Genomic DNA, 144,179 nt, shown 5'->3' with positions numbered 1-144,179 from the left:
AAATTGAGATTAGATTATGGTGTGACAACCAGCAAAGGTTTACGCACAGACTGCCCCACCCCACCGTGCAGAGCCTTCCCATAGAGAAGTCAATGTTACAACAGTGGCAGCCTGCTGTTCTCTTTGGGAGTTATTGTTAAAACTGCATGAGAAATATTTGCTTTCAGGTTTCACAGATACTTGCAGGTGAAAGAAGCAATGAACTCAGTTCTTCTGAGCTGCCTCATAGTATTGGAAGTACCCTTCTGTGCCTCACCTTCCTGTCTCTGCCCCTCTCTGGTGCATTTTCCCGCTCCTCATTTCTTCTCCTTAAGATTTACAACCTTATCTCAAATGCTGTTATCAAATAAGATTAATTACTACCTCTACCTTTTCATCATCTTTAACTCCCTTCACATCCCTATTTCTATTCCAGGGAGTTATCTAAACTCAACCCCTGCTCCATCCCTTTGGATCTCAATGGGATGACCCCTTCCCATGCTGCCTGGCCTATGGTTTGGAAGGAGGCATGTGAAGAGGAATCCCATTTTGACTGCATTTTGTTGCTGCATAAGTGCAGCCATGGAGGCTTCATTGCTTTTATATTTTTTCATGATTTTTTTGACACTGAGTTTGAGACGATTTTAGGAGTGGGAGTATTGTACATCATATTCAGCATACAAGAGCTTCTGGCTGTAATTCAGCTGAAACCTCCTACATTTCACAGGTGGTTTGTGAGCTGCAGATGGAGAACTTCTTTGTAGCAAACTTTTTTAGGAAATCATGCAGTGTTATTCATCCTTTAATAGCACTTGATTTTAACTGCTTCCTCATATTCTCTACCTTTCTGAATACTGAAGAGTTGCCTTCAACTTGAAGAAGGATTTTTAAAAATGATGGCTTCTTACCCTCTGACTATCTTCTTTCTTCTTACTACCAAGCTATCTGTTTCATTATTTTCTGTCTTTCCTACTCACCTTAGTGCTGCTGCAGAGAAACTAGGTCCATGGTTGGCAATAGGAACACAAACCAAGTATGGACAGGAAGGGGTTTCTGCAAAGGGAAATGCCCTGGAGAGGGTTATAAGTGAATGCAAACTGTTCACCAAACTCTGCAACACCAGAATGAGAAGTGCTCAAACCAGCATGAGACATGCAGACCAAAGCAGGTACTTGGTTACAAGCTAGTACTGAACTACTGGACCATGTTGACATGAGCCTATCAAAACAGATGGTATCGCTAGGTTTAAAAATGGATTAGGCAAGTTCATGGACAATAAACCCAAAGCCTTATGCTGACTAAGGAGGTCCAACGTTCACGACTGTGGATGCTGAGGATGTACAAGGAGACTGGACTGCACAAAGTGGTTTGGTTCACATTCTTGCTTCAAGTAGTACCTTTTGTTGCCATCACTGAAGCTGGATCCTGAACCACATTGATACACAACAGGATACACAACCCTTCAGGCACCAAGGCAGTTCAATATCAAGGACAGGTGGAGAGTCCAGAGCGAGACAGGAAGGGGAATTTTATCTGTCCAAGTAAAGCTGAAATGATGGTCTAAGTACTTTAAGAATAGCTATTTCCCCTCCTTGGCAGCCAGCCTACAATTCAGTAATGAGAGAATTACAACAGAGAACTATGTTCTAACATAGTTTACTGTAGTTCTGTGATCCAACAACGTACCAAGAGCAGAGGAAAGCTCGGAGGCTCTGAACTGTGGCCTTGTGAGCTTTCTGCATGTCAATTGTCACTGAGCACCAGGGAGCAGCACTACCACTGCTGCACTCAGAGGCTGTGAGCCTATGTGCCCATGTCATCTTAACTCTCCGGTGGAAATCAGAAGCAACTTACTTCATAGACAGTGGGCTTTAAACACTTTAAAGAGTGACGAGACAAGAAGCAGGCCCATCAAGTTCTTATGTTGTTGTTGTTGTTTTAAGTTGGAGGAAGTTAATCAGAAATAGCTGTTTTTTCCTGAGTAAGCTCTGCTGAAGCTGGAGGTGATTTACTCTTTCCCATTAAGAATATTTCTCTGATGCATTACTTACCTTGACACACACTGGCTATTAAGCTACTGCATGCCTAGAGGACAGTGTCTCAAAACCTACCCATCCATTTCTTAAGCTCTACTTTTCACTAAAATTGCCATTTTCTCTTCCCAGCATAAACTTAGCTTTTCTTTTTTTTTTTTTTTTTTTTTTTCCAAATTTAGTGAAAAGGTCTATAAACTGACTTTTCAAATTTCCTCCTGTCAACGGTTTACGGGCAGGTTCAGCCCGGTTCCGTGACGATTGGTGCGGGGGACCCACGGACCCACGCCCCAGGAAAGGGGAAGGGGGAAAGGGAAAAGGGAAAAGGGAGATGGGCCTAGGAACAAAACAGCGGCAACGATCTGAGGAGGAAAGCTAATTTACTAAATAAGATATCGGAAAGCAAAATAACACAATATAATACAATATAATTGGAATAAAAGCTAATAAATCAAATAAAATGAGCAAGAGAGAGTGTCCGATAAACCGAAGGCCTTACGCTAACGCTGAAGGCGGACGGTAGCGAGCACCCACTGCTGAGTCGATCCCAAAAGAAAGAGAGTGTCCCGTGACCGCAGACAGTTTTTATCTTTCCCTCTGAGCGTAAACACGTAAGAACGCAAAGCATCGCAAAGTCCTCTGGGGAATGGAGTTCTTCTTCTCTTCTGAGACAGGTATACCTGGAACTATCGATGCTCCACGGAGCTGGAGCATTAACTCTTTAACTCTAAATGCACTACATGATGTTATGATGTGGAATACCAGTACCAAAAATCATAAAACCATGACACCTCCTAATCAACCAGTAACTTTGTTGCCTTAAATAAAGAGCTGGCTAAGCAAAAAGAGAATTAAAATGTATTTCAAGTCCTCTTGCTTCTGGTCATTTTCATCAGGCTCGTGTATTTAAACACTAACAAGGACATAAAATAATGAAAATTATATGCACAATAGATCAAACAATACATCTACTGCAATTATTTTATAATTATGCCCTGCTGGGACAGCAGTTAGATAGAGTCAGTTGTCAGCTTGAATTCCAACTCAAAGATTCTACTGTTACTGAAGGAGAAATTAAGTGAGAGTGGGAAGCAGAAATTTTGTATTTCAGAATCTTGGACATTTCTCCTTGGTAGCAGCACATGTCTCGTGAAACTGGAGAAACAGATATGTAACCAGAAGAAAAATGACAATATATAGGTGCTTGTTTCTTTGGTTTCAAAGTCCTGCAGCATTCCAAGACTATTCACAGGCATATCACTTACTAAGTCCTACTACTACCGCTATTTCCATAATTTCTAAGTATTCTTTCTACAAGATTCATTCCATACTGGCTAGGTAATAAGGAAAACATAGGCCATGGTCTAATTTCCACAAGGAAATGAAAATAATACCTCGGCCATTTAACCTGACCCCTTTCCATGCAGCTGTAACCTCTCATTAAGCAGCTACTGCAAACAGGCTAGTTAAGTCTGGAGTTACCATCATGTCTATGTTATTTAAGAGGCTGTAAATTTGTTAACCATCCCAGCATTTCTCACTATTAAAAACAGAAATTTTTAACAAACCCATTAAGGCTATTGAAAATAAACAAACAACAACAACAAAAAAAAAAACAGAAGAAAAGTCATAGAAGTTTTTGTCAGCTATTGTTGAAAGTTAACTCAAACAACAGTACCAAATAAAGTTCAAAACCAAAACCACAATAGTAATAGGATAGGCTACATCATCAAGAAACCCTATAGCTAGAGCTCAAAAACAGTTTAAAGGACTTATTTTTGCATATGTACACATGTACACACCTGTACACATCTACTTTAATAAAACATTAATCCATGGGTAATTGTGCAGGATAGTGATTTTTTCTTACATTATTGAAAAGTAAATTTAAATTGTATGGATGGAGATGAGAACTTCAGACTCACTGAGTTCTCTACTCAGAGTCCAAAGACATCAACAGTCTAAACAGCCTGATATACAGAGAAAAGATAATTTTGCATCCTCATCTTCACTCATGAAATAACTGATAACATGACAAGCTCAGCAAACTGACTTGGTTTTGAAGACTTTAGTTATAATCTCAGTTACATGCTGAGCACATCCAGGCCCTCTGTATAGTGAAAATTCCCATATAATGGAAAAGCATGGCTCACACAAAAAGATTGTGCATTGCAATTAATATGCATAGAGCATAAACCTATTAATGGACTGTGTTTAGGTAAGCTAAAGGAAGTGAACTAAGATCACCTTAAATCTTCTTATATGCTTTTTGCTAATGCCATGACAGCAAGAAATTAAATGTGCAAGGAACTTTTATTGAACTGTCCAGATCCTGTTTATAGTCAGTCAAAGTAGCCCACTTTATCATGCCACTCCTGACATCACAGAAAAATAGATAACAGCTAAATCAGAGATTGTCAAACTGAAGCAAGTGTCAGGAATTAAATGGTATTGCTGAATAAAGGCTATAATTGAGATGCACAAAAAAAAACCCACCCAAACCCTCTAAAACAGTGCAGGAAACTTTAGATGACATTGCAGAGACATCAAAAGACCCTGAAACAGCAACAGAATTGAGCAGATTGTTTGGGCAAAATGTCATCATTTGAGCTTCCTTGCGCCTTATTGCACACAGACATCATCAGGGACTCTGCAGAGCACTGAATTACTATTTACAGCATTTCGACCTTGAGCATCGTAGTTTCATTAATTCAGTCCATTCAGTGGAACAGACAGATAGTTATGAGGTCAATGAAAATTTATAACAGATTTTTGTATCCAAAGAGGGGGGAAAAAAAAATGCCTAGCATAGATCCTAAAAAGACATAACTGTTTTCATAAAACAATTGGGCTAACAAAGCAGTCCTTTCTCCTCAACAGTTAGGATGCAATGTTATTGATCAAGCATTCTAGGAGGTTTATCACCCTTTCAGAGTTCTTGTGATACTCTAATTACATGATGTAGATTAGAATCTCTAAAAACGGTATGTTTCTTGGAGATGGAATTTAGTCACCCTCAAGCATGTCTTATTAACTAAGTGACAAAGAATTGTAAGCAGGAGTTTAAAATTCAGTATTCATTCAAAAGAAACCAATTTGAGAATTTCAAATACTCCACTAGCAGCAAGAGACTGGCAGTATACAGCCTGATTATTTCACATCCTAAAGCTTTTTTCACCCCGACATTTATAGCGACATCTGCAAGTGCTAATAGAGTTCTCTCTAGGATGGGGTTCATTAAGTCAAAGTACTCGAGCACAATGGGCAATGAAAGACTGAATTTGTTTGTGCTCATAACAATTGACAATGACGCTATGATACACGAGTACTTCATTGCGTCGTGCAGCATATTCAACATCTGGAGACTGCTCTAGATTTCTGTGCAATCAGTATAAAACTTTAAATAAATACTTGGAAACATACACATCTCAAATACGTATCTGAAACCCACTTATCATTAACTGGAATTGCCCATAAACAACTCAGAGAATCAATGGAAGAGAAAAATACTATTTTTTTTTTTTACTGGGGGGAGTTAAAAATTCATCACGGTACAGTTTCCTTTTCCTACACAAGCTATCACTGACACAACCATTTGAGACTTGATTCAGTACTGCTAATGTCAGTGTGCATTTTCTACTGATTCCTGGAATTCAAGAACTCCCTCCTCAAAATATTTTAGGAATATATTAGGAAGATGAGAACCAGTGAGGAGATATAGGAATTCCCTCACTATTTAGGCATTTACTTACACTCAAAAAAGCATCAAAGAATTTCATGTAGAGAATAAGAACAAAGGTCCATCTTGCACCCTGGTTCTGATAACAGATTACTGCAGAGCCAGAAAGGTCCAGGGCGCCATTATATCAACACACACTGGGAAACTCCAACCACTTCAGATACTGCTGAATCCTTCATCCGGGAAGCAATTTTAAGGTAACAACTATTTTAAGGTAATTGTTGAGTTATTTCTGTCATAAAATCTAATATTACCTTCCTTTAACATTCCTAGAAATAGGAATCAATCCCATCAGTTGTTACCCAGGTGAGCAAACTTAGCTCTTTGCAGTCCAGCTGGATTCAGTAGGACTACCCATAAACTCCATAATCCAGCAAGACTTGAAGTCTTGATATATCAGCTCAGCTCTTCACTGAAATACAGTACCATCTCTAGGGTAAAGCATGATGAATATGTAACAGCACAGGGAAACACTACACTGCAGATTTAAGGCTTAATCTGGCAAATACTTACACAAGAGTGTATTTTCTTCACGCTGCTATAAGAAAAATACTTACATGAAACATACTCATCAGGCACAAGTCTGAAGAGTATGGGATCCAAGAGGGGATGGAGCCTCACCAAAACAGAAAAGCCACGAGGTGATGGTTTTGGTTCCAGCACTGCCACAGCTGGAACCAAAACTACTCAGGAATGTCCTGAACCACAAACAGCAGCGCCAACCCGATACTGCTACTTTCCAGCAAACCAGAGAATCTGATCAAGCACTTCTGATGGCAAATCATTGAATCGTAGAATATCCCGAGATGGAAGAGACCCACGTGGATCACCAAGTCCAACTCCTAACCAGGCTGCTTAAACATCTGCACATGAACAAAGAAGACAGTGAGCAGCAGCTAAAGCCCAATGGTGCCATACAATAGCAGGGTCTATCAGGATTCACATACCCCTTTTGGCCTCCCCTCTCTCCTAAAAGCTGGTAAAATCTTCCAAATAATCTGAACTATCTGACACTTCCAAAAGCTGTGCTCGTGTACATTTTTCACAGATTAGGTAAAATCTTGTGTGTGTATACGCATAGCCTTTAGATATCCAACCTGGTATGTTTCCCATTCTTCCGTGGAAAATTGTAATTTCTTCTTCATTTCAAGCACTATAAAAAGGAGCCAGTCAAAACACCTATCTGTCACATCTTTTCAGAAAAACATTTCCCTATTTCACTCTAAAATTATAATGGCTCAGCTGCAGCAGTTCTAATTCATTCTCTATAGGGCTACTCACTTTGCTTTGATTTTGTGTTTTTTTTTTTAATGTGGGAAGTTGGAATTCTCATTTCTGACTTGTTTGAGACAGGGCTCTTTCTGTAAAAGGACAATTATTTTAAGGAGTTGAAACTTTAAAGAAAGTAGATGTCAATTCAAATTGTCTTTCCAACCCACACTGAGAAACTGTCATTTTTCTACTGATGGAAGACGTGGCCCTCTGGCAAAGAAAGAATAAAAGACAACTAAAGCTGCATGAAGCATTTAGGTATACAATTTCCATTTTAATTTATCTGAAGCTACAGACATGTGAATAAGTAAAAACCTACACCAAACCTATAGCATATCCTTAAGCTATGAGCAAACCCTGTACTAAAACACAGCTATCTGTAACAACGATCAGTCAAGCTCTGCTGTAAATACATTGCTCTGAGCAGAGGTTTAAATTATTTTGATGTTATGTCACATATTTACATTTTGCAAACTTTATTTCTATTCCTTGAAAGGGAAATTAATGCCTTCTATACATTTTATACAGTTGAACTATCATCATATTTTGATCACAATCCAAAAGTGAACTTCAAGAATCAACATGTCCAAAAGGCCAGATGATTTTTCTGTTACTAGTCCTCAAAAACGACGATGAGACCTTGTAACAGATATCTGTTAACTGGTAACAGGGAGGGCATTTGGGAACAGGACGAATCAGACAGCAGCCTGGGTATATGGGTCAGAACTCACAAAGCAGTTACATGCATTCATTCTGTACAGTCATGCTATGCATTTTTTTCAAGGCTTTGCAAGGTTACTTTTGTTAAATTCTTAACAAATAACATTTTTCTCTACTTGTCAAACTGTCTTCTATAGTGGTTTTTAAACCACCACAGAAATTTATTGGAGGAGCTAGAAAACATTTTCATAGGGATGCCTCATTCCTCGCCTTCTTTTTTTCCTATTCTTTTTTCTCTAAAGTTTTTCATCTCCTACACCTACCTTTTTTCCTTTTCTTTTTCCCTCCATTTCTCACATCAAAAATTCTTTCTCTGAACACCATACATCAACTACTCAACAATTCTACTGCTCAGTTATATTTCTAGAGGAGGTTGCTATGAGCTCCCCTTGCCCCCTTCTTGGTTTTATAAAGAATATGAAACAATGAAATCCCAAGAGAGCCAAGACTGAAAGGGCAAGCAAGGAGACCTCAAAAGATCATGTAAACCTTCCATCCACAACCTAATATATCTGGACAAGTCCACATTAAACAAAGCCTTTGATCTTTTAGACATTTATGCAATGAATACATGGAAAGTGTTCTTTCTGTATTTTCAAGCACTTTGAAAAATATTCTCAACATTTGCCATTTTAAAGAAAATCAACATGCACTTTAGTTTCCTTTTTTATAATGCAAAGAAAATGTGTTGATGAACATTTCCCTTAAAATTCTTAATATATCATTAGAGTGACAGACGTGCATTATGCAGCAAAATAATGGGGATATAGGAAAATGCAGCTCCTGAAAATATTTGAAACAGACTGAGTGGTGGAGCTCCTGGGGCTAAACTTTATTTTTGAGTGTAATTATCTAAAATATTTGATGCATTTAGAAATTTCTTTTGAGAACAATGAACTTATTGTGCTTCCCTGGGAAAGAACTTTTCCCTTTTTGAAGTACAAAGTACAAAAGATATAACTCAAGCTAGTTAAGATACATGCTATATAGTGCAACCATTCAAGAAAGGACTATCATCTGCTTCTCACAGGTTATAGCAAAGGAAAGACTTGATTAGGTAGAAGAGTCACTTGCCAGCCCATTTGCAAATGATTTACAGCCACCCACATGCTAAAGTCAGAGAGCTATCTGGTCGCCTGTCACTCTCCTCGAAGCCTTCAGCAGAGTTACAGTGCCTCTGCAGCTTCTTTAGATTTTCTGCCAAGATGGTGAAGAGAAGTTTGGCGAGAGTTATTGCACCAAAAAACTTTTCCTTACTCTGTGAAGGTGTAACCTGCCAGGGGCACACTTCTGTAGAACATTTTGATTTCTTACTTAATTCTTGATTTCTTTGGTATTGCATTTATATGTTCAAGATCACACTTGCAGAATGAGTCTTCCTATGCTTCCAACCCCCTCTAGGAAACTATACCTCCTTCTCCTGTTCCACATAAGAATCTACCCTTACTTACACCTAGTACATTTCTGCAAAGTAGGAAATATTTTTAGCCAAGAAATTCAATTTATGTGGGTTAAACTCCTACCTCTCAAGTAAAGCCATGTAAATGTTAGCCATGTGGCATATACCAAAGGGCATCTCATGGTTTGCAGTTTCATGATTGTTCTTTTTTTTTTTTTTATTTCTGGAACTTCTGCCTTAGTAACATCTTGAAACTTTTTTACATGTATAGCACAGTTCTGTAAGTATGCTGAACCCTGATACTCTGCTCATACGTGATAGTTCTGTCCAAAAAAATCACAATGAGAAATATGGTAGTTTTAATTACATCTTAAAGGGGCAAGTTGGGAAGTTGTCCCATCAATTCTCAGCGTTAAAACATAGCCTCTTCCCTGAGCTTAATTCACTGTCTTTGTTGCATGATGCAAACAAAAACAAAACTAAAAAGCTTATAATTGCAGCATAATAGTATTTCTTAGGAGGAAGAATTTGCATCTTATCAATTCATATCCAAAAATGAATCTACCAAGATCCAGGTGTCGTTATGCACAAGAAGGTAATAAAGAAAAGGAATAGAAAGAACTGCTCTCCACAGGTTCCTCCTTTTGAGGAAGAAGGTGAAGGCAAGCTCATCACCAAAATCTGCTTTCCAATGATGGAAAGCAATACTGGTAAATGATGGCATGGTACTCCCATAAATAGCTGCTGTGGTAGCAGTTTGTCCTCACAAGATTGCAATCCAGCCCCTACTACTGCACTCCTTCTGCATTATGCTAGAATAAGAAGTATCAAAGCCGTGTATCTCAGAGAAAACGTCCTTTAAAGTCTAAAGAGAAATAAGAAATTTAAAGAGACACAGTTCTAAGCCCAAGTTTACCATTTTGTTACTTGAGTTCACCATTATAGCTTTCCATACAGCTGCCTTGACTTCCGGAATTAATTAATAATAAATCTAAATTCTGGAACTTAATATGGTAATTCAATTTTAGCAGAACCCATGTAAAATCTATGGGATTGATGGTTATACTCACATCATTTCTCCCCCACATATTTATTCTCAAAAAGTCATTTACACATTAAAAAGCCTCTTTCTTTGTATCTTTGCTACTTCTGTGTCATGGTATAATAGCCTATTTTTTGTGCTAAAATTGATTATGCTATAGAAAGAGAATGTTGAAAGCTTCTGATAATGGGAATACATGTCTAAAAACATGTTCGTAGTAAGTCCATCATCTAAACAATAGATATTCTCATTTTCTAGCAAAAGCCAGAATCATCCATAGTAAGGTGAAAAATACCATCTGAATAGGACCTGCACCGTAATTAAAGGAATATATTAAAAGTTCCTGGTTTTGACAGGTAAGAAGTAGCTGTCATTCTTCTCAGCACCTTGCAAATTAAACTGCTGTCCTTCATTATTCCAAAAGATTATTATTGCTCTGTTTCTTGTGGGTGCAGTGAGCTAGAACAGCAGAGATAATAGGTTATTATAGAAAAATTTGGCTTTGACATTTATATGATAAATTTGAATTCAATTAGATGAAAAATACTCCATTAGATAAAGTGAGTGTACCAATTACTGCACTGAAGAGCTACTACTAATAACATAATTGCAATTTATAGACTGATGGGACCAGCACCGAAGAATTTGATTGTGTAAGTGATGGCAGTAACAGGCGTGTAAACATTTTAGTTACTAGCCATTTGGGGGTGAGGATGGAGGGATGTTTTCTTAGCAGGAATCTGTAATTACCATCTCAATGTTAAAATTCACTCTATAGTTAGTAGAAAAGTGTTCATGTGAGATATCTCCCTTTCCCCTTAAGTTCCAGCAAAATAACAGAAGTAAGACTTGTTTCAGTAAAATGTACATGATTTCTCTTGGAACTGAAGTATACGTATAAGGAATTATTAGAAGAAAGTACTGTTTAAATTTTCACAGGCAAGGGAAATCTTTCAGCACTGAATTAATCAGATGTACAGCTTAATAAAACACAGAATAGTGGGAGAAATTGAGAAAAAGATTTTAGCCAAATTTCAGCAGACATAAAAAAGGGAAGAGTTTCTGTCTTGGACACTGGACTATGCTACAGCCCCGTGACAGAACCTTGTAAATCTCATTTAAAGCAGTTCAAGCTAGATGGAGTGACATGCCAGAAGATAAATACTATAAGAATGTTACACTAGATAAAAAGGAGAGTTAGCAGGAGTTGGATTAAAAAGTTCCCATTCGTGTTTTAAACAGTTCCATATCTTGTAAAACCTCTAGGACAAACGCAAAAGTCACAGAACAGTATAAATAGGCAACATACTGCAATCACTCTTTATGTGTGCTATACTGTTTCCCTGTGCTCACATCCAACTTCTCTCTCTCCTTACCTCCTCTCAGATCCTCCCCTCCTTGCTAGCAGTGAACCAAGCACACTGCAGGTACTTTGCAGGGCTGCTACTCTTGCTGGATCCACATCAAACAGTAACGAAACCAGCAAGTGCTCATCTGGGGAGATGGGGGTGAACTGGACACCATGTTCTGATGAAACAGAACATCACGCTTCCTGTTGCTTGCTGGGAACATAAAGGCAGGACCAGCAAGGGCTACAGCAGGAGGGCCATGAGGAGCTCCATCTTTGCCACTCCACACCTCTGCAGGATCAGCCCTAGTTCAGCTGCATCATAAAAGCTAAAATAGGAACCAATGTACTTTTGAGTAGTGCTGCAGGGCACAGCTATGGGAAATGAGAAATACCAGCCAGAGGCCAAAAGGGAAGTCACACAGTGCATATCTTTAAATTGTGTTGCCATCAAGCCAGAGTATCGAAGCAATGTTTCAATATAAATGTGATATACCGATCATCTCCACTGCCTTGGATGTTATTTTGACGTTCACAGATTCAAAAAAGTCAGTTAATTATGTGCCAAACTAGAAGTTACAGCTTAAATTGAAGCTAACTCAAGGCTCTTAGCTGTAATCATTTTGGCCACAGAATATTAACCTGAAAAAACCCCTCTGGTGAGCATAAGGAGTTGGTTCAGTAACATTCTGCTGGGCTCTGGCGAAATCCAAAGGAGTCGATTCTATTTTCACCTGTTCCATACGGAAAATAAACATTTACTCTGAGGTGTTACCCCACAGGTAAATAATATGTTCCTCAAGCAGCAGCACCCATAATCCTGGCTCCCTACAGATTAGCATCAATTCTCCTATGACACTCCTTGTTAGCAACAACACAGTTTTTTGTCCCTTACTCCTCTTGCCCCGGGAATTAACTCTGCAGGTAAGAACCAATCTCTGTTGCAACCAGCCTGCAGACAAACATGCTCCCCAGCAAATGAAGTCCCTGCAGCCATGCTAAGCCAAAGCGGACAGTGCCAGAGGCGAGTCTGTTCCTCCAGGACTAATCTGGGTCTCTACTTCCCCATCTGATGCCACTTTTTACAATTAGCTTGTGGGAGCATAATTATCTTTCTATCTTTATTTTGAAAGTTGCCAGCTGCTAACTGGAGAGGAAAAAGACTCAGCAATCATACACGTATTGTTTCTTTCAGGAGCTAGTTTAAAAATAAATTTCAGACACTATTTTTCAATAACGTAGATAAAATGAAACAGAAGATCTATATTATGGGAGCACAAATACGTGCTGAAGATGAGGTTGCTTTGTTGCTTCCATTATAAACTCAATTCCCAGAGCTGTCATCACATCTTCATTGAAATTTTGCTGCCTCCTGAGATTTCTGCAGTGGGAAATAAGGGCAGCACTACTGCCCGCATGACTTACTGCAGGTGAAGGGATGAAGCAGCTGCCTAAATGATTTCCGGCTGGTCTGCTAGTTCCTTCTTCACTTATCCCACTTATTGGACCCCACGTCACCCTGCAGCTATTGAAGTCTGAGTAGTAGCTTTGACCTCATTGACATTTCTTCTCCATTTTTGAAAGTTGACTGTACATGCTTTCGGAGACACATTACCTGTTATTTAGCTCTACACACAAACCCCATTACTTCCAAATCGTTCTCTCAGAAATCTGTTACTCCTCTTCAATCAACTTTCTACTCAATTCAGTCTATCAAAAGAAATTTTCCAATTTTTCTTTCATGAACTCCACTTTCCCACTCCCACCCTGCCAAGCACAATCAGACAGACATTCATGGTGCTTCCCTTCATAGCCCGCCATTCTTGACAACGTGTTCACATGTCCCTCAGAAAACGTCATCTCTTCCAACTAACAATCACTGCCTCTTCACCCTGTCAGAGGCACGACTGCTAGAGAAGAAAATCACAACATGCTGGTGGATCTGGGGTTTCCTTACACATCATCAGTGGCCCCAGATAAGTGATGGAAACTTCCCAGCAGCTGCTTCACAAGGATTCTGCCACGTTACCTGGCATGCCAGCTTACATGTTATGGCAAAATCTTTTATGGCCTGCTTCCTTCAATACTGCTCTGCAGTCATTAAGGCTCTTATCCAAAGTATACACATAGCCTCACACAACTATACCTTTATTACTTTTTTATGCTTTAACGAATGAAACAGACTGAAGCAGCACTGGGATTTGACTGATTCAGACATTATCTTCTGAAGATGCCAGCCTGAGCTTCAACCCCTTATGCACAACATTACACAAGGGAGTACATGTAGAAATACAATGAAACTGCCTCCTAATTGTGACTTATTTTCCTTCCATGCACAACCTTGTCATTTGCAAATGCTTCTGTGGCCGTTCTTTCATTTCCCTCCACTTAACCTGTAATACACAACCAAAAATCCACTGAATAAACAGGCTTTTGTGGATTGTTTATTATTTGCCTATTTGTTCTTTGTTTTAACAGCTTAGTCTTTCTCAGTGAAATTTGTCTTGTGAGCAGGAAGATGCTTACAGGACAGACAGGGTTTTAAAAGCTCCAAGGCTGCAACAGGAACTAGAATAGAGATTATTATTTACAGGGAATACTGCTGACTCCATTTGGTCTTTTAGCCAAGGCTAACCTAGTGCAGTTCACAACCTCTAGGACTCCTGCCAAAGCAGAGCTTGCTTTTGTTTAACATGCTTAGTGTGTTTTTATTACCACACTGATATTGTGTCCTTAGCCCTGCTGCTGGGGAGCTTTATTTCAGTACCAGCTCATTATTTCCTAAGATCTGCTGAAGGTGGAAACCAATTCTTTTATATTTTTTTTTAAACAATAACCGATTGCAAAATGAAAGGACAATTTGCTCTTTCATTGCTCCACAGCTCTCACTATAGAAATTGAATAACTAGTTTCAAGGTCCAAAGAACTAAGCATTTCATAATTTACTGGTAAATGCTATGGTTCACCAGCAAAATGTTTTCTGTCCATAAGCCCACGTTACCAGCTGACACAAACGGTGTTCCAACAGTTCTCTTTCCTTTGCTGTAAACCAAGAACAACAACATAAAATTAGCATAAAAAGAAACACCTGAATCAAAGTCTATTTTCATCACAGTTAAATTAGAAAAAAAAAAATCTGTCCCATTTTATGTCAGTCCAAATAATACTAGTTAAAATTTAACCAATTTTTTTATAACCACATACGTCTTCCAGACAATATCCTCTCCATCTCAATTTTACTTCCTCAAACCAATCAGTTCGAAATAGCATTTGCCAGATAGGTACCCTGAACAAGATGCACGATTATCTTCCATTCAGAGCTCTTCTCTGTGTTCAAGAGCCCCAGACATCTTTAGACTAAAATTATAAACTTGTATTGATGAAACAATTTACTTTAGCTTTGTGTTCTCACTCAAGGGTGGATCAAAATAATCTCTAATGGTCAGATTTCAAAAGAACTCAGTGTGAGAGCCCCTGCTGGGAACAATGACAGCAACTAAATGTGCAGCTCTTTTGAAAACGCAGACTGATGGTATCCAACATTGGATATCATTCAGAACAGCATTTTTCTTTTTGTTTTTGCCTCCCTTAAAACTATGTAAGCCCGTGTTTACTAGCCTCTCTACAGCTTCCTCTACAATGTTCTGTGTTGCCTTCCAGCCAACATCTTTGTAATCATTAGATGAATTACCCAAGCACTGAAATAACCATAGAACAGATGCTTCTTTTTAAAGAGAAAAGGGTGAGTGGAAGGGAGGAAATAACAAAACACATTGTACTATGATGTAATATGTTTTTTTTTTGTATACCTTATTTTTGTAAAAACGTCTATAATAATAATCTTTCATTAGAAATGCACCTATTTCTTAAAAGACTTGCTTCCTTTGAAAAAGGTACTGAAATGTATTTCTCTCATAGCTAAAATATCTGTAAATGTCTACCATAGAAGAAGTCAAAATAACACAGAACATTCAAATTTTAAATAAAGGAAATACAAAGTCTAACAATTTTTAAGTGCTTGGGGGATTTGTGAGTTTATGATTCCATTTTCAAATCACCTTCATAGAATGATTTCAAAGTGAGTAATGATAGGAGCCTACATCCTGCTGGTCTGCCATAAAATTTGGACCTTTACAGCTATTATTTTCCTTCAATTTAAAATTTCATGCCAAGTTCAGTTTGCCATAATCACTGATGTGTTTAATTTGCTTTGAAGAGGATAAATACAACAGCACAGGGATCTGAGGGTTGTTTTGGAAAACTTACCAACTAAAACAAGCCCCTCCCCATTCATTTCCATTCCCTGCACCTCCTTTTGGCTGTCTTTGGGAAATCATCCCACTTGCTGTTTTTGAAATGTTTGGCTTGAAATCTGTAATATTTAACATCCAAAACCCTCATGCTTTTCCCTATTCTATGTGATTGATGTAAAGCACCAACCACCAGAGGCAAAGAATCTCTCCCTCCCTCTCTCTTTCTTTTTCTGTCTTTTCTTGCTGGGTACTCTATTATAAAAAATAAACGATGAGATTAGCCATTAAATCTTGCAGAAATGATTTGGATGACACGTAATTCACAGCTGACATTTTTAGAGGTTATAATCTTACTCAAGCAATACTGAAACTGTTTGTTTTTTTATCCTGAAGGATCACTGGGATCTGGCTGCAAGTGGCTTCAAACAATATTGTGTAATTTTGTTTCATTTTCAGTTTTGGCAAAGTGCTTTTAAAGTCAGTTTAACACAAAATTTCATTGTCTAATGGGCTGTGTCTGCTCGTGATAAGATTTCACTTTAAATTCAGTTCATTGTGCCATCATTAAGGAAGATATGACTGTCTCATTGCATCTTATTATTTACCAGGATTTTTATGTCCATTATTAGTTTAGATTTTCAAAGTAAGATATTCATTCAGCACCTGATTAAATGCACAGCATAAGTCAAACAAGAAGACAGATTACCTTGTGGCATAAAAAGCAATGATCTGAATCTCAACAAATCTGGTCGTTTTCCATCTCTGTCTCATTCGTGCTCTGGGCATGTTGTTCTATCCTTTGTGATAAAGCTCCATGTCAAATGGGAAGACAAATACTGCATTAGCCCCTCCTGTTGTCATTTGAGACTATAAATTCTTCAACGAAGAGCCCTTCATCCCCAATCATGTGCAACATAGTGCAGCCTTGCTGGGCATTTCACACTGTAACTCAAAGAGGCAGGCTGCAATGGCCCAACATGCGTTTCCTTACAAATTGCTCATGCTCACTCTACCACAATTTTGCAGATCATTCACTTCAGCATTGCTTCTCCGCATTTATCAGAATGCTAAATATGATGAAATTTAGCTTTACAGTCTGCTTTCACATCCTATGTCAGCTATCATTGTACACTCTGCCACAGTGGATGGAAAAGATCACCAAGATCACACAGTCCAATCATCCTTTCCTACCGGGACCACTGCAGTACCAAGGCCAACCGCACTGCTAAGCAAGAAAGTAATCCCCTAAAGAAAAAAACATTGGCTACTGTCACGGAGTAAGGGCAACCAGTGAAGTTTCAAAAATATGACCTTAAGTCTCAAGAAATCTTAAGGAGAAATTAAACTTCACTTTTTGGTGCACTTTTTTTTAATCTTTTTTTCTTGCAGCAAGACAAAACCAGACACATTCACTTGGATTTACAGTTGTGCTCAAAGTGTAAAAAGAAGTAATGGGAAAGGACAATTTTGGGACGATAATTCACACAGATCTTTAAGTCTCATTTTGTTGCCAACATCCTCTTCAAACTGATGAATGTATATTTTGTGTTGGCTAAAAACACAGCTCATTCACTCATCTGTTGGATAATACTAAAAAAAAAACAACAGCAAAAAAACAGCATCAAAGGCTCTATGATCCTTTTCTCTATAGGACAGGAAGAACAACATTTGCCCATCTCTCATCAGCTCAGCTGGGCAGAAAACACCTTGACAAATAGTAAATTCATCCCAAAATGGCAATTGAACACAGCTACCTATATCTACTTGCCAAGTCTGGTCACAATGAAAAATAATGCCAGTCAGAAAAATGGATTTGTTTTTTAAAATACCACAAAATTACATCTGTCAGCTTTTTATTTTTATGTGGTATTTTTCAATTTAAAACAGCTCTTTTAGTGGTTAGACAGAACTAAATCAAACTCCCACGAAATTTAAGCATATAATTTGCACTGAACAAACTGTTTCAAGTTAATCAAAGCAAATCTCCTCCAAATAACACTTCTCCGTTAATTGCAAAACTAAAAATAACAATGACAGCCACCTTGCTTTGGTCCAAAGTGAGTTTTTTCTCTTCAGTTTTCATTTGCATCACCCCCCCCCCCCCCCAAAAAAAAAAAAAACAACAACAACAACAAAAGATTTCCAAAGCTCTGTTCAAAGACAAAGGCTATGCCTGAGTGCTCTGGGAACCTCTCAAGACACTGAAAGCTGAACCAATAGACTCATACATGCTGTAACAGAGTATGAGGACGTAACATCTCAGTACAACATAGGATTGGGATGTTCAGGCAGTTGTTTAAGCCTGCTGTGGCTCTGAAAGTAGGAAAGTTTTTTTTTTTACAGGTTTTCTTGTACTAGGAACTGAAGTATTAGAGCTAGACAAGAGGGAGATTTGTTCAGTGCTGAACTCTTCCAAAAAATCAGATCCACGTTTCTTAGATGACAGCTGATGCAGCAGAAACATTCAGCAAACTGGCAGCTTGAAATGCCATCTTGCAGGAAATGGAAGATCACATCAGTAGGAACTTTAAGATCTATTACAGCACTATCAGCAATCCGTGATTTCTTAAAATGGTGTTATTTGTGCAGGTAGAGGAAGCTGTCTCCATCTGACAGGCCCAGGTTATTTCACTGCGGATGACCCACTGCAAGGCACAGGCAGTAATGGATTCAATTCTCCCTGCACATGAGCCTTGCTGAGCCATCACAACTTCAGAGCCTCGCTTACTGCAGAACGAGGTAGGGTAAATGCAAAATTAAAAGTTACCACTTTGTGCAATCTTTATTAACAAACCATAAATATAAAACATAGCCCTGTTTATGGTTATAGTTTGCATTTCAAGTACCGTACTGTTTTACTACCAACTAAAAAAAAAAAAAAACTGAAAAGCTTTAAAAATCTAAAAAAGCAACAACAAAACACACACTTGTGTGTTCTTCAATTCCAAAATAATCCTGAACCCTGCATATTGCAATCATGCCACATACTGAGCCCATTCCTTCCTCAGAGAATCAGTGGACCATGGCCAAACACAAGCAAATACTCGGTGCCATTTTGTCCCTTTAATTAATTACCACTGCATCTCCCCACTCCCATCAGGGAAAACGATTTTCCAGAACTCTGTCTGCTAATGAAGATTTAAAATTTTCAGCACAATTTAACTCTTGTAATAGCAGTTTTCATCCATTTCTTTTCCACATTTAGATGCTGCTACACCATCAGAAAACAATAAGATCAATAACAGCAAATAGATGTGGATACTCACACAGACACACCTGTGTGTGCTCGTGCCAGTGCATACACATTTTAAAAGATTTTCCCAGAACTTCTATTACCATGTAAGTTACAAGACTTAGTAAGCAATGAAGACCTCTGCTGGTCCCGCTCCCTGTACCTTCACCTATCAACAGAAAAGGTTTTGTGCAAGAACTTCAATTAAACCATCAAACAAGTCTGGATGACTGCATTCAGAAAAACTTGAAACACAGCCTTTTAAAGTTACCTTCAAGAAGCATGATTTGAAGATTTGCCTCCGGTGATTTTTCAGGTGTGCATAAAGTGCTGTTTTTCTCCACGGCTGTTTGTCCCCTTTGTCATTTGCAATGAACCTGATTTTAAGTGTTGTTCTACCTCTGTGATTGCAGCTTCGCTATTGCTTTGGGGTTTGTTTTTGATTTTTCGTGTGACTTGTGTCAGCTAGCATGGAGGAAAGAACAAGAAAGCTCCTGGGAAACTGAAAGAAATAAGTGTACCTGGAACACCTTTTGTTGATTAATTGAATGAAGAAAATGAATAGATTGGTACTCCCAAAGATGCTTTTACTTCAGTACACATTGCAGTAAGCCAACATCATTTATCTGGTGGAAAGAGAATATGGGAAATGCCTTGCATCTACATTTACAAATTCTTTGACTTCAGAAAATAAAGTATTTGGAGATCAATAAAGAAAAAAAAAGTCTTTAAAGACTTCTAGTTAATAGTTCCTAAACACAAATAAATTTGACAAAACCTTCTGCCCACATAAGAACCTGCACTCACTGTGCCTAACTGTAGGACACACTGAACAAGGAAGAGGATGACAGAGGAAAGATGGTGCTCTCACAATCCAGTCCTTACGTGCCACTTCTAGGAATGGAATTCTGCTGTCTTCTGACCCAGGACTTCTCTGCAAGCAATCACCTCAAGTGGGATCACTTCTGCTTCCCAGCTGCCTGCATTTGGGCACTTGCAGGCAGATTGGCAGGACTTGCTGAGTGCCATCAGCTGCAGCTGAGATCAATTAGAGCTATATTTTAAATGCTAAGAAGTCTTTAAAATAAAATCTCCATGTCAGCCCAGACTAGATGACATTTTCTACAAATTTAGACTTTACCTTTCTGGGCTTTGATTCCACTGACATAAAGTAGCAATGTCACCCGGTACTCTGAAAGATGTTATATGAAGATCAGTTCATTTATATCCATAAAAGCTTTAGAAAAAAATATTGAAAGCACTCAAGAAATGCCACAGGTAAGTCAAGTTTTATTCAGTGCAGCATTTGGATAGCTAGCAAAGAGCCAGTTTTCATGGACGCTCACTGAACGTGGGAAGCAAGAAGAAATACTGTGTAAGTCACCAGAGAATGCCATGACATGTGAGTGAGTTGAAAGGGCAGCAGGTGATAATTTAACTGAAGAACACAGGCACCGCAAGGAAGTAGGAGCTGAAGTTTGATGGGCATCCTTGGTTCCCAGATTTCTCATCTGAATGTTTAACTTTTCAAACTTAGAAATGCTTTTCACTTTAAAGTTATTTCAATCAAGCTGACTGAACCAAACAACTTGAGAGTACACATAGAACATTTTGCATGTCAGGGAAATCCTGCTGCTGTGATTTTACCAATTACTATGGAGATGATTTGTCTGAAATTGAGGTCCCTCTGTCAGGGAAAAAATTGATTTTATTAACAACAGTAACATAGGGCTGAATTCATCAGGGGCCTTTTGGAAGCACTGCCAACTCTGCATAGGAATTGAAACCCTCAATGCCAGCATTCTAACCCACAGTACTTCCTAAGAAAACAAATGCTTAGACCATGGCCTTAGTTCTTTAACTGAGCATAAAAGAAATTCTGCAGCTGATTCTTGGCTACATAAGCAGGGCAGCAAGATGATGTGACAGTGACATACCAGGTGCACCCTGCTTCTTCCTGCGTTTCACTCAAGGGAACCTTCAGCAAGTTATGACATATGGTTTCCTCCACAGGTCAGACTGCTTGCACTCCAAGTACTTTTCCAACTTCTGTGCTGAATACCAATTACAGCAGAGACTTTCATCAAGCATTACAGAAATCACATACCCTAAAGCAGTCACATAACAGTATTAGATGCCCTTGCTTCTTATGTACTTTTAACATTTAATTTTTCTCTGCAAAAGTTTACCGAAGATCTCTCCATTATGTTGCTTATAACCCCAAACTGTTTATAAGGAGAGAGCAGATTGATAGTTTTATCTCCACCTAACATACTATGCACTGAATATAGCCTTTTCTTTCAGTAGGATCATTCAGAATGGAATGGGAAGTTCCATCACGTCTGACAATCAGTCAGATATAAGAGATGCCAGTAAAAGCACTGCATTTCTGCAGGGTGATGTTTAGTTCCCAGACCACCACAGCTGTGCACAGTTACATCTTCACTTTATACCTGTGCTACTCAGAAGCCAGTGGAGCCCAAGGGGGGGATAGGAGCCAGGTTTCTGCGGTGTAGCAGTTGCCATGATCGCTTCACACATGAAAGATACACAGTTTGATCCCAGGCAAAAAAACTGTTTCAGGAGGACATTTTTCAGCATGGTGAGGCATGGGAACAAGCCTTCCAGAGAAGCTGGGGGTACCTGATCCCTGGGAGACTTTCAAGGCCAGGCTGGTTGCCCTGGCCTTATCAGTGAAGTAACTTAGCCCAGACAAAAGCAAACTATCCAAAGCTGTGTGTTTCAGTGGTCTCAGGTTTTCTCTTTCATTAAAGCACAAACACATGAGCATCTCCACATCAAAAGGTGCCTGGTTTTGTACCCTGGCTCTCCATTGACTTGTTCCCACACAGCACTGCCTGCTGTGTTTTCCCAACTACCCTGTGCTGAGAACTTGAGCCGCCTCACCACAAACAGCAGAAAGTTGTGGCTACCAACCTATCACTCTAATGAGCAAAGCTCTTTGGAAAAAGCAACACAGTTGAGTTTATGTACGTTGTCCTTTTTTCTAATCAATTTGTGTCCCTACTCCAGGGTCCAAAAATACATTTGTTATTGCAGCAGGGAATCAGATGCAGACATCTCTCATGCAACAGATGTCACAAGTTCAGGACCAGCAATCCAGGATGTCTCATGTCCAAACCACGATTTGCCCCCCTCACGGAATACACTCTGAATCAGAACTCTGTGCTACTCCTGAACTGTTAATTTTATAAATTTATCATTTTTTACTGAAATGACTCTTTCTTACATCTTCTGAATCCTAAACACTGTAATCCTGAAGCACCAGCCAAGCTCAAGCAAGCAGACCTTTTCTGATCCAGGCCCAGGACCCTCAGCAGGAAACCGCACTACCCAGTCCCCAGTTTTTTCATTCTCAGCTTCTATTTTTGTTTTGTAGTTCTGGCAATATATAGATACTCTTTATCTTCATTTTAGCCTCATGATCCCACCTCTCTCACCCATGCCATCACTAACCCAAGCACTGTGCTCTTACATTTCCCTGAGAACCTAGCATTTGTGGAGATAACACTCAAGCCTCTTCTGTTAAATTTCACTCAGTAAAAGAAAGATCCCTGGCTCCTATGCTGCACCTCTTCATCTGTATTTGCAAACCTGTGTCATTGATCTCATTCCTGAAATTCCCATCCTACAGTATCCTACTCACTTCCCACTAACCATGGATCCAACCTGGCTGGGACACCACTTGTCCTGCCAGCAGCAGTACTCCTGCTTTCCCTTGTACCTTCATTTGCCTTCCACCACAGTTTCTTCAGACACAGGAGATGTTTTCTGTTATGTATTTATAGCATGTCCAGTGTAATGACTGCAGCTTCTTTGCAATACCAAGGGCAATCTATGTGAACGTTTTTATTTTCTTTTGCCTTTAATCTTCAGCTGGCTGCTTAATACATCATTATGCAAAATGCTTCACATACTCCCCAGAAGAACGCTTCCTTCTATGCATTATTCTCACTTTCCTTATTTAAATGACTCAGTGCTGTTCTCTACTGAAAAAGCATTTTCTGTAAGAGAGAGGTGAGTGAAGTCCATCTTTAGACCTAGGGCCAGACTTTGTCCACATTCATACAATTTGTTCAAGTTTTTTAGCAAAGAAATAAGCTAAGAAAGATAAGCTCATTGGAAAGTCTTCTCATAAAGGAAAGAGATGAAAATTGTGAGCGATGCAAGGAAATAAAACAGGCAAGTGTAATAACACTGAAGACATCAACTCCGGGGTTAGTAACTGCTCTTCCAATAAGCAAAACAAAGCAAACAGGATGTTTGATCAGATTAACAAAAGTAATCAAGTTCAAAGCCACAGGTAACTGGATTAAAAAATAAAATAAAAACAACACGTATCGATTCCTTAGAAATTATGGCTATCCATTCATTTAAGTTCTTGTGACTAATAAAAGTAATACAAAAAGGAACAAGACATAGAGCATGTTATTATAACTCTATGGAGGGAAGAGAAAGGCAGCACTAAGACAATTTAATAATGCAGCTGCAAAATATCTGCATTTGGGTCCACAAAGAGACTACCAGGCACATAGTGACAGGAGAGAGAGAGGAGGAACAGACATCACCCTTTCACAGGGGTGCATTTTGAGGTGCCACACACCAAACAAAATCACCCTTTGTGATGCACGATGGGAACCATTTCTCATATAAGCAGTTCTCTGGAGATAAGTCTTCCAAAATGTGGCACGTTGATTTGTATTTTTAGCTACAGATAAAATGATAACCATGAAACTCATATCAGTGTGATATATGAGATTAAAAAAAAAAAAGAAAAAAAAAAGCAGTTCTTTTGAGTTGTTGAACTATGTTACTTTTATGTGATGAACATGTCTTAAGCCTATGTTTTTTTGCACACAGCCCTTTGCTTCCCAGAGATCACCAGCAGCACACTCAGTTGCAAGGAACCATGATCTCCAAGGAACTGGTGCCTGTGGGTTTCAATAAGTTACACCAAACAAGACGCTTAGGAACAAAGTAGTAATGCAAGCACAAAATCGAGCAAGTCCATTTCCACTCTGCCAAGTGTCATCACACTCGTAGCTCAGAGGGACAGAGAGCATTTGGGTGGAGCCTGGATTGCCGAAACAAGCCTGCTAGAGAGGGAGAAACAGCAGATCTCTAGGCAACCGAGTTACCTTCCCTAATGGGGCACCATTTCTGCCAGCAACTCCTATTTATTTTCCCTAAAACAAGCATTATGGAAAAATAATAAGACATCTTCAAAACATAGAAGTAGCATTTTTAGACGAACAAACAGTAGATCTGCAGGAAAAGTGAAATGCAAGAGAAAGGAAAAGGAATGAGAGAGGAAAGGAGAACAAGTAAAAGAAAAGCATGGTGAAAAAGAATCTATGTGAGGTCATGTAAACTTGAAGCTAACATTGCTTTTCACCTCTTATCTTTTTCCTTCATTGATTAGTTTCTGGTCCAGTCCTTTCTTCACGCTCTTAGGTGAACATTATTGAGATTACATTTTTCCTGAGTGTTTTACACAATTTTTTCCTTTTTTTTTTTTTTTTTCCCCCTCAGACAAAGTTCAAACATTTGTTGAAATGTCCTTGCAGCAGAAACGCTTTCCCTTCCTTTCAACTGTGGAGCCTGTGCTCCACAATTATCACATGAAAGGGAGGATGTGGGTGCATGCCAGTGTTAAAAAGAGGTCTTTCAGGGACTAAGATTTCTGATGCCCTCAGTTCAGGTAAGTAAAGACATCACTTACAATGACAAGCAATCACACAGAAGATTAAAGTCTCCATAATGATGCAGACTCTTTCCTTCCTTCCATTTTGCTGCTTATAAGGATCATTTTCTATTGCCTACTCAGAAAACAGTTGAGAAATTATGTGTAATAAATATTTCCTTAAATTGAGCTGGCAGAATCTATTTCTTCTTTTAAAATATATTGTTCCCAGTTTACTTATTACCCTGTGCTGGAACTTGCCTGTTAAAAAGAAATATTGCTTGAGGGTCCACTCCTCATTTAAACAAATGCTATTAAAGCAGACTGTGAAGATACTAAGGAAACTACTGAAAGCCTTCCATGGCTGCACTAAATCAAAGCTAATGGCTTGAGATAAAGTAAGTGGAGTTGTTCTTCTGTTCTTTGTCAGTATTAATATTTTAAGTTACAGTTCCTTACTAGACTCTCTGCTTCCATGCCCATTTCATTCGGGCCAGAAATTCAACAGTGCTTTTCTCACACAGATCATACTTCTATTTCTTCCTTTTGGCTGTTGTTCCCAACCTGTCTTTGCATCCTGACATTCCCTGACCTGCAGCAGTGTTTACATGATGTTCAGTTGTTCATCTGAATGCCACGTTAATCACTGCGGGTCAACTGCAAGGAGAATTTACCTGGAATACATGGCCTAGTAAACTAATTAGGGCAACTGAGAGCATTAATGCCTGCTTCACAGAGGGTAATAACACTAGGAAAGAAGAGTGTTCAAGAGATTTTCCTGTTGAACTACAAATCATTTCCTGACCTTTAATTATCTTTTGCTTCACAACAAGCACAGTTTCCACTTCTACAGCCCACATCTCTCTCCTGAACACACCTAGAGTTAAGTATTCACATGACTCCCACTCTCCTGAAGCAGAAAAATCTCTTCAAAGTTTCTTTCCTGAATGCATTAGATGGACTTTTTAGCTCTTTATGAATAAAGGATTTCTCAAGGACCACAGAAACGTTCCCCCATATATTATGCTTCAACCATTTCCAATAATGCAATTAGATCAGGGTGAAATTTTTCAGAACGCAAAATAACCATTGGAGAGCATGGCTTTAGGGGCACAGAACTACTCATAAATTCACTTTCAGTTCAGGGAATTGATGCTGCCAAATTAAAAGCAGAGATACATTTCTAGGAAAACCTGAGTGCTAACATATAGAATTTCACAGGCAGCACAGATGTCCAGTTTGGCAGCTGCCCATGACCAGAACCTCTTGGTGGAGGGGAAGGAGAGAGTGGAGAATAAAGATTACAGAGGGAAAGATGTCAAGATGTTTACACCACGTGGCTGAAAGCTAGTAGCTTCACATAGATAAGTGTGGGAAGAGGTCAAACTGGGACAGCTTAAGAAGAAAAGAAACCAATGAAAAAGAATTTGGAAACCGTACACACAGAAAGCCATGTAAATATAGGAGCCCCATTATTTTGGTGGCTATTCTGAATCCATCTTAAAATGCCACCTTGTGAGTAAACGAGTCAGCGTGATCAGTGCTCTTGAGAAAAGAGCAAACTTTCAGACAGATGGAAGTTGATGAACATTAGGTAAGGGTGCTGAAAAAGCTGGCGCAAGCAGGTGAAGAACTATTAGCACTTGTCTTCGTGATTCTACACAGGAGGAGTACATTTGGGGAAAACTGAGACAAGATCAGCACAGTGCAGCTCTTGAAAGAGAGAGCAGATAGATTTATAAATCAATCAGATCAACTCCAGATCCTGCAGAAACAAATCAAACCATTTGTCAGAATCAAGAAGATAAGAAGGACATGAGATACAGCTCGGGGTACATTTGTTAAGAGAAACGAATGCCAAATAAATATATTTTCCTTCTACCACACGTACCAAACTTTCTAGAGGTGAGAAACTCTAGACACGATTGATTTCAGGCAAAGTAAGGTTTTCAACACTGCTCTACTCATCAGTCACAGAAACAGAATAAGGAAAAAATCATGTTCAAACTTCTTTCCATGGGATAGGGAAGCAGATGTTTATGGAGGGGCTGTATCCAAAGAGTGACTGTGCATGGTATGCTCTCAGTACACTAGGATATACTGATGGGTTCTGCTGGGTCTGTTGCACATCTTGTTGTTCAGTATTTCCTTTAATTATCAAGGTGATGGAATGGGGACTATGCTATTAAATTTTCAAATAAGATGAAGTTTGGAAGGACTGCAGTGATACCAAACGACACGTGCAGACTTCAAACCAATTCTAGGAAATGGAGAAAACAGTCTGGACATTCAGCATTCAACCAAGAGAAGTACACTGTTCCTAAGCTTAGGGGGGGAATAATCAATTGCTGAATTCATTTATGAAATTCTTTAAGGAAAATGAAGCTGAGAGTTGCAGACTTCCAGCTGAAGATGGGCCTCAGATAAAGGTAGTCACCTTACTGGAAGGGTTTAACAGGAGAACACAATACAAACTGTATTCCATGTAATCCTTCCTCTCAATACTTTGTTCAGCATTAATAAGGTTTCAGCTAGAGCACTGTGTCCAGAATTTCCACAGTGTGGATAACAATGGATGGAAGGTCAGAAGAAGGCCAGAACAACCAAGGGCCTATGAAAAATATTTCAAAAAGAATTAGTCATCATTTCTTCAATTGAAGAGTCTCTGCTGCAGTAGATAGATCTGGAGGTAATAGATTTAAATCTCAGCAAAGCAGATTCATGTTGAACGTTAAGAAGCTCTCTGATGAGAAAAATAAAACACTGAAATAGACTGCTAGGAGAACTGTAATATTTTCACTGGATACCTCTAAGGCTGTTCAACAAACTCTGAGTAGCACCAAAGGATCTGATCAGCCTTAGTACACAGGTCACTAACTAACCCTTTGAGCTATCTGGCAGATACACTTGTCACAAACTCTTAATCCAGCAGATTTTCTGTTTAAATACATGCATACAATGAGAAGAGGAAAGCAGAGCCGACATTTGCATCCTCTGAATGATCTGATATTATCTAGAGGAACTATGTACAGTAGTTAAGGATGTCTCAGTATCAAGACTATTAACCAAGCAGCAATACCCCTGAAAACTGAGAGTACCGTGTTCATTTTATGTCCCATGCAGACCTTGCAGACAATGTCCCTCATCACATTGGTGAGAGGGCATGTTGCCTTCCCCTGAACTAACACTATCTGAAAGGCTGTAAAAATCCTAAGGGAAAAAAAACAAACAAACAAAAAAACCCCACAGCAAATCTTCAAGATTTGTTTTTAGCACAGGTAAAACATAAAGCAGTATTGACCTGGGAGCAAATCATTTCTCTGTCTCACCCTGCTTGAGTAGTAATAGCTGCTTTACATATCAGTGCTGTGGTCCCCAGACCACTCATTTGCAGCAATCCTCAGCTCCCCCTCAGGAGTTGCTACAGCCCAAGGACAACTTGTCTTCTGGGAGATGCGTTTGTTGTTTACTCCAAATTGACAGAAAATGAATGAGCTGGCTGAAAATGAATGCAAGCAAAGCATTATTGGAAAACAGCAGAAGAATTTTCAAGAATTGTCTTTCAGATAATTTGATGCCAGGATTCCAGATACAAACTACCACTCACATCTAGAAGCACAAACCCAGCACGTGACCTGAGCTACTGATGTGTGAAGCACCCGTGGGGCAAACGAATTACTCAGTTCTGTCAGGTTTTGAAAGCAACTAAGAACTGCCTCACACCTTACTCTGAGCCTTATTATTCCAAGTCCAGCGTAAATCACTAGAGCAGTACAGCAGCATACTAATCCTCCCTTTTGGATGAGCACAACAACCTGAAAGCAAAGTCAATGGCACAGATTTATCACAGGGATATATGCTATCCTATAGCGTAATCATGAGCTAAGGGGTCAAGCATCACAAACAGCCCCGTCCTTGCTGGAGACATCATGCTCCCTTCCTAATGAAGGCACTTTCTCACACGAGGCAAGTGATGATACCACTTTTCTCCCCTGTGGAAGTTTTTCTTTTTATTTCAAGAACTTGGGCTTTGCTCTCTGTAAGTAGTACCACAGTGGTGCCATCCTGGCTGTGGTTTTTGCCAATGGAGATCTGCTGTACCTGTAAAATGACATTTTTAGAACATGTCCAAAGCAACGTAAGCTTTGGGGTAGAGAGCAGCAGAGCAGCTTCTCTGTGGGTCCAAATTTTGCCTACGAATGATTAAGCTGAAACAGTGAATCCTTTCCAAAGCTGAGATATCTCTATGGTTACTAAGAGATTTTCCAGCATCCTGAGGACAAACTTGCAACATCCAAATTCAAATTAAGTTTTTTTTGGCTCTACCTAGAATGAAAAGTACCCAGACACATTTTTAACTGCTGCAGTTCTACCACATCTAACTCAAATACAGCACATACTGCTTACTACGTAAGCAATTGTCTTGCACTAGCATACACATGAATTTCACTCCACCAGCTGAGAGTTCTCCCCACACTGACATTCCCATCTATTGCCCAGAGTCACAGGATACCTAACATTTAACAGTGTAAACCAATTGAAATCAACACTGCACCTAGACAGTTGAATCATAGAATACCCCGAGTTGGAAGTGACCCGTAAGGATCACCGAGTCCAACACCCAGAATGTAATGGCTGTATGTGTAACATAGCTTGATGCTGCCCAGCATTAAGGGATTTATTTTCCACAGACATTATCACTGTGAAACCAAGCCATAAGGTGCAGCTGTGCATCACAAACCTTTGCTGTCTCAGCTACCTGAGGTGCTCCTTGATTTAGTGTTAGAAACTTGAGGATCCAGAGAGCAAAACTTCACTTGCTGCCACAGCAAAACTGAGAATGTCAGGGAGCCAACAATATGACCAATGGCAGTAAAATTATGTGATATTTATGATTTGCTGTGCAAAGCTACAATTCCACCCAAGCATAAGCACTTTGATTCTCCTTTACGGTCTAATATATACATTCTCATGCACAAACAATACATTAATAACTAAAATGTATTTGCAAACAATGGCACTGTACTTGGCTCCAAATGGAGCTTATTTTATTATCTTATTTTATCCAAATCTCCAACTTGGGAATTTAGCTGTAAGAACAGGCTTTCAAGAGATGCTATTTCTCATGACAATGAAGCTACAACACAGATGCCGTGGCATCACATGTATCCAGGCCACTCGTGAGATCTAGCTCCACGTGCAGTGCCCACACAGGAGATGAGCTCTTCTCCAAACTCTGTCTGAAGCACAGGAGCCTATACTGACACAACTGTGATAAAGATTTGTTGCACATCACGCAGTAATGCTTACTAAACTCAAGCATGCTACCAGAGCAAAAATCCATTTAAAATTCAGAATTTGACTTTTGTAATCCAATAACAGTGAAGGTTTGTGCTGATACAGAATTTCCACACTGGAACAGAAGTTAAAACTTCTAAGATTCCTGCATCTGTGAATTCAGATTGTGTATAGAAATCAATATTCTCGGAAAATCTGTCCATGAGACGTACAGATAATCAGCCCTTGTAGAGAGTACCATATGTTCAGTCTATTGTGTCGCAGATCCTTTTCACAAATCTTGAATTTAACTTTAAAATGAGATTTAAATAAGGTGTGGTGTGCATGGCACATGAGACAGTGCATGCCTGCAGCCCAGCAGCCAACCTGCAGATCAAACAAGCACTGCTGTAGGTCCCAGGAACACCAGATCAGGCAGGTCTGCCATCCCTGCAGCTGGGTTTCTTACAAACAGCCTACGCCAGCACAAAATAAAACACTTGCATTTATGACAGCTCTTTCCTCCTTGAGCACAAGAAAGCAGAGTTAAGTGAGAGCACCTTAACGAATCTGATGATACCTCCCTATACAAAATCCTGAGCTGTTAAGTGCGGATCCTACCTGCATTAGATATTTCCTTCTCTTTCAAAGCATGATTTCAAGAGGCCTCTTGGTAGCCTTTCCAAGTCTTAAAATCATCATGTTATCTCTTGCTATGCCAGAAAGACAGTACTATAATAGGGACTTTGGCTTAAAGGAAATTAAACGCAAGTCTCACGTGTATAAAATAGAACAGCTTTTTGTCTGATAAGATGCACATTGCTCTTAGTATTGTTAGTGAACAATTATTTTAGAGGCTCCAGCAGCCCCATTTATCCTTTTATGACATAGCTCATCCTGGTGTTTACTACTGGGCTTAAATTCAGTAGCAAAATTTTCACGTCTTCCTTCCAAGCTTTTGTCAGCACTGAAAGCAAGAAGCCTCCTGAATTCCTCTAGGAGAAGAAGTACCACAACATGCTTCTCCCCACCAGAACAAAGCACCAAATCCCAGCACTGCCCTCACAGCACAAGATGGAGCTACCCTCATTACCAAATTGGTCCCATTTAGAACAGAATGATCCCACAAGCACAGAGGTGCGTGTTCTGTTCTCTCTCTGTCACAGATGTCTTGTGCAGTTTGGGGCCAGTCATTTAGAATGATGAGCACACGTAGTTCATCTATAAAATAACAAGAATTATACCCTTCCAATCTTAAGGCACTCAAAATTACGAGCTGATGTAGTGAACCAAGCAAGATCCAGTCAAGTAGAATAATTTCATTTTCAACATTGATTGGGGACCAATTACAGTGAAGCATTATGAAGCAAGAATTACCTTTTAGTTATGCTTTTCTCTCCATAAATATCTTTACTATCTATGAAATTTGTTATATAGAAAATCATTACTCTCCCTTTCTTATTCTGAGCTGCAATTATCTTCTGATGTTAAGATCACATCAGTGCACACTCCTGCCCTGTGCTCTGCTACTGCTCATTGCCTCCTGGCGCACGGCTGCCCATAAACAGTCGTTTCCTTGTCACTGTGGCCTTCAAGATAAGAGCTATTTTAAATGCTGAAGACTTCAGCTTACCCACAAACAAAGGGTTCTGTGCCAACTTGAGCAAGTTAGCCAGACTGCTTGAATCCCCTATTCCCATCTCATGAGATTTGTGTGTCTTTTATCATCTTGGAAGTGCCAATCTAAAGCACCTAGACCTGGCAGGCGCCTGCATTGCTGCCTGCTGGCATCCTGTTCCCATGGGAAGTGCTTGGAACAACAGCCAGAGGCAGACAGGGTTCAGCAGAACACCCTTAGTGAAGGGCAATGTGCTCAGGTTGACTTTTGGCTCAAGAAGTTTCCAGTTTGATTAATTCTGCCACTCTGCTCAGTTCGTCGTTGTGAGCACTTGTTTGGTTTCAACAGTTAAATGAGCACTTGCCCTTTGGTTTTAGCAGGGATGAGAAGTTCATAGCTCATGCTGGTTGCTCTGTCACAGAGGCATTCAGAGAATATTAACCTCTTCCAGCTCTCTCAGAAGCAGAATTTTACCCAGGGTCTTGACAGTAGAAAAGCTATGAGGTGGTTATGGAATGAGCATTTCTTGTAAAGATAATCAGCTTTCCTGTCAGTAAATGAATGCTAATGTTCTTTCCCTATTAAGCCAGACTCCTTCTTTAACACTTTTATGTCTTCTATATATCATGTCTTTGGAAGAAAGTTTTGCTATTTCAATAGCTGCCAGAGTGTTATAGACTTATATGATCATAATTTACAGTACTTCATAAATCAGCACATCTAAAATACATGGGACAGATGAGACTTGAAATTGACATCCTATCTTTTTATGAACATTAAAATGCTTGAAATCCTGACATATTTACACGTAAGTACCCCTGCTCTCTTGGCCAAATTGTTCCTGAAGTATAAAGTACTCTGTATGAGAGAAGGTAATGACAACAGTCTGTAGATTTGTCCATCAGATGATCAAAGTGTCATAGCTACAGCAGACATCAGCTTGAGATCAGGAGAGATCTCTGCAGTGACTGGTGCTCCCAGAAAAAGAAATGATGAGAGTGGGTACCCCACGCTTCCATAAGCACATACAGCAATCCCACGGCTAAAGGTGACCATAGGAAGACACTGAATTGAGAGAGTTTGTTTGTTTTTTTCTTCCCCAAAAGATGGAAGGAAAAGGGAAATGTAGAAGTGCTCACCTTAAAGGAGCTGAAGGACCTGATACTTCTTACTGAAGAGCGAATAAGCAGCAGTGGATTATGCCCCAAGAGAAAACCCCAATAGACACTGTTTTTACTCAAATTTATATATATTAAAAAATCATTCTCATACCTCAGCAACATCTGTACAGAGGGATATCTATGATGAGAGTTAACCATGGATGCTGAGGTAACCCTATTAAGGTTATTTCAATTTCAAAGATCACATTTGAGTGCAGAGACATAGCCTAGACCTGGATACACATCTCCAAGTTCATGGATACAGTAACTTCCCTCCAGGAGCATGCTTCATTGTATGCAGCTGCTGTATTTCATGAAAAAATTGGAGTAAAATATTTCCATACTATTGCCTAACTGGGTTGGCCAGCTTTTAATTACTACATATCTCCTAGTGAAGCGGGAGCCAGATATTTCAGAGATGCTTTCCAGTCAGAGGGCAACAGTCCACTTCTCATCATGAGGAAAAAAAGAGCAATTAAGCCAGGAAAAAATCATCACATCATTGGAAATGACCCCAGGAGGTAGATGATAGCCTTAAATGATGCGACTCGTATTGGCGGTCCATGAAACCATACCAAAGAAATTATTTGGTTATTAAAAACAGCAAGCAAAAGCAACCATCCTCTGGACTTAGTTGCTGGCTCTAATCGAATAAACGTTCGTGCACATCCCTTATCACTCAGCCACACACTCTAAAACCTGAAAGAACAAAACTAATAAACACTAATAATGAACTCAAACTGGCTCTTGGTAAGCCTCACTTGCTTTTTAGTTATACTTCTCTACTTAAAAAGGTATCACTTAAAGAAATCAACCTCCCTGTTCCCTCCTGCCAACGAGCACTGTTAACACAGGACATGTAAAATATTACAGCTATCATTATTGTCCTTGTACAAGCCAGCCAACCTGAATTGCTTCCCTTCCCTACAGCAATATAGCTGAATGGTTACAGCCAAGAGAAGAGCGAAGAGCAAGCTCCACTATTAGTTACGCTAGTGCAAATGCCAGCAGAAGCTGAGCCTGTCGTTACACTGGTGGAATTATTGTTACAACCAATTTGTCTCATGGACGGGGTACGGGTTCATTTTTCTAAGCACCATGGAAAAAATCAGCACTTGCTCACAGCCTCTTCACCAACGGTGGTATGCAGAAGCTGTACAGGGCAGTGGAACACCTGAACCTCAAAACACCTCTGAACTACGAATGAGGCAATTCAGGTGCAAGATGCTGAAAGACATTAGGTGCCCAAATGCTCAATGAGAATGAGACTCTTAAATACGAATGGATTTAACTTCCCCACTCTCCAGCCGGGCAGGTACATCTGCATTGCCTTCATTACACAGAGAAATAACAGCGTAGACAAAGAAGCACCTGCTTTCAAGGGGATTTTTGGCACTCGAGCCTGAACCCATCCTTATCTGATCTCAGGCACTTGATTGAGACTCTTAAATAGCGCCTATTTGGCAAAACAAATCTCCTCTAAAGATATCCATCACCCTCCAATGACTACAGCACTCCAGACAACATTCACCTCAGCTACGTGTCAGCAGTTTGATGGTAGAATTTCATCCCCAGCTTCCCCAAAGTTGCTGCTTCCTAATGCCAAGAGCTCAGCCAGGTGGCTGTGCCAGCACTGCCCGGAGCCAAGGCTGCTCCGGCTGCGGCCACCTGCTGCAGCTCCTCCGTGGGGCAGCACAAGCAAAGGTGGCTCATGGCACGTCTCATCCATTTGCTATTCAATGAATGCAGTGATGACACTTACATAACCAAGTAATCTCCAGATAGGGCTCTGAATGTATAAATTCTAACGAAGAACCATAGTCCCAGACACACCTACGCAGTCTTGTTCTCACTCACATCTCTCAAAGAGCCTTTTTAGAAACTTAAACTTGGTAAAGGACCTCCCGACCCTATGAACACAAACTTAGGCAGCAAGAATAAGGAAATATAATAATTTGCATAAAAATATATACACCACAAGAACGTGTATAATCAGCACAAACACATATCTTTCATAATCTTTGGCAGCGCAGAGGCAGCAAGCAGAACAGAAGGAAATAGGAATAGCAGTGCACCTTTCCCTGATCTAGATATGAGCATTTAGCACAGCATTCTGTACATACGCTTTTTGTATTTAGCACTAATTAAGCAAGGTTAATTCAAGATCTCTCTTGATATTCCCACCTGCTGTGAAGCATCTTCATCGACTGCACAACAGTTTACAAAGCACTGCCAAGCTACAAAATCTTGACTGCAGTTCTCCCAGCACCAAAGCACTGTCTTTAAAATCATGAAGTTAATAAAAATCCCATAAATAATAACAGCATTAGTAGTCTGTGGATGGGGTTTGTTTCCGGGTAGAAACTGACTTCTGATCTTTGAAATCCAGAGTCATATTTGGTTAACATTTTAAACTGTTCTCTGGATCAGGAAAGTGAGAGTCTTAACCTTTTCTTTTCTTTTTTTAATGAAAGCTGAGATAAAAGTTATGCAGTTACAGCAACCAGACCCCATCTTTGTTGATGGGATTTTTCCTCAGTTGCTAGACTGATGCTACGACTGCAGCAGAGCTCTCTAACCACTTCAGTGGCACCTGTTAAATTTGCTGCCATTGCAATACAGTGAATGACAACTGTATTATTGCCTACGTGCACTGAAGCAGTACCCCATGGCCGACTGTCAGGGTTTTGGCACAGATGGAGTTGTTTTTCTTTGCACTGTTTCTTTGTACAGTGCCACATTTTGGATCTTTTACGAAAACAGTGGTGACAACATGCCAATGTTGTAGTTGTTGCAGAGCAGTGCTCGCAGAAAACAAGGACTTTTTCACTTCTTATGCTGCCCTGCCAGCAAGCAGATCACCATGCATAAGGAGATGGGAGCAGAATCCTACATGAGAGAGATTCCTGGAGAAGGCTGCATATCTGTATACACACTGCCACGAGATGAATGCACACAGTCTTTAAAGAACCCTTTACTGAGTGGTTTTGCTCTTCTTCTCCACACCCAAAGTTTATGTCCTTCTGACAAGCAGAAAATACAAACCTACTGTCACTCCAGTGCAAACTTTCTGAAATTAAGTTATTTATACAGCCAAAGGTTAAGTTCACATGTTTTCCTGCTGACTTCACTCGTTTTGAAGTTTAGTTGTAAAAATCCCTCTCCCTCCCACATTAAACAATAAACTCGGAGAGCAGTACCACTTAGGATTACTCAAGGAGGCCTAAAAGGTATTAGCCACATTCCTCTCAAAGGCACAACAAAAGCTTTGCCTCTATAAAAAACCAAAATGCTAATTTCCTATGCGCACCCATGTACACGTCTACACAGGGGCAGAGCAGAGGGACAAATTTACTGCAGACACTCCTTTGTTTAAAGGAAAGGTTGTGCCATTCCCCACCAGCCTGGGTAATTTACCATCAGGCACAACTGCTCTCATTAAGGCTCTCCTCCTGCATCAGCTCAAGAACATGCTTGTGCTAAAAAGCTTCTAACAGAAATGTGCATCCACCTCTTTAACTTTTAGCATTCCCCTGTCAGGAATATTAAATGCCTTTACAATTAAATGTATCTGGATTGTGCAGAGATCTACAGCATCTAGAACTGAAGAAAACTTGCCCTGAAGTCTGGATCTGCAGGCTCAGTCTGATTCCCCCTCCAAGCCTGCAGTTCATTGAGAATAGACAAGGAAAAAAGAGTCACTGCCTCCCGCTCAGAAAACATCCTAATTACAGAAAACGTTAATATTAGTAGCAAACAATAAATGAGAGGAACAATGGAAGAGTTCAGAGCCCAAACCAGAAAAGCAGAAGCATCTGTCCCTCTTTTGTCACAAGTATGACCGTGTGCATCCTAAAGGTCTGGTCGCATTATCAGCGCAAGAGGAAGCAGAAAGCGAAACCCCACAGCAAAATCACTCTCAATTGCCGTGCACTTTTCAGCCTGATGGCAACACTTCTGACAAGGGAAGAGATGCAGAAGCACACCTACCGATGCAGGAGATAGCACATCTCAACACCAGCACTCCCCAAGTTTACGAAGAATTTGTCTGAGCAAAGGAGCTGGCAAGAAGCCACAATACCACAGCACACACATCCACCACGGGACTTTTCTCCCCTGGAGTATTATATTTCACCAAATCAGAGACACGTGTTAGGTGTGCAGACTGCCAACCACACGCAGCACAACAGTTCCCTTGCTGCTCATCACTGTGCCTTCCCAGGAACAGCAATTCCCCTGGGTTCCCCAAAGCCACCACATTTCACACACGCACCTTCCTCTGCCTTCTGTGGGAACGCAGCAGGGATAAGCGAACCTGCGATAGTAAAATGTAATTTGTTCAGATCTTTGCCTTCAGGGTGAACACTAAGATGCTGCCATCAGCCAGAAAATTTGTGATCTAATTTAGAGGCAGCGAGGCATATCTTTCCTCTGCGGCTTTTGGAATACAAAGCCGGGTTCCCACTTTTACATGATCTAGCAATCTTATTTTATCTTCTGAAAAACGATACACCTTTCCTCCATTGGGGAGAGGGCAGAGACAAACTCCTGAATGTTGCAGAGAGCTAATGGCCAGGCACACAGCTCCATGCTGCAGCTGGAGAGGCAGGTTCAGTGGGGACAATAAGTTTGGCACTGGGATGCTCTCAGTGCTGCATAAAACAGCCATCCTGCCTTAGAAAGAAAGCATGTTTTTTCAATTCGTTTTCATCAGGGCTGCCCCACTGTGTGTTTAGATGGCTGCTCTGCAATTGCTTTCTCCTTAGTGCTCAATTGTCATTATTGCAGAATAATACGGCTGTAATGAGTGATCAGAGGCTTCAGCTACAACTATAATGCACAGCATCCCACCTCACTTGCCCAACTCCACCTCCTGCACGCTGTTACACACAGAACCTCACACCAGCAGGCCGGCTATCTCGTTTTTCACCTCTCTGAGAAGATTTCGAGGCACAGAGGACCACCTCATGCACTCAGCAGATCCCAAGGGGAAAGCTTCCCCTTTGTAAGAGGGCTCCAGGCTGTGCTGGTGCCTGAGCTAGAGCCTTGGCTCCCGGAGGAGACGCTTTGTCCCCACAGAGGCAGCCCCTCGTGGTGCGGGCGACCAAAAAAGAAAGAACGGAGTTTCAGCTTCAGCATCATCATTATCATCAGCAGCAGCAGCAGGCGGGGGCCGAGTGCCACCTGGCGGCAGCTGCAGCGCGGGGTCCGCATGCGGGGTCGGTTTCTTTCGCCCCCATTTCCCCTCCCTCGCTCACCCACTCGCGGCCGCTGTCCCGCGGGGCCGCACGCTGCGCAGTTCCCGCCCGGCCGGGGGATCCCCGGCAAGGCCACAGCCAGTGGCTCGATTCTGTGCCCCGCTGCCCCCTCACCGCCCCAAAATCCACCTCCTCACCTTTAGCATGGATCGCTCCGCTGGGGATGGGAAAGCTCCTTGTAGTTTGCAATCCCGCTCAGCCCCTCTACCGCCAGCTCCACGCGGGGACAAGCAGGCAGGAGAAAAACCCCACAAAAGCACTCTCACAGCCTCAGACCCCACCGACCTGCAGCATGGGGGGAGAGGAGCAGAAAAATAACGTCGAATTTCCAAACCCTCTGACTGAGCTCGTGCAGCAGTGCTCTCGCTCTGAAGAGCTGCTCAGCTGCGCTCCTGATGAGAAACTGCCACTCCTGTGGGCCCTGAGTGCCCTCGTCCCACACCTGTGCTGGATGGCAGCAGCATGGGGCAGGTGCTGTGCATGAGGAGCTTGATGACGTCGAGGAGAAATTACACCACGGGCTTTGTCAAGCAGGATTTTGCTGCTGGAACTTGGCATCGGGAGCAGCCAAGGCTCCTTGGGTTGTGTTTGGGAGGAATTGGGGCTGGTGGCTGAATTGCTTTCCTTGAGAACAGGTTGTGCACCCAGGGCAGCAGGCTGGGACAGGTGTAGAGGTGGTTTTGGACACTGAGGCATTAATACTGCCTGCAAGCCCTGACCAGCAGACAGGGGAGAGCTACCTGTTCCTTCTCCCCAATGGACCCTGTGCCTCTCAGCCAGAAAGCACTGGAGTAGGAGCTGGCAGAAGGGACAGTTGCAGGCATTTATGTTCAGCTCCTGCTCTGAAGGAACTAGCAGTCTACAGCAGTCAGTAGTATCCTGAGAGTGTAAACATTAGCAGCCAGTAATTACAGATACCACTCCGCCATCTGAGGTGCTGAACGACTGCTGCCACCTGATATCTCCCCACTTATCCATTAAAAAAAAATTGAAAAATAATTATGCATGGCTTGAGCAATCACAACCACCATCTGAGACACACTGCACTGTATCAGCATTTAAATCTTAACAGCAAAGGTAGCGTGAAATACACTGCTTAAGCCACTTGCATAGCATTCAATTCCACAAGCTAAGGGACATAAGGATGTATGTGAGGGCCTAAACTGACATTACTGGAGTCTTGTGGCTACACAGAACTGTTGGCTGTTGAGGTGAGAAGAACACGAACACAGGAATTAGGGTTTAGATCTCCACCATTCCCAAAAGCTCCCATAATCTGATCCCAGAGGCCCTCCCGGTACTACAGCCTGGACAATCAGACCACCTCTGATTTTGGGTGAGTTCAGTTTTCAAACCATGACATGGGAATACAGACCGCTGCCTCAGGTGCTTGTGTGGAGCTCTCTGAAGAGTTAACTTAAAACAGGTGCAATGTGTGTTACCTGGAGTAGATGAAAAATGGAGGGGGAAGATCCGTCACCGCAGCACTTTGCTGCCAGCCAGGGGAGAAGAGAGAAGGTGGAGGATTTGCCCAGAAGCAGGAGCTGGATGGCAGCTGGGAAGCTATCCACTGGCTTTCTCAGATGCCTTGTACAAACATTTACATTTCTCAGCAGACCCAATTCATATTTGTCTGTGTATTTAAGCCTTCCCACTGTAGCTAGTTGAGAGATAAGGGGGTCCCAGACCACACATTGAGATGCCACTAATGCTCCAAGCTCACAGCCCTAAGGAGATCACAGCTGGTGCAGGGCTGGGGTACTCAGCGTGATCAGGGACTGAATAGCAGGTAATGGGGTTTTGTGCTACGTTGTGATCAGTGCTGAGCACTTGAACAGCATCTTACCTCAGAAGTGCTTTTCGGGGAGCGTTAGCACAATCTCAGTGCCTCCTGAGAAGCACTAAATGATGAGCGTTTTTCCCATTTAACAGGTGGGTGAGATGCAGACAAATGTACTCCCTTCCCCAAATGTCACTGCACATGTCTCATCAGCAAACACAGCGCCAGCAGTTACACGCAGCAACTCCCGAGCTCTATTGCTTTTATTCTGGCTGCTTTCTGCTACCAAAGATGCACGACAGGGGTTTTCACAGTACAGGAGGGTCTCCATCTGAAATGTAAAATTAAAGCTTTCCAGGAAGTTGAACTTCTGAATCTCAGGGGAAATACTCCAATTGCATGTTTCTTACTGTTCAGTGAAAAGCAAAGTCTTTCATGAGACAGAAATGTGTAACTGTTGTTTCGGTAGTGTTGAACCACTTCATTTTATCATGTCAAAACATCCTAAAACATTTGTAAGCAAGAGAGTAAACAGAATGTCCATTTTAAAACCAAAATGAAATTAATCTACAGAAGGAAGTCAGAATGATTTGTTTTGACTTTTTCCTTTATAAATTGTCAAATCAGCAGAAACCTGAGATTTCTGCACTAACAAAACTGCCTTTCCCAGAAGGTACTTCTTCCAGCCTGCATCTTAGACCAGCTCCTCATATAACAACCATACTGACTCCAACCCCATCAGTAACCATGGCTCTATGGGCACAATGCTGTCTCAGTCCTACTTTTCTGGAGCTACTGAGGAGAGATACGAGGTCTGTGCTGGCAGCCAACCACAGCAACTGTGCAGTACTTTGTGAGCTGCCTTTGCTTTGTCAGGTCTAAAGAACTAAGCAACTAAAATTAACAAAACTTCCACTCAGGTAACAGCTCAGAAGAAATTAAAGTCCATCACTGTCATCTATGAAGAATCAGCACACGTGGCAGAGACCAGTCACTTCAATCTAAACTTCTACAGCTGTGCCAAACCACTTAATTACAAGTAATTACAAGTCAATGATTTATTGCACTCTTAAGAAACAAGCCACATTCAAATACACTTACTGCCATGCTGGTTAGAGCACACAAGGAGGGAAGGCAACCACCTACACTGCCGTGTGGACAAAAAAAAAAAAAGGAGAGAAAAAAATTAAGTTCCACAAAACCACTTGCCAGTCAGTCTGAATGCAGCTGGGCTCCCCACACGTATCGTCTAGGTTCCCTCCTTGCTGCTGTGCAGTTTTGCCAAGGGAGAGACCCACTCTGACACTTTGCTTTCCATCTCCCCTGCCTGCAGGTTTCCCAGCACACCACTGCATGCACTGCCTATGCTCTCTGAACCGACTCCCTGTGGTGTCAGGAGATTTTTCCATCTCTCTTTCATCAAGGCAGGAAAAGAGTGACCCGTTAAATGTTTTTAATTTGTTTATACCAAGTTAGTCCTGAAGGCCACTGCTCTCCCTTCAGTGTTCACAGAACCACCACAGAGGTCTGGGTGCTTTTCCCCATTGGTCAGCCTGTCCCGTGAGGAACAGTTCAGCTTTTCCCACTTCAGATGCCTTAGAAAGTGCCTTCCTGGCTCTATCAAGTTGTGCCCTGATATATGAAAATTATAGATATATTTAGAGGTGACAATTTTATTTCAAACCATATTTTTTTGTTTTCATAAACACCTCCTGTTTAAGGCTCTAGATGCTTGCATACTAAGTAGCCCGCACCCTTCTCACTTTGCCCTTCTTTGTATTATTTTACTTTTACAGCTGACAACTGCTTTTATACTCTGGGAACACAGAAGTATCAAAAGCAGATTGAATTTGCTGATTGCTGGAGTTCTTTGTGCTGCTCACACAAAATTTCTTTCCCCTATAATACATCCGTTGTTTGTATATTCGATAAAGTTAATATCTGTGAAATCAGTCATTTCCCCTAGGTCTAAATTATACTGCAACAGACAGAAGATTGACTTCATTGTATTGACAAGAGAGAACTCTCAATGCTTATTATTTGTGGTGACTTGAAGAGATTACAGACAGCACACAGAATGGCTTTATCAGGGGAGTGTATTCCTACAAGGACTGATAAGGCGTGCACATTAAGAAAGGGAATAGTTCATCTTTAGTGAACTTCAACTTTTCTTGAATTTTGCTGGGGAAGAAATAAAGAAATAGCATAAATCAAAGTATCATTCCCTTCCTCCTTCCGTGCCAGTACCCTGTTTAACACTGATCTCATGTGCAATATTTATGTCTACATAAATAATTCAGGAACTAATTAATCCAATTCTTTTATAATTACCTCTTATAATGGCATACAGCCCAAATCCCAGCAGCTTAATTGCTACTTAATGGAGATATTTATGACACCAACACTAGTAAAGAGTATAGGCACTCTCACTTATTTCAATTAGGGATGAGGCTTAAGCTACTAAACTGATTTGGATTTCAAGCACCTCTGAAGTTCTGGCATTTAGAGACACACAGCTTTTTTATTTCAGAGGGGCTTTAACTCTTCTGTTTCACATGTGACTATATTCTGGAGCACAGGAGTCAGCACTCGTGTACTGCAAGATACAGCAGTCCAGCAAGTCACATCCCCTTGTGTAGTTTATTTCCCCATAGGGGAAAACTGCTTTAAGTTTTAGAAATAAAGGAAGGTTAGCTCATCCATTTCAGCTTAGCAGGCCTATGAATTTCCCATCATCCTTTCAGAGGAATAAGTGTGAGAGAGAAACCCTACAAAAGGAGCAAATGTTTAATGGGCCTGTCTAATTTCGTAATCATTCCCCTTGAATGCAATTCCAAGTGGGCAGGATATTTCCAGGGCACAGCTGGATACACACTGCTGGCTATACAAGCACTCGTGAGGTTGTCTCACACATCACTTAAAATAAACCTCCCTGAAAACACGCGAGCATTCCACAGAGTGCCATATAATTAAACTTGTGGCATCTTCCCTTTGCATGCACTGCACAGCTCAGGATATAGCTCAATATCTAGAGCAAGGAAGAGCCTGGAGCAGTTCACAGAGCAGGACCTCTGCTTCAGGAATGGCCCACGCTCATGGCCCCTTCTGAGCAACACGTTACCAGACCCCTGGTGTTTGGCTAGTCAGGGCAGAACGTGGTGTTTCTGCTCTGGGTGGCTGCACAGTTTATTTCCTTCAGCCTCAGAAACAGCAAAGCTTGGGCAGAGCAAACAGCAATATGGATGTATGCGTTTTGGATTCCAAGGACTGCGTTTAGTTCAACTTGAATGAATTCTCAATTGATTTAAATTAAGGGAAAATCAACAGTTCTTAAATGAAAAATGAACACCCACGGATTGGCTGGCACAGGTTTAACTATACTCACAGAAAATCACTCCTTATACCACTGCAATTTTCCCATTGTAAAGAAGTTCTAAAATGTTAATGGCTTTCAACTTGCAGAAACACCACCCTGAAACTTTGTTCTGATGTTTGTAAAGCGTGCTGTAACAAAAAGTACTCACTAATGAGAGGGAATGTGCCAATGTGAATATAGAAATCCCATTTTAAAACATTTAGAAGCTTAGGAATATAGCTTCAAACTGAGAATCATTTAACTTTTATGTTTACTTTCATCTCTACTAGCAGCTAAAAACATCCTCTTAGGTCTTAAACTAGTCCTAATCAAGTGTTTTAGTCAGCATATTTTCATGAGACCTGGCAAATTTATCCTATTATGCCGCTGTAACTGGTGGATATTTATGCACCAGGATGCAAAGGAGCAACTCCTACAACTACTGCTTCACTACGGCAGGTTTTGCAATCACACCAAGACATGGGGAATTAGGAATCCTTGGTTCCTTCCTGAGCAGGAGGACAGACACGATGTGCTGTCCCCCAGGTGAGTCACCAATTCCCTCATCCACCGAATGCCCCGATGCTGCTGCTAAGAAATTACTGTCAAGTGCATCAGCAAGTGTTCAGGAAGACTTTTTGGCATCTAATCCCCTCACCTGCCTGCTTACTCCATGGCATTTTGCTGCTGATCAGGTTCTTTGAGGTTCACGGCAGAAATGCACTGTTAAGAACTGGGGCTTTTCGTGTGGTTTATAGGTGCTTTGCGAATAAATCCCTCTCGCCCTGATCTGACTCATAAGAATGAGAAGCTGAACTGAAGATTCAGGGCAGATGAGCACTGAAGATCACCTGAGGAAGCACCACACAGCACTCAGTCCCTCTTGCAGAACGGAGTTGCAAGGAGTATGAAGCCTCCTCTTGCAGCCCTGCAGAGAACTGGTCAGACAACTATGATTCTGTTCTTCTCTCAGCCTCTTTTTCTTCTGTTTCTTAATAAATTTCTCCTCAAAGGATGCGAATGAAGCCCTCAGGGTCCCATATTTTTAGGACAACACTCCTTGTTTTTTACTTCTATTCTGGCTGCACTGCTTGGCTACTGTAACAGGACTGAACTATACCACGACAGTCCAATGCTGATCTCTCCTCTGTCTTCTCTTGCTCTGGTCACCAAATAGCTATGACACCAGGAGAGCTTTCTGTTGGTATCCTCTGCAACCTGCCATATCCCAGGTGGACAGCCCAGCTGATAGCTGCTGTGTGTAGCACTGAATGCAAGAAACTGTCGGCATTAAGTTTTCATCCAAACAGCTCTACGTGACTGAAATATTCAGCCAAGTGTTTTGAAGAGAAAAATATTCTATCCAAAGGAACTTTGTGAGTTTCGTACCTTCACTGACTTGGGTGGAAGAAGTCTACTTTCTGAGCTGATGGTGATTTATCTGCTCTATTAAGTCCTGCAACCAAGTACACTGTGCTTTCAGTGGGACCAGAAATTAGGCTTTCTGTGAAAAGCAATGGAAAGACTGAGGTTCCGCTCAGTTACTCTGGTTAAAATGCAGAGCAGCTCCTGTGATGACTTCTGTGTTATTTCAGCTCTAAAGGAATGAAACAGAACAGTGCCAGCCAATAGCAGTGCCATAATTGCTCGGGCTGAAAACAGGAAATAGTTAAAGCTATTTTCATTTGATCGTGGAATTCCCACGTATATTTTAAGAGATTTCATTTCTCAAAAGTAACCTGTACTCTTGTCGTTTACTGAAATCAATATACCAAATCCTCTGGCACTTCTCAATTATTTTAGGAATATACTTCCCTGCACACGCACCATCTCTTATTTCTATAACACTCTCAATGTACATTTCAACTACCAATAAATACTAATATCCCATCCCCCCATACCTAGTAACTAAAATTCTCTGGTAATTTCACAACCAGCAGTACCCAGCGTTAAGGATTTCAGTACCAAATCTGATTGAATATGATTAAATATGGCTCATGCTTTCCAGAATGGGTTGCATGATGGATTTAAATGAACTCATTAGTGGTTAATGCAGCAAAGCACTTTCTAAATGCTAATGTTTGGCTGCCTTTGGCTCGTTAATTAATTTGAAGATTGTGTAATTATCAGAGCTTTCAATTAGCATACGTCTACTTCTTTTTATTCCCAGACGACTGTTGTTTGCGCGTAACTATTGGAAATTCAATTATATTTATAATAAAAATAGGACATCAAACTGCCCAAACAAGCACACTCTGCATGGGAACAGCATCTTTTCCTTTAAAGTCTTTTTTTAATTACTTTTATTTTCCAAAAGAACATAGGCTCTGCAGCTTTGTCTCAGCATGGAGAGAGGATAGCGAAGTACGCGGCTGTGCCAGATAATTACATACCTCTGAAGAGTTGTGTACGATGTGGAAGCTCTGAATAGCACTCAGAAAGAAGCAGCATCAGAGCCTGGCTTGTTTTGTTTTGTTTTTTCTTCTGTATTTTGCCTTTAAAGGCCAGCAGCAATGAAGTGAGGCAATGAGGCACAAACATCCCATCCAAGAGACCAGTTGGGGTGGATAAGGACACTGCACAAACCTTGAATCCTGGTGGCTGTGCAGAAGCACAGAGGCTGAGCATTTGAAATACATGTACAACTTGGGCAATGAATGCACGGACAGCTCCACTTCAAATAACACAGAGGCATGGAAAGAAAGCAAAAAGTCCCTTAAGCAGGTATTAGGCACAACGGAGCCATAAATGTGACAGAAGCTGAGGACCAAACAAACCTTTGTAGCCAAACCCTGTCCTTTAAATGAAAGACGTGTTACAAGATGCAAGCACCTCACAAGCATCAGCGTGGATTCATGAGAGATGCCATGGGGATAAGAGGTGCCTGAGCTTCCTGGAGCTGTGAGCTCTCGGGTGGCAGGGGAGCAGAGTTTTATCTCTGAGACTCATTCTGAACAGCAGCTGAAAAAGTTTCTTTCACCACCTGAATCATTTCTCCCACCTTTCTTAAAAGCACCTCTTATAACTCTAACAATTCTCCATGGCTGTCTTCACAGCCCACACCGAATTTGAATCAATCTTTACAACTTCCACCAGGAAACTCATTTGTCATCTGTAGATTTTGCTCGTGCTAAGTAAGGGATGCTCTGCTGCTGTTACCTGGGGCCACAAACAGCTGGAGCAGCAGCTCAGCAACACACCCAGGGCTCCATTAGCATGCATGCAACAGCCTGAACGGAGCCCTTCACTGCCAACAGCTGCAGGAGCAGCAATGTATTAACATATGGAATAATCAAGCCCAATAAGTAACTGTTACATTTGATAGTGGAATAGAACAACTGCATTTGCTCAAATCGTCAACTTGTATTTCAAAAAGAAAAGAACTCAAGATGCATTACATAGATAAATCATCTGATGCATCTGGCTTTTTAAATTGCATTAATCACTGATGCTTTTCCTATGTGCTTTCATACTGCTATTCATTATTCAGAATGAGCAGCGATGATTTAAGTCAATAGCCCTTCATAACCTCCCAAACACTCAATTCTCAAGCCTTCAGCCAAGTGAAAAATGCAGGGAATGATTATGAAACAAAATGTGCCACCCTGAACTTCTCCACTACCCCTTGTTTTGATGCAAAACATTGGGCAGTTTGGGAGTAGTTGACTTCCTGAACAACTGCTATTACAGACAAAGGCTTTCCTCAATCAACAGTGAAGGGATCAAAAAAGATAGAGAAAAAATAGAAAAATCACACCTCTAATGGATGCAAAAGTCTTACAGCAGCACTACTGCACAGCAACACACAGAGCCACATCGCTGGGTGGGTTACCCAGCACTCAGCCAGCTCGGTCACCTGCTTCCTTCCTCCTAACCTCGCCAAGCCTGGAGCCTGCAGCACCTCCAGAACACAGCCCCAGCAGCAGCTCGCTGCCAGGTGTGCTGCTCACTCTTACCAGGGAGCTGTACCCACTCAGGCATCTTGCTGTAAGCACACGGCTCCGTGCAGCTCACTACTGCATTTTCAACTCGGAGGAAGCTGCCATGACATCTGCTTTCAGATTTCAACCCGCTCTGTGGTGGCAGTACTTCAGTTCGTAAGATTAAGTATTTGGATGGTCATAAAGACAGGCCACTTTACAGAAATGTCACCTCCTACAGCGGCTGGAAGGGAGAAACAGACACTCAGCAGCTGCCTAGAGATGCAGGAATGTATGTGGGCCTGTCAGAGATAGACCAGGGAACATCTTATGAATTTAATTAATGCTGAAAGGCATAGGGACAGACAAAAACCACAAGCAATGGAGCTTTAGTTGGAGAGGAGGAAAGGAGCAGGGCTCGTGGGTGGCTCCTGGCACCTGCAGAGTCTCCTAAGTTCATGAAAAATAGATGAAGCAAAACTGGCTGCTTGCATTAGTGTGTGGCTGCGGATACGGGGGAGATTTGGACAATAAAACTTTCCTGGAAGACATCAGCATCTTATTTCAGTGCTTGCCAGATGACAGCCTCCTGCTGCAGTACGGTCCCTGTAAACGTCTTTCTCCTTTCTGGCCCACCTGTTTATGCTCTCTTCCTCTTTGGCAGCACCTGTCTGCCCAGCATCTGGAGGACAGCAGTCCCAGTTCATACTCTGTCACATTCACCTTCCAGTCCCAAATTTACTCTATTTGTAGCATACTTCAGCATCTTCACCCCTGCAGCTATAGCTGAGGCCTGTGCACTATCATTTATTCAAGCAGCAGACAACAGGGCTGACAGGCTGATCTTAACTTCTTAACAGCTGTGTTTATTTACCAAAGTAGTAAATTGTTTCCTCTACAGCACAGAGGGGTTGGTTTGAACAAACTAACATCTCTGCAATTTGGTGAGGTTTGGTACTTGCACATATCTTCTCTTGAGACTACACATTTTTCTATCACTGAAGTATCTGAATTATAGGCAATCTTGGGATCTACACGTTTTTTTTTAATGGCTCCTCCAGCTGCTGTTTTGTATAGAGAGGAAGGCAGGCTGGAAGTACAGCAAATTGGCTCACAAGAAATGGGAAGTAATAATGCCACTTATGTTTTGAATCTCACTGACAACAATTGCTCCCATTCCAAGGTGACTGTTTCCTAGTCCCAGTTTTGTTCAAACTGCACTGTGATGCTAACCACCCTGCACACTCACAAGCTGGACACTGCACTGTATTATATTCAGGAGGGGTTGTAGGAAACCTCAGTGAGTCACCCTATTAGACCAGCCCAAGTTGTACCTGAGTTTCTGCAAATGCCTTTCGAGACGAGGGGGCATCTGGAGAAAGAAAACAAAATCCTGCAGTTTGCTCTGAATGATAGAGGGGCTTTGCTGTAATGTACTTGCTGTACCAAGCCCAGCTGGAGTAACAGGTTTAGGAAAACATGGAGATGTAGGAATCTAATGGGAGATAACAAATCCTTCTTGCTCAGCAGCAGCGATAAAATAGTATTAACAAAATCTCCTCTGCTACTTCCAAGTTCTTCTTGGGGATATGGAAGCAGCAGAGAACACAGCACACACCTACCCCTCTGCCTCCACTGAGACTCCTGGATCCTTAACACCTCTCTCAATTAGGGCTGACACAGGAGATTTTCCTCCTTTCTTCTGACCTATCCCCTGCAGCAGCAGCAGCAGATGCACTCAGGACTCAAGTCACTCACCCAGTGCAGGCAAGGGAAGAGCAGGTGGCAACCCAGAGCCAAGAGCAATCTGCACACAGGAAGGACAGTACGTGCATCCTCGTGCTTTTTCAGTCATTCCTCGTGCTGAAAGCCTCAAGAGCATCCTCAGGTGCCCGTTTGTTGGAGAACACCTCCAGAAATCTCAGTGTGCTTTAGATTAGAAAGAGCATCTTTTTCCCTATGCGTGTACATGGGCATGTATACTTGAGCACATCTGTGCACACTGCTGAGCAGCTCTAGGAGGGAGGGGACACTCACACTGCTCCGGTCCTGGTGCATACATATCAGCTAAGGACTCCGTGGGTCTGTCCTGCTTGCCTTGGGGCAAGAACTGGCTCTGGCTTCTCTTATGGGTGTAGCCAGATGTGGCTGCTGCATTGGTTCAACAGCCCTCCTGCTGCTGGGCATCCCACCACCTCTGCTGCTCCATGCTGGGGAGGAAAAATGTAAAATAAAACCAGTCAGGGTCTGCGAGCCCACGGAGAACAATCATACCTCTCCTGGGAGCTGCTTCTCCACCCAAAGACACACAGTACTAGATATTGTCTTCACTAGGAACACAGAAGGAGCATATTTGGAACTGGCTGCTGTGTGACCTTTCAGGGGTTGTTTCACAGTGGCCAGGGCTTCACTGGATGTGATGACTGCTACACAGAACACCTGGGAGAAGCTTCAGAGATCAAGTTTTTACAGCTCACTGCTTTTCCCTCAAAATCCCCATTCAAATTGAAATCACAGTTGAGAAATGACATCTTTGTTAGTCAGAAGGTGTCTGGGGTTCTCCACTTATAAGGAGTGTTATGCTTTTAAAGCTCTGTATTTACAATAGATTTGGTTATTTCTGAATCCTTGCAACACTGGTCTACTTAAAAGCATTTTGAGAGACAAGACAGCTGCGTGGGCACAAGGCAGGAATGGGAAGGTCTCCCTTCTGATTGCACCATGAGACAGAAACAGCTTGGGATGAAATACAGTTTTATCACATTAGAAAATATTTACTGCCTGAAAGCATGCTCCATTTAAAAAAAAAAAAAAAGCACAAATCCTCTTTCTTAGTACTCGATTATCAAGTACATTTGCATCTCACTGGAGCATTTTATGAATTCAGGTCTCTGCTCTGTCTAAATGCAGCATCACACATGCCTTCAGTTTCCAGGGATCTTATCCCATTCCCACTGTTTCCCACATTCCCACAACCCTCAGCCTGGTCCTCCATCCCGCTTTATAAAGCTATCTTCAGGCAGGAGAATTCTGAGTGTTATTCCTGGTTTACCACGGACCTGTGGGGCCTGAAAATCAGGAGGGGTAATGGCAATAACCTTTGTAGCAGAGCAAGAAGGTGTGTGCATAAAACCTCTGTAGAACAATGAGGCCCATCGCTGCTGGAACATCAGTAATACAAACCCATAAATTACCGAGCCATTGTTCATATTTATTACAGCAGAACTTGAAAACTGAGAGTCTTATTTTATTTTCACAGTCCTCCCTCACCTCTTCACTAGTGCCAGAGATGGTAGTTCCTACAAATAAGATTATTTCAGTATTCATTACATTTGTTTGTCAAAAAGAGCAGCTGTTGTTGATGAATTGATTAAGACGCACTGGGGACGGCTCAGCCTAAAGAAGAAAAGACAATAACAGATTTCAAATACATAAAAGGCTGCTATGAATAATAAAGAAACAGCTTCCCTCCCAGTCCCCATTCAGGATGGACAAAACAGTAAGTTTTTAATTGCTACAAGGCAGATACAGATTAGACAAATGTACTTTATCATGAATGCTATCACAATATTGGGATCATGCTCAGGAAAGCCTTGGAGACCAAATTAGCAGCTGTCAGACAGGGGCACGAGCAGCCTGCCTGACTGCTGAGCTCTCTTCCAGGCTTCTGATCACAGCCACTTCCCACCATTTTCAAGCAGAAACCCCAAAGCAGTGGTATTCAATGATTGTGTATAGTAAAACCCCTCCTATTCATGTGGAATGAAATGACTGAAAAAGCAGGCACCGCTCTCCCAGTTTCTGCATCCACGCACATATGTAAAATGCGACCCAACTACAAACAGCAGCCACACAATGGGCATGTACACAATGGTGTAAACCACCAGCACACATCTCTTCATTCAGTTCAGAGGCCTTACTTACCTGCAAAGGGAAAAGCATCCAATGGAAATACTGAGTGGCTCCATCCACCTGCTAAGCCAACAGTAAAAAGCCAGGACAGAGATAAATAAATGGGTCAACAAATGCTTCACAGCTCAGCGCTTTACATCAGCAACCCTACCCCTGAAACCCAAAGGCAAAGGCAGAGCTGCTGTCCTGGAAACAAGCAGCCCCTCTGTTTAACTGGTACCCCTCGTGGGCTCCAGACACAAAGCTTCCTGCCTCCACGAGCACACGCTGCAGTTGCTGTTCGTTTCCTGCACAAACTACATTGAAAGATTTCCAGTAAAGTTAGTTGCAGAAACGAAATCTTATCTTGAGAAATACAATATTTAATGGAACAAAATAATAGAATATTTAATTCAGCACACACTGCAAAATTTACAGACTTGAGCACGAATTTGTAAACAGCACAATTGCATCAAGCTGCACATATTTTTCCTTCCTTGCTTTGGGAATTGGCTCTCCACCTAATCAGCATCCCGCTTGGCTGCAGTATTCAGCTGCACTGAAGACAGATGAGATGTGCCAATAGGAAGTGAAAGAACCAGAGAAACTTTCAAATAACAATTTAAGAAGCAAACTAAGCATCAGTAATTTCAATTCCTCACCGCTTTCTTGAAGCAGGAATTTCCTGCCTTATAAAGTGATTCACTTACTCAGGAACTCGGACACGCCAGCTAACTGTAGCTCTCAGTTTAAGCATGTGAAGAAGTCCTGCAACGTTCAGCAATTCAGAAAGCTCAAAATGCAGCACTCTGAAGGGAACAAAGAGGCATTCTCAGCATCTACAACAAATAAACAAAAGAACATCTCAGTGGAAACAAGAACAGTCTTCTGAAAGTACCTGACCACTGTTGAGAACTCCTGACATCGTCTTGAGACAACACTTGTGACTTGGTATCTAGAAGCTGAACTTTTTATTTTTATTTTTTAAATCAAGTCTGTTATAAAGAAATCTCTTGTGCCATTTTCAAACTATCCTGTGTGGTTTTCACTTACTGACACAATATGACCTGCACTGCAGATTCCTGGTCAGGCTTCCTTAAGGACAATCCTGCTATCCGGGGCATCACCATTCTCCATGGTCACCACCAAGCTCCTCTTCAATTCTGTTACAGCTGCCATCTGTAGACTTCTGTTAAATCGTTTCTCTATAAATTTTATGAATACTTAAGATCACGAGTTCCTACAGAGAAACAAACAGCAGATTACTACAAAACGAGGACACTTCAAAGGGAAAATTCAGGCAGTGTGGGCACAACCAACCTACCTGGAACAGCATCCCCTCCTTACAGTGCGAGCAGCACTGCTACCACGCTACAGAGCACAGCAGCTCTCCGTGGTAGCACAGGGTGGCTGCACTCCAGCATGCAGTATGAAGTATGAAGATGCACAAACTTTTTGTACTGTGACACAAAGTCTGGCTGAAAAGCATGAAATTGCTTCAGTGCTGCTCTCAGCATTCAAGCAGCAACAGAGGAATCCCCACGCACACCCCAACAACAGGTGAATGCAATCCCAGGCTGTTCTTACACTTCAAAACCACAATTCCTCCTCCTTTTTCCATCCATTAAGTATGCTTTCCAACAAGTTCCAACTTATTAAAATAAACTGATTTTGAAAACGTACTACATTAACAGTTAAACAAGGATTGAAAGCTATTACTTTTGAACATATCATGGTGAATAGGTACAGCATTTGACAAAGCACAAATTCCACCATACATTTCCAGTGACACTGCACACCAGCTATTTGGGTTCCCTCCTGCACTAGGACCATTCTCACAATCTCAAGGAGTTCAAACCTCTTCACGTACAGCTCGACGTATGCTTTTTCACGTCCAACTATAAATAGTATCAAATATGTGACATAAGGTAACGACAATCCTTCGCATGATTAAATTAAATTACTCCTTAAGAACAGATGTCTCTGAAGTGAGACAGCATCACTGAGCAGCAACCTGCCCCCACCTCACCAAAACCCTCGAAGCAGCTGTACGATGCTGGAGTCTCTTCCACAAGTGCAGAAAGAGGACAAAGGACTTGAAACACACATGAAAAAGCAGCTCTACTATATCAAATGCACAGTGGTAAATGAATGCTGAGGACAGCCTCAGTTTCCAGACGATCTGCTGTTTGTTCACAATGAAGTATGTAACCACACAATGTTACCACTTTCCATTGCTCCTTACACATTGTTTTAAATAAAAACATGCCAAAACCAATACTGTTTGGATCTATCACTTTCCCAACTCAATCACCTGCAAATCTTCTGCACCAAGCATTAAAGACTACCGTGATATAACATTCAGCCAAGGTAATATCAAAATATATTTTATTCTGGACCTCTTTCAGATCTGATTCAAATTACAGTTGTCAAAGCAATACAATGCAAAGGGAAACTGCAACAGAAAATGTGCCTAGAAGGGATATTAAGGGCCTTGGGGACAAATCATTGTGATGTAGAACCAAAATACATCATAAAGTGTAATTAACATGGTCCAGGACAGTATAGAACATCTATCAGTCTTCTTTAGACAATAATAATGAAAACTGAACAATAAAAGTCCTTTAAACAAGTACAAAAAACTGTCATGGGCTGGTTTACACTTTTACAACAGCTGTAGTTTAACTGGATAACTGAAGAAATGATGCAGACATTTTAATCCAGTGCTATAGGTAGGCTCACAGAATTAGACCCAAAGGATTTGTAACTCCAAATGAAACCATTACAACTACAATGTCAATGTCAGGAGAGAGAGAAAATTACTTCTGTATTCTAGAGTTACGGTTCTGCACACTGCAGTCTGTTGAGGACAGGATTGCAAAGTACACTGGACTAGCAACAACATGCAGACTGTTTTCTTGTATTTACCCACAAATGACAAAAACATCATGAAGTAAAAATGAATGATTATTTAAAAAAGAAAAGAAAACAAAACATGCCTCAAGTTATTGTCAAGCTGCAAACTTAAAAGGCAGAGAAAGAGAGCATGTACTCAAAACTACTGATCTGAAGCACTATTAACACTAAATCCGCCATCTGTAAGACGTGGCACATCTTCCTGCCTCGTCTGCCTTCCACCAGGCCGACAGCGAAGACAGCCACGCTTTCACAGACCGTGGGATTTCAAAGCTTTCTCTAGAGGGAGATGTGAAGACTGCTCCTTGGCTCTCTCCCTAAGGAAAATGTCAGAGATCTTTGATGGAGATTTACTGCTGTCTCCCAAAGCCTTATTTGCTTCTAACATGCCACAATGTTGCTTCTGCTTTCTTCAGACTTCTGGAGAGTGTGAAATGTTCCCCCCCACCCAGGGAATGGCTCTACAGGGCTTTGTGAAGTTAGAAGACACGAGGCTCCTCAGTGGAAAGGAACACGGGGCTAAGAGCGTGGCCCTGCTCTGGCCGAGCCCTGCAGCTTGCACCAGCAGCAGCCCTGGCCCCAGCGAGGTGCTGGCCCGAGCTACGCGGCACGCCGTGCGGGGCGACACGGACCCACACCTTCCAGCACTTATTCTGGCCAAGTTTTCCCGTGAAGCGAAAGACAACGGCATTTCTGATCGAGATTGGAAAATTGGGTCCCAAGGCTCCTCTTTGCCGAACGGACAGAAAACATACAACCTTTTATTTACAAGCTGAAAAACCCAGACTGCAGTTGGAACGAGATTCCTTCATTCAGCACAACCAAATGCGTCAGCTGCCAGATGGCTGCGTGGGCAAACCCGGCACAACCACCCCGCTCCACCTAACCCTGCCAAGAACATCTCCAAGGTACAGCGTCCCAGCAAACACACCCTAGCATGAGGTAAGCAGTGTAAGGAAAAAGGAGTGCTTTTAAAAAGGAAAATTAATTAAAATTGGTAGAAATCTTTGGCCTTTCTCTCAAGATGCATTAAAGTGTCATGAAATCAAGAAACATGCTTCAAAAATGCCATGTCATTCTGACTCTGGTAACTATTACCTCCCTCCACCCAACCCAGAAAAAGAGGCACTTTTAGTGTTTCATATAAGATTTCCAATCATCTAGTAGACACGCTAAATAACCCTGCACAATTGTAGTCCCAGAATAAACTGAGTTTATCAATGTTATAAAGAGTCTAAAAAAGCTTTTACGAGGACCTAGATATTCTCTTAACTACACTAAAAAGTCCACTGGTCAGGAACCTTTACATCGATTTAAAAACGCAGGAAAAGATAAAGCAAAATAGAAAAAGAGGAACTCTACGGAAACCTGGACCTAACTATGCAGAAATGAGAAACGGCATTCTGACATCGATGCATAGAAAAACAGCAAACTGAAGAGCGGTTCCTTTCTTATTCCAGCATTAATTCTGAGCCCAGCTGTTCCCCCTCCTCTTATCCTCCACTTGGATGTTTGCCCATTGACACGCTGGACTGGAAGAGGCCGTCACTCCCACGTACGCACACGTTTGCCTTTGCACTCTGAAAACAGGTGCGACAGAATCTACCTAGGACTAAGCCATGTGCATACACCGATACAAAATCAGGCTCTTACTGACATTTGGCATACTCAATTTAAAGGAAACATTTGGATAGTCTACCTCACTATTGAATACGAGGTCTTTGTGCTATAAAATGTAATAAAGTTATGGTTTTCTTTTTTTTTTTTTCCTTTTGTGATTTTTTTTTCTCTTGTTTACTTCACAGAATCACAGAACCTAGCACACCTTGCATGCATGCATTTAGCAGTGTATAAAACAAGAGGCAAAAAGAGGTGTGAGCAGGAGCAGCACTGTGGCATGCTAGTAAAGGACAACAATAAAACACCTACGGCCGGATCCGCCACTGTGGGACCTGGCACAACTCCACTACGGTGGGGCACTGTGGATTAGGTTGGGGTGTCAGCCTGCGTGTCCAGAGCACTCGAGTCAGCAGATGTGGCATTGCTGGACTATGCTTCGAGCACCTGAAAACCCTGGACCTCTGAGACCGAAGCTCTGTTTTACCTATTTATGAACATGTGATACTATGCTTAAGCAACTAGAATTACAACCAAAACAGCTGATGACTGAGAAAGAGGAGAATGGCAATACCCTAAAACATGGCTGAGTGATTTTGCAGCTATGTCACAGAATTCCACCACCACTGTTTGGATTGGCTGAAAGAATCACCCAATAACTTCCATGAAAACGAGTAAACTGTCCATATTAAAATACAAAAGTACTATCGAGAATCACTTCTGACTTTCAGATTTAAATTCAGTGCAACTGACAAATGCATTGCTAAACGAAAAATGCAGCTTAAACATACTCAAAACATTTGTGTCTATTCCTGGGAGCACAGTTTAAAATTATTGCACAGAATTTTTATTTTTTTTTTCATTAATGACAGAGGTCAGCCACAGTCATGGACCTCCAGCAATAAAAGCAACATTTCAAGTGCCAGACACTCAATATATTAGGCTTCCTACATACTGTAACTCACGGAGTAATTGCTCTAAACATTTGTAATATGTTCCCAAACCCTAAAAACAGCTGGCACTGAACCATCACAGATGACTGCCTTTATGGATATGAATTTTTCCTTGTTTTTAAATGCTGTATATGATAGTATTACATTCCTGGGGTATATATATAAAGAATGCATTGTGGACTTCTCTTTACCACTGGCAAATTGCTGCCCTACCTTAGTCAAACTCAGACTTGCTTCAAGTCACATTTATTCCATGGAAATAGCAGAAATCGATGCCTAAAGGACAACGGTTAAAACGTTAAAGCTGCACTACCTTGACTAAATCAATTTATACATAACTTGGAGGGGAAAAACAAAAGGAAAAAAAATAGCAATCATAAGCCACAAAATTATTTGTGATTGAAATAGTGTTATAAAACTGATAACTTCACAAAGCTCTCTCTGTAGTATAAACCATTCCTTAAGGAAAACGCCTGGGACATAAATTTGATGACCTCTCCTGTGTATAAATTTCCACTCTTGGAATCTTATGCAAGACACAATGCAACCTTTTCAACTACACGTACGCGTAAACACAAACTCATGCTATCATTTACAAATAAAATCACTATCAGTATATTTTTAATCACATGAGCAGAAAAAGGTTTGCCATATACATCTGTCATCGTAAGAAAAATACTCAATATTGTAAACAGAGTAAAAGACACTATATAGTAGTGATTATTAAAAAAATAGCAGCTTACATCTACCCTATATTTGGAAAAAAAATGTAGTCACATGACACAACAAACTGCAGGACCAGAGCAGCAGGGGAATTAGTGCAAGTATTCATCTTTTAAATAAGCTGAATCACTGCTAATAAAATAAACTTGAAGCAAGTCCTCTGTTTAAGATATTATTTAAATCTAAGGTAGTAAACATTTTGCCTCTTAATGGCAGTGTTATCAAATATATGCCAAAGATTTTATTTTAATAAAGAAAAATTACATGAGACACTTTTAATACTGGAGTTTGGTTACAATTATACATCTAAGCTCCTACAAATAACTATGGGCAACTCCCAGAGAAGCTGTGGCATGAACCCTTGTCCAGAAAGATCTTAACAAATCCCCCAGCTACGTTTCACTCCTTTTCATAATAGTGCACAATTTAACCATGTTTAACCATATTTTAGCTATGGTCTTAAAGCAACAGAAGATGCATTTCATTTTCCTCTTTTTTGTCCTTTTTTTGTTGTTTGTTTGTTTGCATCCCTGTATTTTTCTTCTCTGTATTTTTGTGCCTTTCTATTAAGTTTGGCAGAATTATGTCTCAAATAAGATACTACTGCATTCCAGCCATGTCACCAGAAAATAAAACACAGCGTCATACCCATTACTGTCACACTCGGTAGGTTAGCAGGATGTGAAATATCACGCCTCAAAGAAGGATTTTTTTCCTCTCTCTCCATAATCCCTTTTCCACCCTCCCTCTGTTCACAAAATTGTGCTCTGGGAGTCACAAAATGTACCAAACATCGTCAGGTTCAATCGATGTCTTCAAAGAATGCATTCAAATATGTTTCAAAGAAACATCTTTTTTTTTCCCCATGGTGATTAAAAAAAAAATCATAAGAAACTAATTCAACTCCCTTACTTCATGCATCCGTAAACTTAACCAAAGCAAAACAGAAAACCCAATGATTAAAAGCAAAGGAAAAACTACTGCTGCAGATTTCTCTAAGTCCATTTTCTCTGTACACACAAACTGCTCAACTACTGAGAAGGAAAATAAACAACAACAAAAAAAAGATACCCCACAATCCATTGTCATAGCAGACTTAGAGGGGAAAAGGGGTAATGAAGGCTGCCATTAGTATCTTCTGAATTTGGTATGTATATGGGTCTGCTCTTGTACACGGTATATTTCTCTCTCTCTCTCGCTCTCTCTTCTGTTTTTCATATCCAAAACATTTAAATGTTATTTTGGGGCACAGCAGATTCCAGCACTTGGTGAATGGGACTCACAAGCTGTGACAAAACTCTGTCATCCTCTTCAGGGTGTAACTTTTGTTTGTTTGTTTTATTTTTATATACAGTCTATGTATATATTTCTTTTACGTTTGGCTGTAGTGGACTGGCCATGGTTCAATTGGGACTATAGCAGTACATGGGTCAGGGACAGTCATTTTGGCTATGTACACATTCATAGTCGGTCCATGGCTTCCAACTAGTAGCGCTATTTCCGTAGGTCTAATACACAAACCTGTAAGACAAAAAGCACACACAGGAAATGCACAGTGTGATTTCACACGTCTATACAGTTCCGCGTGAAATACCTGAGCAAAACCTCTGAGACAGATGGCACAAGCTTAACCTTAAATCTGGAAGTGACCTGGGGGGCTGGGGGGGAGAAACATCAGCAGATGAACACTTGGGTTATGAGCACGCAGCCAGACCTGCTAACGATAGTGCTGCCTAATTAATACTGATCAGAGCCATTCAAAATATCTTACGTGAGCTGTTCGCCTGCTACCTCCTATCAGAAGGTCAGGAATCTATCTGAATCTTATTTATAAAAATACTGTAAAGTTAAATTAAACACACACGTTGGGAAAATACGAGAACTGACCAGAACAATCTCAAAAAAGAAATTAATGCTATATAAATACCAAGTTTGATTTTCTAAAGCCTTCACTAAGCAGAGGTCCTAGCTCTGTCAGACAGAGTAAACCAATCACAGACAAGCCATGCTTTTAGGCATCAAGTGCTTCCAAAGTGCTCCCATTTGCTTAGCTATTACCAGCTAAAAATTTATTTAAAACAGAGGGGATGAGGTGGGCTTTAGCTAACAAATCATGCAAAAGGAAGGATGCATTTTAGAAGAGTCAAAATTAAACGAAAATCACAAACAAATCTGCTACATGTACAATTAGCCTCTTGAGTCAAATTAACTGGAAGACTGGAAAGGTTACGTTGCGTGTATGTAAGAGTAACCGCGAGTGGCATGGTAATTAAATTCCACTCAGGATACGCCTTGAGCTTTTGTTCCTTTCATGATATTTTCTGTAATCATGTGACAAAAACTGTATGAAAAACAACCCAGTCACCCTGAACAGATTTCCACAATAAGCAGCAGAAGGGACAGGGAATTTAAATTAAATGCATCTTCTGACTTCGAAGGGCTCAGAACAATAATGTATCAAGCTGCAATAAAGACATTCTACTTTGAAATTTCAGCACCTTTATATGAAAAACATCTACATGAAAGCCGCATGTATTTAAACTCCAGGCACATAAGGAAATATCACCTCCATCGTTAGGCAGAAGACATGGAAAGCACACAGTCAAACAAGTCAAGCTACACTTACTGAACCATCTGAAGCACTTGCTCCAACTTTGTCTCCTGCTGCATTCCAGCAAACCTCAAAAATCCCTCCTGTTCCCCTATAACTGTGAACTAGGGCACCTGTCTAAAAAGGGACAAAACATGTAATTAATACAACATAATACATGTGAACAAGTACATTTCTAATATGTGCAAAACTTCCCTGTCATTTCTTACAGCTGAAATCCTCAGGAGAAATGGCTGAAAGATTCATGGACCATCTAAGAACTGTGTGAAAGGACTTGACAGACAATTACTGCATCTTAATCTCCCATGTTTGAAAGGTGAAACCGTAGTTGGCCTTGATCAAATTATAAAATATCCAATCCCCAGAAACCAGAGAACACATCTTGCCTAATAATGGGTTTTACATTTTCATCTTCATTCAGTCCTTCTCTGACAGAGAAGCCAAGTAATAGTGTCCTTTCTCAGAAAGTTCTGCAAGATCTGTCACCACCTCCTCTCACTTCACATTCTTTTGTTTGTCAGTGACATTCAGTGAAATAGCTATCAAGTACCAGACTTGTACGCCTACATTCAGTTAACATTTTTTTCCCCACAGCAAAGCTGATTTATCAGGAGTTCAAACGCCAGAAGTAACATTTTTCTGATGTAACATACTACTGCAGAGACTGCTGAATGTGTCTTGGGGTGTGGTTTTAGGGTTCTTTGGAGGGTGCTGGATTGGTTCTTTTGCTAATACCATGGGGAAAATTGTTACCTCCCCACAGCTAGGTATATTTCTCAAAGAGACAGAAGTTTAATGTGCATCCATTAACAGAAGAAACCTTAGGACAAAGAAAATGTAAATCAGCACATTAGTAAGGGCAAGTTTCTCTGCCTCCAAGACAGATGGTGCAACAAAGGTCAGAAGAGTACTGATGGAAAAGACTGAGAAAACTATCCAAGCAGACAGGAGAGCTATACCTGTGTGTTCCAGATGTGTACACATTTATCAAAGGAGCCGCTGGCCAGGTACCTGCCATCAGGACTGAAAGCTACACTGTACACAGGTTCTTGATGCTTTGTCAGAGTATGAATACAGATTCCTCTGTCTACATCCCATAACCGAACAGTAGAATCAAAGGATGCACTGTCAAGGATTAAAAACAGATTCATTACTTGTCAGTTTCGCACAGTTTTGTTTTTAACACAAATGTCATACATAAGGTATCCTGTGTCGTTTGAAACATTCTGCACATATACATAAGTAAAAAGCAAAGTAAACACAGTGCTCAATTTCTTAACAAAACATTTTAAACCAGGATTAAGAAGTACCTTGCTAACATAAGATTGGCATTTGGATTATTTGTTCCTGGTCCCGTAGGACTCCATTTGATAGTATAAATCTCTTTGTTGTGTGCTTGTAAGTCATGGACACAACTGTCTTGCTTCATACTCCAGATCTATGATAAAATGGAAGACAACACAAAGGCATTCAGCACAATACTGTACTCAGATACTTTTTATATCTTAATTTGCAGCCTGACTGCTACCTTTTAAACTACATTTGCTATGACTGTTGGGTTTCTAGAGTAATTATAGTGAAAATTCTTTCAGTGCTGCCCGTTCTTTGAGTTCTGATGGCAGTAAGTAACAAAGACATTGTCTATAGAAACCAATCTACACGTGCTAACTACGAGTCACTTGAATAAGCGTATGGAAGATAACAGATGCTAAAATGAGAAGAGCAGTATGTATATGTTCATGTCTGAGTTGACAAAATATCACAGTCCTATTTTTAAACGAACTTCCTTCTTGCTACACAGATTGAGTGAAATAGTTAGTAGGAAAATGTGCTGTTTTCATGCAAAGCGATAGATGCACAGTGCAAAAGCCACTATGACACTTTCTTGGCTTATTATGACTGGCATTGCCAGCTGTTTGTGCAATATTTTGCACAGAGGAGCTCCTTAGGACTCTGACTCATCCGTGATATCCTACAACAAAAACAGTAACTTTATTAAGAGTTATGATGGTTATGCAATAAGTACTTGGGGGAAATGTGTTGGTACAATGAAAACTGCAGAATGACTCTGGCTGAATCAGAAAACCAAGGGTGCACACAATCTTAGAAGAAATAACATGTTCAAGGTCTTAACTAGGAAGAAGGGGAAAACAGAAAAAAACTATGAAAGGGTATAGTCACCAATTCTTGTACGTGTTAGAACATTACATGCATTCCAACTATTCCTTTTAACCAAAAGCAACCAACAAGTGTGACAGCTTAGTGATTAATGACTTAATTTTGTAAACAGCTGAAAGCACCTAATACATCATGCTCCGCGTCTGAAGGTGGCAGCCTGTAACAAGCCCTCCGGACCAAAGCTTGGCTCTGATTAGCAAAGGGATTGCCTAATCTTGTTATATCAACAAAGAACAAATGTTAGACAATACAGAATGTGCAACGATATGGCTCCACTGCTTAAATCAATAGTGTGGTTTCCAAAGTCCTAAGAAGACAACAGCCATTGCTCCCCTTACCTTTAGAGTCATATCGTCAGAACAGGAAGCCAGAAGATTACCAGTTGGATCCCATTTGATTGCATTTACTTCATTCTAAAATCCAGCAGTGAGAACATGTTAGAATTTTCACTTCTGTTACAAATGACAGCGTACAAAAGATAAAGTTGCAGTTGCAAGTATCTGCATAATTACCACTATTCTGACATTTAATTTTCATTCCTTACATGATCGTAACACAACATGATATGTAGGAGAGTCTAAAGTTAATCCATTTCTTCTTCTAAAGCCATCCTGGTAAACAGAAGCTGCATACAGGAGTACTGTTCTCATCAGAGGGACTGAGCTTACCATATGATCTTAACTACAACTGCCTGGGTACATATCTAATTGCCTGCTGCCAAAGCAAGCACTGCATACTGGCAAGATCAGTGACACTCCCTGCCCACCCCATCAGACTCTCATTAACCAAAACGTCATAAAATTTGTCATTTTCCAGTACTTACTGTGTGACCCTGGAAGGTTTTGATGGGCCTATCTTGTCCTAGTTTACAGACATGAATGCACATGTCTGTGCTGCAAGAGGCAAATGTGTTGTTGCTCTGCCAGTCAACATCTAATGCTGGTGCTAAAAGAACAAAATATTTAAACCTGTGATATGTGCAGAAATTTGATTCACAAATTTAGCATACACCACCTTCCAACAAACGCCAACAGGAAGTAGCTATTAACTCTACAGAAGTTCTAGAGATTATCAGAAACTTGGAACAGTGAGAAATGCAGACAAGAAGTCTTCAAAAAGAACGGAATAAAATGTCAGTCACTAAAACATAGGATGTACCTGAAATGAAGAGAGTACAACAAGCATGCAAGTGGTTGTTAAGTCACCTCAAAGTAAATCTCAAGAGCCCACCACCCAAGAAACAGATTCTCACAGCTCATAGTACATGTATGTGCTCACTGATATCAGTGAGTGAAAGGGAGTACGGTCTACTCTATTTATTTATTTTAATTTCAACATTTTAGGGTGTGGTAACTTGATGCTTAACCATGGGCCACATATTCCATTTGGCCAAGATGAGTTATTTATGGTCGAGAGCACACAAAGTTGCTGGAGTAAATCAAGAACTGATGTTTTTAACTGTTTAACTGTTGTCGTGCCACCAAAAACACAGGCGAGTAAAAAGCAGAAACAAGACATTTCTTAAATGCCCCTCAATGGTTTGTACATCATTCTCTCTCTGCTGTTTTCCAGCTGATCCCAGCAGGCCGCTCAGCACGCAGCCCACAGAGCTGCCTGCCTGCCCTCCCAAGAGGTGGCTTTCTCATCCCAGCCCACCAGCACAGAGGGCCTTCAGCTGCTGTGTGGCCAAATTGAGGAGAGCACAGCAGGAAGTCAGGAACAAGGGATGTGGAGATGGGATTACTGCAGCAGGACGATGACAAACAGTCCTTTGCTGATAAACATAAACCTTGTGTGGCCCACCCACACGATGTCTGCCCCTGTGCCACAGTGAGTTGGTAATATTTGGACTCTCTTGTGATCCTCCACATAACTGCAACAAAACTGTGAGTTGTAACAGATTTAAAACTACATGAGACTACAAATATGGGAGTCAGTACCCAGAGACTGCCTGTAAGACTTCAAAAAGGTGTGAATGGGCTCCATTAACTTCAAGTACATTATTTTTCAAACAGAAGACATATTCGGAGGTTTTCCAGACAACAATTCTGAATGAGCCAAACCAACACTCACCAGAATGAAACGGAAACTGCTGCTTGGCTTCACCAGTGTGGGCATCCCAAATAATAGTGGTCTGTATTAAACAGATGAATTAACAGTAAGCACACCTGCACAAACTGCTACCTCCATTCACATGTACCAAACTACCCAGCCTGCTCCCCACTGCCCACACGGACGTACCACTCAATATTTCAAGTGTTTTAACCAAGTAGTGAAGGAACTAATGGTAGAGTACAGACAACAGAAGAGTAACTTAACATGCTCGAACACTATAAAGGTGTTTCTCGTAACATATTAGGGTCTGGAGAGAAAAAAATAGGGGGGGGTTCTTACTTTATTTTAAATTAAATAAGTGCATCTCCTCAGTTCTATTTATATTCTTCTGATCCATTCTGCACACCTAATTTAATTGCAAGTATTTGTATATTCTAATTGTAATTTCAAATACTTGTCCGTCCCTGTGGAAATTTTTATACAAACACTGTCTCATAAATCAAATCTTTCAGATTCTTTCATTTTTAAGTATGGGTGTAATTTTGTACTGAGCTGTCCTCTGCGTTTTGCTGTCTTTCTCATGGAAGAAATCTTCATGAAGTTGGTGTTTTGTCATCACTGTATTACACTCTCATGTTCCTGACCTACCTCAGCCATGAAAATTTTAATCAATAAAAGCTTTGAGATTGAATTCAGTGGAAGTATGAACTGATCACAAATTATTTATGAAAAAGAAACAAAAGGTTGAGTCAATCTAACTAGCTAACGCAGAATGTTTTTCAAAGCATCATTTCAGCTCCATTGTCAATGAGTTTTATTGACTGAAACAATGAGGCTTTATCTCCTCCAGCATATTTTTCTGCAAATTAAAGCTGAAGTTCCACAAAGATGTTAGAACTGGCATGAGCCATCCAAGCTGCCAAGAGAGGAAATCCATCCTTTCCACGCTTTGAAACGTTTACTCTTTTCCTTCCTTTGTGCCAGCAGAAGCACTTAGAAAGCTGTGCACTAAAGCAATGAAGGTTAAGTCAATTTAGGGAAAAAAAAACAAAAACAAAAAGCTATATCAAGAGAGGAAAAACTGAGTTATCTTTCTACCTTAGAGTGGCAGTGCCAGTTTTAAGTGTTGCAGAACTGTGCTTTTACTTCTGCAACCTGAATCAGTTAAAACAGGAAGAACTAAATAACATTTGTTACTCTCTGAATTTACATAAGTCTGTTCTTCAACACTGCTGTATCCTTCCCACCATTCCTAAGAATTCTCACAACAGCTCTCAGCTTAAAGACCTTGAGAGCCTTTACATTTGTTTAGAGGCACAAAATCAAACACAGTTAAACAATGGGCTTTGTGGCATTACACTGCTGGCACCTCCCCAGCCAGATAATATTGACTTTACTTATGCTCTAGCTTTAACCTTTTAAATCATTCTTGGGCTTGACTGAAATCCAAATCAGCGTTGACCTGTTCCTCCAGTGTGGTTTATTTCCTGAAACTTTGCATCAGGTAGTTCAGTAAATCTGAGATTATTTGCTTTTACAAAGGCTTAATGTTACTGTGTTCAGTGCACTTTCTTTCCAGCTTACACTAACCTAATTGGGAAGAGATCCAGGGACATTAAAATCTAATCAATTACAGTATTTCAATAGGCTATTATAAAACACAATGAAACATAGCTAGCAAACAAGCTCTCTGTAAGTACATATTTACGTCCCATGCCTTAAGTTTCAATTTAGTTATTTACTTCTATGGCTTCGTTACTAAGTGTACAATTACAATGGTGAAGTAAAGAATTTTAATTTTACCAAAGATTATCTCACCTTGTCCACTCCTGCACTTAAAATGAAGTTTCCTTTCTTGTTCCATTTTAACGCAAATATAGGACCTTTATGTTGCCCTAAGGTGCTGGCAAGATTACCTGAAAATTTATATTGATATGAATACATTAAAAAAAATAAAAAGCTATGTTGTGAGCCACAATACAGGAAATATACTGAAAATTACAAAGTATTTCACTTACCATCTTTAGTCCATATCCTTGCAAAGCCATCGTAAGACCCAGTCGCTAGAAGTGTACCTTCACTCTGCCAGCAAAAAGGTTATTTATTTAATTTTACTGCACAATTCAAAGTTAAGGAGCATGACACAAAGTTCAGGTGGGAGACATCTGAGAAAGACTGATTACATTTATTGTACAGACTACAGTTATTAGAAAGAAGTCCCCAGAGTAAAAAAGAAGAAATTACAAGGCAACTCAAAAAGAGATACGCCCCTGGAGCAGTAACAGAGGACTCACAGTTGGTGGCACTTAGAATTTGACTATGCAAATTTACAGGTCCTGTTCTCAGAGTATTTTGTGCAGACATTTCTACTCACGTTCCAATCTAGGGATGTTACATCTTTGTTGCTTGGTACATCCTGCCCTCCTTCTCGTATACAGTGTCGAAGTACCAGCTGCGTAGATCCACTTGTGCTGTTCTCACTAAGGTTCCATATCCGTGCTGTTGAATCTCCAGATCTGCAAAGCAGTTATGAGGATATAACCCCTTTTCTCAGTTCACTTCATTTCCAAGTGTTTTCCTCTCAAAACAGTGGCTGTTGTGATATTTGACACAGAGAATGTTGAGACCCGTATTCTTTTGCTTGTTTTTGGGACCAAGTTAAAAAGTACACCAATGGCCACCAATACCCAGCGCACATACCCTGAGGCCAGAAGGTCACTAACGGGATTCCAGGCACAGATGAATACTTCAGATTCATGGCCACGCAGCACCACTGCTTTGTTGGGAGGGATTTCGACATCACCATCCACTTCCATCATATCTGTGTGATTATCTGCATTAGGGGAAACAACAGTAGAGAGGAGGCAGACTTTACTACTTGGGGCTCACACATTCTAACTGCTGAGCGTTCAAGATTCCTCTGGAACGAGCACAATTAACTCACAGCATACACAGATCACAGCCTGACAAAGCTGCTGTGTTCCTTTATTTCCCAAGTACCAATTTATGAAGTATTATAAACAGATAGGGATTAAAAAAAAATAAAGTGAGAAAGTTCCAAACAGACTTAGTTCTAAAACTCTTAAAAAATAATTTTTGGCCTCATTTTTCATGCTGCAAAATAAACACGGATTTTAGAAGTACTCAGAGTCTTTCAATACACTACACTGCTCCACAGGACAAGCCGCGAGTCTGCCTTGTGCTTTAAAAGTACGTCTACGACTGATTGGCCTTCAAAAAAAAAAAAGCTATCTTTTCAGAATTGAGCACAGACAGGTTCAAAATCTACACTTCAGACACCTCATTTCCAAAATGCCTTTGATTAATACAATAACATTTGGTGATACGGTGATCTGATAACGCAGCTTCATAAACTGCACCGCAATTACTGTGCAACGGCGGCAGCGCGCAGCTCTTTGTGCACAAGTGATGTTGAATTCATTTTGTTCTGCAAATCGCACTGGGGATAATTCAACTGACAAAACAGTTTTCTTGCCAGCTACCATCAATCATTTTCCATTATTAAAATAAATTCACACCGAGGACGAATGCAGAATACAAAAAATGCTAAGCAGTTCACCTGCTCCGTATTTATTCGCTGTGATTAAACAAACTATTTCACATTTATTGCTTAATTTAACATCGAGGCTTTCTATGACTGTTTGCACGTGTGAGAAAACAGAAGAAGCTATTAGGACGTGAGCACTCCTCAGATGGTGTGCCACACAAAACACTTCTGTCAAAGAGAACTGATGCCGGTACAGTTCGGTGTACAGCCAGCAGGGGTTGCTGGTATTCCACATTTGTGGCTGAGACCTGTCAGTGCACTCATTCCAGTTCACTGTTAACGAGCAAATGCTCTTAAGAGATTTTTAAATGGAAGTACCAAAGTGGAGAGCTCGTTCATGCCAAAGATTATATTTCCAAGTTTATTTATCATGCATAGTAATGAATAAAACAGTAAAATCCAGCTGTAAAATGTAAAGCTCATACATGGCCTGATACAAATATGCTCTCAAAAATGCCCTTTCTTCAGGAGGTGCTACAGCAAAAGCAGACTTGGAGAAACCTCATTTCTTAAATGTCACTGTAATGTCCTACCTGAACTTGTGTGTAACAGTCCAATTGTGAGCTACGTTCCTCTGAACACTGACGATAAATCAAACTCACTTGTTGCCCCAATCACAGCTACAACTGAAGTTTAACAAACCAATGCACAAACAAAACTGGCAAGCAGTTGCATCAAACAATCCTGCACAATGAATCATGAAAACTGATACTGATAAGGGAGACAAAAGGACACAGGATTTGTCTTGGCAACTGCCATCTCAGCATGGCAAGGAATCAGTCCAGCAGAAAATGAACCCCAGATCCCTGACTCCCTGTGTCAGCTGCACCTGCCAGAAGCAGCACTCACTGCAGCATGGCAAGCAGGACTCTATTTTAACCAGTTAAGGGCAAGCAGAATCCTCTCCCTGCTCCCTGTACAGGGCTGGAGGTTGAGGAAGTGTACTGTTTAAAAGAACTGTCTGCTTTTTACTCGAGGCTTTGTGAACAATTTTTAACTGATAGGAAGTACTGGAAGTGAAACTCGGTCAAAGGTATGTTAGGAACAAATGAATTCCCAAGTTCACATCTCCTCCTACAACTCCAAACATCAAAGCACGGACACAAACATCAAATGCACCACACTGTTAAAAGTAACCACTACCTGCAAGATGAAGGGTTACTAATATCTTTACACATTTATCTCATTCTGTGCTAGCTCGTACTAAGGCACATGAGCACATTATATGATAAATGATGAGGCAATGACATAATACAATCAAGTTCATTTCTGTCAACTTACTTGCTATAGTATGTGCTCCATTCTCTTCCCCGTTTGCAGTGTTTTCACCATTTTTTGCTGATCCCTGTTGGTTTGCTGCAGCTGCAGCTGCAGCAGCTGCTGCCTGCTGTTGTGCAAGTTTATCTCTGTAGGCCTGCTGTCTTGTCTGTACCACATCAGGCATCACTGCATCTATCAGTGAGAGAGACTCTATCGGCCTACCATCAAACAAGGTACCATCCTAATTTACACCAGAGGGAAAGAGGAAAGAAAAACAACACCAAACATGGATTAGCATCATTGGCAAAACACTGGGAAAAAAACACAAGTAAAAGTTTTAACTTAATACAATAAAAAGGCAGCAGTTTACAGATGGTGCAAGAACTAATTTCTCAGCATTTCTGTGGTTAGAATTGGAACTTTGCTCTGAAGTGAAGTGGCCATCGTAAGTATGCAAAAAAGCCACTGCAGGCTGCTCTGGCAGAGGCTCTGGGATTACGACTTACACGCTCCAAGTTTGCTAAGTTGTCTGCTGAAGCAAAAAAAAAATCTGAAAGCTATCTGTAAATACCATTTCGAACACGAGTGGCTGCAACAAAATGTAATGGTTTGTTTGAAAAGCTGCAAACACTGCAAGTCAGGTCACTGGCTTGTGAAGTTATTCTATCTTATTTGACTAATACTTTCCATAAACACATTATCGAGAGTTCACTAGTTGATTTCCTTTTTTTTTTTTTAAACAGTGCTGGCATACTCTCAAACAACAAAGAATTTTATCCAGAAATGGACATGACCTAGTTAAAAACATGTTTATACGCATGCTAGAGCTCTGTAAGGACCTATTTTTAGGACCTAGAAGGATTCCTTGTGATATATACAGGGTCTCCTTCTTCTATTTCAAACACTTGGTTTATTTTTCTGAAGCTTCCTAGGGGAAAAGATTTGCTTTGCTGGGACTATGAAAATAACACATAAAAAGATGTAATGGAGACGGGAAAGATAGCAGAATTAGTGAAAAAGTGTTCCTTATCCAATACAGCTGACACAAAAGGCTGCTAACCTCTCAGGCATAAACGAGAATGGCAATCAAGGCTGAATATCTGCAGAATCAGGCAGGAAGATGCATGGCTTTCCGTACTGCTGGAATAACCATCTGAACAGTAAATTCAATGGACCCTGCTCAAGATGAATTAGGCAGCAGAGGCAAAAAGCAAACCAGAATATACCTCCATCCTTCCTGTCACAAACTGAAACCATTTCTCTATTTGGAAATCTTGCCTTTGGCTTTCATTACATCATTATAGCAACACATCACCCAAATGAGAGTTGCAGAGTGCTTTCTTACCTCACTACTGCAAGTCTACAAAAACAAGAAGTAAAAGGTTACTTGTCTATAATTATTTTATTGCACTTGTTTGGATTTACTGCAATATTACATTAGGGTAAAAACTCTACAGACAACGGACCTTTAAGCAGTGAGCCAGAACACCATGCCTGGTGTTGTGTGGCTGCATGGGGCAGAACCCCTACCCAGTTATGTCACTCCATTCTGGTTCCACCACTGGAGTCGTGGTGAACACCAGCAGTGAGGAATCTGAAGTGAAAGTAAATAAATAGGATACAAGAAAGTTAAGAAAAAACACTAAGCATTCAAACTTACTGCAAGCAAGGATGTAATGCTCCTGTATGGAACGCTCACTTACCTCATTAATACTGACTTCTGCCTCTACATACTGCAGACCTTTCTGGATGATGGAAATCAAAGCAGCTGGTGGTACCAGAGCACCATTTATATTGGACTGGCTGATATGGCTCTCTATACCAAAGGTAAATGCTGAATGGGAAAACCCTAAATAAAGGCAAAACCATGAAAATTTATTTACAGATAACAATACAGATAGCTATTTGCCAAAGTAGCACAAGATTTCCTGTATACAAATCCAAGTTGTGGAAACTTAAGAGCACGCAAATATGACAAACACACTTCTGTTTCCCTCTTGTTTCTAATTTAAAGTGCACGGAAGGACAAAAACTAAGTTTATATAAAGCACAGCAATTATTAATTTTTCCACTGGCAAAATGCACATGAAAATATGAAAAAGAATAAAACAGAATAGACAACAGTATTAAAAAAAGATTGCTATGTTAGTTTTTCTCACTGATTTGTTATCCATGAAAATAAAATGAATCTGTACATGAAACAGAATCAACTGCATGGTATGATGCTGTCACCACTGAGCACGTTTTGGCACTGATTAAGAAGTGACAAACATGCTCCAGTTCAGTACTGGAAGGTGTTTATTTATTAGCCCTGAAAGTGAACTTAACCTAGAGAAAAGTATTTGTTTCAGCAATCACTGACACTTTTCCTGAAGCTACTCTGTCTTTCGCTGTCACATAACTAAGAAGCTCCCTGCAAACTTTCAAATGAAGATAAAGCATTTTTTAAATTTGGCTTTGGTGACTAAAGCTCTCTGCAACTGGAATGAGGATTATAATAGCTTTCTGTAAACTCAGGTGAAACAATGAGCTCCTTCTATCTTCTGACAAGCAGAGACTGAAAAACTCTGCCATCCATCACTGCTTCTGGTGCTTCTTTGCCTCAAGATGAAAAGCTGATAAGCAGTGGACAGATGTTACATCACTCTCCACCAGCTCTGAAGGAAAGCTGAACACGCTGAAGACACAAAGTCTCTTGAGTAAAAAATAACACAGCTGCAGGTGAACACTCAACAAAAGTGAACAAAAAACCCCCATGTACACACACCTACAACTGGGACATAACTGGCTGCTGACACCTGGATGGGAATCCAGGAGAGAAATACTTCTAACCCTTGGATCACCTATGATGTTCTTTTTCAAAGTCAAGCATTTATTCTACACCATTTTTGTAAGAAGCTGAGCCTCTCTCATCACCAGGTCAGGTCCAGGGGTAACATGCTACGTAAGATTTGATAAAACAGAAGGAATCTGAGAAGCTGACAATAAAGCCTGTTAAACTAGATGTATTAAAGTGGACCAAAGAATTCCACCCATCCACTTTTTATTTCTTCCTACTATTCCTGTATTCTTTTCTTCATATAAACGTATGCAATCTCAATAGTTACCCAGGAAAAACTCACAGAACTACCTCAGCTAAGGGAGTCTTACTTCACTGAATTCTGTTTTATCATCTATCTGATTTGAGGACACATAGCCACACAACAAGTTTTCTAGAAGCCTGAAGCCCCCCATGAGGAAACAGCAGTGAAAAATAATAACCAGTAAGCACTGGAACAGCAAGGTACACACTGACATTGATTCCTTGCACTATCACCGTAAGACCTAAGGGCAGACTTCTTGTACGTGTTAAGACCATACACTGCCCTGCCAGCTGACAATCATCATTGGTTCATACACTGGGACATGCCCTGATTTCCAGTTAAATCTGTGTGTTCTAAATGTAGACTGCTTTAAGCAATCAATACCGTAGCTGTGTGTAAAAGCTAACGTTGTTTCTACTTCTTAGATTCAAGAGCAACCACCACCACAAAAACTCCTGCAGCCTGTGGTCACATCTACAAACTCCAACCTGCAACTCAAGCTGCTGCTCTTTTGGAAGCTCTCAAAAATATGCCAAGGGATGGCTGCACAATTCCTACTCGGACTGTACAGGTGCAGTCAGTTCAGATAAGCACACCAAGAAAAAAAGGTTTCTTTGTGTGTTTGCCAATATTCACCCGCGTTTAGCTCTTACTCCTGAGAAGCTGAAGACTTTGCTTAGCCATACATTGGAAGGATGAAGTGCATCCTGAAGGAAGATTTTAAGAATCCAACAGATGCTTTTATAATTAAAAATAAAAAAATAAAAAAGTAATAATCTGTGTTTAAACTCGGGCAGTAGCAGTCATACAGCCACAGCTGTTATGAAATACAGCAAGACCTTCCCTTCCCACGGCCACATTCAGGCAAGGAATGTAGTCCTGCAACATCAGCTCCCAGGAACACCAGCATGAGTACTTCAAGACAGAGCAACATAACGGTGTTTGTGGATGTCATCCTTTCCTTTTCAAGTAAACCAAAAGAATATGGTGAGAAAAGAGTTGCTGCGATCCTGTAGCTAAAAAGGATCTCCAGGAAAATGCATTTCTAGTAATCAAATGAGTCCTTGGTTGACTGCCATCTGAAATCTCCAAATGACTAAATCTGATTAAGTTACAGAAGGTAACTTGGCAGGAATTCATCCCTTGTTGAGAAGAAACGCTACGAAACAGTTCAGACAGAAGCACACGCCTACTGGCAGAATAATTAAATGAGTTCACGTTCAGTGAAGTCAGTTGCAGATGAAAACCAAATAAATTAAACATTGTTAAAACAACCATAATTGAAAAAAAAAAAAAAAACTCACCTGACTCTTGTAAGTATCTATAAACCAGGAAGTTAACCTCATCACTGCTTATACTCATCTTTATTCCCAGTTAAACCATGAGGTCACAACAAAGGACACAACCCTAGAAATAAGAAAGTAGGTTAAATAAACATTTTTTAGGAATTATAACGTATTTCTCAACAAATGCTGTGTACCTAAAAACGAAGCAGCTCCCTGGCAGCACAGGCAATGATTCCATGTGATAATGTGAGCAAGTCTACTACAGTCATTAAAATGTCATTTCTCTCTTAGCAACATTAAGGTCAGTAAATTATATACCGAAGGGCCACATTCGCAAATGATGTAAACTGAAATAGACTGGGGAAGTATTCAATAATCAAGTGAGCTTCACCTGATCAACATTACTGCTGTGAAACACTTTTTTTCAACCTCTGGATAACAACAACAGAGCACTTTCTCACTTCCACATCCAGACAATTTCTCACTTCTACTTTCTAATCTACTTCAATTTTCAGCTACTTCTGCTCTAGTTAAAGGTATAATATGGACTACAACACAATATATGCCCAAACCAACTCCAACTTCCACCACAAATCAGAAAACATCTCAGCCACGTACTTAATGCTCTGCAAAAATAATCCTTAAAATTAGAGATGAAGTTTAAACAGAGCATGTCAACAACATTTCTGCGTGCCTTTCATCAGCGATTAAAAATATTTACAGATATAAGCATGCACATACATATGTATATATACAACATTTTTTTCCCCACAATTTTATTAAAGGTAAATATTTAGCAAGGCAAATAATGCATCGAATATATATATGCTTCGGATGACAGACTTTGAATATAAAGCAAGAACAGGATTTAAAACATGAAAAAAAACAGTATTTCTTCTTACTTAAGCATCGCTTCTAAGAGCACCCCCATGGCTTCTGAATGTTCAAAAATGAAAGTTCTGATGTTTTCCATAACATCATGTAGTAAACGAGTAGAAACATGAGCTTCCACAACAGAGCATGAAATGACCTCCTCCTGCTCCCACTAAGAGCAGACCTGCAAGTGCTTTGCCCCAATGCTGCCATTATTTTCATCCATGGAACTCATGTCAGAGAAGATATCCTACTGATACTGGATGAGGTTTGACATGGATCTGATGTTAAAAAAACATCATTAAATGAAGGAGTGCGGCGCAGGTTTTCTTGTGTGGTTCAAAACAAGTTAACTATCTCCAGTTACATGACTGCATGGGCTGGTGATTCGTCACTGCTGCTGCAGGTAGGAAAGCTATGAACGCAACAACGAAAGAATCATGATCTGCATTACAAGTCTGCCAAGTAGCAGAAGGTTTCACATATTCCTTCTAGGCACTTTTTTCCTGAAAAGATAGGACAAAATAACCATGCTGTCTCTCCAGCCATCTAACTTTTAAGTTCATCAGTCAAACTCAAACAAATATGGCAGTGTGAAAAGGTTTCATAAATGCGACTTTTCAACAAGTCCCACAGTGTTGGCAGCAGAACAGAGTGAAGAGTCCCAGCTAAACTCCCCAGAAACAAGGGGCTATATGATGAACCCAGACAGCAAAGGCATTGGTGGGACCCAGGTGGGAGAGTTTGTGTTGCTGAGCATGGAATGCAAGGGGTTGTGAATGATGCTGAATACACACAGGATTTGGGCAATCCTGCACTTACACAGGCCATGGAGGGGAACGGAAGAAAACGCTTTTATTTTCTTAAGAAAATAAGTAAAAATGCAGAGCTACATAAAACCTACTAATCTCTATTTAGGGAAAAAATAATGGCTGTAGTATGGCTCCTTGCTAATGCAGCTCAGCTTCCAAAGGTACATCAACACCACCCTTGCACTACCAACCCACAGCCGCTGGATGCACAACAGATACCTAAAAAATTACAATATACTTTGAGGGAGCACTCACTAAGCGTGCAAAATGAATGCCATTTTCAGCCATTTCATGCACTGGTAACCAGTTCCAACACACGCAGCGCCAAACACTGATTTAATTAGCTATGTTTGTGGTCAAACTTGGAGCAAATCGAAGTCTGCTCATCACAGGAAAGTTCTACAGAAAAGGAACAATATCCTTCAGAGAAAAAAACCCCAAAAAAACAGTAATTCGATTTAAAAAGTCTTGTAAAGATGCCTTTTTACATTATACACGCAAACAGCAGTGTTTATTTCATGAGTCTGTTACTGATTTTTAACATCTCACTGCATCACCCAAAAAGATGGATCAAAATGCAAGAATTGGATGCAAGCACTGTTTGCTACATAAAGATCTGTATTATTAATACCAAGCAGACTCCCCACTGAAAGCGGAACTGTTGAGATGTCACAGATTTACCTGCCACACGTTACGCAGCTGGATACCCAAAGAAGAAAGCTAACGTTTTGCTTGGCTGTCAGAAGTGCTACTCACCCTGCCCGAGTCAAATGAGTATAATTTTTCAAGGCTCAAAGTGCTCCTAAGCAAGCTGTGGCAGGGTAAGGACCGGCGCTGCCACTGCTGAAACTCGCGCTCCTGCCCAGCTGCCAAGAGGTGGCAGTGCAGCACTGGCTTGGCAATGCTAACAGCTCCAAGAATGCAGAAATGCGTTAAATAAACACACAGCCTTCACGGTGAGGGCATGGAACTGGAAAGCCTGCTGAAGTTTCCTTTAGAAAATAAAAATCAAGATATTCCTTCGTGCGTTTTTTCAGTGCTTGTCTCAATCTGAGGCTTCCGTGGCACTCCCTCCTCACCAGCCATGGCTCGCCCACTGCACACCCATGGGAAGAGAGGAACTGCGCAAGGAGCACTGGAACCAAACCACTCTCCCTGCCACCTCCAAAGGGAAAGTGCAGCAGCAGCACAGATACGAAGGGATCCCATCATCCTTTCCCTCTGACACGCTTCCAGTCGGTGCCAGCCACCCAACCCTGGCACCAGGCCTGAGCAGTGTGCCTGCAGGAGCCAGCCTGACCTCCATCTCACACCGCACGGACTGCTGCCCCGCTGCTCCCTGCCCCGTGGCCTGAGCTCCTCCGCAGCAGCTTTGGGGAAAGCACAACAGCCCTCATCCACACCCCCTGACAGTGGGGTCTCTACTGTAGACACAACGGCCTCCAGCCCTGCAGCAGCTTCTCTGTGGCCCACCATCCACCTCAACGTGCTGCGAGGCAACCCACTGCCCACCCCAAACCACTGGGCCACAGACGCTGGCAGAATGGACAGCACTACTGTTAAATTTCTATCAACATAGCACCATGGTATCCCAGGACATTATCAGTTTAGCAGGCATATAACGTACCGGCCACAAAATAAAAGCCAACTGCCTATACTCACGTTGGCCTCGAGAATCTAGTCAAAAGCTCAGTGTGTCACACACCATAAGAACCAGAAAAGATGCACTCCTGTGCTTTTCACAGATCCACCCAACTCAACCAAACAGTGAACCAATGGCTGGAGTCAAAGTCATTCAGAAACTATTCTCTCAAAGGAAATTAGGTCTCCTGTCTCAGAGCCTGCACACCAACTGCATCTTAGCTTCCGCTCAGCGAAAACGTGCCTGTATTTTGCATCATGACAACCATGACTCAGAAACACCACTGTGCAGCACTTAACGTGGCTTCTCCTGCCCTCAAGGACCATTCACATTCCTTCATACTTTGTGCGGCATTTGCAAGTAGAATCTGTTCTAGAGATCAAGTTTCCCTATCAGGAAAAGTGGATGCACAGGCTAATGCGTACCCAGCCGTACCAATCTGATTGCCATTCTGACAAATTATTATTCTTCCATACATGTTTATGCTAGCTTTGTACTCTTATTCCAGGTTCATGCCAAATGCTAGAGAACAGATGCTGCTTGATATGGCTCCCTGCCTAATAGCTTTTCTGTGCTTTAGAAAAAAAAAACACTTGACTGGCAGAGAAAGTTTACACATCAGATTAGCACTCTGTGCCTCTTCATTACCATTTTCTAATATATAGTAGATTTACTACAGTTAAGATTTACTCCATCATCCAACAACAGCTTAAGAAACAGTCCCGCAATCTGAGGTGGGCTCTAACACATCGTGATTAGGTAGGATAACAGGACCACCTGGCAAGCTGCTGCGAACAGCAGTTCCCCAAATGTACCATTAGTTTGGTACCAGTATGATACGTTAAAAGGAACAGTTAATGCTCTGGCCAGCTCTGAAAATCGATTAATGTTCAGATATGAACAACCCACACCATTTCTGAGTAGAAAACAGAAGCCTGGCTACAAAAACAGTAACGCCTCTTATTTTAAAAACACTGTCCCAAGTCCTCTTCATTCCTTCCTCTTCCACGAGGACCTGAAATTTTCTGTCAACGCATACACGACACACACAGCTCATGCTGTGAGCAGCCTGCAGAACTCAGCTCTTCTGCTGTCCCACAGAACGCCGCTCCTGGTGGCTGCTGTTCTACTGCCAGTGTTTTCTAGGGCTCTTCCCCAGGACATGGCTGCCCCACACTAACTGGTTTCCAAACTCAAGGATTTTTATAGATAGAACCGTTTAGAAGCTGTCTGTAGTGGACTTGTATGAACAAACTGGTGAATCACAGAACTGTAGGGGTTGGAAGGGACCTCTAGAGATCATCGAGTCCAAACCCCCTGCCCAAGCAGCTCCCCAGCCCAGGTTGCACAGGTAGGCGTCCAGGTGGGTCCTGAACACCTCCAGAAAAGGAGACTCCCCCACCTCCCTGGGCAGCTTGTGCCACTGCTCCGTCACTGCACTGTGAATCCTGTATTTCAAACGTACAGTACACAACCAGTGTTTAATGTCCTTTTGCATACTGATGGATCGTTTTCATTTCAATCAAAATTAACATTTTCTCATACATTGCAAATAATTTTTTTTTCTTTAAGCAATCCCAGTCGCTCCTTCACATCTTCCTTCGAGAAACAGAGCCCAGTATTGGGCACAATACAAACCACTCCTTATTGAGATTCTCCTAAGAAATCAGCAATTAGTAATTCTTACTGACTTCCTGAATTTAAAGGTAAATATTCCTAAAATGACATTAATTCACTTTTTTTTTTTGTAAAATGAATGCTACCTTATTTTCTGCATTTTTACCTTTTCTGCATTTTTTCTGCCAACTTTAACTGCCCATCCTCTTTGCAATGTTTTGTTGTTGTTTTTTTTTTTTGCTGTTAAGGTTCAATTCTATGTCAAATGTAAACCTCCATGAAAAATTAACTGCAGTTCTACATCATGAACCTTCTCAGTGATTTACCCTGAGGTGAAGCTTTGCTAGCCTTCCTTGCGGCTCTTTAAGACAAGAGATGTTTCTCAGACTTATCTTTCAAGTCTACAGATTTGTTTTTACTTTTAATCTCAGGAATACAGCTTCATTGCCAAATACTAAAATAAATTAATAAATTTTCCTTTCCTGATCTGAATTGTTTTCCTTAGCTCAGGCAATAAATATTTGTATTCTGTACTTCAGCTTTAGTGACCTAATTTATGGCAGCAGTCTCTGTCTTTCTGTGCCAATTTGAGAGTATGAAGCACACAAGATGACAAAGCCAGTCTGCAATTTTCTGAAGAAAAAGGACTGCAACCCTGAAAGGAAAAAAATAAACAACAAAAACCAACAATAAAAACGACCCAAAACCTAAAATCGCTAAAAATAACAGTTACTGTCTACTTATCTGAGCACTCAGTCCCCAGGAACTCCAAGCACAGTCCTGAGTGCTATTGCAAAATAAGCTGCAGATGAAACCTATTTGCTGATTTTGCCTAGAGCAAAGTAGTATTTAATTACTGAACTATGAATCTCCTCCCCAAAGTCATATGCTACGTGACCCAGGAGACTGGGATCCTGGCTGTGAAAGCAGAGACCAGTGACAGTATATTCAGTGCCACACTTCCCATGCTAGGCTCCAAAGCTTCCATGCTCTCCGGAGTCACACCCAGCTTCGCACACAGCTGTATGGCAGCGTACAGAGCTTCGTGGCAGCCATATTTTGTAAATCCCTACACTGACTTTGGATGGTTCTGCTACTTATACCAGATATTTTAATAAATGCTGTTAAGGTTCTTCAGCTCTTCTTTAGGCCACATCCCTTTAGACGAAGTTACAATTCTTCAGGCATACCTGATTTAAATAAAGACTCTTGCAATCAACTGCACAGACCCACACCCGAGGAGGCTCTGTCAAATTACTGAATGGCTTTAATGAGCCCGTGCTGAAATAACAGCCTGCTGGCATTCTCTGGATCAAACATCAGATTTCTGGAACCGAGTGCAATAAAAATGAAAATTAGAATAAGCATTACCTGCTACGTTGTTTAAAATCCAATGCAATGTAACTCTTAAACATGCACCCAGCTCTAAGTGTGAAGTTATCCACTGCTTACGTCCTGTCCCGCATTAAAGCCATAGTGAAAAATTAATTATGGATGCATGTGGGAACACACCCATTAATCCTCACTTGGATCAAGCTGTGTAAAAATTTCAGAGAAAATAAATGAATGAGAAGAGCTCTTGAATCAGTCAAAATAAGCCTTACCAACAGCTTCTCCTGAGACTAAGGGAAGGGAGGGGCAACAGCCAAAAATGTCTTCTATTTGTGACTGTTCACCACTGAAAATAAGCACAAGTGCTACGGTCCAACATTTTTGATCAAGAGTATGGAAAAAATGAACAATTGAAACTAAAAATGGAGTTAAAGACCTCCGTACTGTGCTAAGTTTGTGCTCTCAGCTGATTTATTCTCATTTTCACTGCTGGAAAACCCAATGAATCCCATGGCCTCTAAGTCTGATCAAGAACATCCCATTTTTTCCAATGTGTTGTTCCTGATGTTCCCACAATAGATCATTCAGAGCTCTAAGAGACTGTGTCAATTGAATTGAATAATATGGTCGCCTGCTGGTACGTAAATGCAAAGGCAAAGCTGAGGGGGTTTATTTTCAAAACAGGAGACATTGATCCTGTGACAATGTTCCATTACTCCAACTTCATTTCTATCAGAGACAGTGATTACATCTACATCAATTGCTTGAGCTGATGGATATTGGTGCGCTAACAGCGACACAGTTTTTCACCATGCTGCTGTAGCTGACCTGCATACTGATGGCTCACAAAGCTTCACCCTGAGCATGAACTAAAGCTCTTTACTTCAGTGCCAACTGCTGCAGGTTTTCAGCACACTTCTGTAATTAGCTGATTTTCAACTTTGGTGCTGTTCTGGAAAACTTGCTGTGCCCATGCAGCCTGCCACTGATTCCATCTGTTATGAGTAATATATTTATATTGTTACCTGATGGTAACTCAACAGCATCTGTGGAAAGGATCTCTGCACGCCTACAAGAGCACCCCTGCCTCAACTAGAGATCTTTTCACAAAGGTGTGTGGACTCCGTTTCCCAATATCATCACCCTTTTACAGCTTCTATCTATCGTGCTTGCAATCCTTTTCAAGCTGGTGATCCATCTTCTGGCTTTCATCTCCTGATCTGACACACAATCTTGAGCCCATGGTGATGCATTTGCCCTGGCTTTCACCACCTCACCATGCACAGCCTGTGTTAACTCTGCTCTCCCGCACTCATCTCCCTGAGCACTTTCAAGAGCACCGACTTTATCAGTACTACCTTCTTACTCCTTGTTCTTTTCTGCTTTTCTGTTACAACAGATGAGTTGCCAACACTTTTCACAATACAGTCTGATAGCTGAATAAAATCCAATTCATCCTTAACCCCAGTGATATTCATTCCACCTGAACATTTTATTTCTGTTCACTTTATTTGCCCTTGCCCGTTCAGCCTTATGGCTTCAGCTGTATCCTGGTGCAAAAGTAACTTGTGTAGCACAGGGCAGAGATGGGCTGCCCTGTAAATCTGCCTGGAGGAAAAATGATTCACGATGCTGGATGAGCACCTCCCCCCCACTACATAACCTCAGAGAAGCTCTGGGATTACCAGGCAAAGCACATAACTACTGCAGCAGGGATACACAAACATGCAATTTGACTAAGGGGGGGAAAAAAAAGGAAAAAGATTAACTCGGTGTTGTGCTCACAAAACAGGTGAAGAGGGGCTGACCTATTCCAAATGCAAATAAAGCTGACTTGGTTCCCCCAATATTAAGCCCAAGCCTTACATGCCTTTCCCATGAGAAAAGAAGCTTCAGAATTATGCACTCAGGCAGCAGAGCTTGTGGATAACAAAGAGCTAAGTGCCTGAAAGCTGCCAATCTTCTCCTGAGGTGGATGTTTTGTGGAGCACCAACAGCTCTGAGCCCACTGCTACTGGTGAAATGGAAAACTCCCACGAGAAACTATAATAATGGGGTGAGGAATTAAAAAAAAACTAGCAACCTCACAGGACACAAAGGTCCTTCAACCACATTTCATTGCAATTTTAAGTTTAACAAGGATACAAGGGAAAGGTATCGCCTCAGTTCCAGTGATGAAGAGCAGCTGCTACCTACTGGAGGAGAAGCAAGAAAGCGAGATTTCTTTTTAATTTCTTTTTTCTACTTGAGATGAAGAAAAAGCAAAACGTGCCTTTCCAATAAGAAAACCAATGCATTGATGATATGAGAATGGCAGTACGTTTTTCTAAGTGCTCGGGACAAGGCTATTATTATTGATGAGTCTCAGACTGATGGCAAACAGGTAGATTGGTACTTAGGGTTACTTCAATAGTAGAAATGCAGTGCAATTTAGACACGCTTTTCTGCATTAACCCAGATATTAAACTTGCTGAGAATGTAACTGCAGTCAAACAGTGGAATTTGGTATTGAAAATATGTGCCAACACTGATCATATTTAGCGTTCAAAGTTTTCAGCAGCCACAAAACATATTTTAAAGCCTGGAATAAATTAAACGCAAGTTGACAAGTTCTTTCTAGCCCCAAGATGTTCACTTACAAGACTTAAAGACATATAACCCATATATAACGTAACTGTAGCGCTGTGCCTGAATGAAGAGTTTTAAGGAAGGCTTAAAAAAGTTTATCCTCGGATTAAAAACTCAACTCTGTTTCCTTTACTCAAGCATTTTCACATCTACCCCAATCACTAAAGCAGCCTTAGATGAGCCAGTGGGGATACACAGTTAAATTACTATCATGAGTTCAGAAATAAAGGGGAGGAAAAAAAAATGGAAAAAACCTTTTTGCAAAACAGAAATAATACACTTCTGCAGCTGACCATGCGAATATTACAGATACATGAAAACAACTTGTGAATCTCTGTTAGATACGTTCATTCCCACACACCTCCAATTATCCCAGCCTTATTAGATTGCTAATCTGCAAAGCAAGATGTACTTTCCTCACAACCACTCCACCAATACCACCTACACTGCTTTATTTTCATTCCCAACAAAAGCCTAATGAAACCAAATGCAATCACAGTATTAAATAAAGTGCAAACTGCTGCTGAGCCTTTAAAGCAGTCATACAGTTAGCACATTTCTGTTCACCAACAACTGAACTGCAGTATCAGAGCTTCAGGAACAAACGAGACACCAACGCACACATAAACAAGTACAGTAGGACAGTATGAAAGCATTTTCAACTACTTCAAGATTAATAACCAACAAGAAATAACTATCAGGACATTCCTTAGAAAAAGGAGCTGAATGAATTAAAATTAATTGATTGCTTCAGTGTTAAAGTGGATCATAAATGTGAAGTATTTAACTTCTGATGTTTCTTGAAGTTTGATAGCTAAATTTTCCAGAAACACCTCAACTCTAACGAGCCATATTGGAACTGATTTCTAATGAAGAACAAGATGCAAAGTACTTGTCGTCTTGATGTATCTCCTAAGATCAAGATTGCATCTCCCAAAAAACTATGAAGTAAATTAAGAAACGATGTCTGAAGACATTATTCTCCGGTATTCAAGGCTCTTGTCACCTGTTAAATTTAAATCAAATACTTCAAAAGAAGTTGAACACTCATGGTCTCAGAGCTCTTGATGAGAATGGGCACGGCAATACATGAATGGGATCGGCTGCAGCCACAGGCAAAAGGAAGCACACAGCAACCTGTCTGTGCTGTGCCTCACTGCGATCAGTGAAATCATCCTACATTATATTTACCATCTTAAAAATAAACAAAAGTTGCATCCTTACTTCTTCTTTTACTGCACTGAGCACCAGGCTGCAATACTGGTGTAATGGGCTGGGGATGTGCCAAGATGTGTCTGCAGGCAGAGGCAGACAAAGGGCTGGTGGTGCAGGTCATGCAGATGTAGGCATGAGGGCACAGAACTGCTTTTGGATGTGACAGCTTCTTAGAATCAAAGGCAGCAACAGCAGTGTTGGAGCTGGGGGAGGTGGGGATTGCTCAGCAGCTCCGTAACCACTGCTCAGACAGAGCACAGCACAGCTAAAAGCCTTGTGACAGCACAAGCACCATATGGTAAGAGACTGACATGAAAGCTCGGGCATTGCCGGGCCACCGTTCTCTCATCATCTCTCTCTCTCGCGGCTGTCAGCGTCTCTACCACACGCTCTAGAACGGGAGGCAAGGCACTGACTGGCGGAGCAGATGGCCGCGCTCCGCTGCGGGACAGCACGCTGACTGCACGAGCAGAGCTGCACACACAGCCCTCTCCGGGACACACGTCCAACAGAAACACCCAGGCCCTGGTACCGGTGCAGCCACTGTTCTCTAAGCCTGACAGCGCTCAATTTACACAGTTTTCAGGCTCTGAGCACACAACAGTGTGTACCTTCAGTCCCCGCATCTCCACATCCTACTCTGTACCATCTCCTTTTACTGTGTGATTTGCCACGAGCAAAAAAAAAAAATAAACCCAAACATTACCTAGGCCACAATACCATTTATTTTAGCATGGAATATCTCAATCTGTATTAGCTCTACTAGTATTTCCATTTAATTATGCCTCCAAAGCTTAGCTAGCCGTTAATCCAATCCCCTTCCTAACTCCAGCACTTGTTTTTTTTTATTTTCTCCCCTCTAAATGAAGGTGTACTGAAGGTCTTCCAGCAAAATATTAAGAAAAGCACGTATTGTGAGCTGATGTGCCTCTAACACACAGAAAAGACATATACTACAGTCATCGTCCTTGATAAGATTTTCCATACCCTGCAACGCATCCTTTCTTTACTGGGAGTCGTTCCAATATCTGATTCATCAAGAACAGTCTTCTCTTTCACTAAACACCCTGAAAAATAAAAACAAGCCTCTCTCCTTGTCCTCTGAAAGTGGAATCTTTTACCTAACAAATTAGCCTAGACTACTGGCAACGCTGAATGAGTGCCAAGTTCTGATGCTTCACTTGTTTCGTTGTTGTTTTGCTGTTTTTTGTTAAGTCTTGAGGCATATTTTTATGTAAAGGAATCCTTCCTGGGACATGCTTGCCACGACATAGCCCCAGATGGCTCCTACACATTGCAAAGTCACCTGTATCTGTAATCACATTGCTCTCTGAAGGTTAAAGACATGTACCAAGTGCTCTTGCTCATTTGGCACTGCACAGAGGGCCTCTGATGAGAAGAATTCGATCACAACTGCAGAGGCACACAAAAGGAGCTTCTACAAAATATTACAGGCTGTTTTAAAAGAGCACTATTTTCGCTATAGTGCATCATATATAAAAAGCCATTACAGAGCAGCCTGTGCTGGATAAGGCCTCTGTCTTGAGGGAAACATCCTTCAAAGCTGTACACAAGTGTGTACAGTGAATGGCTACACACACACACAAAAACTTTAAATTTTAAAAGCCAATGGTTTTGTTCAGCAGAGGCAGGAGCTTACTAAAGAAACTACTGTAAAATTGATTAAAGTCACAAAGGATCCAATTCAGACAAGAAGTTCAAAACCAGGACACTTCTGACTGCTTAGGCCGACATCAGACATCTAGTCTCATAAATTTTTGAATTAATCCCCTTTGAAGCAACCGATTCACCATTTGAAGATGCATCATGTGTCCGACATGGATTCCCCCTCACTTAACAAGGCAAACTGTCCTCTGCTGGCACTGTTAGGAATGTGATTGTGGTTTTGTGTTTCACGTAGAGAAAACAGTTTCACGCAGAAAAGCTAAACGTCAGCAGAGATGGAAATACACCATAGCTTACAACTGCAGGCTACTATTACATATACAGCTGCAGAGAAATTGTCTTCAAACTGCCCCACACATGACCTCTGTGCTATCTTTTGCGGAGCTGAGCTATCATGTTAACTACCACTAGTTCAGACTTAAAGAAATTAAACAGGACAGCTTTTGAAAAAAGAAACACTCCATGCTGGGTTATCTTTACCTCACCTCCAACACAGGAGCCCCAGGTTTCCATGTGTGAATAATTCTGCTCACCCATTTCCAGTAATGGAAGAGCTATTTAAAAATAAAGAGATGGCAGAGGGGAAGAAGGCCACGTCTTTGCAAGATCACATTACACTTTAATAACGAATGCACAAATTGCCCACAACATTTTGAAAAATCCTCCATGTTTTTCAGCCTCCAAAGAGATCCCATCATCTTTCATTTCTTACAATATTTATAAAGCTGCAGTGTCTTCACTTTGCAGAATCTCCTTTTAATATTCTTGAGTAACACTACTACTCAAAACTTCGTGATCCTGCTCCTCTCATATAAAACTGAGAGCCTTTATTCTTCTACTCCAAGATTTAGAAATGAACATAAGCATACACATTATTTGAGCATGTTCAAGATATTATCTATTTACAGGGCTGGAAAACATCCAGCATGAACGTTACCATGTACCTATATTGGATATGGCAATCTAACTCAATGACAACAGTGAAAACTGCTTCAACCTTTACACCCATTCACCTGCACCTTCAAGATGACATCCTTTGACTTCCCCAATTTTTCAGCCAGTAAAACTTTAACAAAAGAAGGGGGATGGGAAAGCAAAACAAACAAGCAATAAAATCCAACAGACAACACAGTACAACACAGAGTCATTAGGCTGACTAGAGAACCCTACTAAGAAATTCACGTGCACCCCACCTTGTTTTCAGAAGTTGGAAAACAGCTTGTGAAAGTATAGAGAGCTAGGGATCAATCCAGAAGAATATTTAAGCATATTATAGTCACATTGACTTCAATTGCTTAAGTGATTCGTTGGAGCACAGCCCATAAAACAGTGCCTTGCAAGAGCAAGGCCATTAAGAACAGTGAGCAGATTCCTTCTGCAGGCTGTGGGGTCTACTTGCAGGGTTTGTTTCAGAAACAGACTCCTATCTTTGAGTGCCCTCTATGGATTTAAGAGTACACAAGAAAGGCTCGCGAAAAATTTAAGAGACTGTGACATATAAAAAAAATTAAAAAAGACATCTGCTCCACCTACAAGACATTTGTTAAATTACAGCATATATTAATAATCCTACAGACACCAATGCAGTGTCAGTTATCCACTGCTGCAAGAACAAATACTCGATTGTGCTCTTGCACAATACGTAAGCACTGCTGTTGCTAGACCGGTTCAGAATGAATTTTCCCTTTATTAGAGAAAGTAAGGTAATCTCCTCTCCCTTGTAACGCCAGCCACGCAGAAGAGAGGAGACTAAAGATAAGAAAGCGTGTTTAAGAAAAGTATGCTAAGTCAAGAGAAATGATAGAGGGATTGCAGCTACATACATTGAAAGCAAACAATTGCAAAACCATGACTGTACATTAAACCTAAGAAGAGTGATAACAGCACACAGTCTGGGAGTCTTCCCTCTGAACAGCGTACTCTTGTTTTCCTTTAGGAAGCAAAGACTTTGGTGCTTGAAAACAAAAAAACAGAAACACCCACACTATAATGAAAACACAACTTTCACGCCTCCCCCATCCCTTTCTGAAGCCGATGCACACTAAGGATGTGCACATCACGTAGACGAGATGGCTCGTACAAGATGCTTTGTCAAAAGGTCTAGTTATTAATATATCCATGCTGTGAATTGATGTGTTATATTTTAACAGCTCTCAATAAAGCGAATATGGATTTACACATTAGACAATAACAGCTCCAAAAGGAGCTGTTAAAATACCACTGAATAAAAGAACACTTAACGTAGAGATTCGGTGGACTGCAAAAACAGATACCTAACAAACACTGCAAATGCACATAGCTATAATTACTAATTCTAAATCGCACCAAATTATCAGTCCACTTTTATGAGAAATAAAAGAGATAAATCATTGAGTGTCCTTACCAGAACTACTCTCTGAAACCCCACAAAACTGTGATGTGGCAGCAGTGCAGCCCCTGGTATTACACCACCTGTAACACAAACCATATTATGATAGTTTCTATCAATACTTATTTTAACAGATGAAAAAAGGATAAAAGCTATTTTTCTACCAGTCTTTTTAGTGAAAGCATTAAAACAACATTCAGTTTCCTGAAGATTATAATATATTTTTATGCAACAAAACCAATAAACAAAAAAATAAGGACTTCAATTACTTATATGGAATAAGTTTAAAAATTTTTTTAAAGACACAGATTCAATTTTACTCTCTTCTCACTCTCAGTTGATAACAAAACCCCAGTACAGCACCGAGCGTTCACTCCAATGGAAGTCCTCTTCCTTTTGTCTGCTCATATGTACAAAATGGGAACTCTGTGAGGATCCAGTTTAGGAAAGGCACAGTATGGATGTGGCGCCTTGTTTAAGTCTTGCCAAAGTACACAACTAAAATATTTCAGCAGTAAGACAACAAATAGGAAACACAAGGCCATGACCAACCCATCCAGTGCTTTCCATAACTGACTATGGCAGAAGTGAGTTTAACATCAGCCAGTTAGGAGCATGCTCTATGGAGGAATCCTTAGGATACTCTTATGAAGTTAATTTCCACAAGTGACTTCAAAGCTTAACCGCTCCCTAGGACTTACGTACATTCTACACCTGTGATCAGAACAATTACTGATCATACCTTTATGTAACACAGATTCCTACCACGGATATTCATTACAGATTAAATCATTGGAGAGAAAGCTGACATAAACTAAGGGATTAAGGAGAAAGGCTTGAAGGTAAAAGAGCAGGAACACTGCCTGGGCACAGCAACAGAAGAATCACCTATCAAAAAAAAAAAATGCTGTTTGAAGTGAAACGTAGCTTATGAAACAGAAAACCTCTCCCAGATGCAAGAAGAAGAAAACAGCAATTTTTTTTTCTAAATACTAAACTCCCGCCATAAAGGCTGACTAATGCATTATAGCCAACATCGAAACTTCCCAAGCACCTCCTTAAAACCAGGACCAAACCCAAAAAAGACAACTCATGCCTTCAACAGCAGGCAGCACTACAACTTCACGGCGCCTTTGAACTCTATGAACCCCTTCAGTACTCTGTTATCAAGTTCCCAAGATGGGTGTAAAGTCAATGGTGGCGGAGATCAGCAGCTTCCGACTAACACAAGTCAGTCCATTCATTGCTGCCCCTGCCATTTCTTGGAAAAGAAGAATAAAAAAGAAGATTCCTCCCATCCACCAGCCTGGATTTGACAAGCGTCCTGCTCCCACGCTGTAGCAAGATGCACAGACAGAGCTGAAGCTGAGTGGGAGGTCCTGACCTATATTACTGTAGTAAGAATTCCCTGCTCAGATATTACGTGCTGCTTTGATCACTTCCTGCAAAGTGTAGTGTACATACCAAGTGCATTGATAACACTGAACTTAAAAAATAAAATTAAAAGAAAACAAAACAGAAGCAAAGTTCAGAACGCTTAAAATGTTTTAACTGCAAGATGAACGATGGTGCAATAGATCACATCCCCGTTCACTGCAGGGGAGTTGGACTAGATGACCTTTAAGGATCCCTTCCAATCCGAACGATCCCATGATTCTGTGATCACCACGAGGGGCTGCTGCCCCGCTGGCTGAGCTGAGGGAACGGTGCCTTTCAATATTTACATGCTTTGAACTTCTTGCGTTCTGCATTAAGTGTTTATCATTCATTCAGAGCACACGCTGTTTGAAGTAACTAATTGATATTACCCCCAAAATGATGCCAAATAGGAGAAAGAACAAGGAGGCCCTGAAGGAAAGCAGCGCGCTGCCACATCCTGAACAGAAGCCAGTTCAAGAGGAATTCCTTTCCTCTCCTCGATTCCCCACAGAGCACACATAAAAGCACAACGTACACCAAACACCAGAAGCTCGCTGCTCTATTAGCCTCCCCTACAACAACAACAGGAAATCTGTTTACAGTTAACTAATTTGCCATGGGATGGAGAGGGTTGAGAGGGCACACGGTGAGAATTACGCGTAGGGCCCAGCCTACCCAGCCCCTGGGATGACTAAGCACCAGTGTTGCCTTTCATCTGCATCACACGGCGCGATCTGGGAACCCCCAAGTCACAGTCACCCTGGAAACAGTTGCAGCAGGTTTCAAATTAATGACTTCGGTCAAATTTACGGTGTGCCCTACAAAGCCTTGCATGACACTGAATAGATGTGGGGCACTGGCACAGGCTGCCCAGGGAGCGGCGGTCGCTGAACCTGCAGGCATTCAGCAACCGTGGAGATGAGGCACTGAGGGACGTGGGCAGTGAGCAGTGATCCTAGAGGTCTCTCCCCATCCTCATGCTCCTATGACTCCACTTTTAATTGCGTTCCTACCAAGCGATGTGCTGAAATGGAGCACATCACAGGGTGGAATTTCCCCTACTAGATTTAACCTTCAGAGCTTCAGTCTGCAGCAGTGCTGGGGACTGGATGTAGCTGCACATGCTGTCTTTTATTTCTCTTTCCTATGAGATGCCTAGCTAGAAATATCTCGGGGAAGCTGGAGGAAACACATAACAATAAATAAACTGCAAGTCTACAGTCTTGTTTACAACAACAACAGAAATGCTTGGGAAGAGGGGAACAGCTAATAATGTGGCAAGAAAAAAATAATCAGCCTCAGGGAGAGGACAAGGACAGAAAATAATGCAAAAATGTGGATGATCTGGAAAGCCAGCGCTTCACATGACTCTAGTTAGCAACTGTAATGACGAGATCTGTTACAGAAACGCTCACTGTGTAAGAATTTGTGCCTTGTTGTGAGCTAAGCTCCTTCTCTCCACAGCTTAAAATGTCGGTGTATTTTTAAATTGCATATAAAAAGTAAATATATATAGTTTCCACATTTCACAACCCATTACGGAGTGGGTGTTTTATCAAACTACTGACACCTCCGACGATGCCCAGTGTAAACGCACAACACGCCGTTGTGTCAAAGGACAGCTCCAGATGTGACAGAAAACCAAAGTTCACACTGCAGTACTTGGAAGCAGCAGGCGGTGTCCTGGGGCTGCTGGGCTGGGTCACCCACCGCTAGGGCGTGCTCCCGGCTCAGCCACGCACCCACGCTGCGCAAGCACCAGCACCTCTTCCCTCATTACACTGTTTTGTGTGTGCGTGTGTATATATATATATAATATATTTCCCTCTTATTTTTTCCCCACCACGTTTTAGTTTTGCTAACTTAAAGAAATATGGGTGAAAAAAGCGCATCTAGCATTCCTCTAAGTTAATGCAACCCAAAGTAGACCGAGTCTCCCTTATAAGCACACTCTGGTGCACAGCCCTAAGCTTTTGGGCAGCGATTTCCATTACAGATGCTCCCTGACCACGAGTTATCACCAAAATCCTTACTAACATTTGGACTGGGGATTTTTTAAGTCAATGCAATTTTGTTTTTAGTAACCAAAAACAAAATGGATTTTTAACAAACAAATAACAGCTCTGAAAAATTGCCTGGGGTTTCACTTACTCTGATATTAAATCACATATACTTGGAAAGAAAAAAAAGGAGTAAATCAAGCACTCATAAAAAGTACTGATGTGTAAACTGAACGTGGCCCATGAGGGAGAGAGAAATTATCCACTTTAAAGAAGTATTGTTTACTGCTTTCTTCCCCACTGGAGCGCCTGCTAATAGTATTTGCTGTTGTTTTCTTAGTGCGTGATGAGTACAGCTGTAACCAACAATGCTGCAAAGGCGACGTGCAGAAAAGGAACGCAGTATAAGCTGACATGAAATGAAAAACTCTATCTTGAGCTTAGAGCAGTGGATGCAATTTGGATATTCTGAACACTTAACGCACCAATGAGCCCTTCTTTTCACTGTCCTACAAGGGCAGCGTAACTCCTGGTCTCATTTCCCTCTGTTTGCATAAAAGCAAACATCACGGTGAGATCTGATCTGCTCACCGCCACTTATTCCCTCTAATCCCTCTGTTTCAGAGGCCATCCAACCAATAAATGTCACCAGCAGAAAAGCTGAAATTCAAGTAATGCATTAACAAAATAAAGCCTGGTTCATCTATAACAATGAGACGGTTCCATTCTGTCCCTGCAAACAGCATTACAGATTCCCTTTGGCCACAATGGAGATTAAAAACAAAACAAAGCAAACAATCCAAACCAACCTAACACGAGATGTTGTTTAAGGAAGTTAAACTCCTGGGTTGAAAAACTCACATCAGTCACCTAGAACTGCTCCTGAAAAGCAGATCTCTTGCACTCACTGCCGTAATTCCTCAGCTTCCAAAGAGCACAACCCAGCAATGCTGGAAGGCAGGTTGGGTCGCTGCCTGCTCCACCTGACCCCCACCACGCACGCATGCTACAGCGGAGGCCAAGGAGCAGCCAGGGCTGATGTTTAATCACTGTATGTTTCAAGACCTTGGGTCACTAACTATACCCAAGTAACAACCAGGAAGATTGCATCTTGTAAGCTTCTAAGCCCAGAAAGCCGATGTTTTCCATAAAGCTTCCCAGGATGGCAATGGCAAGACATGGACTGAAATGCCAAAGACAAGCAAAGCTTCACAGATTTACATCTTTAGGCACACAATACTATCGGAAGCTCTTTGTTGGCAAAACACTCCAGGTTCTGGAAATGAAATGATAAAGTTGAAGATCTTTAACAGTAGAATATTAATGTTGTGCTCTGACCACCCCAAAGCAACGTCCCAAGTGAACGCTTCACTCTTTTCCTCTTTAATCACTGTCAGTTCCATAATCCATCAGCTTAACACTTTAAGAAGCCATATATTACCAGAGTAGATGACATCTTCAAACTCCAGTGATGGCACTCAAAAGATTTTCTATCAGAGTAGCTGCTGAGGGTGCACACAGAGGCAGTGCACACATCTCAATGAGCATTAATGGGTTTCTGAGTTCCACCACACCATGAATTCTCCATATGAGACACGTCTTCCAAAGATTACATAAAAGCAATCCAAGAATTAGAACATAAGCAAAGTAGCTTCGGCATTCCTGTTGACCAGCATTCTCCATGCACTGAAGACTGGATTTTTTCCTTCCTCCATTTCTCCCTTTGCTATTTTGCAGCATACATCCCAGGAACAGCCCACGCTCCCAGAGCTGAACGCTTCCCAGTGCTCACAGCTCTGCTTGACACAACAGATTCTGACATGGAAATGGAGACTGCTTTCCTCCAATATTGGAAACACTGCAGCTGCACATTGCTGAACAGGTTGGTTTATTAAAGGCAACAACTACCAAAATCTACAGCGTCCATACTACAAACTAATCTGTCACGCCTCACTTTTACACTATTGTAGTCTTGTTATAATCCAACTAATACAAGTCATCCCTTTTTAACCGTTCCTGATTGTCCTGATTGGTTTCTTGGCTGTAAAGGCCTGAAGACAGCATTTCTAAACATCTTCCAAATACACTGAAAAAATATTTGTTTGTGGAAAGCCACATGACTTGTTTTTCAGACGCATTGGGCTTTTCGTGACATGAGAATATGTTGCAGACAGTGACGTTCGGTGCTAGTCAGAAAGTTCCATATTGTTATGGGAAAGTACCATACTGAAAGCAGGAGCAGCTCAAGGTGCACCTATGAAGGTATTAATTAAACGTTAGAAGAAAACAAGGGAAACAGGTGAAATATTCATTCAGATGGCAGAATACCTTACAGTATATACATGCAAACAAACAGAAACCCAGTCACTACCACAGCTCATACCTCCAAACTTAAAGATGTAACCAGACACTCAAGCCTCCAGCCCTACACAGAGCACGTGAAGATGCTTTACATGTATCCTCTGCCAGCGATGGTTACCCTGAAATCTAAAGACTGCTCTTCCTACAGGAGCACACACAGGATGCAGGTACACAAACATGGCATGCCTTGAATCTCACAGAACCGAGGAAAGCAGCAAGTACTCTAACACTAGAGCTAGGTCAAAACCCCCGGAGCAGGTAACTACCAGCCATCCTGCAGAGCCCTGCAGTTGGGCCGGGTTACCAGCCGCACTGAGCAAGGGGAGGACAACTGAACGTTCAGCCCTCAGCCCAGTGGCCAGGCCTTGAATGAGGCAGTACTGCAGAGGACTGCTGACCCAGGCACTGCTGCCAGGCTGGCCCTGATGGCTTGCACTCATGGCTGCTGTAAGTGTTGGAACACTTTGCTGCAGAAATGCAGCCCCTCCACTGCTCCTCTGACACGTGAGTCTCACCAACAGCAGCCAGAAAGGTTTTAATCCAGCAAGAGCAAGTGCTTTCTAGGACACAGTTTAAATCCCTCAGCACAGCTAGCAAAATGAATAGTAGGTGCTCTACAAATAGCAGGGAAGGAGTTTTTGCTCCTCTTGAGTTATTCACGCATGCTGACAGCAGCTACCTGCACCACGGGACAGACATGGATACAGTACAGGCAGAGCCCAAGTTCACAGGAACACATTTAATACTGCGATACAACAGATCAGAAAATATCAGGCAACCGCAAACTGGGATTTCATTCCAAGGGCAAAGCAGCCCACAGTGATTTCCAGGGCAGCGTTACGGGCACTGAGAGCAGTGGTACGAGAGCCACAGAGCAACAGGGCCATGCTTACCTCCTGGAGCAAAGCAGCCTAAACGTGCTCCTATATTTTACCTTATACTCAGGAGAACATCTAGTGCTGACGCTGATTCACTAAGGTGATACGAGGCAGGCAGCATGCTGCTGGCTTTCCTCTCAGGCCTTGGTTCAAGAGGAAGGTTTTTTTCTTAAAATAGCTTCCTCAAGTGCCATTTGCCTTCTTTCAAATTATCATTCAGCAGAAGTGGGTTTGAGAAAGACAACCAACCTGCCGTGGCGTTCCAGCCTCGGTTTGCACAAGCACACAGGCCTGAATGCCACTGAAGCGAGAATTTCAGAATTAAACATGTATATGCAAAGAAGGATTCACAGAGCACATGAATAAAACATGCCTAAAATAAGCAGAAAAAATACTTAAAATATCCACATAACTATTAATTAGTTATTAATATTAGATCTCTGGTCTATTTCCCTTCAAATTAGCAATTAGCCACCCACTAGCAAAATGTCAATTGCAAAACAAGAGGCTGTATTTATAGTACAACCTATTTGGAGCTTTGAGAGACGTGTCAGCCACTGCTAACTACAATGCTTCTATTGTGTGCCTCCTGAATTAAACCCTTACACCTAACTCTCATTATAAGCAACTATACGTACAAAAGTCATATTGTATTTTTATAGTCTTTATTACATCACATGAGCTGGTACAGACATTCTTCCATACAGAAGTCTATTCAGATAGGGGGGGCAAAAAAAAAAGCAGTGTGAAGTAATTCATCTGTACGAAGCTGTGTAGGACACAGCTATGGCTGTATCTTCAAGTTCCTGTGTAGCAATGAGGTGGGAGGAATGGCTGTCCAGGAGATGCTAATAAGAAAAACCTTGAATCTGATTTTATTACTTCTCATTTGGTGATGAGCTTTGACTGCCAGTACCTCAAGCAGTGTGCTCTGGATGTAAAACTGCAATGTACTGCTACATCTTCAGACTGTATTCATACCATTTCTACCGTTAACTTCGTGATATTTCCAACACCACCACCTTGTCAATCAGAAGTGGAAAAGTGCAGGCTCCCATACAGATGCCCTGCTCAGACCCCAGGATGCTGGCAGCCACGGAGCTGAGCACATCACACAGGGCCACATCCTGACATCTCTCTGACCTCCCCAGCTCCTCTGCTATCAAGGAAAGGAAAAGAGAGTTCCTCAGCAGGAAGCTCCTCTGCAGCTTTTGGAAACAGTTAAGGATCTCTCTAGCAGAACTGGATTCCAGAGCTCAGCAGTACCCATGGTGAGACAGGTGTTTAAGGAGATGGCCTATTCCACTCTGTTTTCTCCAGGTTTGTGATCTGCCTTGAAAACAGCCCTCTTCCCCTTCTCTCTCCAGATACCAAACTCCATCCCCAGAGGAAGAGGGAAAAGCGCACTCAGCAAAGGTGCATGGCACAGGAGAGCTGGTAAGGCAAGTACTGGCAACACACACTGAGTCCTCCGCTGCCAGAGAAGGGGACTTCTTGTGTTGGATGCGCTGGGCACAGAGGAAACAGAAAGAATTACACAGGAACAGCTCCCTAAATAACCCCTTAGACCACCTCCATGACAGTAGATGGCCTGTGCTGCCATTTTGGCAGACACTGATGTTGTACAGCTTTGCAGCAGACTAATTTGGAATAGTAAGAAGTCACTGAACAACAGACTGGAAGTGAAACAGCCATCCCTGCTGCCCACCTCTCAGTATAAAATCGTACCACTTTCTGTCAGCCTGCAGGAGCAGTCTTCTTGTAACATCCTTCACAGAACTTCCTTCTTCAGCTCCCTCTTTTACTACAGAAGAAAATAATCCTCCTCTCAGCCTTAAGTTCTACCCCAAACCAGGGTCCCTTGCCAACCCTTTAATTTCTCATGCATCTATCAATTCCAAGCTATCCATACAAAGAAACGAGCTGTAGCTGCAAGTAGCTCTGCACAAGGCTGGCTCACCCTGAAGCCCCCAGGGAGTGTCAGGAGTCCTGGATTACTAAGATCGCCACTTGCTATTGGGCAACAGGACAGTTTGCATTCTCTCTTTTCTTAAATTTCCTTTTCAAATCTCTAAAATTCATTAAAGGCGACAGCTATTAAAACCTAGATGAGTCAAAAAGGAGGAAAGGAAACAAGAGCCATGAGAAGAAACAGCATATGAAACCAGCCGGGATGCAGAGCCACTCTCATCACATGAGATATTTTTATATCCATTGTACACTCGCTCATTTATTTTTCCTAATAACCGTCACACATGTAAGCAGGATAGCTGCAGGGTACTTCTAAAGGAGATAAGTAAGAAAAGATGAATGCAGTCTCATCCATATACCTTGCTGGGCTTTTCCTTTTATATGCTGAAAAAATCTTTAAACCCTAAGTAGATCGTTCTAAACATTTCAGGATTAGGACAGGCTCGACCAGCTAAGTGAAATTTTCCATTACCAGTGAATTTCATTGAAGCCACAGCTGTGGGGATCAGTACATCCCACGGCCAGCAAGGAATAGCAGGGCCCAGGCTCCATAAGCCAACACACCCCCCTCGGCTGCAACATCACAGTCAGCCCTGCGAGGCCCTATGGAAAACACAATGACACCAAATCAACACCCAGTTTGTATCAGTTTAGCTTCTCCTGCTCCGAATCAGTTTGGCATTTGAGCTAAATCTGCAGAGCTTTTCAAAATGTTCTTCAAGATTTTCTGCCTCAGGTGAAACAACCTTGTCTGCCCGTGCAGAACAGCAGCACCGGGTGAGCAGGAGGCAGACCAGACTGCTCACTGCCAGAGCAGTGCTTACTGAGAAACACCTTCTTGTGCCAAGAAGGAAACAGCACTTGCAAGCAGGAAGGAGTACACTGGGCTTTCCTGACCTGCTACACGTGACAGTTATACACATATATCACATTTTTAAGTCTAAGAAAAACACAGCAGCAGACCCACTTCTGTTCCTGCTTATTTTGAGAAGCAAACCATTAAGCTATTAAGTGCCTGAGCTATCCCCAGCAACGCAATTAAAAACTGACCCAATTTCCAGACCCAAATGAGCAGCATACACATGGCAGCACTTCTCACAGCACTGTGTCCTCACCTCCAGCACCACGAGCTCTGCCCCATCCCACCCACCTGCAGCAGCACTATGGGGCCGCAAGGCCAGTGTCCTCCCAAACCCCCAGCCCCTCTGTTGGTCATCTCCACAGTTAAGAATGCAACATGCATTGATACAAACCCTTACAAGAACTGTTGTACGTGGATAATTACATGAAGGGAGTTCCAAGAACCACATGCAACTAAAATGCAACACGTGATGTACCACAGGGATTTCACTCATTTCACTGCCATCCTCCTGCTCTATTTCAGGCTGCTCTGCTTTGGTCAAGGAACCTTCACAACAATTAAAACTAGAAAGTACGAACATTATTATCATCACTAGTTGAACAAGAGCAGCACACAGAAGATCCTTTTCCTATTTCAGGGCCCCACTGCACTAACACTGCAGAAACATAAGACTTGGATTCTTTGCTGAAGAGATTGTAATCCAACTAGACAAGGTCAATGAATGAAGTAAAACAGCAACAACAACAAAAAATCTCCAGTGTGTGACTCTCGTGACCATCTGCTACAATCACTCTTACTGATCAAGGTCCTGCAAGCAGGAACACGGGCACGGAGCAGCACGGTGCTTGAAGGATGGAAAAGCATCCTTCTTGTCCTGGGAGGGAACGCCCTGCAGCTCACTGAGTGACACCAGGTGCATGCACGCTGGCCCAGGGTGGGCTGTGAGCAGTATGCAGCCCCATCTCCCACACCTTTGCTCCCTGCAGCTCCTTTTTGCTGAACTCCAGGCAGCTGGCAGGGCTGGAGCCAGCGAGGACGCACATGCAGGGGTAGGTACAGTCCAACAGACATCCATTTTCCAGTGGAAGATTCCCAGGGAGGCAGCACTGTTCAGACTGCAAACAAACATGCTGCCAGGGCAAAAAAATAACGGAGCAGAATGCTGCCTAAACACCACTGCAGCCTTTCCACCAGATGAGTTACAAGTCACAAAAATATGTGGAACAATTCATTTGGCTTAAGCTGCAGTGCGTTTTCCTTCAAAAGAGAGCACTGGGGTTCCTAACTCGTGAGTCTTGCATACTTGAGATCTTTTTAAGTAGATGTCACCCTCAGCTGTAACTTGGCACTTCCAGAAACACTCTTTTCGAGCTTTGCCTTTGCTGACATTTCTCCTCTCATACATTATGCAAGAAGTCCCAGATTAATCTTGGGATAACGATGGGAGCTTAAGAACCCCAACAAGTATTTTTTTCCACGGGTTTGCTATGAAAAGCTTCAGAATTTGAAGTAGGCAACGCTTCTTTTCAAAGCATAAATTTAAAGATACTTGTGTAACTGATTAATGCAAGTTGTTTTCCACAGCAAAACAAAAAAGAGACAAAGAAGAGTCCAAGACCCATTACACATTTCTGAATTCGCTGACCTGACGGTGTTTGCGTTCACTAGTGTTCTCCCAGCAGCAGTTCTGCCACATACCCTAACAGGAGGGCATCATGTACCTCTGAATGCATTAAACATACTCATGTGCCAAAGGAGAGCATCACTGACAGACAGCTGATACGTGGTACAAAAATTAAGCTCCCTTCTCTTTCAAATAAATCCTGCTATGCCTGAAATCAATGGTGCACGCTGGGAACACCAGCAGGTCACCCCCCCAAACCCAGCCTGCAATAACGAGTGCCCACCTCGACGCAGGGAGGCCTCTTTGCCTCCCATTTACTGGAGGATTATCCCAAAACCTTACCCCCCGATGGATGAGGTCTGTTTTTCAATATCCAGCCTGAACACGCTTATTGCCAAGATATATGCATTTTTTCCTGATGCTACCTTCAGTGTAACAAAAAATACTTGTACTCAAAGTCTTTGGCAAGCCCTCTTATATTTGGAGAAAGCAACTGTATATCCTCTCAGACTCTGCTTTGTTAAGGTAAACAAACCAACCAGGCTCTCTGTGTCCTATTGCACAGCAGCCTCTGCTCATCCCTCACTGTTTGTCATCTCCTCCTGCATCTGCTCTACGTTAAATTTGTCCTTCTTGATCACGGCCTGTCTCATCAGTTCAGTGTCACGTACAGGGAGTCAGCAGTGCTGCCTAGCACACAAGCAGCAGTAACACGTCCTGATGTCTACTGTGGGTCAGTCCTCACACATCTCAGGTGCGAGGTGTTTTTTTTTTCAGATAGCTTTTTTTTCAGAGCTGCAGGGTACTAGTGAAGAGCTACCCTTGATTTTACAGCCTAATTACTCAACTGATTGATAGACTTTCCGTTCCTCCATCATTTTCAAGAAGACCAGCAGCCAGGTCACGGCACTATTCACATCCATCCACAAGTGCACAATCATGACATTTTGTGCTATGAAATTTCAGTCCACTTTTTCCACTCAAGTCTTAAAGGCCATCTGGCTCCTCCTGCTCGGTACTCTGTTCCTCATCAGCTTTGACAGCACATCCCAACCTAACATCATCAGCAAGTTTTATTGCACATCCTACTTTTGAAGCCAAGTTAATTAGCAAATGCATTAAAGTCAGCCCAGATCTTAACACAACTAACTTCCTTTAGGCTCAACAGCCCTCCTCTGATCATAGAATAACGTGACCTCCCCTTTTGCAGGCAACCTCCTTACCCTAACTACACTTCTACATCTCATCAGTCTCTTACTAATGATGCCCTGTGTATTGCTGGAGCAAGTGTTGGAACAGTACAGCCAGATTAGCTCAACTTTTTTCTCTAAAATCCAAGCACAACAACTTCAGAAAGGAAAGACAACACAGATCCCACTGTAGGTGTCCAAGAAATTAATATGCTTAAGTTCTATCTAATGCAATTGTATGTGTATGTTGTATTTATGTATCTATGTGCACACACCTACTTATATGGATCTAAAGCTGCACAGGCACACATCTACACGTACACCCACACACAGGCAGCAACCCTTGCTCAGTTCCTTCTCAAGGCAGAGCCAGTAACACAAGACTGGGATGTCAAGACACACTAAGGCATCTCAGAAGGCTGCAGTTGCATTATCCCAAACCCTTGACCATCCCAGGATTCTGTGATAGGATATTCATTCTTCTTCCAGATAACTACAGCATACATCCAACTATGGATAAAGACTGATGAACACAAGATAAAATCAGCAGCTTAGTTAGGTTAGGTGAAGAAGGAAATTCAATTGAAATACCATGGGTCACCACAGAGAAGATTGTGGAGCAAATGAATTAAAAATAAGAGGCAGGAGCTGCCCCTTTTAGCTACAGGGAGGTCATACAGAGAAGCAGCAGGCAGCCTAGGTAAACAGGGCAGCGGAACAAAACCAGACCGGTCAGTGAAGGCAGCTTCATTCACTACAGCCCTCTCAGCCTGAGTTAAAAAGCAGGATGCCCAAGCCCCCAGGGCCTGCCTGGGTGGACTTGCAACCAGCCACCTAGTAAGCTCTAACAGCACGGACAATACCTTGGCAATGACTGAAGATGAACAATTGAGCACAAAACGATCTCTTCTCTCTTTTTAGACGTTAATTATAACAGAAACTGGGAAATGAAGTGAGCAAAAAGGTATGCCAGCAGTCCATTCTAAGCTGCATTCACACTCACAAATTCATAAGCAAACCAATTATTTGCTTATTGTAAAAAGCACTGAATCTGTAGAAGCAAAGGCAGCAGTGACCTCACCCACAGAGCAGCTGATGGCCTCGGGGTACTGATGGTAGGAAACCAACTTATTGTTGTCTCCTATGTACAGCAAGCATCTCTAGCACTGCTGCCATTTGCAACGTATAAGTCACACTGATCCCTTCACAGCATTTCCTTGGGTTCTCGTACCCTTACCTACTCCTCAGATTACTTCCCATGTCCCAGACGGTCAATCTCCAGAAGGCATCTTTTGCACCTCAGCCCCTTCTTGCTTATACCCAAGCTGACGGCTCATTAGCAGAATCATTTATCAGCTGATGCTGTTAGATGTTTGTTTTCTATGTAAATCAGATTTTGTGCAACAAGAACGGAATTCCAGCCCTTTTGTTAAGTATTTTAATGTGAAATGCTGACATCAAGTCCTAAGTTCATTTGATTATTTTTCTGTTTATGTTATTAGTAATCAGTTTTCTGGCACTCTTTTCTGTTCCAGTTCAATCACTCTGTTGAATTACTTGAACTCCCGGTGAACTGCACCAAAAAAGGAAAATTAACTAATGCCTCATTTGATCTTGTGACCATAAAACTTGTGTTTTCATTCCCTCTTTAACCTTTGACCATCTGTTTTTTCCCCTTAATTTGTGTGCTATGTACCTGATAGTTTTAAATTTGTTTCTTTTATTCATGAAGAATCCACTGCCCTATATTCATTTTAACTGCTGCTGAGTTTTTATTTGCAGATATTCATTGGTAAGCACACACTTAAAATTGGTTCTTCGTAGCCCATCTTACATTCCCACTGCCTTATTGGATTCTCTTCACCAGCACAGATGTTTCCACAAGAAGTGATGACTGCGCTCACACAGGAAAACCACCTCAAAAAAAAATAAAACAGTGGCATTGCTATATTGATTTTAACGAAATACCATTTGCCAGTTCATCATTTAAGATCTCTCATTTACATATTCACTTACTGTACTGATATATCTTAAAAAAAAAACAAACAGATGTTGAATACCTGACAGTATGACAGAACACTTTAACACGTGGGTAGATCACAAAAAGAAATGAAAGGAAAAAATGCCATGGACACTTGTAATGAGAGCCAGTAATCCAAATAACGGCTCACGTTTGACATCCATGCCCTCCACTTATGCAAACAATTCATGGATGTGGATCCTACATCAATATCAACCAGAGGGGTGTGGGAGGATTGGGATCCCATGCCCTGAATATGTTCGTTAAAATCACAGTGAGAAGAATCCAAGGGGTCTTCATTTACTATGACCTTTCATTCTGTTTTCATGGAGTACTACAGAGTCTTCACGTGTAAGTGCAGGCTTCTAGGTCTGGCATCCACTTCCCAGCCACACAGCCGGAGGGCACCTGGTCTTTGGCAGACTGCAGGTCTCAGTTTCTCCAGAGAAAACAGAAGTACATACGTATGTTCAAAGTCATTCCCCCCAGCCTACAGACTTCCTGTTGTTCCACAGCAGCACGCGTTATCTCCCCCTATCTACACCACTGAAACTAACGGGAGCTTTTACTTTTGTTGAGTTGAACCAATATCAACCTTCCGATGACAACAACAAAACCGGGATCACAACCTGACTGCACGTGTGACATCCTAAAACACTTGTGCCACAAGTGCTTCTCCCCTCCAGAAGGCAACGCTCATATGCTCAGACAGCAGGGCCTGTCCTTGGGTTTTCCCCGCACATCCCGCTCCACATGCGCCTAATAGCCAGCTTGCTTTTCAGATGTGCAACGAACGCAGTCGCTGTCAGGAATGTTTAACACTACATTTCCAGTTCTTTCCTACAATCATTCACAGAGTGGAAAAAGGGTCACCTCAGGTTGCACAACTTCACCACTGGCATATGGCAGCAAACCCACAGCAGAAACACAAGATCTTCCTCCCCACTAAAACAGATGGCATGCCGATCAAGTCGGATATAATCTGATGCTAGCTGCACTACTACTGCTATTAAACCAGGAATCAAAAGCAGTGGAAAGTAGTGCAAAGGAAACCCAAGGCAGGGGAGACAGAGGAAGAAGACAAGAAGGAAGAACAGCTAAAAAAAAACAAAAAACAACTAACAGAAGACAACCTAGAGCAGCAAAGGCATACTGCTTCTGGGCACATTTATGATTTAACAACCAGGAATGGCAATAGGAAAGAAACTGCAGTGGCCCTCATCCGATTACAGAGGACGTTCCTCTGGCCTGATGCTGGCCCAGTTCCCTCTGCTCTTGTGATTCACTGCACTGGGCACCTGCCAGGAGCTACATATCCTGCCTGCTTACATAATTACATATTTATGATTCTGCCGAGAATTCTTAGTCAAAGCTTATTTCTGAACTGTAAAATGCTTACAGGATCAGCAGAGAAAGTTCTCCAACAAACGCTACTTCAAAAGAGCCACCACTTCTTGTAATTTTTAAGGACGGTGGTTTCCTCCTCAGCTGAATCATTCAGTAAGTAAACTTTAACTAGCAGTAGAATAAAGGCAAGCGGTGCTTTCCCTCTGAAACAGAGACATTGCTGGTGGCTTTTATTTGTTCTTCGTAAATATATAAAAAATTAAAAACCCCTCCACAAATGCCTCAGGATGCAGCAGTACATAAACTTTTAATTCTTATCACAGTATGCACCCTATCATACCGCACAGTCAATATTTCCTCTATATCACATTACTAGCACTTCCTCTTCAACACATATACCACTATGTCAGCTTATTCATGCCGATCCAATAAAGAGAATTTATGGATGAACACTCTGAAATATCTTTTCTCAGCTGTAACCAATTATCAGACAAGAAGATCACTGCACTCCACCTTTATTTGTTGATAACAGCATTCATTGATTTTAGGAGGAGCAGAATAATTCAAAATTTCATGTCATCACTCAGTTTAGACTAGTTCAAAAACTGCTACAAACACATACCTATATAATTTCCTTCTAAAGGTGTACTCCATCAGCTGCAAAGCCAAAACCTTCAGCAGTAAATTTCATGAGCATTTGTAGGCTCTACCACTGAAAACACTTTCAAGCTTGGTTAGCTTTACACACACAACTATTTCTCACTCACATCTGAAAAGAACCATTCCTATGAATGTGCGTATGAAGAACAAGGGCCTTAGTTTTGTTGCTTTAAAATAAATAGCTCTACTATTCATGTCTTGTTACCAGCATCTTAAGTACTTCCAAGTTTCAAATCCTCTTGAAAGCAAGGGTCCCTGTTTTTAACGTATGAAAAAACAGACTTCAGCTCTATCATTTGTTATTGATTTTGACACAACATTCAGCCACATCTGGAACAGTCCTTGCACCCATTACTGCTCAGCTCTCCCACAGCTTGGTCCAAACCTGCCACGTGGACTCAGGGCAACTACTGGCAATCCTTTTCGTGGTCCCCTGGGGCAAGCGGCACCATCTCCTGCTGCCTTTGGGAAGCACTGGCAGAAGCAGGACTGCCATGTGTTTTAATCAAATGGACAGCCAGAAAATCACATTTATTTACTCTGCCTCTGCTGCCTTAGATGGACTAGAAAGGTCACAGGAAGACTCTACAGAAAACACCACAGAAGGGTTCCAAAAGCAATATCTGCCATGATCTTGGGGAAGTCTTCTGCCGTTGAACCCCATTTTCTTTGGAGTGACTTGCTCCTGCCCATCCCCCCACCACTCCTGCTGTTTCTGGTCAAAACCTGTTGGGTAAATTATGCTGAAGTGTAGCACTCACAGAACTTCCTGATGCAAGAAACTTGGTGCCTGCAAAGCTGTTCCCCTAAACAAGTCTCCTGCATGGAAGAACAGATGCTGTAACATGTGATTGCTGTGATACACCTTCAAAACATGGTATAATATGTTTATCTGAAGGTACACAACTAAAAGAACGGATTTAAAACACCCACCACTTCTAGCACACCAAAATCTTGTACTCCCTCAAGAGACCAGAGAGCCATGGCTGGCTGGGACAACAGGGCTCACTGCACATCCTCAGACTGCCTGGCCCAGAGTGTAATACACACTGATATCTGGTTTCTTCTGCAGGGACACCTGTGGCTGATTCAGCATATTCATTTTTGCCTTTGTACAACCATCCATGTTGTCAAGCAACCTGGACACAGTGGTTTTCAAGATGCCTCTGAACAGGCCTCCAGGTTGGCGTTCTTGTTTGAGGCCTTCATAGCCCTTCTATCTCCTGTGGAATTAAATCCATCACAGCAAGCTGCTAAATAACAGAAAAAACAGATGCTTCCCAGCTTTCTGTAACATTCCAGACTCTGTACACTCCTTTGGGCTGCTGGACGAGATGAGCCTTGAAGATCCACTCCCAACTGAACCATTCTATTCAAATTAAATAGACATACATATATGTATAAATACATACTTACACATACAGACAAAAATACTCATATATAGTTCTATGTATTTATATATACACATACCCACGCATACACAGAGAAAGGAAAGAAAAAGAAAGGAAGAACTGCCCTGCCTCCAAAACTCACTGCACAGTAGGGCGGAAAATACCTCTTGGGTAAGCTAGCTTTTCCATCACACAGCAAAAAGAAAGAATAATTTGCTAAATTTTTTTATGGAAAATCTGATGCGATCTTGCCTTTAGGCCAAAGGACCTTCATTTTTATTTCCAACACATTTGTTAACCCTTGTGACCTGAGGCACCCCATTAGCAGCCTCTAAATTAACCTCTGAAATCCTAGAGAACTTTGCACTACACACCAATTTGCCTCCCCTTACAAAGCCTTTTCTTGTTAAGTCCTCACATCTTCCCTTTAAGAGGCCAACTCACACCAGCTAACCACAGCCACACTCCATTTTAAAAGGCTTGAACTCAGTACAAATATGAGATTTTACAAAAGTTGCCAACAAATCCAATACAGTTTTAAGGATTAACTTATATTGTACCCTATTTATGCATTAACACAACATATTTGATGTGAAAAAAAAAAATAGTATCACCTTTTATCACCTTTGAAATGAAACAAAGAACAAAAGAGGATGTATAACTTCTGCATTTTAGCACTGGTCTGGGTTTTTTTGACTAGCAAGAAATGGAACTAACAGTCATGATTAGCACACTGATCAAAACACTCGTATCATTTCTCACGGGAATCAAAACTGTATTTCTGATTGAAAAACACGTACTGAACATGGGCAGACAAACGAAACCAATGCTGTGAGAAGAGAACACACTGCTCTCTGTAGGTCAGCCCTGTCCCACTCTTTATCTACACACATCTAAGAGAATAGCAACACAGTAAAAACCCATGAAAGTTATATTTAATTACAATCTGGAGTAAGTTATCATTACTTCTGGGATGATGATGAATGTGCCTAGCTTGGTGCTTAGATCTACATTCAAACTGTTTCAGAGTTAATTTAGACATGAGCAATTGTTTAGGAAATACTGGAATAATAAAAAAAATACCACCTTACAGTAAGCAGCCCTTACAACAGAAGAAAAACAAGCTGAAGCCATTTCACTTTGCTGCACGTAATAGCTGAGTATGTTTTATGATTCCTGTAACAACAAGCACGCCCCTGAGAGAGCACAATTCTGAATTTCTAATATAATTTGTAGAGGGAAAATTGGGGCAAAACGCAGCAACAATCCACATGCAGTCCCTCAGTATTTTAAAATTTTATGAAGTATAAGGACTAGGTTAACACGGAATGAGTCACGTTTTTAAGAGAAGCAGTAACACAGACCTGAATGTCAAATCATAACCAAAACCACGCTCAACTAATACAAAATAAAAAGAAATCAGAGAAGCCTTCTGTTGGGAAAAGGTCAACAACAGTGAAAACTCAGCAGTAACAGAAGAGGCCGAGTGCACCGCAGGTTTCACTTTCAGTCAATTAAAATGCCAGGCTAGGTGACCAGGTGCAACTGGCACCTTCTCACTCCACATCTCTGCTCCCTGCCAATGAAATTCAAGCAAAGATAAACTCTGCACATATAAACTGCACTTTGAGCTTAAACATGAGGGTATTAAATGGCATAAACTCTTGTGTAGATCTCCTGATGATATGAGTCACCTTCGCTTTGTGCCAAACACATGCTGCATTACACTTCACTCCGTGATGTCCCAGAGTCAACAAGCTCACTGACTGCATTTCCCAGTAATCAGTTACACCCAGACTAACTCTCTTGTCACTTTTTTTCACAGGACAAAGCAGAGTTGTGAAGGTGTTAGTGAGACTACAGCTGATCTACATATTCTTCAGACCCACTCCCCCACACAAATCAACGCAGCTCCCAGATCCCAAATGGAGTTTCACAGCTTGTGATTAGAAACACCGTCCTTTTAGCACTGAACATAACGATCTAGAGATGCCTGAAACGCAGGCTGACACTTCCTGCATTTAATTCTTAAGTCCAGTGCTGCATTTGACATTCCCATAATACAGCTCAATGTGAGAACGTTAAGACACACAACTGCTGAAAGGACACTTTGAATCTAATCAAAGTCACAGATTAAGTTCCAGTCTTCTTCAGAGCTCACCTCTGCCTTCCACCTGCACAGCTGTTAGAAAGTAGAAATACACCATCAAGACAGTTGGCAAATATAACCTTTCAGTCATCCAAAACACGCAGTAATATTCCAGAGATGGGAGTAAGAAGGTCACACCAACCAAGGCCATTTCTAGAGAGGACTTGAACTGCACTGGTTTTCCTCTGTCAAATGACGCATTGAAGCAAAATACACCTGGTACTGTGTACATTTGTAACAGGAGAAGCTGTAAGCATTGAAATAAGCAGAGAGCCCCCAAGGACTGGGGCAACAGAGCACTAGCCTCACCTACAAGTTGTCCTGAACAGGATTCTGGCCAAAAGAGGAAGCAAACCCAGCTACCAACAAGATGAGCTATGTCACTGTCAAGTCACAATCCTTGATTCAAGACTAACACGCTGCCCTACTTTCCACAGGGTAAAGGAGAAACAACTTCAATTTTCTGTCAAACAGTATAATGCTCTAGATGTTTCTTAGGGAAAAAAAAAATCAACTTGTGTACTGAAAAAAGAAACAACACCACAGCCACTCTAAAAATACCATCTGCAAAAGTGGGACTACAGTGTATTTGCAAAAAGAAACCACACCACTAACTCAGTTAAAAAGGTGCTTACCATTGGCAGTGCATTGATATGCAGAAGTTTTCCTTTCAGGTGTCTCTTGCCACAGACGGGTAATGCTGAAAGAAACAAGGAGACAAAAATAGGAAAAGTCAGTATTTATTATTCTGAAAACAGCAGTGTTAATGTAATACAACATCAGCACAGCCCACCCCTGCTCCCAGCACCAACCTTGTGCACTGCCTGCACCCGAGGCGAGCAGAGCCCCATTGCACAGAGCCCTGTGGGGGGCCTGGGGCACCCACCCCAAGCACTGCCTGCTCAACGAGCACACCACCATCAGACCTCGAGGGTGCTGCCCCCCATCAGGGAGTAGTGGTAAACGAACCACCACCCGCACCACAACCCTGCTGTCTGGATTTGCCTTAACTTTCCAGAAGAGACTGTGGGACACTGACCTGGCTCCCAAAACCTTTTGACCACACCAAATCTCTATTGGAAATAAACCACAGCTGCTAACATAAAACATCCTGAAAGGCCCAAACAAAAAAAAAAAAATCAACATTGGAGCAGTTTGACAGAGGACCCCTTTTCCAAAATGGTTACTTCCACTGAGAAGCAGCAACTAAAATAAACAAACAAACAAATCAATCCAATCTGGTTTCCTACCACATCCTGTGCTGGGTAACCTGGTTTGAGGCCACAGGTGTGCCCAGGCACCAGGCAGACCAGAGCTCTGCAGTGGGCTCAGGGCCTGAGCCAGGAGCTCATATTGTGGCTGCCCAAAGCTGGCAACGTGCATAGAACAGAAATCCTGCAAGAAATCTTTCCCATCTTCCAAAACAGAAGAATATAATCCGAAGGATCCTATGCTCTCATAACATTGTAGTTGTTTTCTTTAAGTCTGGTAATTATGTCATGCATCCTACAATAAAATAGGTAAAGTAGAGGCAAATGTTTTTCCACACCCAAGTGCATGTGGACTCCATGCACAGCTGTAACCATTTCCACATAGCACCAGTAAATTATTTTTACTCACACCATCATTTCTGCATGGCTGCTTACCATGCAAATGCTTGCACACTACCTTTCTTGTTAGGAAATAATTTCATCGCCCACTCAAAGAACAGAAAGAGGGACAGAAGGACACGGGTGACTAATAAAGCATCACCCGTGTTTTGTTTAATCTACAAACACATCTCTAAGCTGTTCAAAAACCTTCACAGCAAGTAAAGAACCTTCAGGGCTTGTGACTAACGCAGTTCTCAAGTGCCTTTTCCAAACTCAATCAGTAGGAAACAGTTATTACAAACCCGTGTCTGAACCCACTGCTGGGGCAGGCAGAAGCTAACAGCACGAGGAGCTGCTGCAGAGGATGCTGAAGAATGTGAGTACGCTGGGAATTGAAAGAATTTGCACGCGCACTCATTTTCCTTTGCTTGGTTGGGCTGGCAGGGCAGAAGCTATGTTCACGGGATGAGGAGAGCTGCCCTTGCCAAGGGGCATGCTGTCCCACGTGGGGCTGGCTGGTCACTAAGTTTGTTCTTCCCCGCAGCTTTTGGGGCTGCGCAGAGGAAAAAGCTCCATGGGCTCACTCAGCAAACCCCATAAAGAAACATTATCTGCCTATAACTGGAGTTTTCCTTAGAAAGGACAAGAAACAACCAACACCTGACCTCTTTGTCTAAAGGCAGCTTAAATCAGTGTCAAGCCTGCATCCCAAGCACAGCGGAGGAGAGTTCCACGCAACATTCCCTTCAAGTTGTTCCACTTGCAAAAGAACGCAGCAAACACAAATCAAATGCCAACTGCACAAATGCTTTCAACAAAGAAAGGCCTTCAGTGCCCACCACCCCAAATGCCTGCACACCTTGCACAGTGCTCTGAGCCCCTCACAGCCAGGCTAAGTGCCCAGCCTCCTCACCTGTGCCTTATGCCTGAACTGAGCAATGACACTGGAAGAAGCTGAAAGCAGAGGAGCAAGTACAGAAAAGCTCCCCAACTCTGCTTCCTGCCCCCTTGTGCCTGCCTGCCGTGGCTCTGATCTTAAAGAGGAGCACTTGAAATGACAAAGATCTTTAGAAAACACTGGGACGTCCTTCTTCAGAGCCCAACACTGACTCTGCCTTGTCAGCAGATTTTTCTTTCCCTATTTATCCTATTGGAGTTTGTTATTTGGCATGTACCTTGAAATAAAGCAGGTGACAGCTGTAATGTATTGATTTTAGACTCGCCCTCTTTATAGGCTGACCGGTTACAGTGATTTAACCAGGTGACCAGGTGTAGTAACAGCCACGCTACCCTACACTTAAAAATAACCCCCTAAATGCCCTTGAAGCTGATAAGACACACCTGGGCAGAGTATCAGCTGCTGCAACTAGATCTTTCCTCTTGGAGTGAGCAGGGTTTTGTGGTTTCTGAGTTTTTGGGGTTTTTTGTTTTTTTGGTTGGTGTTTCTTTTTAAACACATTCACTTTTGACTGGACTCCTCCTCTCAACCTAAAAAGAAACAAAACTTGGGCAGCACAGAGCACTTCAGGAAAAAGCACATCCTGCCAGACCCCGGGGCTGGCAGCACACTCCTGCCAGCTCGGCCAGCACCGCACAGACAATCCCACCAGTAAGGCCAGCGCTCATCCCACAGCTGCTAGCCCTAAAAACAAAACCAGAATGCCAACTCATGCTATTAGCATCTAGGTCTGCTGTCATCACCAAGTCAGAACAGTGCAACAAACCACAGGTGACAACAACCCTGCCACCACAGCGATAAACCCGCACCCTAACATTCTTCCTTGCCTGGTCTTCCTTCCTTCCTTGCAAAAACATCTTGCTGTTTCCCCCCATCCATGCACGACACAGAGCAGCAGCAGCACCTGGGCTGGACAGACTCTCCTCTTCTGCACGAGTTGAGCCGCTCCCACTCCCTGTTTCCACTTGTGTGCTCAGATTTTTCTTCTAATCCTCTTAGGACAGCAGTGTTTATAGTGCTTTCTGAGACTTTTGTGCTATTTGAGCTTTAATAACAAATTTGCTCATTAAACGCTGTGCTCTGTGAATTACAAAGGCCTTCCAAGGACACAGGATCTTTTCTCCTCAATTCTCCTCGAGTGACCCACCTTCATCTAGCCTTGTTATCTGCAAAGAGCATCCCAATCAAAACAGAATTAAAAATAACTAAATCCTGGATGTTACTCTCAGTAACTAGGCTGCAAAAAGCATCAGGCAATAGCTTTAAAAACCTAAATTGAAAACTAATCACTCCACTGAATCCTTCCTTTCATTTGGCTAACAGGCATATACAAAACCAGCGGTGATTCTGCCATTGCCACGCTTGGAACACAGAGATCAGAGGTTACTTCTTGTAATTACACTTTCACTGTGATCTATGGGATTTTTAAAGAAACCTCTACAGTACTTCTGCAATAACACCTGCTTTGGGATCTCAGAGAGAAAACAAACTCAGATTTATCACGATTCACAGAGACTCAACCAACTTGAGTCAAGAAGACCAACTCAAGAAGGGAAACAAACATGGACAAGTGAGGGAAAAAAGTAAAAAATAAACAAGGACCACTCACAAGACAGCATTAGGAATGGTCATCGCCTGCAGCTGACTGACTGCAGCGAGGTTGGTGCTGACAAACACGGCCCTGCCCAGCACTGCTCAAGGGCCACACTAGACAGACAGCCCAGCATCACCCTCAGACAACTCAGGGCCTCGTCACAGCCACGTAGGATCATGCTCAGTACTCAGAGCCCCCCACTGAGGTGCCCATCCGCGATCCCGAGCTCCATCTGAAGCAGCTTTCCTCTGCCGATTAACTGAGAAATCTCCATTTCCTAACCTTGGTTCTGTTCTTAGGTCTGCATTCTTATCTTTGTAAGAAATCTGAAAAACACAGATGCAAGCCAGCTTTCTGGACTTTTAAAAGAATACTTAATACACACACACACTCACATCACACATAAAAGGTGCACAACTTTTCACACATCAGAAATTCTCTTTCATATACCAAACTCCTCTATGTATACAGCAGCATGTGAGCCAATGATTAAAACAAAGCAGGATATCTGAGGGGACAGAGGAATGGCTACAGCAGACAGCACTGCCCTAGGGAAAACAGAATCTGGATGTATGAACACCCTTCAAAGTGCACAATGCAGCACTCACTGTGCTATGATAAGCACAGAAAAGAAAGACTTAAGCAAGAGAATATCGTGGCACAGCAGCAGCTACGTCCATGTTTAACACAAATTTCTTTAAAAGCACAAAACTGAGGTAATCACAGATGACAGTTTATAACATTCTGAAAGGAAAGGAAGCTCAATTGCTGGAGAGGAAACCGTACTGGCCAGCCCCATTAAAAACACATAAAGCACCAGAGTAATCTTGTCAATACCAATTAGTTTGTACCATCAGGGAAGGCGGGGGAAGAGCCCTGCTGCAGCACAATTTCACTTGCAAGTCATTTAAATGAAATTCATTAGTAAGTAACCCAATTCACAAACTGGAACTTAAAAATCCTGGAGAACAAAGTGTAATCCAGCCGAGCTTGGGAAGACCACGAGTGGTTGTTGCTCCAATAGCTCCTGCTCCAAGCACTGAGCGTGACGCGCCATAAATCCCACCTTCACACTTACACATACATGACCATCACCCAGCTATGTAAACCCTGGGAATATTTAATTTATGCTGCTTGTTTGTTCTCTTCTGAAAACAGCGAATGGTGATTCACTGACAAATGTTTGTGTTTTTATTCTGGAGCTGAGTTACAAAAAACTTAAATTCACCCCAGGGAAAAAAATAAAATAAATAAATAAATAATGCACAAGTACAAATTGTTTAATTCCTTCTCCCAAAGGTATGAAGAGTCTCTTCCCTGTGACACCGAGCCCTCTCCAGCTTCCCAAACAGCCTCAGCAGCAACAACCCCCAGCACCTTCCAGCACGGCTTCACAGCTGGATGCTGGAGATCCCCTTCGTGGCCAGCATGGGAACCCATTCCTATCAACTGATAGCTACAAGGTTAGCAGGGCTTCTAAACAGGTCTGTAATCTTGGTATGGGACAAAGCTGGAACAGCAGCCTTGGGTGTAAGACCTTTCTCACTGAGATTTCTGCTCCTGGTGCCTGCCCTGTGTGCTTTCAGATATGGAGGACAAGATGTTCCCCAGCTTTGGGATTAACAGTGGCACTGCAGAAGAAACATTCCACTGTGGAAAGCACCAGAAATTGTTAGAGTAGGGCAAAGGTACCACTCTACATGCTTCTTAAACTCATTTCTTCTTAAAGAATCTAATTTATTGAATTCATTTTCACTGTGCCCAGTGCACCACGCTGTGGGAGGTGGGACGTGTGTCTCAAGTAGGTACCACATTTGGAAGTGCTGTTGAAATGTTCAAATAAGGAATTCCCTGAAAGTAACAAGAAGACATAACACTGTAGCATCTCCAATCCTATACAGAGGTAACCACCATTAGGGCTGTGGCTGTGCTTCTCTCAGTATCAGCACCACTAGTCCCCTTCACCTCTCAGATAACCCAAAGTCCAACCCAGCATCATTCAGAGCAAAAGCTCAATCTGTGCAGTGTCCAGCCAAGCTAAAGAGCTACTAACAATGCTGAAGCAGCGCAGCACGACATGCTGCCTGGTGCCTCGGACAGCCCTGGGAATCCCAGCACAGCAGCTCACAGCAGAACAGAACGATGCACTAGGTAATAAGGACCACAGCAGAAATAGCAGAGACAAAAATGGTATTAAAAATGTATCACTGAGAACCTGTGCGCGTCTGTCACACTGACGGAACATGGGAAATGTCTGCATTAATATTGTACTTATATATGTGGTAAAAGACACTGAAACTTGTTCCAAAGAATAAGCAGCCGACAGAAAAGCACAGCAAATATTTACATTAGCAGCATGGTCACAGAGAAGAGCATTTATTAAATAAAAGGACTGAAGCCATCAATCAACAGCAGCATTAAACTAATCTAATCATGCCCCTGCTTTACCTAGCTTTTTGAACAACAGGATCTAGGCACCATCAAGGAAAACAAGTGTATGTGAATCATCAGTGATAACGGAAGGATCTGATGAGCACGGGGACACAGAGCTGTGGCAGAGAGGTCCCAGATCAAGGCCACAATTAATTAGGATCAAAACAGTGCCTCACCCAGTATGCTATAGGTAGCAGTACAATAGGGTTACCTGCACTTTAGTCAGCTGTTACGGTGATACTGAGCACCTCTCACTCTACTAGTCCAGTTTTAAAAAGAGCTTTCCCTAAAAATGCTATTAACTACAGTAATTAACATTTCAACTATGTTGTTTTTTCCTACTGTAGAAAAATAGCTTTTCTTACTGCAAATGAGTGCAAAGAAATACAAAAACAAAACCACCACCACCAACAACAACAAAGTGAATTCACTCGTTGCCAAAATGACTGAAGTTGGTTATTTTAGCTTCACTGAAAATATTCTTTGTTGAATGTCCTTCCCATAACTGCAGATGTATGCCTCAATTTATAGCCCTCCTAAACTATGCACTGCCTGTGCAGAACCACACACAGCAGTCGTTCATCCCGTAAGCAGATGGAAGCACGATCAGAAACCTACTGTGCTGCTTTGCACAGTTATAAAAGAGATTGCCAGAGCGATATCCCCAGCACCATGTATCTTCCTTTGTCCGAGACAAAAGGTTTCATCCAGCAGAGATTCCAAGGGATGGGAGTGCGAACTGCAGGACAGCCACACCAGGGACCCCCGGCCCCCACCTCTGTCCAAAGGGACACGAATGAAGGTACCTAAGGAAGAGTCCAAACTGTTTCTTGTGTGCCAGTTTTCATTCTGGAAGGTATCAACTTTAAATCTTATCTCTGCCGTAATCTGACTAATACTCTTCTCAGTGTCTCATTTTTCCACTCTTATTTTCTCTTCTGCTCTTCAGCAGAGCACCCTGTACACAGGGTTAATAGAGTCTTGTTTTCTCTGTAATGCCTGTCCTAACAGACAACAGTAAAGGATGAGTCAATGCCATCAGGAATGACCAGAATTTAAGCTTTAACCTTTTTCGAAGAATTGACACTGTTCTCAAAAGCATTCCAGAGGAAAAAAATAAAAATAAGAAAAAAAAAACACTTTTGTCAAGTATGTTATTTATTAGTACAAAAATGGTACTGTTTCCTACTCCACACACCGAGCAGGTTTTTAAGCTCAGTGAAAGCCCAGCTGGTAACTCAGGAAGACGTTAATGGATCTGGGCTCAGGGAAGGAACCTAACTTCCACAACCAGGAAAACAGACGTGGCAATTTAATAGGAGCAGAAGTCAAGGGAAAGAAGAGATCCAGGTTTTAGACAGATCTACTGAAGATGCTGTAACTGGGAGCACATGTTAAACAATAGGGAAAAAATTCCCCAAAATAAAATGATGCAACTGGAAAACAGCAATAGGAAATAGCCTACGCTATGGGACTTGTGCTATTTTAAAAGAGTATGAAAGACTGGGAAAGGAGTAATTCTGCCTCAGGACACATCTCGCACAGTGTTTGATCTACATCTTTTCCCTTTCTTTACTTTTTGATTCTTATCTCGATTGTTTCACACCAGGAATCTGAAAGTGGCTGAGCTGTACATCCGGCAAATCCTGCTGTTCAGACTAGATTAGGCTGAAGATAGGACTGCACCATTTGGGAATTTCATTTACCGAATTCTGCCTCTGACATTGCCCGCACAATTCCTCTCCAACTGCTGTCTGGTCTTCATGAACAAGGCCCTGCTTTCTTGGCTTTCTCCTTCTCCAAGTCAACACACAATTATCAGTGTGATCTGCTAGACTGATCAAAGCAAGCAGCAAAGACTGGAAGCCCTCCAGTACTGGTCTTGGAAAAAAGAAAGAACAACGTCAACCCCTTACTCTCAATTAAAATAAACTTATCTACTTGATCTTCCAACATGTGAAAGATAGAAAGCCTATCCAAGCTTTATTTTTAGGACATGCTGGATGGCTACCATCACTGAAATGACTTGCTCCTTGCGTACCTTTGGCTGCTGATACTCATCTACTAAGGCATCCACAAACTTGCCCACAAGGGTCAGCTTTCAAACACCCTGTCTTAAATTAAAAATACAGTGAGTGTCTAAAAGTTCAAATGCATATATGAATAAAATAAAAAAAGATGCCTTTATCTTCAGTTACAATATACAGATTTTCAGTTATTTTATTATTGATAGACTGTAACGGAGGGCTGTGCATTTCACTACTTTCTTTCTTTTGTGACCATACTAAAACAAGCTCACTAACCAAGGAAACAATTGACAAATTCTTGAGCCAGGAATATCAAATCAACACATTTGTCACAATGCTCCACCTCACACAAGTACTTCCACTCCGAGTCAGATGTGTCAAATACCGGGCTCTGGTTCATCTCCAAGCAGGGCACACTGCAGATATTATTGCAGTCACACCTAGTCAAGGGTGTTTCTTTTGTTCCTCCTCTTTTAAAATAGAACAGAATGAGGTATTTAACGCTAATAAATGCACAGAACTTAAGTTGCTATACAATAAATGCACGTAACTTGACAGCACCATAATGATGCATCTTCCAGTTGCTCAGGAGGAGTAACAATCCAGGTTTACATACTGCTTTACTAAAAAAGACACTATTTACCACATGGGATAAAGCACAGTCCAAGATTTACACACTTAGTCACACGAGGCTGTACAGCTGCAGTCATTTATCAGAGGTTGGAGTTGGCTTTTCTGTGTCTTATTCATTTCACTGCCTAAGGAACAAGTAAAACCTTACACTAAAAAGCCATCTCAAACACTAGCACTTCCATCCCATGTAACACCTTACAATTTTTGTTACGCTAACACTGTCCACAAATAAAGCCCTTTGCAGATGTACTGCTACTGGACTGGCTCTGCACCTTCTCTAAGAAGCCTCACTTGACCATCTCAGTCAGAGCACACCAGGGCTTGGCGCACAGTACTTCTGATCAGAGGTATTTTGGTTTGCTCTTTTGAAAGGACACAGCATTTCCAGCTTTTATAGAAGCACAGAGAGTACTTTTCCTACCCCAACCAGTGGGCATTCTACCCGCAGTGCCGTTCTGCCTTCAATCTGCCAGTACTGAAAACCAACCCTCACTAATTCTGAACAACAGTATTTGGTGCATCAGATAACCACACTGATCTAACTACAGCTTGACACCAAATAAGAAACATGCTCTCCATCCATTTGCAAGCTTCTAAGAAGTGACAAAGGCTTACAGAATCAGCATAAGCAAAGGCTACGTTATGCAGTTATGTGCTTTAACAGAAGTGTAGCACACCAACAAATCCACCCAGTTAGCAAAATTAAAAAAATAAAACTCAACACTACCAGTAGATAAATGTTTTAATAGATTTCAGCGCAGTTATCCTCTCGAAAAAAAGAAACCCCTCTTCTGAATCCAAGACAAAACAATCAGCTCTCTGAAACAAGGGCACGTTGATGTGAATCGGTTTCACTTTGATCCACCCTGGGCCTCTGCAGAAACTCCTTCTGCTATTAAGCACTCAAAGGTGTGAATAAAGGCTTGAAAGACACGCTCCAGAGCAGCAGCAACGCTCAGCCTCAGTATTCAGAGAGCAGCCCAATGCTTTCAAAAGGACAAGATTCGAAGCAAGTAGGAAAGGCACTCAGCAGCCAACACAGGTACATCTCTATTTCTGGATACAAGTCAGTGGGAACTGATTGAAAAGGACACATCCACATCCCGAGGTTTGTTCCTTTGCAGGTAACACCACACATGTGGAATGTAGGTGACTGAGGGAGCTGCAGCACTCTGACAACAGAACAGAGCTGTCAGATGGTGATATCCTGACAGTACTGTAAATTGTGCCCTGATGAACAAGTATGACTTACTGAACTACTGAAGTTCCTACAAACTACACCCGGAAAATTTCAGCTGGTGGCAATGCTCTGTCCGTCCTGATGAAACAGAGCTTTCTGGATGCATTTAATATATATCAAATTGTCACGTTGCTACAGGCTCCATCTATTATAGACAAATAGTAAAATTTGCAGTCCAATTCCCAGCAATTTGTATTAATACACCACTGAGCCAAAAATTAGAAACGGAGGTCAAAACTTCAGTCGTACCCACAAAAGAACAAGTCCCACCTTCTTTGGGGATTTCTTTTTTATTTTGCTACTTTGAGTTCAGCTTTATCACTTACTTCTAATCCAGCCAACGTTCAATACTGAAATGAAACAAAATTGCATCCAGACCTTGGGAAAACTTCAATAATCATGCTGAGAAGGAAGAAAAAAGAATTAAAGGGCAGACATACATAAGGCTGCCTATCTTAGCTGAACCTGCAGAAGTTTCTGTTTGCTGTATGCATCCAAAACTCATCCTCTCAGCAGTGTGTGGTATTAGGATGAGGGGAAATGGACACAAACTGATGCATAGGAAGTTGCACACAAACGTGCATGGGAACTTCTTCACAGTGCAGTGACGTTATATATATATGTATTTATATTTATATCCATTTCTTCAAACAGTAAGCTGTATGGTAGTAAAAACTAAGAAAACCAAACAGACCTTCGTATAGGAAGCAAAATGTTGTCTCTCAAGCATCTGTACACCTCCTGCTTGCATCTCCAAATTGTGCATGTTGTATAAACTTGAGAAATGGTTTTCTAGAGGGCATTCAGGCTTTCCTCACTTCAAGTGAAAACTTTCATTAATTGAATGCAATCTCTAAGGATTTATCTTTTTTTTTTCCCCCTATTTTTAAAGAGGTATGTGAAAAGTCACTTTTCATTAAGTATCTGGCTGGGGAAGCCCAAGAAACCCAGCAGCAGTCTTTGATCAGCAGGTACAAGGCCTCTGCTAGTTTTGGAAGGGTTTTACACACAGTAACTTTTAAAATCTTTGGATCGTTGCACCGAAGCCTCATTTCAGATTACTCCTGGTCTGGAGATATTAGGGATTAGCATTCTGCCAACTCATTCCTTCTGGGAAGTAATCAAGCTCAGATGCTGGAGCCCCTAAGCACAAAGTGCATAAAGGGATCCAGCAAGATGGGATTGGCATCTAATTGCCACTCTGGCTCCATCAACTTGCTGTCAGATTCACTTTTCTTCAGTTCAGCGCCTGAGGAATTTCCAAACAAGGCCAAGTGAATCAGCCAACCTCCAGTGTGCACCCACACCACGGGTACGCTCACTGGGCTGTTCCTACGGATGGGACACCATTTGGGAAAGCTAAGAAAACAACTCATTCCCCGTACCCCTACGAGCTGCAGAGCATTTCAGTCATCTTCCAACATGCTCACACCCATGGACTGGTTAAATGTATTCAAAGATGCACCATCAACTTCTACAGATCCTCTTCCGACCTTCATTTCTAAAAGCTTGCATAGTAATTCGCTTGCAGAACTTCAAATCCTCATAGGAGGAGGATCCTGCTTTAAGTCAAACTCCTACACTGCAGGTATCTGATATACAGTATAAGCAATGTTTCGAAAGTAAACAAAAATCCCACAGATTTCTACTTGTTGGTAAGATGATCAAAACCAGTAAGAGGTTCCAGGAAGGGGACGTGAATTTTGTTCATTCATCCCCTGCGTCTACTGACCCCTTGGCTTCATAAAGCAATTCCCAAAGCCTTCAGAAAAAGCAGAAGAGCCCACTGGGTACAGATGGAGAACAAGCACGTTATTTAATAACCAGAAACTATGTATGAGAGACCTTTTCCAGCTTTATTTTTAGCACAGCATCTCCATAGGTACAAAGACTGAGCTTGAACACTGAGAGGAATGTAATGAGAAATTTGTTTTAACCATACAGTTCTAGCAGGTTATTAAGACTGCATCATTATCCTCCTTGGACAGTAATTGGCAATAAGACTACATGCTCTGCTCTTAGTTTTTGTTTCATTGATGAGTTGTGAGGATAGAGAAACGTTGCTCATCCAACACGCTGTTTATTTAATATTCAGCTTTCTTCAACTCTTCTTACGCAAAGCACAAATGCTGATGATCAATTATTTTAGCAATCATAATTCAAGCTAAAATTTTACACTCTGTAAACACATTATCATGGCCACCACATTATGCGTTTGAGAAATTCCAACTGCAGCAGCCCATACAAATGAACACAGTGTGCTGAGCTTGCGGCACAGTTCTGCTCTGAGTAGGCACGAGAGGTCCTCCTGACATGAACAAAGCACATACACATGCTGGATGTTTTACTGGGGGTGCCCAAGCACACACATTCGTACACTAAGATGATTGCTCCTTGCTTTAAAAAATAAAAAATAATAATAAAAAAGGACGATATTTATCCCTAATGGTCTCAATCCTAACACTAGTTTAATTTGTTTAAACACAGACTATCACAAAGGACAGGTAAATCAAATGAGAGTTACTATCTCATTCATACAAAAAACTTCTTAAAAACTACACCAGACTGATGACAAGAAGAGCTGATCTTCCAGAAGTAACTGTCAGACCTTGGGAGCAACCTAGGACACCCCACGCTTCGTGGATGGCCTAACACATACTGGGACACAGGTCAGGACAAACACGATTCAGAACACACGGCACTGATCGACAAGGGGCAGACTGCCCCTGAGCAGCCCAATGGCCTTCCCTGGCACCAAGGAATGGATTTGTGGGGAAAGGGAACAGTTGTGAGCTTTTGCCCAAGTTGAGCAAGGCTAAAGGTGACTGCAAAGAGTGCTTACACTCATTCACCGGAAGCTGAGTGAATCCTGGAATTGCCATTTAACTTAGATTCCTTATCAATACAGTACGTACCACACAGAAAAGACAAATTTGTCTACTTCAGTGTGAAGCAATTGGAATATTGGAGCGAGAGCACGTGCTCTCACACACTTGGAACAAACTGTTACAAATGTACTGGAAAAAAAAAATCATGCACTGGGCATATTTAATAGGCAGCTTCTGCACAGACAAACACTAGTTCTAATCCAAACTAAAGCAACGTAAATCTAGCCAAGAAACGTGTTCAGAAACACATCACTGTATCCATGTATGTAGGCACACACGTTTTCAAATACTTTATTTAGGAGCACATTTTGAAAGCACAAAGGAGAGCATGCTGAGGGCACGAGTCCTCAGCTTCCCCTCATGCAAGGGGAGCTAAGCACACATGACCACATCACCATGACACACACAAAGCTCTCTTCTGCTGGAAAAAGAGCAACAGCTGCAAAAAAAAGAGCTTAAATCACAAGTGCCTGGTGGGAGAAAAGAGGAAGGGAGCTAACAGGAGTCTCAGCCCGAGCTTCAACAGCATCCTGCCTTCATAATAATCCATCCTGCAAATGTACTGGGATTTGTGGGAGCGTTCATAGTATGAGCACACTGCAAAATTTTAGCTTTTACGGGGTTTCCAATGGTTACATAGATACAAATTAAGTTCTGCACTGATACACAGAATTCTCTTGAAAATGTTATCTTTCAAACCACCTCCACCTGAGGTTAATGCAGGGTTAACTTGGCAGAGTGGTATTTATGGTGCTTCCAGATTTCTGAAATAGCTGCAAAATCCCTCTCTTCTCCTTAACTAAATAGCTGCATAGTGTAATATTTCTTCCCACAGTAAAACAATATGTGAACAACAAAAAATAATCAAGAATTAAGATTCTGAGAAAGAACCTGTGACATGCAGCACAGCCATACTTGGCAGATCACAGCATACTCTATTTAAACAGCAATCACCTGAAGTGATCATTATATTAATTAAAGCATATACTTAGAATACCAGCTTATAGGCAGTCCCCTTCGTACCTGGCACATTCCATTCAATTCCCGTTGTTCTCCAATACAAACCTTGTTAACTAAGACCGTGCAATGGGAATGTCCACTCCTTAAATTAACAAGAGAAGTGAGCCCAGACACTCCTGGAAGTCTCAGAGAATATCTCAGGGCTCCTTAAACATTAAGCAAAGGGAAGTAGAAACAACACAACGGTATCCTTATTTGAAATGCTTTCCATATGCTTAGACTATGACTGCACATCTTCAGTATGTGCAAGTACATACATAGACAAAATGGAAAACATTCATTTATTAAAAACGTTTACATGGACTATGGATGAACTAGGTTACATTTGTATTTTGCAAATCTTTCTGCACAGCACTTGTAAAGAATGGCCATCCATGTGCAAGAAGCCCTTGCATGGACTTTCATCACCTTCTGCTTGAGCTCACGCTGGTCCTTACAAAAACAAACCTGTCCCACTCAGATTCAGTTCTCATTCCCCCAAACATAACACACTTATCATGTTCCCTTTTAATAGGGAAGAAGGGCCCTTGCACTTTGCTCATTGCTAACTTGGAACCAAGGAACCGACACCAGCTACTGACAAGTGGCTAACAAAGTACTAGACCTATTTTCAAATAAGCATCAGCATGCTTTCTCACACAGTGCTCATTAGGAGAGGTGCTCCCAAATTCACAAGTCTCCTTTGAGTCCCTTTTCAAAAGTCTCCTATACCATGTTGACTCTAAAAAATTCAGCTTCTGTGTATTCAGAAGCTGAATTTTCCTTCCCTTACTATACATAATGGCTTTTTGAACTCACCAACTTTTTAGCATTACCACGTTCTGACGCAAAGAACTCTGCAGGAATACTTTAAAAAATATATAACAAGTTTTCTGTATCTTGGACATCAGCTAGTTTTGCTGGATGCCTTTAGCTTCAGCATCACAGAAACAACAAATGCCTCCTAAGTACCCTCACTGCAACATCCAGCATCCTCCTACACACCTCTCCCATGACCTCACTCAGCTCTGCTCTGGATGGGTTCATCCCACCCACCAAAGACCATGAGTCTGCATGACAAAACTGCTGCTGCTGATTCTGACTGTAGAGGTGATGCTGCTTTCCTCCCAGCAGGACGCTTCACTAATGTCTCACTGAAGGCACGCAAGAGATGAGCTTGTTTTCCCTTCAGCAGGATGAGCTTCTGGAACTGTTCTGCCTCAAGGACATAAAATGCTGAGTCCAGCATCAAGTATACGAGGAAATGTGCCAACACCATAAACTTGCGCAGCGAGAAAAAGGAGTTCCACATCACCCATGCCAACAGAAGGGAAAGGAGTACAGTAAGCTGAGGCGTGCCAAATCTTCCCTTGGCTACTATGGTTATTTCATCTCCACACCTCGTCTTCCTGCCACGAGAAGAGAACTGGGGCTGAAAGTTACAGAGGATGAAGCGTCAGCTGTGAAGAACCAGAATCCTGCAGGGAAGCCATAGCCCTGGTCCCTGTGCTCCTCAGTAGCAGCCCTCACACCCATGCCCCCAGAGCCTGACCCACCTCCTCCACCATCACTCATCCTACAACAGCAGAAAAAAAAGAAAGTAATCCAATCCCTACTCTAAGGAGCAAAAAGGAACGGAAAAAAAGCAAGTTCAACATGCACGTCTCCATTAACGCACTAAGTGAGCACCTTCCCCATGGTACCCACAGCACAGCACAGCAGTAATGTCCTAATAAATTTGTATTTTTAAGTCAGGAAATCCATTTTGGGTACAGATTTGAAGGCACAAGAAAAGGAGACTGTCTAGCACTGCTTTTGCTTTCCCTTCAGCGTGAACCTGGAAGAACTTCAGTAAATGCACTGGGAGGTTTTATGGTTCTCCTGCTCTAAAGATTTGCCTGTTCTTTGCAGAGATGTTTCACTGCTTCTCACAGAGCCACAGATATTTCCAAGCTAGTAGCCACAGTCAATCACTGTTATTTTTCACTCTCCAACAGAAACAAGATAATCATTAACTACAGCATCAGGGAAAATAAAATCCATGGTGCCTCGCTAAGTTAACGCTGCATATCCAATAAAAATAATCACTTCAAAAATCACAAACCCCATCATACAATTTTATCCTTGGTGCCTCCCATAGTTTCTCTTACTACCCTTAGCCATTTTTCCTGTTTCTCTTAACAAGGCTTGCATGAGGTGACCTAGTTTATTTGCACTCCTCCCTAACTGTGAAGAAAAATGTGCTAACATAAACCAAATGGTCCCAGTCACTTTGAAAGGAGCTTTTACCCTGCCAACTACTCGTCCCCTTCCACCTCCGTCTACTGCCTTGACACCTTCCTGCCATCTTTTCTCCCAGGCCTCAAATCCTGCCCGATGCCTTCCTGCTCTCCTCCAGGGCCACAGCCACTCCTGCATCCCTGAGTTCCACCTCCAGCCCTTTGTTCCTTACCATCAGCCAGATCCGGAGCAGCAGGGACAAGCACATCGCCTAGCACCTGCTAAACTGCAGGCTGAAAGCTTCAAACTCTGACCCAGAGAAGGTAAGTGTCCGTGCCATCCCTGGCATATGGTATTACTCAGGTTACTATTTTCATCTTTGCTAAAGCAGAGCGTCTGGTAAGCTAATAGCCCCAAAATTGCGTAACACAGCAAAGCAAACAAGGAAAAAGAGACAAGTAATAGCAGCAAGGAGAACTTAAAAATTTGTACTGCTCTAGCTTTCTTCTGCTGTTAAGAAAAAAATAATTAAACAACTTTGCAATAAGCTGCCTAGAGCAAGCTGCATTCAAAGCTTCCTCCAGTTTAATGACCACGTATTTCCCTACTGCAGAGGCATGCCTAAAATTGCCACGAGCCATGCACAAGCAAACAAGCATCTTGGCAGTTATGAGGGAGAATATTCAGTGAACACATACCCAGTAAGTGCAAGCCTGAAGGACAGGCTGATAATTGTCATCAGGGAGTTCAAAGAGCAAATCACAGGGAGATGTAAGAGCCCACCATTTGCACAAAGCAGCCTCCAGTTCTTTAGTCACCTGAACTACATGCTCCTGTCAGAAGTTCACTTCCCGAAAACATCTGCAGTTTGCTTGTGCCTGCACTCACTCAAAGACCCCAGAACCAACCAAGGGCTCCCCTTCAGCTGAAGGTAAAGTACATGTCCACCATTTGAGACAAAGCAAGGAGCTAAGAAAAAATTATGTAGTCAAAGGAAATTTGTACAGAACAGTGGCAAAGATACGGCTGCAATGTGGCACACCTCTTGTTACAACAGATGCTGCCTCGCCTCCCACAGTCTGCAATTTGGTCATGTCGTGCCCTTGCCCATTCCCTGGAAGTGCAACAGGCAAACAGCACAAATGAGCAGCCCGTGCCTAGCTCTGCCTGGGTTTTCAGGTAGTTCAGACAATTTATCTAGTCTTTACATCATTCTAAAACCACAAAGATGAATACAAAGTGAATACAGATCATGACAGACCCTGATCACCTGGACGTGGTCCTGGCCAACCCACTCAGGGTCCCTGCTTGAGCCACACAGACCCAGAGGCTCCTTCCAATCTTTCTGTGATTTTCCATCTGGCTGTGTGTTATGGGCAATTACTGCAGAAAGCCTCAACTGTAGCATGCACATTTTGGATTCTTCAGTATCTGCTCTCTGAAACTGCACAGCTGTTTACACTTGTTACTCAGAGTAACTACAAAAATAGCAAAAATTCCTACTGCCACTCAAAGCTTATCATTTCCAGGAACAGCTCCATAAAATGCTGCAGGAAGTCATCACTAATGAAGAGCAGGTCCTGCCTAACACCCAGCTATGCAATGCAGCACAAGTCAGAAGCTACGAGCAAGTAAAACCAATCCAGTGCCCCCCCCCCCCCCCCAAAACACAACGCGTCACGGTCTCAATCACTGTTGAATTCATCTGTTCTTGCCAACGGAGCAAATAACTGCAACCATCCAGCACGGCCTCCTGAGATCCTGCAATGAAAAATGCATTTCCTAAACGAAGTAAAAAACAGAAGAACACTCCAGCGAAGAGGAGCTCCAGGTGCCTCGGCAGGTGGCCAGGCTCACACAGACTCTGTTGCACATTGGATCTGCACTGAGTTCCACACAACTTGTTCCTCACTTCTTAGGGGAGCACTACTAAAAGCAACGTGCATCAGCACAGCTCTGACCACACGTTTGGAGAAGGATTGCTAGCGTCATGTGCCTTGGTCTGAAAGCAGGCACAAATGAAAAAAAGACTGTGATAAATATATGTATCAATCACAAAGCTCCAGAAATTCTCTGCCACACGCGCTTACTTTAATTTCAGATAAATTGAAGTGTGGTACTGCAACCATCAATACTACTACTTAGTTGGTTAGAGGCGACTGCTGAATAATGCAACACGTTATTTTCTAACGAGGTTTCCTTTCTTCCCTCAAAATTTGACTGTTTCCTCCAACTCAGTATGTATGGGGATAGCAAAAAGCCTCCAAAATATCAAACTGTATGTTCTGCCTCCCGAACATACTCCAGACACACATACCACCAAGAACAACTTAGCCTTAGAGACCAGCTGAGACTGATAAAGAGGCAACCAATTGTACAAACTAGCTCTCAGATGTGGATGACCACTCTTCAAAAATCAACTAGTCTACAATTAGAAGTGAAACTACTCTATGCCCTGTATACCCATATTACTCAATGTCATCTGGAAGTTAATTTGATAAGCTAACTGAAACGAGCATTTCCCTAGCTCTTCATAATCTTCCATTGAAAAGTGTTCTTCTCAAGCAAGCTCATCGTAAGCAAACAGACCTTTCCCTTCCTACTCCAAAACCACACATGCTGCGTGTGACTCAGGCCTTGGACCGTTCAAGGCCTTGACCATCCTCAGCTAAAAATCCTGAACCTGGTTATTAAACATCCATACACACTGCAGTGCAGAAGCAGAACAAATATTTTCCATAATTGTGGTGTAGTGAGAAGATACAGAAGGCACTCAAATACATCTTGGTATGACGTTAAACGCTTTGCACATCCTGCAGCAGTAACTTCTTCAGTAATTTCTCACACCAGACACACTCCCAAGGCAAGTCCAACTCTCCCTATGAGTTTTTACCTTCAGTGATACCTAGTGTTTCCCTGCTTAAAATCTGTCAACTTGTTTTTCCGTCAGTTCCAGCCTGACCTGTTCACAACACATAAGAAACTGCCTCTTATCAGATCTGTCCACAGGCTACCCATACCACAAGATTTTCTCCCAGTAAAGGCTGGGATCAAAGCCAACCATGCTGTCAGAACAAACTTGAGACACGAGGAAGTCAATTCAAGATGGGACCTCTCAAGCCATGAAGTACATCTCATCACAACGAGTGATAAATGAAAACAGAAGTCCCTTCCCCTCCACGAACCACATATTTTCATTAGTGAAGTCTGATTTTAAAAGACAGATTATTCCGAGCCACAGACAGATGAACACTTCAATACATGTAGGGTGACTAAGATCAGATGGGGACAAGACACCTGTCTGAGCCCCAGCAGACATGGAACTATGAGGAAACATGAGGAGGCAGAGCCCCGGCCATACAGTCACAGCCATGGGCTGCACCCCACCCCAGCAGGCTGATGGCATCCTGCCGTGCTAATTGCACAGTATTTAAATAATTGTTTGCATATCATTTGTTTCAATTATCTGCATGCCTATCGTAACAGCTGGGATGTTCTATACAATATAAAATAAATACTTCAAAAACACAATTTTATAGGAATTTTCCTGTGAATTAATTATGTCAGTATAACGAACCATAAAATAAAAACCATCCCATTAGTAATGAAGCCCATTGGCCTTTCCATGCTGTCCCATTCCAGCAATCAAACCAGTTCACTAATACCAGAATGAAACTACTTCACTCACACATACTCTGCATCTGTATCTCCAGAGCATCAAAATACATATTCCAACCACAGACAGAAAGTCAACAAGTTTTCTGCTGGGTCTGGACAGCACTCAAAATGTTCCAATTTTTATACTTCAGGATACGTATATTAATATGTCTTAAGAAAAATATATATATAATGAAGCTAAAATGATAAAAATCCTTCCCTGTTCCTCTTGCTTAAGCCACCCACCACAGAACTTTATTATAACCTTTCTAACAGTCCCTTAAAACAATAATAAAATAAATGGGACGTACACTGGGGTGAGAATGTGGAAACAAATGGATGTGCCACAAGAACCTGGTTTTGCTGTCAGACCTGGATAAAACTGAAACAGTTGGGAACGGGCTGGAGGAGCTGGCTGTTAAACTGGCAGTGAATGAAGAATGCTTTTTTATTGAGAAAAGTTGATGCTAGTGAGAAGCTCCAGGTGTTGAGCAAACATTACTGCTGTTGTAATCGATAATTATGCGCTCAAGCAGCAAGGAGGAGTTTGAATGGAAAACTGTGCAGCATTATTTTACGGGTTTGATGTTTTGCTATGGCGAATTTTACTGAGATGGATTTACTGTTTCAGAAAATAGCAGTAAAAAAAGACATTGTATTATAAGCAGTGACTGTCTTTAAAGAACAAATTCTGCAGGGGTATAGGAAATTGAAGACAGAAAAGCCTTTTATAATTTGGACTACCCCTCCAATTGGCCCAATGGTACAGCAAGCTCTGCACTCCAGACAGCATTTATTCGCAGACACAGCTCTCACTGCTGCCAATCCAATATACGTTCACCACTCCTACGTTCACTTAAAGAAAAGGAAAAGCATAATTAGTTGCCTGATGCAAGGATTTCAGCGGTTGTGTTTATTCTGTCATGCCCTTAAAACAAGCCTAAGTAGATAAAAGCCAAATTTATTGAGTAATATTATGCAATTGCCTTCTTGTGAAAATATATCCAGACAACTCTCACACCATTTGATTTCTACTGCTCATTTCATTTGTCTTGCTTCTACCCATCACTCCATTACTTTCCTTCCTAAATCAAGGATTTATTAACTAGAGTAAAAGCAATTTCAGTATTTCTACTAAAGCAATACTCAGCATATGTCTAGTGTCTATATTTATACAACTCTAGAACTGGAAATAAACATGATTTTTGTATTGGCACAATACATTCTTTTTAATGAGGCATCATTCTTCCTATCAGTTTACCAAGAATTATTCTGGCCATAGCCAAGTCCTTACTCCAATTTATGCACCACGTAACAAGAATCTAGAAGGCTGAATGGAAACTTCTCATTACATAAGAAGGAACTCTAATGATTCAGGGTTGGCCTTCCCCTCCTCACATCTGCAGGCAGCAGGGCTACTCAAACATACAAAGAAAGGCATCCAAGGAAAGAGAGATGCCTAGGTAGGAATGAGGCGGGGGGATTTAGGCTCTGGAGCTTGCTTCCACACAAACCTGAAGAACTCAGCCACAGTGACTTTCCCAGTACTGTGTCAAAACCATTTGTCCAAGACTGAGCGTGTGCTTCCTCCATGACGTCAGATGTCCGGGCAGACAGCCAACTTCCTGTGGAAGTCATTTCAATTTAACTGTATTTATCATATGATTAATTAAGGAGCCAGCAGCTTGCAAAGGTATCCTTAGATTTTTTAATCTAAGAAAATAAAATACATTTTTTTGAATACAAAGGATTGATTGAGGTAAACATATTCAGATTTCATGCCTTTCTCTAAATGAATTCAAGAAACAAGCAGACGTTAGCCAAGATGAATTCCATCCTTGCTCAGCTGGGACTCAGCAGCCTACGTTACAAAGCAGAACATTCTCTCATCTGCTACTTCACAATTACTCCATACCATAATTATACCCTAAATAGAAAGCCTTGCCCTTCTACTCATAACAGGTTCTCACAGCCTCGCATCTTCTGTAAGCATTCATAATTTTTTTCCCTACTTTCTCCCTTCGTTTCAAAACATTTCTCTTCGGTGACATACAATAAATTCCACCCAACCAAAAGGCCAAACTGATCTGAACACGGTTACACATCACTGGAATGAGCGCTCCTCATCCCAGACAGGACACTGTCAGCAGCTGTGTGCACTCCCATCTCCTGTGCATTCACCTACAGAACATCAGAGCTCTGAGCTCGGAATGCACGCTCTAGAATATACCCTGGGGTGGGAAGAAATCAGAAATGCAAACTAATAAGAGAAAAACTGACCAGTCTTCTCCTCTGCTGTATTTATTGTATGTGCAGTAGTGTGAACCATGTACCACTGGGAAGTGCAACAAGGTACTCCAAAACATTCCAGACTCTGAGAAAATGAAATAAATGTGTCCATCCAGGAAAGGACGCTTCTGCACAAACCACCTTTTACAATAAATAGCCATAAATAGGCTCTTAAAGGATTCTGCGTTGCCTACATATGCAAATATTGTGCTTTAAAGTCACTCTTGGCTAATGGTGATGACGTTATAAAAACCAGGCCACGCACACGCACTAGAAATCCCTGAATGCCTCACAGCACAGAACAGTAACACAAAGGACGTTTCGCATGTACGCACAGAACAGCGAGCATTTACTAACTTGTACAGCTTGTTTTTAATTTATTTACCCACTTGGGCTTTTTTGACTTGGCATATTTTGCGATCATAGTTAAGCAACAAAAAGTAACTAAACAGATGCAAACCATAACCACACAGATACACTCCTCCTAGGACTAGGCCCAAGGTTGGAGGCACAGCTCTAACTCTGCTTTCTGCATGCATCCATTACGGATTTATCACATGGCATTGCATAAATATGAAATCACACACTTGCAAACCAAATACAATACTCTTCATTAACCCAGGAGAACGCAGGCTGCACCATGTTCTCTTCGTGATTCTTCTTTTTATTCCCCATTTCATTTTCATAATGGTCCAGTACTTATTTTGCAGACTTCTTATACCATCTCCACTCTAAGGTATGTAAATAATTTAGTCAACAGTAATGCATTATGCAATTTATTTTCAGCCAACAGCACAGCCCTCGTTAGGTGCAATTCATGGGAAGAAGCAGTTAATTATGGTAATTCATCTGCAGACCTAGGTGAGCAATTTCACTGTTATTCTGCTATCCCACTTAATATGCATATGTTGTATAAGAGCAGTTAAATGGCAACTTTCAAAAATGACATCCCAAGCCCAGATTCTGTAACGAGCTCTGAACCCAGCTCTGACACAGAGCTGCAGTAAACACTGCTTCTGGGAGGAGGAGAAGTTGATTTACAGAAACCAGCCTGCAAGACAAGGGCTTAAGGCAGACTGCTGAATAGTCCTCTACAAGATCCTGGAAATAATTCTATGCTATTACACTGCACTATTTGCAGAATGGTATGTGATCATATAATTAGAGATCATATAGTACACTCACACAAAGAACACTTTAGGGCTTGCTGGGGAGGGTGGGGGGAAGACTCTTCTTAGAAGAAAATTACACTATCTGGCAATTCAGAGCTGATCTCAACAACTCAGCAATGCTACCAGAGTGCTTCTCCCTCACCAACTTCAGAGGAATACATTTCCAGGTCTGATTTCTGCCTGAGGAAGAAAGAGTTCCAAATAAAACCAGCTGAGATTTTCAGTCACTAAGTTTTCAGAAGTCTAAATCAAGTATTTTAGGAAAATAATCCAGAATGTGTATCAATACGAAAAAAATAATTCCTAAACCGCAGCCCGATGATCACAGTGACTAGGAGCAGGGATGGCATTCAGTCCCAACCAGCACTGAGAGAAGAGCTTTGGAAAGGTGCAAGAAAACCACCCTGCTTGGCAACTGTGGCAGGAGGGGAGCCAGGAAGGAAGGCCTCAACCTGCAATGCCAGAACAGCATCGTGCTCAGCTCTTCAGCTCCAGCTGTCTGGAGAAGGGAGTCCACCATTACAGGGCCCATCCTCACTGCACCTTTGCCTCAGCCCTTGGTATCTGGGCTGCAGACTTCCAAGTCCCACTGCTAGGAGCTCCACTTGTCCAGCACTAAAAAGCATACATGTACCCAACAGCAGCGTTCCGCCAAAGCCCAGCTGTCCTTATATAAAAACCAGAGGGCCACTTGTTTTGGTGAACATGCGACCGAGGGCCTTCAGACATCAGCCAAGCCTAGAAAGCTGCAACCCAACCCCCAAAATAAACCCTTGAAGTCATAATACATTTAGATGGCTGCTGGAAGGCAGAGGAGCTTCAAGGTGAGCACGGTATACTGGAGGTCCCCATGGAGTGCTGCTCCATGCCACACACACACACCCTTTCCATTTAACCTTGCACATTGGTACAGCTGTAGGTGCAGCATCAGTGCTCCCCAGCTTCCCTGGGAGCAGCTTCATGTGCCAGAACAGTGCTTTGCTGGAGCTCAGAGCTAAAACAAAAAGCAGTGTTCAAGGAGAGCAAAACTGCATGAGCCAAAGAACAACACACTGCCAATACTTCAGTCCACCAAACAAAGGCCACTTTACCCAAACTTCAACTATTTTAAAGATGCATCAGAGTATTTCAGGCATTTGGACAAATGTTTGGATATAGAGAATTAAAAAAAAAAAATACTACCTCCTGTTGTCATCGTTTTAAACAGTTTGCTTTCCCATTCTCCTGAAACAGCAGCACTCAAATTGCAACTTAACAAACGCACATATCCCTGGCTATTTAAAACAAAAAGTCTGAAACATTTAATGTAAATCTTTCCACTCAAACCGACACTGGAAAACTGTCAGCCCCCAAAATGAGCTTCACAGAGCCTTAATGCATCTGCAAATGGCTTACTTGCAAAACATGACAAGCAAATTCCGAAATAAAGGGAAACCCTTTCCCTCACCACACACACTAATATTTTTCTTTCCTGGAGGTTGGATCACTTCCAGAGAACCTGAATCGACTTAAATAGAGTGATAATGTATGTCTTACAAAGAACACTCTGACTGCCTCAGAATACCAGAAAATGGTTCACCAAGGAAAGGAGTTCACCCAGCTCTTTTAAAAATATCCAAGGATCACATCTGAAAGCTTGGTTGTTTTTTTAATTTTTAACAATTAAAACCACAGCAACAGTTATATCTGCTAAAATTATTACACTAACAAGGAATAGACACTTTCATTCTGGAGTCGTTCCAAAAAAAAATGTGAGCACACTGTAAATTCACTTTTTTAACTTCAAGCCACGTTACACAGCAACTATAAATGCTTTCTTGCAACGTTTAAGGGATTTATTACAGTGCTAGCAGGATTTTCTTTTTAAATTAAGCAACAGATACTTCTCAGCGTGGAGATACAGTGAAAATAAGAAAGATACAGAAGTAAGTTTTACAATAGCAAAAAGAACCTGGAGACAACTTTGAGTACTATTCCCAAACCGATGGCATTTCCCAAATTCAGCAACAGCCACTGTGGTACGTTATTAAGGAAGAGCAGGCCAAGTGGAACTGTAACCATCTCACAAAGACCATGACACTATTTACATCAATTTAAAATAAAAAAAAAAAGCCTCCATAACACCAGGAGTACCATTCTGGTGAATGCTTTTTGTATGAAATACAGTGGGAAGACCAGAATCTGAAGAGAAAAAAAAAAAAAGACTATCACAAGCGAGACCACAAGCTAACAGCAAGAAAAACAAACAAGCACACTCTAAGAATTAAAAACACTGCACAACGAGCTACACTGTCGTTATAAACACGTGCTAAAAACAACAAAGAAACTGTTGTAGACAAACTAATCTTTCTGATCACCCCTGGGCAATTTCAACAGGATTCACCCCCATATAACGCTGGATGATTACATTTACAGCTAAGTTTGCTCCTGCAGCAAGTCTGTATTGCATATATTCTCGTCACACTAGATTCCTGATTAGATTCCTGATTATAGGAATTCAACAGTAGAAGCAATTCAGAATGATCCATGATCCGTTGGCTTCAGTAGAGATGAGGTTCACTGTGACCAAGTGCCACCATTTTCAGAGTAAGGGATGTGCACGAGTTGCAAGAGCAGATCTGTTTCATGCACACTCAGATGCACGCCCTGCATTCTTCCAGCCCAAGCACGTATGTGCCATCATCTATAGGTCCTACAGCGCAGCAAGGGCAAGAAAGCTTATGATACATTAACCTCTTAAGTTTTGCAAAAGCTAATAAATAAAAAAGGAGTTTAAGTATCAAGCAAAAGAGTATTACACATATTCGGCTGTTTCTGGATTTATTTAAAACATGAATTCTTCAAAGATGAGCATTCAGCTCTGAAGTCACAATTCTGCAAACTCATCTGTGCAGCACAGGACAAAGGCGGCTGTCCGCACGTATCAGCTTGCACTATCAAAGCTATATTTGTTCACCTCGAACAATGGGGCATGTGACTTGTCAACACTACCCACAATAAACACAATAAGATAAGGCCGTGACTGATTTCATCACGACTTTGTTTTTGTTCATTTCAAGTCACAATGCCAGTAAAATTCATAGCATGAAATCCTTTATTTCACAAAGCTCACCTCGCAGCGCACTGAGCTTTCCATTCAAACTTCTTCAGCTTCTTGAGCTCCCACTGAACACCCATGCCAACCACCTCTAAAGCCTCCCTTTGACTTGAGCAAGCCTTGGATCGATGCTTTATGTGGGAAGCCAGGATTATTTTTATCAATTAAAAGCACTGCCAAGCCCTGCCGGCCCCATCTCCTCTCCCGTGCACGTGGCCCCGCTGCCAGCATCAGCTGGAGCTCCTCATGGCACAGCCACCGTGTGCAGGAGCAGCAGCAGCAGCTCCTCTGTACACATTCAGCTGAATGAAGGTGGGAGATATGCAGAGAAAAAGGGAGAGAAACAAAGGTCACGAGAGAAAGGGGCAAGTGGTGCAAAGCACTGGCTGAAGAACAGAAAGGGAGAAGGTGAAAGAGTAGTCCAAAAACCACAGGAGTAGAGAAAGAAAAGAAGGAAATTAAACAAAAAGGGGAGATTAGAAAAACAAATGAAGACTTGGGGAAGGATTACAATGAAATGATGCGAAGTGCAGTGCCTGAGACAGAACCCCATGACAGCAGTCTGCAGGAAGGGGACCATCTTCATGAGGGGAGAGCAGCACAGCCCTGCACCACTCTGTTAATTAGCACACAGGGCTCCTTTAATGATACACAACAGCAGTAGCCCCAACAGCACTCTCCTATTCTTCTGAGCTAACAAATAGAAGCAGACAGCCATGGGCATGTGGACGTGCATTACAGCTCCAAACTTTCACCATTTATAGTAACATAATGCAAATGAAATCTAATTAATTTGATCACTGAAAACGTGTTTGTTTTTTGTTTTGCTTTTTTTTTTTTTTTTGAAAACACAGCATTTCTTTCCTTTCACTTGGAAAGCTCCATCCCAGGAGCAGACAGTTACACACAGCAGCAGGGAAAGGAGGGAGCACGTGAACAGATGCGCACACCAACAAGGTTCTGCACATTTGACACAATAAATGCAGCTTTCTGCTGCTCCTTAGCAAGGTCCAACATAACACAAGCACTGACACCAGCAATCCTGGTAGCGTATCTGAACAGAAAGCCTCAGTCTGTGTGATGGAAACACTCCTGGTTAAAGGCCAACACTTCCCATACCCACAGAGCTTCTCGTAGCAAGTCAATAACAGTGCCAACCAATTAGCTGCAACATCCCGCTGGCTATCTCAAAACTCCTTTGAACCCTCACTCAACTTAACTGTCGTCAGTGTTTCTGTCCACACAAAGAGGATGGTTACAAACCCAGCCATGCCCATGCCCGTCTCAGCAGAACACCGTGGTTGAACCTACGTGGGGATAAGGTGACAGGGACCCCCAGCCTGGCACCCACAGAAAGCAGAAGGATCACTTCTAGGATAAGCAATGCTCATCTGTTCCACCAGAAAGCAACGTATACCTGGCTACCCAGGCACCCAACAATCAGCCAAGGAGGGATCTGACAAAGCACTCTTACAACTCCACCTCTAATGCAATTTGTACTAAACATACTGTAAGGCAGAATCTTACAGAGGCCCTCGATGAACCAGAAACAAATAACCCGTATCAAAATAACCCTGCATGCGCAGACAGCAGAGGAACTGACTGCCATGGCCTCTGCCAACAGTGATAAACACATTGATATTTCTAATGTAATCAAAGGCCATTCAGAATTTGCCGTGGAAGACAGCAACAGACATACAAAGCATTTTCCTTACAACTCAACCACTTGAGACAAGTATTTACTACAACGATGAAAGCTGTTAAAAAAAAAGAGTTGGTTTACATTAATCAGCTACATTTAGATATCCGTTTCTGCTATCAGATCAAGCTCACCAGAACTGCTTAGCAGGCTGTTTCACTCCAGCTTTCTTCTCTAATTGCAATTTAACACACGGAAGTTTTGTATTTCTACATTTTCTCATCTCACACAGTGTTAGAAATTCAGTTTAAGCAAGATCACGGCAGACTGAAGAAATTCAGTTTGAAACATGGTGAAAAAAAAGAAAATCAGACTCCACATCTGCATCAGCAAAACACACCACAGAGAGAGCACAGGCCCCGCTCCTGTGTGCCCCACGTCTGCTGCACCAGCCATGGGCACAGCTTACCTGTTGCTACACAACCTGTGTTTGTTAACAGACTCTGACATCTTCCTTCCTTTTCCTCCATCCGCATCAGTGCTAACTTTGCTTTGAAAGCACACTACAAAGTATTAAATCTGAACAAGCACAGCTCCGGAGTAAATACGTTACAGATTCACAGACACCGTGGCAAAACTCCATATTTTCACAGAAGGCACGTTAGGAAATTAAAATATATCGCTAATAGTTTGTATTTTAGGAGTGCATGTTTGTGTTAACATCCAGGCAAAAAATTCTGCGCTGGAGAGGAATGCTGACATCCGTACAAACATTAGCGGCCACTCACTGTTTAACAGTTGTGTTCCCTTCGCAGCACACGGCAGTGAAGGACACACTGCCAAACCGAAAGCACCAACACTTCCTTTAACCTAATACAGGACAAATAAACGCACTCCAACAGCTTCTATATCTTGCATGCCCTACTTTTTTGACCCAGATCTCTTGTTATTTCCCCCATAGGTCCACGCAATAGCAAAACTATTTTTTCCTACAAATTTAGACTTGATCTAAAAGAGGCAAAGTTGTCATCATTCCTGTGAGCTCAGCAGACCCAGAAAGAGGGGGAGGGGGTCAGCAAACAGGCTCAGTTCAGTTAAAAAATCAATTGGTATTTCAATGTAACATTTTCAACCACACTTAATGCTGCCAACCACTGAAACTAATGGCAACAACTCTCGTTTGTCCCAACAGAACTGCAGGTTAGACCATTACCAATGACAAACGGAAAATATTTAATATTTCTATTATTCTTTTTCAAGGCAAAAATGTATTTTCAGAAGTCACGCTGACACTCGAGCATCTATCAGTCTGCCTAAACTTCCCCACAGAAGACACACACAACTCACTGCTGTTCCCTCAGTCAGCCTAGAGGACTTCTAGGAATCAAAGTGCTCCGTCTTTGCCCAGTACTCTCAGGGAACCACCAGGGGACTGGAATCCACCCCACGTGTGCCTGCCGTCAGAGTTTCCAGCTCTGAGCTTGGCGAGAGGTCACATGGGCCTGAACTTTTAACACAGCAGATGTCAAAGGGATGCAACTTCAGGGACAGCTTCTATCTGGGGCTCCAAACCTTGACAATTTCTGTGGTTTTGGCACCACGTATTCATAAATAGTAAATATCTGACCTGTAACTCACAACCTTGGAAAAATGTTCCACAAGTGGACCGCACAGAAGGCTCTCCTGAGTGCTGCTACAACAGAAGATGTCACACGATCCCAATTCACAAAACCTGCAGGAGGACACCAGCTGGTTCAATGGCAGGCTCACACAAAACCAGGGGAGCGACTCAATCCTCCTCCCAGCCCAGCAACGGGTTACAGGAGTCCAAAATAACACTGTGTGCAGATCTGTACAGAGCACGGGATGTGGAGAGTCTGCAATGCATGCCCTGAAGAGAGGCTGAGACGTATCTCCAAGAGCATAAAGAGCAGAAAGATGTTTTTCCTTCACGTAATTCTGATTTTTTTTTGATGCTGGATTATACAAATAAACATGATCGCTTCTTTGCAACATGGAGCCTTAAGAATTACAACAATAAACACAAGCCAGAGCACACAACACAGCCTTTACCAATGCAACTCCCAGAAACAGAAATTACACCCTAACAGGACTTTGTAAAAGCCAGCAAGCCATGCATGAGACTTGATGTTACGAGATGCTGAGCACACACAGCGACTGCCAACACAAAACACAACTGTGGGGACTCAGCATCTCTGAACACAAGCATATCAGTCTCCTACTTTACACATGCGGAAGGGCCCCTAGCAGGCACCGAACCACGAAGGCACACGGCACTCTTCTGGAACAGAAAGTAATGCCAATCCACCAAGCACTTTTCTCACTATTTCTAAGATTAGAATGTATCTCAGAAGTCTTTTCAGCAAGCAGCTCCCCAGGCTCAGCTGCACTGCAGGCTTTTTCCCATTCAGCCACACCAGCTTCCACTTCGGATGACCACTTGTTTGTTATCAAGGAAGAGGTTTTTAAGGCACCTTCATGGTATAAAAAGGCGAGACCAGAGGACGTAACAGAACCAACGTGGCACATGTTAAAATACAGTTCTACAGGTCTTTCAGAAACAAAGGAACGCTCAACTCCTCGTTCAGACATGGCCATTAAAACTTCACAGCGTTTTGTATAAACCAATTCAGCCTTGTTTTCATAAGAATGGAAAGGGCCTTCCTGTTATGGACAAGGCAGAGCAAGGCAGAACCCTAACGAGAACACAGCTCTTAGTTCCCACACAAACCAGCAGTGATTTCCCCCCCGGGCTTCCACACTTCTATACTCAACCCACCAACTCTCCTGAAATGACAGCCACGCTGCCGTGATCTCACTGCTTCTTACCTCAAGTCAGCTAATTCAATTTTGCTAAATTAAAAGGAAAAAAAAAATAAAATGGAGTCAATATATTCTCCTACAGTTTCATCTGCAAAAGATAATTCTTATTCCTTATTTCACTGTCATACTTTATCTTGGAGGAAACCAATTATGAGATGAATAAGGCGGTCTCCATCCACTCTGTTTGGTATCACTAGATGAACTCTTTCCTAGCAAAGTCACTCTTCTCATTAAGCTACTTTACAGAAATTAAGACCATCTCAGACCACAGCACTTAGAAAGCTGCACACGTTGGGGGCAAGAATACCTCCATCAATGGCAAGAGTGTAGGAATAATTTCTTCAACACTTGTTAATTTGAAGGCACAATATTAATGCTGCAATGCAAAGCAAATACACTGAAAAGAGCTGTCAATCATGTTTCCTAACAGGAAGCTTCAGACATTTCTTCACCTAACACAAATATTTAAACTTACATTAAGAAGATGAGCACGCAGAAAGCCTGCTCTCCTATTTGTCCCTTCTTGCAGGAGCCCTACACGGGCGTGCTGTGTACACATGCTTTCACTTCTCTCCCAACCCACTACTTGCATGAGCAGATGGTTACGGGTTACAGCCTTAAACTCACACATTACTGAAGTCTGTGCTACATGCACACACGTAAACACATGCTAAGGGTGGTCACTACATAGGGCAAGAATCACAACCCTCCATTTAAACAGAATGAACATTGGTAGAGCTCAGTGGTACCTCCATACGACACATTTCAGCATTTCTGCTTCCTCCCATCTCACTCAACACCAGAAGTCTCCTCCAGCAAAGTCACAGAGCTCACAGCACCATGACCCCAAATGGCCAAGGGCCATGGGGCGGACGTGAGAGCCAACCAAGGAGACACAGAGTGGGGCTCCACATGGAAAGGGCTACTGAGGAAAGCTGCTGTGCCTTGGCCTCCCAGAATGCTGAATAGCACTTTGATACAAAAAAAAAAAATCAGTGTCAAGAAAGAGACACATCCTACTGCCTGTCACTAATGCAAAACACACTCATCTGTGTGCGACTCAACAGACATCTGTGGAGCTCATTCAGCCGAGCTAGACTACTGATGTGCATGAAGTTGTGTGTGTTTCTTTACAGGACTTCCTGACTTCTGCACAATTATATCCTTGTAGGATGTGGGTCTTTATTGCCACTACAAAATTTCTAACAGCAAACACATTCTGACTCGAACGTGAAGTCCATGTTAAATTAAATTCTGCATCCAGAATCAAGTTAGGTAAAATAACTCCATTTGCGTTGCGCTGTTTGGATCCATTCTTCCTAACTAAAAAATATTACTTGAAAACAACATTATAAGCAAATTTGACCACTTCCCTTAATCCATCCAGAGCCTCTTTATGCTTAGGGTTGTTGCACTTTTTAGCATCAAACTCTTTCATGATAGGAACAGAACTCTCAAGTGCTGTTCCTGGGTACTTAGCACTTACATGACGCCTTACAACTTCAAAGCACTGCACAAACATCAATAATTACCATAGAGAGTAAAACTGAAAGTACCTATATTAAAAAAAAAAAAGAGCATCACTACCTGTTTGAAGGGGAAAAAAGCTCAAGCAACAGAATCTAACTGTAATTATTGCATTCTCTATGCTATGAACACACGTTACGGCTGTCCACATTTATATGAACACAAAAAAAAAAGTCAAACTTCCACACAGCCCCAGAAAAAAGCCAACCCCAACTCCTTCCAAACACATTACATTCCCACCCCCACAGATGGGTGAGTGGATGTTTCCAAGTGCTCTCCAACGTCATGTTCCCAAGGCACAGTACCACACTGCCCTTGTTTTTATGGAGCCAACTCCATGTTCCCCAAGAAAACCAACAATGGTGACAGTACATGGTCTCAGGTGACTCCAGGAAGATAACAGAGCGCACTGCTATTCCACTGGGCCTGAGCCACAGGAAAAGCAAAAGAAATGGCTACAAGAAACAGAAAGTTTGCTACTTTGATACACCACCCACATCCTATGGACAACCCGTCAACAAGGCAGCTCCTCGTCTCCCTGGCCAGCAGCAAGAACCCCTCGCACTCTCCTCCACGGTCTCACCAAAGTTCCAAGATGCACACGAGGGTTCGCAGGACCAAACCTTAACCAGACGTGCTCTGCAAGAAGCGCTCACACGAACGCACCCAAAAGAAGGCCCCAACCCAACCTCACGGCACTGGGCCTCGACACAAACCAAGGCCCCCAACCGCCCCACAAAGCGGGGGTAGCGCCCAGCAGAGCCCACGGGGCACAACCAAGGGTCCCATCCACCCTCAGTGCCCCCGGGTCCGCCGCTCCGGATCGCACCTGGCTGATCCGAGCAGCTCCACGTCGCGTGGTCAGCCCCGCTGCTTCACAGCGACGGGAGCACGAGGCGGCCGAGCACACCGGGGAGCGCTCACAACTTTCCCCCACAAACTTCTCCGCGACCTCCGCGCCCGACGTCCCGCACCGCTCACGTGCGGCGCGGACAGACACAAACTTTCCTCCCGGGGCCCCGCAGCCGCGGCCCGGACCGCCCCCCGCGCCCCCCCGGTCAGGCCCTGCGGACCCCCACGCCGCCCTCTCGGCCCCGTACCTCCGCAGCTCCGCTCGATGCCTTTTTCCCCCTTTTTATGTGTTTTTTTTTTTCCTCTCTCTCTCTTCTCCCTTTCCCCTCCCCCTCCGCCAGAAGTAAATATGTGCGGAGGGGAGCGGGGGGAGGGGAGCGCTCCTCTTTACACAAATCGAGCTAAAAATAGGCGATCCAGCACCCGCCTCGCCATGCCTCCTTTATTTAATTCACCCCCAACGCTCCAACGCCGCATCCCCCCCACGAAAAGACCCCAAAACGCGGCCCGGTGGGGGAGGGGCGGCCAGCAGCGCGGGGAGGGGGAAGGGACGCGGCAGCCACCCCGCACCCCGCAGCCACGCGCACCCCCACACCGACCCCAAAACCCCCCGAATCGGCCCCAAAGCGGTGCCCATCCCCCGGCGCTTACCTGGGCGGCGGCGCTCCCCTTCCCCGGGAGCGGAGGCGCGAGAGGAATCCGCCCGCGTCCGCCTCTCCTCCGCGGTTGTTTTTATACGGCCATAGAGACAGACGGGCACATGTCTGTGTGTGTACACACCGAGAGGTACAATCGCTTTTTTTATTATTATAATATTATTATCTTTTTTTTTTAAGTCCACAGCGAGAGGGGTTCTTTTTTTTAAAAAAAAAAAAAAAGGAAAAAAAAAACCACCACACACACACACGGGAGGAGGAGGAGGAGGAAGGGAAAAAAAAAAAAAAAACACCACCACGCAGCCACCAAACAGCGCTGTGATATTCAATTATATCCCGAGCCAGCGAGCGGGGGAGGGGAGGGTGGGGAAAGAAGGGGGATTAGAGATTAAGTCCCGAGGAAGGAGGAAAAAAAGTAATATCTGTGTGTGTGTGTGCGCGCGTGTGATTTAGATTGAGGAGGAATTGAGGCAGAATGTGAAAGCTGTTACTAAGGGAAGGAGCCAAACGGCTCGGAGCAGCCAACGGCTCTCAGACACTCCGCGCCGGGAGAGGGTGCCCAGCCGCACGGAAATGGGCGCGGGGGGAGCGGGGCCGCCGGGAGGGAGCGGCGGAGCGGGGCCGGCCTGCTGCGGCCGCACGGCACAACAAACCTGCGGCGGGGCGGGGGGCGGCGGCCGCGCCCCCTCCTCCTCCTCCTCCTCCTTTTTCTTCTTCTTCCTCCCTTCCCCTCCTCCCGCTCGCTCCTCGCACGCCCGCGCTCTCCGGGCAGGCGCAGCGCACGCGGGGAGGACGGCTGCTGGGCCATGGCAGGAAGGGGAGCGGGGCGGGCAGGGCTGCCCGCGGCTCCGGTGCCCGCGTCCTGCGGCCGGTTGGGCCTCGGTGGTTTCCTAGGAAAGACGTTAATGGAGCCGTGTGAACGCGCTGCTCGCGGTGTGCTTGGCTCCTGTGGCACCGACGCTCAGAGCCAGGCCCGAGCTTCGGCACCGCTCGACGCCTGCACCCGTTTTTGTTTTGTTTGTTAAAAATAATCCTCTACGGTAATAATGTTTCCCTACCTGCGTGCTGTTCGTTCTCAGAATATAAAGCTGTTTGTCGTATCTGTTGCAGGTTTGTTTGTTTTTATGTTGATTGAAACCACTGGGCGGTCCTTTCCATCGCACAATGCTTTTGCGATGGTGCTCTGTGCTCTGGTCCAGCACTCCTGGGCACTGCCACCATCACTGCAGCGACCACAAACCATCACGGCCCCATTGCAGCACCAGGTCCTGTGCAAGGCTCCCACCAACACAGGGCTGAAATGCCTCCACATCACCGCCCTACTAGAATGGCCAAAACGGGACCTCCACGTCACTGTCTTTTCTTCACAATGCACTTCCACCAGGTCTGGCACAGTAAGATTGTGGAGACACAGACCAAAAACATAGCTTCTTTTTTTTTTTTTTTTTGGACCTCCAAATTGCTGGACAATCACATATTAATTATCTTAACTCCAGAGCTAAGGGTGTGTTTCACTTTCAGCCTTACAAAGGCAGATTTCACTACCTGAGCTTCAATTCCCAGGCGGATGGGACTCTCCTGCTCCATAAAATGATGGGGTGGGTCTCCATGTGCAGGACCGCCTCGCGGCGCTCACCGTGGGGTTGGACTAGATGACCTCTGGAGGTCCCTTCCAGCCCCTACAATTCTGTGATTTTTTTAGGGTCACGTCCATGGGCTTCTCTTTGTTTTAAAAGGGGAACGTTTCAATTTTGCGGAAAGCAGGTTGGTGGTTCTTTGCATCACAAAATGCTTTAATTCTGAGAAAGCCCTGGGCCTTCAATTCTGTTTGCTTAAAGACTAAATAGCATAAGGAGACTGAAGTCACTAGAAAGCCAGGCAGCGTGTTTGTAATTGCAAACCGTTCAACCTTTATTTCTGTAATAATTTTGATGGCAAAGCGGACAACTTTCTCTTCGCAGTGGTGCTGCGTGGGCTGTAAGGATGCAGTAAGTTTATGAAGTCCAACTCCGGAATTTCAGAGGTTGTTGTCATCTGTAGGCAAGACGTGAGCAGTTTGCTGAAGGTTGGGATGTGTCAGAAGGGGAGCAAGAAGTGCTGAGAGACTCACTCACACCTTCCTGTGTTATCTCAGATGTGTCCGTGTTTCTAAAGGAGTTTAACCTCCCGGTACTCGGAAGGCCTGATTTCCTAGTTGAGAGCAGATAAGGAGTAATGGTGGGTGGAGGAAGGGGGAATGGATCCTAGTTGAGAGCAGATAAGGCGTGATGGTGGGTGGAGGAAGGGAGAACTGGGAGCATACATGTAGCCTGAGGCAGAAGGAAATACGATAAGGGACCTGATGTAGAGGACTGCCCTGAAGGAGGACATGGGAGGGGCTGCAAAACATCCACGAGATAGCAGTAGGAGATGTTAAGCCCAGGAACGAGGGAGGGAAAACCCCTCAAGTGTGCCTTGTTTGGCCTGCAGAAACTGCAAACACTGCCTTGCCATCCATCTGCCGAGCAGCGACAACATGCTGAGCTGAAGTCATCTGGCTGAAGGTTTCTTTGGTCTCCTGTTCACCAAATGTTCAGTCGCAACTCCA

General features: G+C 42.2%; 1 protein-coding gene across 2 annotated transcripts; it reads right to left on the bottom strand.

Annotated features, from left to right (window-relative positions):
* Nucleotides 1-56,356: 56,356 nt before the first annotated feature.
* TBL1XR1 (TBL1X/Y related 1) lies at nucleotides 56,357-141,255 on the bottom strand. 2 transcript variants are annotated; one of them, XM_065748366.1, is made up of 17 exons: nucleotides 141,185-141,255; nucleotides 107,911-107,975; nucleotides 87,419-87,486; nucleotides 73,249-73,351; nucleotides 70,565-70,710; nucleotides 68,883-69,102; nucleotides 66,734-66,866; nucleotides 66,408-66,549; nucleotides 66,052-66,115; nucleotides 65,852-65,949; nucleotides 64,052-64,112; nucleotides 62,802-62,923; nucleotides 62,317-62,391; nucleotides 61,111-61,238; nucleotides 60,760-60,925; nucleotides 59,816-59,917; nucleotides 56,357-58,710 (listed from the first exon to the last, which is right to left on the bottom strand). In XM_065748366.1, the coding sequence occupies exons 4-17, from the start codon at nucleotides 73,304-73,306 to the stop codon at nucleotides 58,684-58,686; spliced, it is 1,542 nt and encodes a 513-aa protein (XP_065604438.1). In that variant the 5' UTR covers nucleotides 73,307-73,351; nucleotides 87,419-87,486; nucleotides 107,911-107,975; nucleotides 141,185-141,255; the 3' UTR covers nucleotides 56,357-58,683. The 2 variants fall into 2 exon arrangements, with proteins under 2 accessions (XP_065604438.1, XP_065604439.1); XM_065748367.1 differs by lacking the exon at nucleotides 87,419-87,486.
* Nucleotides 141,256-144,179: the final 2,924 nt, after the last annotated feature.

The sequence above is a fragment of the Cyrtonyx montezumae genome, unplaced genomic scaffold, assembly GCF_038088225.1.
Source record: "Cyrtonyx montezumae isolate F1298 unplaced genomic scaffold, pur_monq_1.0 scaffold_5, whole genome shotgun sequence".
NCBI classification, from domain to species: domain Eukaryota; kingdom Metazoa; phylum Chordata; class Aves; order Galliformes; family Odontophoridae; genus Cyrtonyx; species Cyrtonyx montezumae.
This window is presented reverse-complemented; position numbering and strand designations above follow the sequence as displayed.

Excerpts from the sequence above, each read along its gene's own strand:
- TBL1XR1 (XM_065748366.1), bottom strand. The coding sequence starts at position 73,306 with ATGAGTATAAGCAGTGATGAGGTTAACTTCCTGGTTTATAGATACTTA. Across the intron at positions 70,711-73,248 it reads TAGATACTTACAAGAGTCAG|GGTTTTCCCATTCAGCATTT; the intron begins GTGAGTTTTTTT and ends GCCTTTATTTAG. Across the intron at positions 65,950-66,051 it reads AAGGATATGGACTAAAGATG|GTAATCTTGCCAGCACCTTA; the intron begins GTAAGTGAAATA and ends ATAAATTTTCAG.